General features: G+C 34.9%; 4 protein-coding genes across 8 annotated transcripts; all 4 read left to right on the plus strand.

Annotated features, from left to right (window-relative positions):
- Positions 1-7,845: 7,845 nt before the first annotated feature.
- Positions 7,846-13,303, plus strand: LOC117913901 (vesicle transport protein GOT1). Of its 3 annotated transcripts, XR_004651181.1 has the most exons (8): positions 7,846-7,948; positions 9,436-9,522; positions 10,410-10,501; positions 10,586-10,666; positions 11,213-11,310; positions 11,738-11,814; positions 12,809-13,029; positions 13,118-13,303. XR_004651181.1 is itself a non-coding variant. In XM_034829010.1 (7 exons), the coding sequence occupies exons 2-6, from the start codon at positions 9,495-9,497 to the stop codon at positions 11,808-11,810; spliced, it is 372 nt and encodes a 123-aa protein (XP_034684901.1). In that variant the 5' UTR covers positions 7,846-7,948; positions 9,436-9,494; the 3' UTR covers positions 11,811-11,814; positions 12,809-13,303. The 3 variants fall into 3 exon arrangements, 2 of the variants coding, with proteins under 2 accessions (XP_034684901.1, XP_034684902.1); XM_034829010.1 differs by having other exon boundaries at positions 12,809-13,303; XM_034829011.1 differs by lacking the exons at positions 12,809-13,029; positions 13,118-13,303 and having other exon boundaries at positions 11,213-11,270.
- Positions 13,304-20,461: 7,158 nt separating this feature from the next.
- On the plus strand, positions 20,462-22,178 carry LOC117914827. Its single transcript, XM_034830313.1, has 2 exons — positions 20,462-20,949; positions 21,159-22,178. Exons 1-2 carry the CDS (start codon positions 20,650-20,652, stop codon positions 21,519-21,521), a joined length of 663 nt encoding a protein of 220 aa, XP_034686204.1. The 5' UTR covers positions 20,462-20,649; the 3' UTR covers positions 21,522-22,178.
- A 6,341-nt stretch (positions 22,179-28,519) lies between these two features.
- On the plus strand, positions 28,520-103,616 carry LOC117914297. 3 transcript variants are annotated; one of them, XM_034829566.1, is made up of 15 exons: positions 28,520-29,137; positions 58,130-58,268; positions 65,004-65,223; positions 65,317-65,417; positions 70,238-70,359; positions 70,446-70,537; positions 70,694-70,799; positions 87,125-87,279; positions 97,715-97,842; positions 100,417-100,544; positions 101,715-101,812; positions 101,980-102,245; positions 102,367-102,760; positions 102,874-103,101; positions 103,191-103,616. In XM_034829566.1, exons 1-14 carry the CDS (start codon positions 28,859-28,861, stop codon positions 102,947-102,949), a joined length of 2,304 nt encoding a protein of 767 aa, XP_034685457.1. In that variant the 5' UTR covers positions 28,520-28,858; the 3' UTR covers positions 102,950-103,101; positions 103,191-103,616. The 3 variants fall into 3 exon arrangements, with proteins under 3 accessions (XP_034685457.1, XP_034685456.1, XP_034685458.1); XM_034829565.1 differs by having other exon boundaries at positions 102,874-103,085; XM_034829567.1 differs by lacking the exon at positions 28,520-29,137 and adding an exon at positions 46,507-46,530 and having other exon boundaries at positions 102,874-103,085.
- Positions 103,617-124,214: 20,598 nt separating this feature from the next.
- Positions 124,215-125,673, plus strand: LOC117915452 (galactolipase DONGLE, chloroplastic). Its single transcript, XM_034831049.1, has one exon. It carries the CDS (start codon positions 124,216-124,218, stop codon positions 125,554-125,556), a length of 1,341 nt encoding a protein of 446 aa, XP_034686940.1. The 5' UTR covers position 124,215; the 3' UTR covers positions 125,557-125,673.
- Positions 125,674-144,179: the final 18,506 nt, after the last annotated feature.

Genomic DNA, 144,179 nt, shown 5'->3' on the forward strand with positions numbered 1-144,179 from the left:
AGACCTGTACTTTCTATACACAATAACAAGCAAACAAGTAAAAAACTCTCGTAGTTTTCCCTATTAATCAAAGAATCTATTAGACCTAAAACCCTAATAAACTAATGGGGTTGATGCATCTTAAGCTCTAGTTTATTTATTAAAAAAAAAATGGCTTACACCTAATTATTCCCACTCTCTATGAACAAAAATGTTAAAAGAAATATGGTGAAAACAATAGAAATCTTGAAAGATGTACATAGCAATCTTCCAAAGTATCAAAGTCTAGATACAAAAAGTCTAGCACATGTGATTGAATGGACACAAAAAAACATTGACTAGTGATGATGGGCATGGAAAAATATACGTATTGTAGGTGTGATTAGGTTTGTTTAAGCTTTTATAACATGATAAAACGAGGACCACAATCCCCCACCTATGAGGCAAAGACTTGTGTTACAAAAGTGAAGAATTCAACCATTTCCCCCCAACAAATCTCTCCAACTTTTGGCATTCTTTCTAACCAATCATCACACTATAATAGACCACTCATCTACCATTTAATTGTCGCTAAGTTTATTCTTAGATGGGTTCATTGTATATTCTATGGTTTTAGTTTTTTGGACCTACTGCCCAATATTGAAGAAAATAAACAATGCCCAACTAAAAGAGAAACACTTTGTCTGCTGTTATTGTCGTTGGTTTTTATTTTATTTTATTTTATTTTATTTATTATTATTATTTTTGACTTTTTGTTGAAAGTAATTTATTTTTGGAATTTAGATGGTTTGTTTTATTTTATTTGGTTAATTTATTATTTATTTTTAAATTTTTTTATTAAATAAAAAAGTAAAAATATTTTACTTTTTTTGGAATGTTAAACATAAAATGATGGTTTTTCTTTATTGCTTAATATTTAATAGAAATAAAAATATTTTCAAAAACAAATAATTTAATACTTAATACTATTAAACTACATTTAGTTTTAATTTTTATTTAAAATTAAGTAAAAAAAAATGCAAACAAACAGACGAATACTAGTTTAGATTATGTTTAGAAAATTGGGATAGGAAATAAATTTGATTCAAAAAAAATATTAAGGAGAGAAAACAATCTAAAAAAATGATTTTTTTTTTCATAATTGATTTTATTATAGAAAATATAAAAAATATAATTAAAATTAGTTAGAAATTTATTCATTTTTAATTATTTAATTATTTAATTTGTTCACAAATTTTTTGAAATAAATGAAATAAGTTGAAAATAACATAAAAATACTTTATTAATTTTAAATCTATTTTATCTTTTTTTTTTTCTTTTTTTCTTTTTTTCACTTTTTCTCTCAATTTTCTTTTCCTTGCATTTTCTATTATTTCTTTTAGAAACCAACTTAGCCTTAAAATTATGTTTAGAATATTGGAATAAAAAACAGATTTGAAAAATCTATTTTATTATTTATTAAAACTAAAAATAAAATATATATATATATATATATATATATATATATATAAATTAACTACACTTTTATTAAAACTTTGATTTTTTTAATATTATAATTCACCTTTATTATTATTCCTATTATATTTCTCTACCCACCAAACACATAGTGGGTGTGAGATGACTTCATGAGTCTTACTTTGAATGTCCCTTGAGGTCATTGTCAAACTCAAAACAAAGGGCATATAGAGAGTGGTTTTGGGAAGCAAAAGGGAACTATAGTCTAAAGTAGCAGGCAGATTTGCGAATCAAGTTGGCATAACTAAGTTGGATTTTTATGTCTTTTTAAATAATGAGGTTGCATAATTAAAGTTGATTTTCACTCCTTTTAATAATTTTAATAATGTCACGGGATCCTTCAAAACTTTTGATCATCTTTTTCATATTTATGATAAGAAAAACACGTTTATATTACAAGCTTATTCGAGATAGCCTTAATTTTTTGGTTTACTGAAAAGCTTAGACTATAGTTATAGTTTTTGAAAAATAAAATTTTTATCATAAAAGTTTTATTAAAAATAAAAGGACTTATTGTATCAATTAAAACAAAACTTCTGGTAGAAACAATTTTTTCTTAACTTTCATATTAAACTTTCTTTTAAGTCACACGGTGTTTCAATAATATTAGCCAGTTCATAAAAGTTCTTATTGAACTTTTAAAAATGGCTTTTAACTTTTTAAAAATCAATCCAAATATAACATATATCTTTCTAATTCAAACTTACTCTCTCACATTCAAAATTTAATAATTTGCTTTCATTTTCACCGATGGAAGAAATACTAGTAGGTCAAGTTGAGGGTATGTGAGTGTAAACCCCTGTGGTGGTGAGGGCCTAGGGGAGAGTTGATATTTTCATTTTCATTGAATATTTTTTGAAGTGTGGGGAAACCCCTCTCTAGGCATGGATCCCGGTTGCATTGGACGTGTAGCAGCAGGGGGGTGATGGCTGGCCATGCTTGCTGATGGGTGAACAGCAGGGCAAATGGTGGCTTGCGAAGCAAGGAGGTATTCGAAAGAAGAAAGGGAGAGGAGAAGAAGAAAGAAAAAAGAAAACGAGGGGGGAGCAGGGAGGAGGATTGATCTTTTTGCTGAGACTTCCAGATAAGATTACTATGATCTTGTCATATTCTCCTATTTCTAGGTATTCTATTTCATTTTTCGTTGGCCGGCGAGCATAATTCGTTGGTTCGCTTTGTCCATCAACAGTTTTTTTTTAGATTGGCATGGTTGGACCCGATTGTTTATGAGTATTGCTTTGTTTTGGCTCCCTTTCATATTTTCTTATTCTTTTGTTGCAAATGGTCAGATTCATGTTTGGGCTCAGGGTAGTGATTGATGGTCATATATTAGTTTATTTTCTGTTTTTTTTACCGGTTTTTCAATCTGTTGATAATTCATGAAGTGAGGTTACAGTTATTAAATCCTCATACCTCTCATCCTTGCCCTGTTCCTTAGCAATTTCTTTCTTCATACCTCTCATGCCACCAACTTCCTACTCATGCACACAGGAATTGCCCATCCGCCCTTATCCTTCATTTCCCTCCCGTTTTCTCTCTTCCCAAACACCCTCACATGCATCATTCACGCCTGTCATGCTTGCTTCTCTCCCATTCTACTCCACCATCCGCATCTCCATCTGCAACTCTGGCATCCACTCTGGCGTAATACATGGAGCCAGCGCTCCAGCACCGTTTCGAAAGTCGCTGACGTCACCATATTCAGCATCGATTCCACCGGCCAAGGCTCCAGAGTCGGTGTCTCTAGCCAAGTCTCCAGAGTCGGTGTCTCCAGCCAAGTCTCCAAAGCCGGCGTTTCCGGGCAAGTCTCTAGCGTCACCACCTGCGGCTAGTCCCGCCCAATCCCTATCAAAATCGCCATCTTCTTTGCCATTCACCGCCTCTCCCATGACGCCTTCGAGTGCCACTCCGACTTTGAGTCCGACTATGCAAGCGTCTTCCCCGGTTCCGTCTCCCGAATCCACCACTCCACCTGGAGCTCATCGCCATCGTCACCTACTCTGGCCATGCGGGTACTTGCAGCAGCCGCCATGGCGGCAACATCTTCTGGATGCCGCCGGACTGCCGCCACGGCTCATCTCTCCATCGTGCCGCCGGTGGTGGAAGCTTCCTCTGAGGATGATACTCAGGTGGAGAGGCAAGCTGTGAAGGAAATGAAGTCTTGGGCTTGCCCATGATGGCATTGGACTTGAGCTTGAGTTGGGGCACTAGGCCCAAGCTATGATGGTGATGGAGCCTTGGGCTTGCCCATGGTGGCGGGTATGGGCTTAAGTTGGAGCCCAGGCCCATTTGCATTGATGAAGGGCCTTATGCCAATCCCCCTTATTAAGGTGGCCCATGTCCACATCAAGTTAGCCCATTAGGTCGCCCAAATTCTAAACAATTTTTTTAAAACCTCTAATATCCATAATTAATTAATTTATACATCCCCTTTTTATTTGTTATCTTATTTTGTTTCTACCAATTTAGTTAGCTCAACTTGAAGACAATTAAAAGACAAATTATTAAGGTTGAATATCCTTTTCAAAACTTAAAATAATTTACATTTCACTTTCCCTTCTTTAGTTATGTCTAATCACCATATATGAAAATTTTTGTATAAATTAACTTATGTTGGTCTCGATGAATTTACTATGTTTTAAACTTTACATTCTATTTTCCAAACTTAGGTTCTTAAGTAGTTTTTTCAAAAATCTCATGTCTTAATTTAATTTTTCAATAATTCGTTTAAATCTTACTTTCATCAATTAAAATTATCATCCCATATTTATCTAGTTATTCAAAGTCTAATCCTTCAAAAATCCCATGTTTTAATTTAATTTTTCAATCCTAAAAATTCTACATTTCGTTTAAATCTTATTTTCATCAATTAGAATTATTATCTCGTATTTATCTAGCTATTTAAAGTCTAATTTTTCAAAAAAATCACATGTCTTAATTTAATTTTTCAATAATTAGTTCAAATCTCATTTTCATCAATTAAAATTATTATCTCATATTCATCTATTTATTTAAAGTCTAATCCTTCAAAAATCTCATGTCTTAATTTAATTTTTCAATAATTCGTTTAAATCTTACTTTCATCAATTAGAATTATCATCCCATATTTATCTAGTTATTCAAAGTCTAATCTTTCAAAAAAATCACATGTCTTAATTTAATTTTTCAATAATTAGTTCAAATCTCATTTTCATCGATTAGAATTATTATCTCATATTCATCTATTTATTTAAAGTCTAATCCTTCAAAAATCCCATGTCTTAATTTAATTTTTCAATAATTCATTTAAATCTTACTTTCATCAATTAGAATTATCATTTCATATTTATCTAGTTATTCAAAGTCTAATCTTTCAAAAATCTCATGTCTTAATTTAATTTTTCAATCCTAAAAATTCTACATTTCGTTTAAATCTTATTTTCATCAATTAGAATTATTATCACATATTCATCTATTTATTTAAAGTCTAATCCTTCAAAAATCTCATGTCTTAATTTAATTTTTTCAATAATTCGTTTAAATCTTACTTTTATCAATTAAAATTATCATCCCATATTTATCTAGTTATTCAAAGTCTAATCTTTCAAAAATCACATGTCTTAATTTAATTTTTCAATCCTAAAAATTCTACATTTCGTTTAAATCTTATTTTCATCAATTAGAATTATTATCCTATATTTATCTAGCTATTTAAAGTCTAATCTTTAAAAAAAATCACATGTCTTAATTTAATTTTTTAATAATTAGTTTAAATCTCATTTTCATCAATTAGAATTATTATCCCATATTTATTTATTTATTTATTTAAAGTCTAATCCTTCAAAAATCTCATGTCTTAATTTAATTTTTCAATCCTAAAAATTTTACAATTCGTTTAAATCTTATTTTCATCAATTAGAATTATCATCCCATACTTATCTATCTATTTAAAGTCCAATCCTTCAAAAATCTCATATCCTAATTTAATTTTCAATCCTACAAATTCCATTATTCGTCTAAATGTTAATTTCGTTAATTAGAATTCTTATCCCATATTTATTTATTTGTTTAAGGTCCAATTCTTCAAAAATCCAATGTCCTAATTTAATTTTCAATTTTAAAAATTCCACTACTCATTTTTTATTCGTTTAAAATATTGTTTCCATTAAATAACATTATTATCCCATATTTATTTATTTATTCTAATCGTTGAAGTTTAATTCTTCAGAACCCGACTTCCAAATCTAATTTCCAATCTCAAAAGCTCCGTCGTTCTTATACCGTTGTTTAATGATTATTCTCGTTATTAATGTTATCACATCCATTTACTTATTCAGTTATTTATATACCAAAGATCTCATCTCTAAATAAATTCTTAAGTTTTCAATCTCCAAATTCACATCTCCAATCTCTAAAATTCCGTCTTTCGCAATTATTTACCTAATCTTCATTATTTCACCATCATTATTATTCTATTCATTTGCTTATTTACTCATCCACTTATCCACTCATTTAAAATCCCGAACTCTTAAATCGTTTTCAAAATTCTAATCTCGTTCAAATTCAATTTCTAAAATTCTCATTCTCACATTCAACCTCTAAAAGTCTGATCTTCAAATAAACTCTAAAACTCCAATTTTCCAGTAATCTTCAAGATTCCAATTTTTCAATTAAATTTCAAAAATCCAATTTTCTCTCAAATAGTTTTAATTTCGTTCTGGTTTTCAAACGATCTTCTGCTCCTCTTGATTTCAATAAGCATGAATAAATTTTTCATAATTCCAGAATAATGGAATCTGCGACATTAAGTTATGCAAAATAAACGGGCTTCGGTGGGGGCCTAACATGGGTGACTTTATGATTGATTGATTGATTGTTTGATTTGATTATCATACATGATCGATTTATCCTACTCTCTGACATGCATGAGATTATTTCTAAATTGTGCACTAACCTTCTCTATTGATAGCGCATGGTGGCTCGTTGCCTAGGTATGTTTCCATTTTCCCTCTAATCGTTGTCTATGCATGTCCCGATTCTCACATGTGCATGATTTATCCTGGGTATTCATTGATTTACTCATCCATTGCCATGATTGCTTTAATTTTATTAGTAGAGACCCGACTTAGGGACTTAGAGGGGTGCTATGGTTTTTGCCGTACCTTCCTGTCAAGTAACCTGATCCCCGAGCCCGATCCGGTTTTTCGTAGATCACATTTTTTAAAATGAAGAGTCACACTTAGAGTTTTCTTTCTTATTTTGTTTACCCTTTAAAAAAAATAAAACAAAAATGAGTGGCGACTCCAAGTCTTTTTTCCAAACAATAAAATCATTTTCAAAAATCAAAATCAAGTTTATCATCGAGTGGAAAACGCATGAGCCGAAATACGGGGTGCACAATGAGTTTTTTCATAATTATCATAATCAATATATACTTATATTTTGGATAAATTCAGGACATGTATGTTTTTTGTTTTGGTAAAAACAAACGTCATTTGAAGAAAGTTGTCCTAAACTTTTTGAGTCTTGAAGAATGTTTAACTATTATTGTCGGTCATGCTTTGTTGCTTAAGATATTAGGTTGGATAAGTTTTACTAGTTGGTGGGAGAGTGGTTCCTCCGAAGGTGAAGGCCGTATGATTTTATGCACCTCCAAAGGGCATACTATCCTAGAGGGGTTAGAGATGTTAACAAAATTATAAAAATGGTCGTATGTATGCATTTAGGTAATGCTTTTATAATTAAAAACTCGATCAGTATGAAAGTTTAGGGCTTCTTTTGCTTTCGATTTTTTTTTGCTAATTTAAACCATACGAAGGTTTAAGGCTTCTTGACATCGTTTTTTTAAAAAAGGTTTTTTTTAGAACAGTTCTAAAAAATAATTCTTAATTGTTTTCATAAATAAAATTTTATTTCAAAATTAAAATATGAAAAATAGTTTTCTTAGCATATTTTTCATAAAAGTAACATTCCTAAGACGTTTTAAAATATTCTTCATTTTTAAAAATATCCCTCAAAATATTTTAAAATAATTGAAACCATCTCATTTTTTTTTTATTCAAAAATGCAGTTTTTAAAAAATTTTCAAATCATATTTCATAAATTAAAAAACAATTACCAAACATGGCCTTTAATTTTTATTTTTATTTATTTTAATTAAAAAAATTGTTTTGGGGGGTGAGAAGTGAGCTATCTCCCTCCAAATGTAACTCACCCCCCAAGCCTCCTTTTCACTTCAATTTGTTTGGGCTGCATCTTATTACAAACAATAAGATTTATGGATCAAGCTTGTGTCTATTCAAGTTGGGTTGAGCCCATTGAATATGGAGGCCCAGTTCAACCCAATATCCAAACAACTGTACTATGAGCCTTGTGTTTCACTTCACTAGAGTAAGCTACTAAAGCCTTCCCGGCCGGTGAACTCTCCATCATCTATGCCGACCTTTCCTCTGTAGAACCTTCGCTCTTAATTGCGGTAAGTCTCTCTATTTCAATGGCAATCTCTTCTATGGTTCCGAAATTCTGCTCATTTCTTGTGTTAGGATTTGTAATTTTGGAATCTAAAACCCTAATTTCTCACATACTGGTAGAGATCTGTGTTAATTGGGAATTTTTCTATGGAAATGTTGTAGATTTTGATGGAATTACGTAAAATCCTAGTTTTTAAATTTTTATTTTTTTAATTTATACATGGGTTCTGAGATGTAACTGATGTTGCTGATTTGTTGTTTGAGGAAAAACCATGGGCTTCATATGATTTTTACTTTTTTAGGGCTCTGTTTGGTTCTCAGAAACCGTGAGGGAAGGAAATAATCAGAAGGAAAGGGAAGGAAACGGGGAGCTTTCAAATGCATAGAATTTGTCTTAATTTTTATTAAATTATTTTTCTTCCTATTTTCCATGAGAATCAATCTATAGAAGTTAATTTTCCGTCTATTTTTTTTTTCTTCTTTCTTTGTTGAACAGAGCCTTTTTTATTAGTTAGTGTGAATTTAATTTAAGACCTGAGAAAGCCTCCAATGCTTGGCTTTGTTAGTGTTTGAAAGAAATGAAGCACAATTATGAATATGAATGCTAATAAAAATCAGTTTGGGTTAAAAGCTTGTTGCAGTAAATTAAGCATTCTAATGAAAAAAAAAACAAGGGGGATCATATCCATGATGTCAAAACAACATCTGAAAATTTGTGGGTTTCTCCTTATTGCTTTTAATGTTAAAGAATGGAGTTCAAAATTTTTCATTCAGGAAGTAGATGGGGTGCAAGAAGTAGATGGAGTTGCAAGTTGCATTGCTTCCTATATGATAGAATGATGATTTGGAGACAGGAGAAAGAGACAAATCTAAGTGATTGATCATGGAACATTCTTTTTTTGTTTTAGTTTTGTAAAATATATTATTGAAACAACATTTTTATATAGTTCAATGCTATATCATATTATATTTCAGTTTCAGAATGTAGCTTCTATCCAGTATCTCTTAAGTGGGCAAAACGATTTTTTTTTTTGGTGATATGAAAGAAGTGTTGGGTTTTGTTTCATAGATATTAAGATGGCACATGGACATGATGCCTCTGTATTCTTATTTTAAGTTTTGTATTCCTTAAAACAATATAATGAAAATCTCATATGGAAGCTCAAATTTTCCGGTTGCAAAGTGAAGATACACAGTTTTTTGTTTATTAACACCAGCATGTAAGAAATTTCCTTGCACACAATTTGTTTGTTTATTTACACCAGTATTTAAGAAATTCCTTGATATTGTCTTACATATTGATGAAGACAACAATTTTTATAGATCAAGTAGTTAACAGGAACCTAACTTCTTGATATTTTACTTCTCATGATTTTTTATTTTATTGCATGAATAATATCTATGACAGTTTTCTTTGAATATCACTTTAGAATTTCTATTTGCCCTGCATTCATTCTTATGCTGTCATCTGATATTCTTCAATTTCTTGTAGTTTGTTGGAAGGTGGTCCTCCTTTAACACCATCAAAAGAGCACAGCTGCTACCTTCAAGATGGCCTATGAAATGACTGAGCAAAAAAGTGATTATTGTTTTCAATTCTTAAACACACATAGGCATTCATTTCAATTCTAGTTTACATGCAAGCAAGTTCCTTTGTATGGAAGAAAAACTTTGCTTTTATTTCTGTAGCTTCATCACTTCCTTGTGTAACATTTTTTCCCTCCTTTGCTTAAACTTTTTCTCATAGTAGCATTAAGTTTTTAAACACTTCCTGGTTAGTCATTGTGGATGGCACCAGAGTAATATCGGGAGTTGGAATGGAGCGAAGTCTGTATTTCTATTTGCACTTCTGCAGTTACATAAGTGGATGGATATCATTGTACTTGCAACTGAAAATAACATGAATAGATAATAAAACAATAATAGTGTGGTAATACTTAATTTCTTCCCTCAAAAACAATGCTGATACTGATTTGACTTGCTTGCATGGTAATGGAATGCATAACATTTTGTTGACCTGAGTAATCTCTATATATGAGCCAAATGTTGGTGGTCACAATTGCTAAAAAGTAGGCAATCATGGTATCGATGTGCATAGTACACATATGCTTCTTCACAATTGCACCAAATTTTATGTTCAGTCAATATTTTTTTACTAAAATCAAATAGTATGTCAAGTTAACTACAACAATTTCTCCTGGATGTTCATTTTTTGAAAAGTAATTTCCCTGGTATTTTGGTAACAAATAGAGATTGAAATAAAATTACCCAAATATATGATAATATATCTAATGTCTTCAATTTTGAGTGCTAATAAATTCTCCAGTGGGTGTCTGTTAAAGTTCTGCAAATTTAGTAGTATACCCAATCCAGTTTACTAATTTGTTTTCTGTCAATTACTCTCTTTTTATTGATTCAAAAGTTAGGATCATTTGTAATCTGATGGATATTGATTGATTTTTTCAGGAGTTGGGTTGGGTCTGATTGGTTTTGGCATCTTTTTCACCTTCCTTGGTGTAATTCTTTTCTTTGACAGGGGTTTGCTTGCTTTGGGGAATGTAAGGCCTTTTTTGTAACTTATATTTTCTGACTTGATGTACTGAAAAACCATAATTTCCTAACATTGGTATCCCTGCCATCAGATATTTTGGTTGACAGGGGTAGCCCTTCTAATCGGTTGGCGTTCTACATGGAATCTATTTAGTAACAGAGCAAATTATAAGGTATTAAAAAGTACAATCTTACACTAATTCCTTGGATCTCACTTTTGTTGCTTAGATTTTTTGATATGTTGCTTTATGTATTTTCTATAAAATTCTGCAACAGCCTTTTTCTTCATTACCCATGTAGAATGCGAATGAAGTATTAATACTTAGTAATGTACTGTTTAGTAAAAGGCCCCTAAAATTTGTTTCCATTTCAGTCATTATCATTAGTCATTCTAAACTAATCTCCATTTGTTGTTACCTTACCTGCTTTTGCTCAGGTAGCCAGTGATATTGGGACATGTGGTGAACATAAAACTCTTTTGCCCCAACACCACTCCATTTTTATCTAATAATAATTCAAATGCCTTGTAATATTCCCGGAAAAAGAAAAAGAACTTTATTTATGAGCTACAATCAGTTATTATTAGCAGTATATGTTGGAATTAAAGAGAAAAAGGATAAAGAAGAAATGAATACTGACCTTTATGAGTATTATCAAAAAAGAAGTGATGCAGTTAGAATGTAAATAGATGTTAATATTACTTATCTTCCTTGTTGCAGGGTTCTATCTCTTTTCTTCTTGGGCTTTTTCTCATATTTGTTCGCTGGCCAATAGTTGGTATAATCTTTGAAATATATGGTTATATTGTTCTCTTCGGGTTAGTTTTTGACCTCAGTCCTCAAATAAAACAGAGAAAGGAAGGGAAAATAAACTATAGAAAGGAAAGAGAAGATAAAAGCTCATTCTTTCCTCTGTTTAAGCAGAGTGAATAGAGGGAAAATTGAAAGTGGAAAACGCTGGCCTCAGTAAAGCTTATGTACATTGTACAATAATGCCACGCCCAACTTGCATTATAAGTTTTCCTTCCCAATTCAACTTGTTTGGAGAAAAATTTTGGGTGGGTTTGGAAGGAAACTTTTGAGAAACTTTTTCTTTCATTTTTTCACAAAAATATAAATGAATAAAATAAATAAAATTGAGTTGGGAAAATTTAGAACTTCCCTTTCTCCTTTACCAAACAATCACTAGATAACTTTACTTCTGGACTTGCTAAACTTTTGTTGCCTTTGATGTGTTTCTTGTAGTGGATTTTGGCCTTCTGTCAAGGTGTTTCTCTATCAGATCCCTGTAGTGGGATGGATTCTACGGTTCTTTTGATCTGGTGAGTTGTGTTGGTGCTGTTTCTATGTTCAAGATGCTTTTAAGGCCTCAAAACCTGTTTTCTGTTGAGGCTTTGTTCTTCTCAACAAAAATCTAGCAGGTTCATAGAGAACTAATGTTTAACTGGTTATACTTCAGTAGTTACTTCATTAATCAACCTAAACTCAAGCTTACTTAGTGGCAGCTAAAACTTGTCTTTTAGGAAAATCTATTATAATTATTGCTCTATAACCTGGAACAAATGTTAATTGAAAGTTTGGGAGGAATACTGTCCAGTGAAAAAGCACAAATATTTCTTGAAATTACAGTTCAAAGCCTTTTTTTGTACTGTATCTTTTTTTTATTCCCTCTCTAGAAAATGATCATATTGCAGTAAACAGAGCCTTCACTTTCTTTTTTCTTGCTTTTGGTTGTCAATTGAAAATAAGTTGTTGGGAAAAGGTATTAGAGAAGGTTGGTTAGAGAAACAAGCAGATCAAATGGCACATGTACATTTTACATTGTCTGTCATCTCCTTCTAGTGAAGAAGATTTTGAAAAATATTTGAAGCAAAAAGAACCCCCACAATGGAACATATGGCATCATCTTGCCTGCTAAAGCCTAGTTGGTCTCTTTGCTGCTTTAGGAATCATTTCCTGCTGAAAATTTGCTTCCATTTATATGCCAAAATTTTGATCTTGTTTCAAATTGTCAACATTTTTTTGGGGAGCATCTCTTCAGAAATCAGTCAAAAGTTGTTTTTGTATCCTTAGATTGTGCTCTTAAATGAATATATCATGCCTTCCAGCTATAAAAGCACCAGGGTAACATGGGAACCACAGCACCTTATTTGTTACCTGTTGCAATAGGTCCTTGTTGTCCCCTTGCTACATAAATAAAAGAGATCCCCTTTGTTGTATTTTCTTCTGAAAGATGCAAGGTCTCATTATATTACATTTCACAAATCACAGTTAGCCAATTAGCTAAGTACTTATGCTATCTTCTGACTGTTGCAGCTTCTTGATCACATCTGGAGGAGCATTGGTTGAATGGTTGAGGCTCTCTGATGTCTGTTCATGAACTGTTGGAATTTCTGTAGTTGTTGTGGTTGTCTTCTATTTTCAGCAGCTTGACATGATCCTAAAACAGCAGGGAAGCTTCATAGCAATCAAGAATCTGTTATCCTGGCAAGAAGTAAAAGGCAAAGCATCTGCAAAGGGTGCAAAACACAGTAATCGTAAGAAGCAACTTTCCTTTTCCTTTAAAAGTTCAACACTCACAAATACTTCTGTAACATAGGTTCTTAAGCTTTTCTGTTAATGCAGCATAATTTGAGCGCAATGGGTTATCGAAGAACTAACAAAATTCTATCCCATTTCTTCATAGCTTTTCACCATCAATTCTGTATTATATTTTAGATTCTTTATTGATTGCTGAAGGAAAACCACCCTTGTAAGCCTTTTAAAAGATCAAATGGAAATGGGAAAAGTATATCACCCTTTGAAGAAAAAGAGTATTATTAGTAGTTGCAGTTTCCATTCATCATGTGATTGATCTCACTAGAAGAAAAAAAGTGGAGAATGGTTCCTAACTTCCTAATACTTACTAAGCCAGGTGGGGCCAGGTGGGGTCAGGTGGGGGAATGCTTCCCCGCTCCTTCATCCCCGTCCCATTCCTTATCTTAAATTAGGCAGGTCGAGAATAAGATATGCTCGTGAGGGGGGGATAGGATTCCCATCCCATCCTCTTCATTTCTGCTCACAGTTCTGCATATGTTCATCCAACATGTGGAAAGACTGGAAATAAAGATTGTGGAGGAGGAAAGAAAGAAATGACAACTGTGGAGGCCATATTCCTTATTTTATAGCAAAAATAGAAATAATATTATCTATTTATTTAAAATACCTTTAAAAATGAGAAACTATAACGGTAATAATGATTAAAATAATTAATGAAGCCTTCATGAAAAGAGTTTTGAATGTGAAAAGAGGCATAAATATTATAGGGACAATTGTGTTTTCAACCCATATAGTCTTGATAATTAAGGTAAGGTTCTTCAATCACTCATAATTGATTATAAGGATATGAGATAGTAATTGACAAAAAAACTTATTTAACTCATTTTTGTCTTTATTCTACACTTTTCATGCCACCATTCTTTCTTATTTTTGGATTTTTTATTATTATTTTTAACTATTTTATAAATAATTGAAAAATCAACATTATTTTTTATTTTTAAATTATAAATAAACAAAAATTATATTAATGATTCAAAGACTATTTTGGAAAATACTTTCTAAAAAAATATTAATTTAAATGAATAAAAATTATATTTTACATTTATTTTTATCTTTTATATTTTAGAAGTAAATAATTTAATGATTAAAATACTATTTAAAATAAATATATTCACTATTTTAATTTTTTTTAATACTAAAAAGCATTTTAAAGTTTTCTTTTTTTACTATTATAAAATAAAAGGTTTAATTTTTTTTAATTTTCTTTCTTCCTTATTTTAATAACTTTTTGAACATGACTTTTAGTAATAAGTTATATGAAATGTTATAAATTTGTTTATTAAAGATTTTTTTTAATGATTTGAATTAATTGAAAATTTATTAAAATAAGAAAAAGAAAAAGAAAAAGAAAGAAAGAGGATAGATGAAGAGTTTTTATTTTAAGTACTCAATTAAAATGTTTTCATATGACCTAACTTTAGAAGTGAATTATATCAATACATAGTAGAGATTGAATTTTTCTTATATAAAAGGGTTGAAATGTATATTTACTTATTTAGATGAAAACAAGTAGTTAAAAATTATATAGATTATATTTGAGTTTGGTTTTAAAATATTTTTCTAGTTTTTATTTTTTATTTTTAAAAATATTTTTTATTTTTTATATTGTCTCTTTTTGAAAATATGTTTAATTAAAAAATAAAAACTATTTTTTTTAAATGAAAATTGAAGACCTTGTTTCGTACTATTTTTTTATATGAAAATAAAAAATAAATAAATTTTATTTATTCATTTATTGCGCCACTATACAATTGTATTACACTAACTATACAAGAAAAATATATTAATTGTACAAAGATGTATAAGGTTACCCTTTGTGAAATATTATAATCGATTATGAGTCATTCATTTATTTTTCTTATCACTCACGAATTGTACACATATGTCATGCACTTTATTTAATTCTAGTATGAAAATTCCAATATTTTCCCCAATAATAATATCTGGAGAAAAAATTTTTTGACCTTAAATCATCTACCATCTTTTCAACTAAATCATTGAAAATATGGTTAAACACTTCTACATGGGCATATAACTTAGGAGAGATATAAAATTTGTGTTATTGTATAAGAGTATTACACTAACTCTACAAGGGAAATGTACTAATTGTACAAAGGTGCACAAGATTACCTTTTGTGAATGATTTTAATTGATTCTAAACTACTTTTTTATTTTCCTTGCCACCTAAGGATTGTACACCTATGTCATATACTTTATTTAACTTTCACATGAAAATTCCAATATTTTTCCCAATAATGATATTTTGGGAAAAAAAAATTAACCCTAAGTCATCCACCATTTTCTCAACTAAACCATTGAAAATATGATTAATACACCTACATAGATATATAACTTAGGCTATATGAAATTTGTGTCATTGTACAAGGGTATTATACTAATTGTACAAGAGAAATGTGCTAAGTGTATAAGGATGTACAAGACTTCTATTAGGTTTTATATGATTTTTAAACAACTTGAGTTTGATATTAAGACGATTATTGATAGTTTTTTTTTTCTTTTTTTTTACCAAACTATGTCATTAAGACATTCCCTACAAAAATTAACACATAGGAAATAAAATTAAAATCAATCATGTTTGAATTGTTCATTATAAGTAAACTAAATGAAATATATATATATATATATATATATATATATATATATATTTTACTATTTTACCTTTATAAATATAATTTCATTGTTATCAATAGAGATTAAAAAAAAATCATATTTAAAAATGGAATTAAAAATAAACAAAATTATTTTTATAACATTTTTATTTTTTAAATCATTAATTTAAATTATGAAATTAGTTTTAAAATTAAAAATATTTGTTGTAATTATAGTTTTAAAGATTTCATGATTTTTATCTTATTACTTTGAAAAATTTGCTTTAATAAGAAAGTATTTATTTTAATGGTTTTAAATATTTAAATCTTTATTAAAAAATATTTAGGATTAGTGTGGAAAGCAATTAGGTAATTTTGGAATGGAGAAAATTTGAATATTTTTGAAGACTTTAATTCGACTAATTACCCTATTTACACTTTCAAAATTACTGGAATGTTGGTAAATTAGTCTTAGAAATATTGTCTTCTTGATTAATATTATATATATATATATATATATATATATATATATATATATATATATATATATATATATATATATATGCATGTGAGTGTTTACATTATTTTCGAAAAAATAATAAACACCATGTGTCTAATTTGCAAGTTAGAAAAAAAAAGTTAATAATATTTCATGAGGTATTTAGAAAGTATTTATTATATGTTCTATAAATTTGAAAAAATATAATATCTGATGATATCTAATTTACAATTTAGAGTAAACAAATAATACTAATATTTTATGAGGCGTTTAAAAATTATTTAATATATATGAGAAATAATATAAGTTTGAAATAAAGAATGATATTTATTATATATTATGTAAGTTTGAAAAAAAAAATATTTGATGAGGTATTTAAAAGTTATTCACTTCAAAAATACATTTGATAATAATAATTTTTAACCATCTTTTATATTTGAAGAAAAAAAATGATTCAAGTTGATTCCACTATTAAATAGGTGGGAGAAGGGCAAAAGAGTCAAAGGGAGAATAAAAAGGTGAGGTGATTGGTTAGTTTTTTAAATTTAATAGTCAAGGGTATTTTAAAGACAATATCATTCCTCTCAATTTCTACTCTTTAATTGAGTTTTGAGTTTAATTATGAGCGATAGGAGGATCTTACCTCAACTACCCAACCTAACTGGATTGAAAACACAATTCTCTCTAAATTTTATATTATATGTATTCATTCATCCTTAGTTTGGGTTTATTTAATTTTCTTTGGCACTAATAAAACATTCATTTATTCAACATTCATTAATATTTCTACTCATTGCACCCATCATCCCAAGATACAAACCGTTACTTCCAAACCCAAAATATCATCCGAGAAGGAAAAAGAAAAAGAAAAATGATAATAATATTAATAACAAGAATGAATGAGATGGGCAACTCAAGTTTGAGGGAGCGGCTGAGAGTGTATTAAATCCCATTAATGGGGGAAGCTTAAAGACAGATGGGGTATTCCCAATTTGATGATCTGAGGACTGAAAAGTAGAGGGTGTGAAGAGAGGTTAGTGAAATAAAGTATATGTATAGAGGGAGGTTTAGGTGCATGGTGGGTTAGGTGGAGAGGGTGGGTCGTTACACGTATTTTGGGTATGAAAGATGGAGAAGTGAAATACGAGGTCATTTTTTTGTGGGTGTTTGAATTCTTAATTGGGAGAGGAAAAGGTGTGTCGGTATAGAGCAGTAAGCAAACATTTAAAATGGCCATTAAATAGGGTTCATGCCCCAACAACCAAGTGTGAGGCGCTCCCAATTTATTGTTGTTGTTGGCACTGGTGAAGTCCTCTAAACCCTACATTTATTCTCTCTCTCTCTCTCTCTCTCTCTCTCTCTCTCCCTACTGTCTATTGCATGGATGAGTCTTAATTATTAAGTGGTGAGTCCTTTGACCCTGACTCTCATTTGGTCTTGTTTACATGATTTATCCACAATTTTTAAATTTTCAAAATTCAAATTGGCTTTGTGGGTTCTAGTTTACATAATGGAATACAAAATCTTAATTTTTGTTAGGGTTTAGCTATTCTCTCTTTATCCCTTAAAAAGAGAAAAATTATCTTAGAAAAAATAAAATAAAAGAAAGAGAGGTTGCCCATTTTAGGTTTATATTGATTTAATTAATTTTTAAAAAATGTCACTCTCCCTCAATAAAAAGAGTTTATTGTATATGGGTCTGTTTTGACAATTATTTTCAAAAATAATTTTTTTAAAATAAAAAAACAAAAAATATATTTAATAATAAAAAACTATTTTTTATTTTTTAATCTTAAAAATAGAAAACAAAGTGTTTTTTAAGAACATTTTTTAATTGTTTTCTATTGTTGTCATTTGTTTTTTAAGGGATGTTTTAAAAAATAATTATACAAATATATAAAATAATTAAAAATAAAACACTAAATATAAATTTATTTTTAAAAATATTAAAATTAGGTTAAAAATATTTTAAATTTCTAAACACACTTTTATTTTATAAAACATTAAAAAATAATTTTCAAAAATTATTCTAAAAACCGTTTTTCAGAATTATTTTAAAAAACAATTATTTTTATTATTGAGGTCATAAATTAAGAAGGATATATATAGGAGGAGGCAACCCCCTCTTTTATTATAGTTGAATAAATCTAGTAAGTAGGAAACATTAGAGTGGGTTGAATTTATTGAGAACCTAAAAAACCGTGAACCCCATGTAAGCAAAGGGCCAATAAGTTATGTGTACGTAATAACCTCTTATGAGAATATGCAATTGCAGTCTTCTGCTTTCACATTTACTGCAAATTGGGGTTTCGATGAAGCCATTCAATGCGTCTACCCACACCAATGAATTGCAAGATTTTGTGGTGATCATAAGTTGTTGCAACCAAAGTTCATCCGGAAAGTACTCCCTCACTTCAATCTTTCTTGACAGGAGGTTGCGAAAAAAAAAAAAATTATGAATTCATAGACAAATTTTGAATGGTTTTTAATCGGTAATGTTTTGACACATGGGGTGACGCATGAACTATGTAACGATAGGGTTCTTGTTGGTCATAGTACAAAGTATATAAGGCTTGAATTGAATCTTGTGTTTATGAGATGGTACCATCTCATGTATATCATGAATTGCATTACAAACGATTTGAATAAATTTTTTGCCTTTTTTTTTGGAAAAGAAATTGTTTTCAACGGTCTTCTAAGACATAATGAGATGGTCAAGAAATCCATTTAAGATTGTAGTAAAAGAGGTAGTTGGATGAACATAAAATTACACGTATAGAAAAACATGATATCATATATATCAGATAAGAAAAAAAGGTTCTTGAGACTATATATGAATTGACTTTTCTTAGTCATATAGACACGTTTTGTAGTTGTAAGCGTTCCTTAGAGTCAAAGTGAACAATATTTATATGATTGGAAACGGGTTATTATAAAAAACGATAGGCAATGATGATTATAGGAATGTTATTTTAAAATGGGACAAATAGATAAATTTAAGTATACATATATATGTTTAATAGCTGATACAATGGTAGGTTCTTGCTTTCAGTGCAAGTAGAAGTTGAAATGAAGAAATTTTAGTGATATTGAATTCTCATGGGACCTGAACTAATTGATCATATATGCGTATGCAATTTAAACTTGAGCTGGTGCTGGTCAATTACTGTTGTATGAAGACTTTGGTGAGAGGCCAGATTCATCACACCTAGATGGGTTCCAGTATTAAATATACACTCGCCTTTCACATGCATTTTCATTTATACTCCTATACTATGGTCTTGCTACTTGCTTTTGTCTCTGACTTTGAATTCATTTTCATCCACTCCCATTGCCTTAATTTCCACCCTCTAATTTTTTTGATGTGTCTTTATGACTGAGAAATGAAGGAGCGGTTTCAAGACTCAGTATGTTATGCAGTGTAACAGCAATATTTGAGTAGTCCCCACCTGAGTTCCAATATTGGATTTGTTTCATCACTACTGTTCTGATCTCTCTTTTCCCATTGCCACAAGTCTAAACAGTTAGTTGAGAAGCACAAATTGGCTATAACACCAAACCCTATATGCACATTTCACTGATCATCATGAGGTGGCTGCCTCATAGTTGGTGCTCCCCGTATGCATAGCAGCACGCAAACCAAGAATTACACGAGAAAACGACTGGATTTTACTGGCTTTCACCATTTCTTGGTGGAGTACTCATGAAGGCAGCTGCAGTGGAATTAAATCTATGGTGTAAGGAGAAAATGAAGCTAGCTGGTGATATATATGATGTGTTGCATTGCATGCATTATGAATTAATACTCATCAGTTCTAAAAGGGCCAGCAGCAGTGTAACCACATCATTGATTACTATTTCTAACCACCAAACCTCAAATGTGTTGTGGCCCTGAATTGTGTTAGGCCCCGGAAATGGTTGACCCACCAATGGTAGGGCTAGTGTGCTTAGTTGACATGATTTCTTTATCTCTATATATGTTTTTGTGACATTCTTAAATCATCAAAAGGTTGTTTGGGAAGTGAGTAATGAAGGTGGTGTTGTTTTTTTTTTTTTTTTTTTTTTTGAGGATTTTAACTTAGAATGGTGTTGAGATTTAAGTTGGAATTTAATTTGGTGTTAGAGTGTGGGTTTTAAATGTTGTAGTGAGTAGGATTTTGAAGCATTTAAGTGATCTCTACTTGCCACCTTTAATGCTTGGCCTGCCCTCCTTTTAATAGGTTTGATGAAGGCAATTTAAGAACCCCTCTTAAGTAGACAAGCCCTTGCTGCATGACTCTTGCAATCCAAAGAAGGAGAATTTTGGTGTCCTAAACTAGGCCATCTCTCTGTTCCCTCAGTTTCCTCACTTGGGTTTCTCTTCTCTTCTTCTTTCTCAATTGCCTTCTCTTGCTATTTGCTGCTTGATCTTCCCAAATATCGACACAATTGCTTGGAGATCGACGGATAGGATGATGAAGGAGTTCATGCAACAAGAGATTGATCACATGAAGGAAGAGAATTCGGAGAAGAGCCAGCAGTTTTGGAGGATAATGGAATTCCCTGAGCTCTCTTTGGCTCCATCCCCTCGTCACGTGGTTGACAAAAGCACCAATAGCTCATCTTCCGAATCGGAAACCAATTACCCTTCTAAAAAGAGGAAGTTTTCAGATCATCTGTTCGATAGGAGTGACCCCATGATTCAAACTAGTGTTGATCTTCAACTCAAAGACCCCTTGCCATTGGATTGGGAGCAATGCCTTGATCTTGAAGTACTACTCTTTTCTCCTCTCTCCTCTCTCATTTTTTCTTACGGAAGCTCTCATTAATTACAAAGCATTTCTATAGTAGTGAAGAATCTGTATAGTGTTTTACATATCAGTTTGCATCATAATTACAAAGAGTTTTATAAAGCATCTATGAAGTCAAGTACATTATTTTGATTCTTGGATGTCATATATGTATATTCCTGTTGGTGCAGTCAGGGAGAATGTATTATCTCAACAGAAAGACCTTGAGAAAGAGCTGGAACTGCCCAAAGGATCATAATCAGCAGAAGCTAGACCTTGAGCTCAACATCTCAACACTCTCAAATTGTCCTGAAAAATGCAGCAGCTTTGACTCCCAAAGGCTTCAAGATCACTCCAAGAAGCACCAACACTGCTCCTCAAGCAGCAACATGGTGGCTTTGGCATGCTTGAATTGCCATCTCTTAGTCATACTCTCCAAGTCCTCCCCATCTTGCCCCAACTGCAAGTATGTCCACTCCCTCCCTACCCAACAAATCCCAACCTCAAAAGCCCCTCCCATCAAGTCCTTGGACACCCTAAGCCTCTTGAATTAGTCATCATCCTCAACCAGAAAACAAATATAGAAAAACCCTCAAAAAAAAAGAAAAAAAAGAAAAGAGAGAAAAAGAAAAAAGACCTCTGGAGGCATATGGGATCAAGCCAATCCTTTGATGTCCCTATCTTATGTTTGTTTTCAATGATGATGTATCTAAATGATCAGTAAATATAATTTATGCAAAGCTTTCCCCCTTCAATTTACTTGTCTTCTGATCATATCTACAACTTTGGATGGAATTCATCTATACATACCGAAAAATGACTGAACATACATGGATGTGTGGATCATATATATGGGAGTACTAAAAGTGAACTGAAATTCAGATAGATTATGCATGACTAGTATATTTACAAAGCTAGCTCATCCTGGCTTGCATGCTCAATGGTATAGTTTTGGGGTCTGAAGGAGCGGTACAGTTGCTTAATGATGGGACTGAAGCTCATATTTTTCACAGATTTTGGATCTACGGTCACCTTTTCAAGACAAAATCAATGCGAGGGAAACTTGGCTGACATTAGCATAGAGTTTGTTCAGTTTCCAATGCAGAAGTTGTGTAGGTGCTACCCATGGCTGAAGTGTCTCCAACTCATTGGGTCAGCTTTGGGATCTGTGTGATTTGGATATTATGTTTGCAAGAATTATATCTCCATTCCCTCCTTGGATCTTGCATTTTTCAAAGTCAATTTCAACCCCATGAGATCTTAAAATGCTGCACTAAAATACTAAATTATAATGTACAACAATCATTTATATGCTTTCATCCTTATCTCGATTCAATCCCTATATTTTTTTGTATGCTTAACATCAACACATTTATATATATATATATATATATACCATAAATTTTTATTAAAAAAAAAATTACCATACAAGGGTCTAGGAGAAATTTGAGCATAATTTTCACATTAACATTGTTGGAAAGCATTCCAAATTTTTAATTAGTAAAAAATTCATTTTTTAAAGAATATTATATAAAATATTTTTTAAATTGATTTGTTATTATAATATTAATATTTTTTATAAACTAATGAAAATTACTAGAAATATCTCCATAAATATTTTATATCACTAGAGGAAAAGGTTATGGGATGAAAAACACTTGTAAATACTATATATAATAGATAGGGATGTGAAAAAAAAAAAATAGGAGACACTCAATGGAGTAAGAGGTTCTTGATTTAGGGTGTTAATACAAAAAGTAGGAGAATATGAAATGTTTTGAGAACCTAATAATTTTTACACTTTGACATCACCTTCAACTCATATATTAAATTGAATATTTAATATTTAACCACAAAAGTGAGTAACTTGCACATCAAGGTGATCCCTAGTGTCATACCAACTTCCCTTCATCTCATCCCTAAATTAAAATATTTTGAAGGGTTGGAGGAATTGGTGGTTGAACCAACAAACATAGAGACATTGGCTATATTGCATTGTCATGTCTCATAAGCTAAAAAGTACATTTTGGTAGTTAGCCGTCTTTCTTCATATTTGAATTTTTTTTAATTCATGTTTTAAAGTTTCATTTTTAAAAATCTTATGTTCGATGTCTTTAAATGATCAATCTATTTCTAAAATTTCACATTTTGCTATCATAGTAGAAACATTGCTAATTATAAATTTGATTTCAAGAAAAAAAAAATATCACTAGAATCCCATATCATGATTCAATTAATTTGAGCAACTAAAAATTATCTTTTTGGTGTAAGAATAATTTCTCTATACAAAAAAGATGAAAAACAATAAATGAGATGATAAATATATATATATGAATGATTATAAAAACCTAATTGTAATAAAAACTAAACTCCTATTAGAATAAAGATTCCAAATCCTAAAAAGAAGTAAACTCAAATATTAATAATTTTAATATACTAAGAAAATATAGTTTTGATTTAATTAGGATTTCCACGTTATCTCCCTTAAATCAAGCTCTTTAAATTTCATCATATATATTCTTTTCTTTAATTTGAGTAATGTTTTCCCTTGATTAACTTTGTAAAAATGTTTGCAACTTAATTTTCAAGAGAATAAATCTCAAATATAATTACTTTGTCTTTCACTAAATTATAATATAGTGAAATTTGAAGTCAATGTATTTGCTGCTTCAAGAACAAATGGATTTTTGGTTAATGTAATTTTTTATTTATTATCTCATAAAATCTTTAAATGATTGGTTTGTTTCCAAAATTTCATATTTTGCTATAACAATAGAAACATCGCTTGTAAGTTTGATTTAAATATGACCAGAACCCCATTTGATGGCCCAAGTTATTGTTTCATTAAAATTAAGTTCGAATTCACTCAAATTCAAAGAAATCAACAAATTCATTTATTTTAAGAAATCAACAAATTCATTTATTTCAAGTCATCTTTAAAATTCTTTCGTAGCCGAAATATGAAATTTCCACCTTCATATCCAAGTATCTTCTTCATGCTACCTACTCATCGGGATAAGATAGGTACTCATGTCATCCTATTGATCCTCTTTAGGTTGGAGTCTATAGATACTCATTGCAAAAAACCTTTAGCAATGATTTTGAGATTAACATCACATTAAAAAAAAAGTTTAAATGCTAAATTATTCAAATAAATGAAGTGATTTTTATAATTTTTCTCAAATTTTTATAATTAGGTTTTAGAATTTACATAACTTCTGGATTTTGAGATCATTGTTTGACAAATTAAACTGATTGTTTGTTAATTTAATCACATAGGTGAAAGTTAATTTTTATAATATTGAGAATTTTTTACCACTTAACTTTTTTTAACATCATTTTTTTCTTTCCTATTATTTAGTTATTTTTATTATTATTATTATTTTTTGCTTTTGACAACTAAAATCTTGGACATCAAAACCATTCCTAGTCTCAGATTTTTCAAATCAAATGCTTATCTCATGACTTTTTTTTTTTATTCGAAAATTTCACATTCCATGTATCATAGTAGAAACATCAACTGCATGCAAATTTAATTTCAAGAAAACAAATATGATTAGAATCCCATTTTATGTCAAGTGATAAGGGAGAGATTTTAAGTATTAAGAAAAATGAGATGGTGGAGATATTATAGCATTGTGAGGTATACTAGATTTATGCATCCTTTAATTCTATTGCATATTCCGAATGCTCCATATATTTCCGGCCTACCTATTTTTTCTATTTAATTTATTTTTGAGACATGATTATATTTGCCTACTTTATATATGTGCACATATAGTTGTTACATCATATGATACACACAATGCCGATCCTTGTCATGCTTCAATTGTATTTGAATCAAAGTTGTATCAGCTTGCATAACCCATTTAATAAATGAGTAGTTTTTGAGTTTATTTATATAAAACGAATTTGATCGGAATTGACTCATTTAATAAATATGTTTATTGATTTAATTATAATTTTTAAATATTTAACTTATTTTAAATTTGCTTTGATAAATATGTTAATTAAGTTATAAACATGTTTCATTGGAGTGTTAATAATATAAACTAATACAAGATTTGACTTAATCTTATTATTGAATATAAGGACTTGATTATTAAACGAGTTAAATGACATGTTACTAGTTAATAATTATATAATATTTATGTTTATATTTTTAACCCGATTATTATTCTTTATCATGTTTGGGTTGACCTATTTCATCGAATACCTAGACTTTAACATGACACGAATACGAGACATTAACATGAATTGCTACCCTTAACATCAAGTTTGTATTTCTTTTCATTGATCTAAATCTAGGCTTTCCTTTAACATCTCTCTTAGTACCTTTTGTTTGCCTCACTATAGTGCATCTAACTCCACAAACTACCTTTTTTCTTTAGCTGGGGCCTAATACAACCTTAGGTTAGGAGGCAGGCATATCTTGTTCTAACCTGGCATACTTAAGTTGTTGAGAAGGACTCTTCCATACTTGTAGGTTTTTTCTCATGCAATGATCTATACAAATTAGAGTTAGGAGGTAAATCTCATTTAAAGACAATTTGAGCCATTGCATTGTCATATGCTTTTACTTGTACCAACATGGCCGAAAAATTAATGTCGCACATGTTCCCTGAAAGTCTCTACCTTGTTCACACCAATATTGAAAAAAGTATTGATGCCACAATGCTGATGGGAGGAACACTTGTACGACAAACTAATACACTTTAAACCTTTAGACAAGTTGAAATAGGCCCACTTGGAAGGCTATGGATCAAACTAAGGTTGGTCCTGTGAACTTGTGGGGACAACTTTTCAAAGGGCCATTTCCTTGTATTGGTATCATTAAGTGGTGGAATTCTCCAGGTCATCATAAACTTGAAATTTAGGGATGGGTTACCTTGACATCTAGGATTTGGCAGGAGAATAGGATGCTTGACAATCCTTGAACTATTATGTGAACATGTGGTGGGAAGTCTTTCCTCTCATAGAATCTATTCTAGTTTTCGGTTTCTCAAGTTGCATCTCTAAAATACCTCATTCCTTGAATTCGTCCCATTTAGTACTGATTTCTCCTCTTCTGGGGAAGGAAAAGAGTCTCCATGTTAGGATCACAGTGCTGTAAGATGAGTCATAATAGTTAATGGTGTTTGAGATGAAGATTATTGAGCATGCAACTAGCTTCGTTTTTCCTCATTAAAGCCTGAGTGTCAGGTTAACTCACAATACAAGCAAGTACTAGAATACAAAGTTTGCTCCTAAATACCCTAACGAAGTTGATGGAAAGGATGCAAGGATGATGGATTTCAACATTGGGTACCACAATACCAAAACCAAAGAGTTAGCCTTCTGCAAGTTGCATTTGACCACTCACTAAGATATGAGAGTTGTGAAAGCCAAATGATTTTAAAAAGGGCTATTAAAAATACAAATTCGAAAAAATGACCTTCCTCTTATGGAAACATAAACATGGAATATAAAATCTTTTAAGCAAAACTAACTTTCAAACAATTTTTTAATTCATATCTTATATCAAACACTTTTTGATACAAAGATTGAAAGTAAAAATATCAAAATAAAATTATATATGCAATTTGCAACATATGAAAGTTATTTTTTTCAATTGTAGGTATTATCGATAAGATTATATGTATAATTTTCAATATAAGAAAGTTTTTTTTTTCATTTATGGGTATGAATGATCTCAACCCTTTTAATCGAACATTTCTTTCAAAAATATTCACCACTACTTTCATTTGGTATGTGAATTTGCGAAATCAAATGGATAAGAGACCACCAAACCGTGCCAACTCTGTTGATGCTAAGCCAACTGGAGTCAGGTCCGTCTACTTTCGCTGAAATTAGAAGGACTTCTTCCCTACTTCGTGTTTTTTGAAGAGTTTGTCCAGTTGCACTAGAGCTAAATGAGCTTCTTTTTTGCATAAAAGGATGTTCGGACGAGTGGTCCGGGTACACCCCTCCGAAACTTAAGTTAGACAAGAGTAATTCTAACTATTTTGTGGGAGAGAGTAAGCGTACTTATAGTGCTAACTATGCACTCTAACCTTTTTAATAATAACTATTTTGTGGGATAGAGTAATCGTACTTATATTGCTTTTTGAGGGGTTTATATAGAATTGATGACATTCCCATTATAGTGCTAACCAATGTTTTAAAAACCGGACCGGACCGGCCGGTCCAACCGGTTCAACCATCGACCGGTCACCATTCCGGTCCGGTCTGCCCTATTGAACCGCTTAAGATTTAAACCGGCCACGAACCGCCAAAACCGGCTGTCGGACCAGTGACTCGGTTGAACTAGACGGTTCTAATTGAACCGAACAGTTCAATTTGAACCTCCATTTTAAAGGCTCCATTGCATTAAAATTTGGCAAATGCCCATTTTGGGCCTTGTCTCATCATGACAAAGCCCAAACCCCACTCAACCATATGTTGGGCTTAGCTTTGAGCAGCCCACCCAATGAGGCAATGGTTGGCTTTCAATGTGGATAGCATTTATAGGCAACCTTTGCACCCTCATTTCTCTTAGCAGGATGTGGGATTCCTAACCAACCTAATCAATGAAAAAAATAATAGCAAGTCCCCCAGCCAAAAGGAATTGAAACTTGGACCCCAAGGTCGGAAGGCATCCTAGGCACCACTCGGCTACACAGCCTTTGTTATCTGATATGCTAAACAAAATAATATATATTATATTTTAAATTTTTTTTGTAATGTTAAATAAAAATAATATAATATTTTTAAAAATGATAAAATTAGTTTAAATTTTCATTTTTAATATTTTCACATTTAAATATTTTACATATTTCATTTAAAAAAACTAAAAATATTAATATGATTTAATTTGATAATATTATTGATTTTTAATTTATTCATATATATTTTAAAATTTTTATAATTATTTTAATTTTAATAATATATAAATTATATATTTATGACTTCACCGGTTCAATGGCGGTTCGACCGCCGGTCCGACCAGTGAACCGTGAACCGGTAACTTTTCCGGTTCGATCATCGGTCCAGTTCTGAAAACATTGGTGCTAACTATGTATTTTAACCTTTTTTTTTTTAATGATGATTGTCCTTAGGGTGGCTGGACAATCATCTTAGTTAAGGGCGGTTGATGGGTGTCATCTGTTGACGTGTCAAGATCTCGGACTATGCAGTTGTCTATCAATCAACGTCTAGGATTATGTGTAGCAATTAATTGACATGAACTTGAGAGCTAAATGAAATTTTGTCAGTTGTTTATGTTAGGCGTGATTGATCACGCATGTCAGAAGTCTTAATGACTTGACTTATAGATTTTCACTGAGAGTTCGAGCTGCCAATTTTGTCTGACCCTGTGGGAGAAGGAAACCTTTTCACTTTTGGTGTCAGATGGAACTTATTTTGACCTAAATTTAATGATCTCAAATGGGTTATATACTTGTCCTAGATGATCAAAATGTTTTGAGCTTGAAAGGGGCACGTGGAGAGACCCCACAAACTCCACCCGTGAGCCCATTCATTCACTTATACCATATCCCACGCAACCCCGCGATTCACAAAATGCAAAATTGTTAGAGCGTGAAGCCAGACGCATCATAAACTACCAACCAATCATCTCGTGCCTGGAAATCCTACTCATCCCCGCAAATGTCAGTCCATAAAACGCCTTTCCTATGCACTCCCGTTTCCCAATCCCTATTTTCTTGAATTTTTGGCTCCAAAATAGGCCACATGTGGGTGTCAGAGCTCCAAAGCCATGCCCCCGATCATCCTCAATGCATAAAACCCTATGCTCATTGACACCCACCTGACCCAGTTATCCTCAATGCATAAAATTCTATGCCCATTGTCACCAACAATTTCTTGAACTTTTGCCTTCAAATTAGGCCAAATGTGGGTCTCAAAGCTCCGAAGCCTGAGATGGGTCTATCTATTTTTGGTGATAGCGAACGCGGTCGTGGTCATTCTTGGTGTGTTTCTGGTATTTCTTGCGTACCCGCCTTGTGGGCGTCACCGTGTTCTTCCTTATTTGGTTGTTTCATTGGCCTCTGTGGTGAGGGTCATTGCCATTATTCGAGCTGGAATCGCCCAAGAAGCGGCTGCCATCATGATCCTCGCTTCTCCGGACGAGACCACCATTGTTGATGCTGTTATTCGCCAGGAGAGACGGGTATTTGAGAAGTTAATTGTTTAGTTTTATTTTTTTCTTTCATTTTGCATCTGTTTGGTTTCCAGGAAAATGGAGGGAAGAAAAGAAAAACAGCATTTTGAAATTATGTTTTTTTTTTTTTAATATAGCTTTATTGTGTCTTTCTAAAATTATAATCTTAGCCCAACTAATCGGTTTTGTCGTCAGATTCCAATTAATTCACCTCTCCCACTTACTCTTGTATTGATTTGGTGGGTCTGTGCAAACCCCTAATTTAACTCTAACCAGCATCCATGAGTTGTATTCCTCCAACAATTTCTCAGCTAGGAAGGTAGAAAATGCAGTCATCAACAGTTATTGACAGTTACTAAATGCTCTCAGAAACACAAGAAGTTGCTTGCAGGATTGCCACTTTTGTATTTTTTTTTTTTTTGTTTTTTTTCCTTCTGAGAGGGAAATAATAAGATTTAATAGGCAAGTGTTAAAGAAACAACATAGCAAAGTACACAGGACACATACAGTACACAGGATACATACAATGTGCATAAAAAGGCATAACCAAAAAAAGAGAGAACACAGAAAATAACTCCCTCTCTTACTAAAAACCCAACCAATCAATAAAATCAATTAAAGGCATTTTTTGATTGTCTGGGTCCTCGCTAAGAAAAAGGGAGTTGTATTTTGTGTTTTTTTTCTTTTTTTTCTTGGCAGCGCCTTTTGATGCAAATTTTAATGTCTTGTGTATTTTGGTGCACTGTTTCTTTGGGGCTTGTTTATAAAATCTGATGATTTCCCAGTTGCAACCCTACAAATGCCCTTCAACACATAAACAAATCCAAATTCCTGTACAAATCTCAATCTAGGAGTAGGATAAGGTTAACTAAGCCTTAGCTTCTCATGAATGTACCTATTGTACAAGAGCAGTTGAATTGGATGTAAATCAAGCTTGTTCTGAAAAAAAACTCTGGTTGATTTTGAAGTCCTCTTTGTGGTAGTTTTGAATTTGAACGACCTCTTAGCATGTTGAGATTTCTGAAAGATTGTAGGAAATTTGATTTACTTTCTTTCTTTTTTTATTTTTATTTTTATTATTTTATTATTATTTTTTTACTGTTATAGGTGCATAAATGTCCTTGTAACCTTGTTATTCAGAATATGTATAAAATATGATATGAATTCTTCCTTTTCTTCTTCTTGTTTTTTCTCCAACATGGTATCAAAGCATTTTTGCCTTATGTATCAATACACCTCAACAAAATGGAATTGCTAAAAGGAAGAAAGGTCCTATTCTTGCTATAGTCCATGCATTAATGCTTCAAATGAATTTTTTTAAGTTCTTTTGTGGTAATGCTGTTGTTATGGTGGCTTTCCTATTAAATAAGATGTACTTCCTGGAAAGTCCTCATTTCAGATGTTATTTCATGACTAAGAACCTTTCCCTCTTCCTCCAAAATTTTTTAATAGTGACTATTTTGGACATAATCTGAGCCTAAATCCTGATGAATTAGACCTTTGAGCCCATGAATGCTTATTTCTTGGTTATTCTTGAACTAAAACTGGATATTAGCATGATAGTCCTACTTCTTCAAAATATTTTGTTTGTTCTCATGTCACCTTTTTCGAGGATGTGCAATATTATTTTATGTTAGGAAGTATTTGAGCCTCTTCTTTTCAAACCAATTCACCCTCTAGTTCTCGGCATTCCTTCTTATTAGATGTCCCATGTTTGCAAATGACATCAACATTCTCCTCTTAAAAGTAAACATAGTGCTCTTGTCACCTCTACCAATCCCCGTGGTGTCTCTAGATCCTACTTTTGATGTTCCCATTGCTGTTTGCTCTTGTACTAATTTCCTATTTTGTTTCTCATGATAACTTATCTTTCTCTTTCAAAGCCTTTCTAAGTCTTATAATGAAACTCTTTTTCATCTTGGTTGGAGGAGAGCAATAAAAGAGGAAGTGCACACTTTACATTGGAATCATACCTAGGATCTTGTTCCTAAGTCTACTAATGCTGCGGTTGTTGGTTGTTATTGGGTCTTGACCATAAAGCAAAACCCAGATGGTACCATTGATAAATTGAAAGCTTGTTTGGTGGCCAAAAGATTCACTTAGATGTATGACCTTTACTATGGGGGGACTTTTGCTCTTGTAGCTAAATTGAATTTTGTACGAGTAATTATTATGGCAATAAATCTAGATGATCCTTTTGTCAACTTGATGTTAGAAATGTTTTCCTTCATGGTGAATTGAATGGAACATAACTCAAAAAATCTCTTGTGCATGGTTTGAAAAATTCATCAAAGTGGTAGAATCCCATGGCATAACCAGAATTCAGGCTGATTATTTTGTACTTTTAAAAAAAAAAGACAGATTATGACACTATAATCTTGGTTGTATATGTAGATATTATTATTAGGAGTGATTAGAAGGGGATTGAGACTTTGATTACCAACTTTTGCACTAAAGATCTTGGTAAGTTTCATTATTTTCTAGCCATTAAAGTTGCAAGATTAAAGAAAGGTATTTTCATGTCTCAAAGGAATTGCATTTTTGGTGCCTGGAGAGATACAAGTTATCTTGGTGCAAACCTATTTTTATGCTTATGAAAATCAGTTAAAAACTGATGAATGATGGTGGTTTGGTGGATGATCCTAAATTGTATAGAAGATTGGTGGAACTAATTTGCTTAACCATTACTCAACCTTATATCTTTTATACAACCAGTATTGTTAGCCAATTTATGACATTTTCAGGGATTTCCCACCTGGATGCAAATTTTGAAATGTCTTAAGGGAACTTCTAGTCATGGTCTTTTGTATTGATCCTCAAGACATCTTCGTATTGAAGGATATACCGACTTTGATTGAGTAGCATCTCCCTATGATAAAAAATCAACAATTGGTTATAGTATTTTTGTTGGGGGCATTCACAACCTAAAAAGGTAAGAAACAATTAGTTGTGGCTCGTTCCAGCACATAGGTAGTGTATTAGGCAATGACAAATATAATATGCGAGTTAACTTGGTTGAAAATCTTTTTGCAAAAACTGGGCATATCGGTATTTGATCCTATTAGATAGTGTATAGTCTTTCCTTATTGTATTGTGGCTCCCACTAACATGTATATATATACCCAAGTCCAATGTGTATTTTTTAAACAGTTTTTCAATTACAATAATTAGGGATTCTCCTTTTTTTTTTTTTTTCTCTTTTCACATGGTATCAGAGCTTAGGGAGAAAAAAACCCTAATTATTTCCGGTTTATCCGTGAATTCATTCTAGGAAATCTTTCAGTGACCGTGTTTCATTCCGGTCACCCTTCCCATCTCTTAAAGCTTCCAATCAACCGTATCGTCGTCAGAAAACCCTCACCGCTGGCGACTTTTCCGGCGAAGTCCTTTTCCGACACCGACCATACCATCAGGTGCGCAAGGAGAAGATCTTAAACTTTTCTCAAAGCACCGGAGGAAGAATCCCAGCCACGCGCGTCTCTTCTCCGACGGCCTGAATCTCACACGCCAGCGCGTGAGGGCGCGTGGGGCACTTTCCGGCCACGCGCTTCCACCTCCAGCCTCGCCTGATGCCGTCTAGCCACCCTCCATCTACGCTTGTGTCATCTGAGCCCTAAAAGTGCATTTTTTGGGTTTTTTTTTGTCTCCGCCGACCCTCTAAACCGCCTTTCCGGCGACCTTCGGTGACTTCCTCTCCACCCCGAGCCCTGCACATGTCTTAGGAAGTTTGCGATAAGCCGTATTAGGGCTCTCTTCGATCCAAATGTATTTCGTTCACCAGATAAGTAGATATGGCTACTAAAAGTTTCACTTTTTCCTCTGTCATATCTGGATCTCCTATGATTACTTCGGAGAAATTGATTGGGAGTGAAAATTATTTGTCCTAGTCTGCCTCTGTGGAGCTTTGGTTTATGGGTCAAGGTTATGAGGATCACCTTGTTACGCAGGAAGCGGATATCCCTGAGGTTGACAGAGTACAATGGAGGAAGATAGATGCACAGTTATGTAGTATGTTATGACAATCAGTTGATCCTAAGATTCTGCTTCATCTTCGGGCCTACAAAACATGCTTTAAATTTTGGAATAAGGCGAAAGGGCTATACACGAATGATATCCAACGTCTTTATAAGGTGGCTTCTTCTATTGTCAATGTCAGACAACAAGACATGGATTTATCTACTTATATTGGCCAGATTGCCTCTCTTAAGGAGGAATTCTTGACCGTGATGCCTCTTACTACTGATGTTGGGGATCAACGAACACAGATTGACAAGTTCTTCATGGTTCTTACTCTTATTGGCCTCCGTCCAGATCTCAAGACCGTCCGCGATCAGATTCTTGGTAGTTCCTCCGTTCCATCCTTGGATGATGTGTTTGCTCGCCTCCTCCGTATCTCCTCCACTCAGACTTTGCCATCTGATAACACTTCAGATTCTTCTGTGTTAGTTTCTCAAACTAGCTCTCGAGGAGGACGCAGTGGTAACTGAGGTAGAGGCCAACGTCCTCATTGCACCTATTGCAATAAGCTTGGCCACACTCGTGATCGGTGTTATCAGTTACATGGGCGGCCTCCCCGCACTGCCCACGTGGCCCAGTCATTTGATCCTCAGTTGCCTCAGCCTCCCAGTTCCTCCACATCTCAGGGTATTTCCCTCACTGACAGTGAGTATGATGACTATCTCCGCTATTAGGCCACCAAGTCAGCTTCTGTTGCCCAGACTGGTAATGCTTCTGTTTGTCTTACCCACACATCTTCTCTTGGACCTTGGATTCTAGATTCTGGCGCTTCTGATCACATATCTGGTAATAAGGATCTTTTCTCTTCTATTACTATTACCTATGCCTTAACTACTGTTACTTTAGCTAATGGTTCCCAAACTATGGCTAAAGGTTTTGGTTTCGCTCATCCTCTCCCTTCCTTACCTCTCCATTTGGTCCTTTATGCCCCTGAGTGTCCTTTTAATCTTATTTCCATCAGCAAAATAACTCGCACTCTTAACTGTTCTATCACTTTCTCTGATAAATTTGTGACCTTGCAGGACCAGAGTACGGGGAAGACGATTGACATAGGACGTGAGTCTCAAGGCCTCTATCACCTCACCGCGCCTTCAACTCCTGCAGTTTGCATTTCCACTGATGCTCCCCTTCTCATTCACAGTCGCCTGGGCCACCCTAGTCTATCTAAGTTCCAGAAAATGGTCCCTAGTTTTTCATCTTTGTTGTCGTTTGCGTGTGAGTCCTGTCAGCTTGGGAAACATACTCGTGTCTCGTTCCCAAAGCATTTGAATAATGGGCAAAGTCTCCTTTTGAACTTGTCCACACTGATGTTTGGGGTCCTTGTCGGACCGCGTCTACTTTAGGATTTCAGTATTTTGTCACTTTCATTGATGACTATTCTCGATGTACTTGGTTATTTTTAATGAAAAATCGAGCTGAGTTATTCTCTATTTTCCAAAAAATTTATGCTGAAATCCAAACCTAGTTCAATATTTCTACTCGTGTGTTGCATAGTGACAATGCCAGGGAATATCTTTCTACACCATTTACTTCATTTATGTCCCAACATGGGATCATTCATCAGTCTTCTTGTGCTCATACTCTTCAACAAAATGGGGTAGTTGAACGTAAGAATCGATATCTTGTTGAGACAGCTCGTACTCTCCTTCTCCATAGTCATGTTCCTTTTCGTTTTTGGGGGGACGCTGATCTTACATCATGTTATTTGATTAATTGTATGCCATCATCTGTATTACATGATCAGATTCCTCATTCCCTTCTTTTCCCTGACCAACCACTTTATTTCCTTCCTTCTCGTGTTTTTGGTTGTACTTGCTTTGTTCATATTCTCACTCCTAGACAGGACAAACTTTCTGCCAGAGCCACAAAATGCATCTTCTTGGGATATTCCAGACTTCAAAAGGGTTATCGTTATTATTCCTCTGAGACTCATCGCTACTTTCTCTCCGCTGATGTCACTTTCTTTGAGGACTCATCGTTCTTCTCCACCTCTGAGTCTCTTCCTGTTTCTGAAGTCTTACCCCTTCCCATTATCTCCCCACCTGATGCAGTGCCTTCTCGCCCACTTCAGGTTTATCATCGCCGTCATCGTGTCACTGTTCCTCCTTCTTTGGCTGAGGTACCTGCTGACTCACTTCCTATCCCTTCGGCTTCTCCTGCCTCGGCTCTGCCTCCTTTTGCTGACTTACCCATTGCTCTTCGGAAAGGTAATCGATCTACTCGTAATCCTCATCCCATTTATAATTTTTTGAGTTACCATCGATTATCTTCACCCTATTCTGCATTTGTTTTTGCTATATCTTTTGTTTCTCTTCCCAAGAGCACCCTTGAGGCTCTTTCCCATCCAGGCTGACGACAGGCAATGGTAGATGAAATGACTGCTTTACACTCCAATGGCACTTGGGATCTTGTTGTTTTACCCTCTGGTAAATCTACAGTCAGTTGTCATTGGGTCTACACAGTTAAGGTTGGCCCTGATGGTCAGGTTGATCGCCTTAAGGCCCGCTTGGTTGCTAAAGGCTATACTCAAGTTTATGGTTCTGATTATGGTGACACTTTCTCTCCTGTTGCCAAGATAGCTTCTGTTCGTCTATTGCTCTCCATGGTTGCTATGCGTTCTTGGCCTCTTTATCAGTTAGATATTAAAAACGCTTTCCTTCATGGGGATCTTGCTGAGGAAGTTTATATGGAGCAACCACCTGGTTTTGTTGCTTAGGGGGAGTTTGGTTTAGTGTGCAGGTTACGCCGTTCTCTATATGGCTTGAAACAATCTCCTCGAGCATGGTTTAGCCGTTTTAGTTCTGTTGTTCAGGAGTTTGGCATGTTCCGCAGTACAACAGACCATCCCGTTTTCTATCATCATAACTCTTCGGGGCAGTGTATTTATCTGATAGTTTATGTGGACGACATCGTCATTACAAGCAGTGATCAGAATGGGATTCAGAAACTAAAGCAACACCTTTTCACCCACTTTCAGACTAAAGACTTGGGGAAACTCAAGTATTTCTTAGGGATTGAGATAGCTCAATCCAGTTCCGGTGTGGTTCTTTTCCAAAGGAAGTATGCTTTAGACATCTTGGAAGAAACCGGTATGTTAGACTGTAAACCGGTAGACACTCCTATGGATCCAAATGTCAAACTTATACCAGGACAGGGAGAGCCTTTAGGAGATCCTGGGAGATATCGGCGACTTGAGGGTAAACTGAACTACCTCACCATTACTCGTCCCGACATTTCTTTTCCTGTAAGTGTTGTTAGCCAATTCCTACAGTCACCATGTGATAGCCATTGGGATGCTATAATCCGCATTCTTCGATATATCAAAAGCACACCAGGCTAAGGTGTGTTGTACGAGAACAGAGGTCATACCCAAGTTGTTGGTTACACAGATGCAGATTGGGCTGGCTCACCCACAGATAGACGTTCCACTTCCGGGTATTGTGTTTTTATTGGAGGTAACCTAATATCTTGGAAGAGTAAAAACAAGATGTAGTGGTTAGATCTAGTGCTAAAGCCGAGTATTGAGCTATGGCTCTGGCAACATGTGAACTCATATGGCTGAAACATCTTCTTCGGGAGTTGAGATTTGGAAAGGATGAACAGATGAAGCTCATCTGTGACAACCAAGCCGCTTTGCATATTGCATCCAATCCAGTCTTCCATGAAAGGACCAAACACATTGAAGTTGACTGTCACTTCATTAGAGAGAAAATCGCATCAGGATGTGTGGCGACTAGTTTTGTCAATTCAAATGATGAACTAGCAGATATTTTTACTAAATCTCTCAGAGGTCCTAGAATTAAATACATTTGTAACAAACTTGGTACATATAACATATATGCCCCAGCTTGAGGGGGAGTGTTAGATAGTGTATAGTCTTTCCTTATTGTATTGTGGATCCTACTAACATGTATATATACCTGTTGAAATTTGGCATTCAAAGTTAGGGTTTTTTAATTTAGGAAAGTATTTTAGGAATAAAGAAGGAGAGATCATTTAGGATGATTCAGTTTCCTAATTTTAGGAGAGAATCAAGCTAGATTGATTTTTTCTTATTCTGTCAGTTGTGTATATATATGTGTATGGTGTGTACCTAAAGTATCAATAAAGGAATTCAGAAATTCTTCATGGTATCAGAGCCAGTTTTCTGAAACCCTAATCCCTTCTGGCCACCTCGTATTCAGGCCGTCATTCATTCCGGCCAAATCTCTCTGGCCATCTCTCAATCCGACCATCTCTCATTCCGGTCATTAGTCCCTGTTCTCAGAGCCAAGGGAGAAAAACGCTTTCCGGTCGGTCGAATCGTCGTCAGAAAAACATTCACCGCCGACGAACTTTTCCGGTGAACTTTTCCGGCGACGGTTTTTTTTCACACCGCAAGGAGCGTCTGGAGGAGATCTACAACTTTTCCAAAAACACCGGAGCCAGAAAACCATCCACGCGCCTCCCACGCGCATTTTTCCGGCCGGCGACTGCATCTCACGCGCTGGCGCGTGAGGGCGCGTGAGCCACTTTCCGGCGACGCGCTTCCTACTCCAAGCTCGCCTGACGCCGACCAGCCACCCTACGTACCTGTTTCTGCCATCCAAGCCCTGCACGTGCCTCTTTTGGGGTCTTTTTGCCTCCGCGAGCCCTCCGATCAGCTTTTCCGACGTCCTCCGGCTATTTTTCCTCAACTCCAATCCCTGCACGTGCCTTGGGAAGTGTTCTTCTACCTTTCCGGTCCATGACGAAATACGGAATGGCATCATCACAAGTATCCAGCGTCACGTCACCAGAATTAGGAGGCAGATCTGAAATTCCAAACCTTGGTGGTAGTGATTCCTCTCCTATTCTCATCACAGGACACAAATTAAATGGCCATAACTACTTACAGTGGTCACAATCTGTGTTGCTGTTCATTTGCGGTAAAGGAAAGGATGAGTACCTCACTGGAGAAGCAGTCATGCCAGAAACTACAGAACCGGGTTTCAGGAAGTGGAAGATTGAAAACAGCATGATCATGTCATGGCTTATCAATTCCATGAATAATGACATAGGTGAAAATTTCTTGTTGTTTAGGACTGCAAAGGACATATGAGATGCAGCCAAAGAAACTTACTCAAGTTCTGAAAATATTTCAGAACTTTTTCAGGTTGAATCAGCCCTACATGACTTCCGCCAAGGAGAGCAGACAGTTACTCAGTATTACAACACACTCACAAGGTATTGGCAGCACCTTGACTTATTCGAGACTCACTCATGGAAATGTCCTGATGATGCAGCAACATACAGGAAAATTGTGGAACAAAAGAGACTGTTCAAGTTTTTCCTAGGACTAAACAGGGAATTGGATGATGTTAGAGGCCGAATCATGGGCATTAAACCCCTGCCAAGTCTCAGGGAGGCTTTTTCAGAGGTTAGGCGTGAAGAAAGTAGAAAGAAAGTGATGATGGGATCCAAAGAGCAACCTGCCCCAACATTGGATGTCTCTGCCCTTGCGACTCGGTCATTTAATAGTAGTGGTGGAGATCGTCAGAAACGGGATAGGCCTTGGTGTGATTATTGTAAGAAACCAGGCCATTATAAGGAGACTTGCTGGAAGCTTCATGGCAAACCGGCTGATTGGAAACCAAAGCCACGGTCTGACAGAGATGGCAGAGCACACGTGGCTGCCAACTCTGAGAGCACCTCTGTTCTCGAGCCGAGTCCATTCAACAAAGAGCAGATGGAGATGCTACAGAAACTATTAAGCCAAGTTGGCAGTGGCAGTACTACCGGTGTAGCTTTCACTGCTAATCGAGGAGGAATGAAGTCGTGGATAGTGGACACAGGTGCTTCTGATCACATGACAGGAGATGCTACCATTCTTCAAAATTACAAGCCAAGTAATGGTCATTCATCCGTCCATATTGCTGATGGTTCAAAGTCAAAAATTGCCAGGACAGGTTCTATAAAACTTACTAAAGACTTATATCTTGACTTTGTTCTCCATGTTCCAAACTTGGATTGTAATCTTTTGTCCATTAGCAAATTGGCCCGTGATCTCCAATGTGTTACTAAATTTTATCCAAACTTGTGTGTTTTTCAGGACTTGAAATCGGGGAAGATGATTGGCAGTGCTGAACTGTGTTCCGGGCTCTACCTCCTCTCATGTGGCCAATTCTCAAACCAAGTCTCTCAAGCAAGTTGCGTACAGTCTCAGAGTATGTTAGAGTCTTTCAATTCTGTGTCAAATTCTAAGGTCAATAAAGATAGTGAGATTATAATGTTACACTATCGCCTTGGTCATCCTAGCTTTGTTTACCTTGCAAAATTGTTTCCCAAATTATTTATCAATAAAAATCCAGCATCTTATCACTGTGAAATTTGTCAGTTTGCAAAGCATACTCGAACAGTCTATCCTCAAATCCCATACAAACCTTCGACTGTTTTCTCTCTAGTACATAGTGATGTGTGGGGTCCCTCCCGGATAAAAAATATTTCTGGCACTCGATGGTTTGTGACATTCGTTGATGATCATACACGGGTAACATGGGTTTTCCTTATGAAAGAAAAGTCAGAGGTCGGGCACATTTTTCAAACCTTCCATCTTATGGTTCAAAATCAATTCAATTCCAAAATTCAAGTCCTCAAGTCAGATAATGCAAAGGAATACTTTACTAGTAGTCTTAGTACTTATCTTCAAAATCACGACATTATCCACATAAGTTCTTGCGTTGACACCCCACAACAAAATGGGGTGGCTGAACGCAAGAATAGACATCTCTTGGAGGTTGCCCGGTGCCTTATGTTTTCCTCTAATGTTCCAAACTATTTCTGGGGGGAAGCTATTCTCACAGCTACTTATTTGATTAACCGTATGCCATCCAAAGTGCTTACCTTTCAATCCCCCCGTCAACTTTTCTTAAAACAATTTCCTCACACCCGTGCAGCCTCTTCTGATTTACCACTCAAAGTATTTGGTTGCACGGCATTCGTTCATGTGTATCCTCAAAATCGTAGCAAATTTGCTCCTCGAGCGAATAAGTGCATTTTCCTAGGGTATTCTCCAACCCAAAAAGGGTACAAATGCTATTCTCCAACCAACAAAAGATTTTACACCACCATGGACGTCTCTTTCTTTGAACATGTCTTCTTCTATCCCAAATCTCATGTTCAGGGGGAGAGCATGAATGAACATCAAGTTTGGGAGTCTCTTCTTGAGGGTGTACCTTCTTTTCACTCAGAGTCACCAAATCCTCTTCAATTCGCGCCCACTGAGTTGTCCACACCCATACCGTCATCAGTCCAGCCATCTCCTGTGACCATCCAGTCTCCCATGCCTATTCAACCTATAGCCCCACAACTTGCTAATGAGAACTTACAAGTTTACATCAGGAGGAGGAAAAGACAGGAATTAGAGCACGGATCACAGTCAACATGTGGCCAATATATTGACTCCAATTCAAGTCTTCCTGAAGAGAACATAGGTGAGGATAGGGCTGGAGAGGTGTTAATTCCCAGCATTGATGATTCTACTCTGCCGATTGCATTGAGGAAGGGTGTTAGGAGATGTACAGATCACCCAATTGGGAATTATGTTACATATGAAGGGCTATCACCATCTTACAGAGCATTTGCTACTTCTCTTGATGATACTCAGGTTCCCAACACAATACAAGAGGCATTAAAAATTTCAGAATGGAAGAAGGCAGTACAAGATGAGATTGATGCACTTGAGAAGAATGGGACGTGGACTATCACAGATTTGCCGGTTGGGAAGAGGCCCGTGGGGTGCAAGTGGATTTTCACCATAAAATACAAAGCAGATGGATCAGTCGAGAGATTCAAGGCTCGTTTGGTAGCTAGAGGGTTTACGCAATCCTATGGGATAGACTATCAGGAGAGTTTTGCTCCTGTTGCAAAACTGAACACTATCAGGATTCTTCTCTCATTGGCTGTCAATCAAGATTGGTGCTTGCAACAACTGGACATAAAAAATGCGTTTCTAAATGGTGACCTAGAAGAGGAAGTCTACATGGAAATACCACCTGGTTTCGAAGGAAGTATGGCAAGGAATCAGGTTTGCAAACTCCAAAAATCCTTGTACGGCCTTAAACAATCTCCCCGAGCCTGGTTTGATAGATTCACAAAAGCAGTCCTGAAGCTGGGCTACAAACAAGGTCAGGCTGATCATACTCTATTTGTCAAGAAGTCTCATGCCGGGAAAATGACCATATTGATAGTCTATGTTGATGATATTATTCTATCTGGGAATGATATGGAGGAATTACAGAATTTGAAGAAGTATTTGTCAGAGGAGTTTGAAGTTAAAGACCTTGGAAATTTGAAATATTTCCTTGGTATGGAAGTGGCTAGATCAAGGAAGGGAATTGTAGTCTCTCAAAGAAAATACATACTCGATCTTCTTAAGGAGACCGGTATGCTTGGATGCAAACCAATTGATACTCCTATGGATAGTCAGAAGAAACTTGGTATCGAGAAAGAAAGTACACCGGTAGATAGGGGGAGATATCAGCGGCTCGTCGGGCGCTTGATTTATCTCTCACACACTCGGCCAGATATTGGCTTTGCAGTGAGTGCTGTAAGTCAATTCATGCACAGCCCCACTGAGGAACACATGGAAGCAGTCTACAGGATTCTTAGATATTTAAAAATGACACCAGGGAAAGGTCTATTCTTCAGAAAGACAGAGAACCGTGACACTGAAGTATACTCAGATGCGGATTGGGCAGGAAACATCATTGATAGGCGGTCTACTTCTGGATATTGTTCTTTTGTCTGGGGAAATCTTGTTACCTGGAGGAGTAAGAAGCAATCAGTTGTAGCCAGAAGTAGTGCAGAAGCTGAGTACAGAGCTCTTGCACAGGGAATCTGTGAAGGGATTTGGATAAAAAGGGTTCTTAGTGAACTGGGGCAAACGAGTTCATCTCCAATTCTGATGATGTGTGATAATCAGGCAGCTATAAGCATAGCAAAGAACCCCGTGCATCATGACAGGACCAAGCACGTTGAGATTGACAGACACTTCATCACAGAGAAGGTGACTAGTGAGACGGTTAGATTGAACTATGTTCCTACCAAGCACCAAACCGCAGGCATCCTCACCAAAGCTTTACCTAGGCCTAACTTTGAAGACTTAACTTGCAAGCTGGGATTATATGATATATATTCTCCAGCTTGAGGGGGAGTGTTGAAATTTGGCATTCAAAGTTAGGGTTTTTTAATTTAGGAAAGTATTTTAGGAATAAAGAAGGAGAGATCATTTAGGATGATTCAGTTTCCTAATTTTAGGAGAGAATCAAGCTAGATTGATTTTTTCTTATTCTGTCAATTGTGTATATATATGTGTATGGTGTGTACCTAAAGTATCAATAAAGGAATTCAGAAATTCTTCAATACCCAAGTCCAATGTGTATTTTTTAAATAGTTTTTCAATAACAATAATTAGGGATTCATCCTTTTTCTCTCTCTCTTCATAGATCCTACTCCTGTCTGCTGTGACCATCAAATGACAATCCATATTGCTAGGACTCTTATTTTTATGAAAAGACTAGATACATCAAAGTATATTGTTACTTCATTCGGTCAAAAGTGGAGTCAATAAAAATCATTACTCCATTTGTATTTTTAAAGAACTAACTCATCGATATCTTCATTGAAGCCCTTCCACAAGAAGTTATTGATTCTATTTGTGACAATTTGGGAGTGTTAATATCTATTGTTCAACATAAGAGGGAGTGTTGAGAATTTAGGAAAGATTATAGGATAATTAGAGGAATATTTTGATTTACTTCCTTCTTTTCCTTATTGTTATAAGCTTATAAATATCCTTTGTAATTTCCTCATTCACAATATATATAAAATATGGATAATCCTGAGGGGTAACTCAGTTGGTCTGGCCTTGGGTTTGCTCCCCAATGGTCACCAGTTCGAGTCCCCTCAGGGCCACTGGAGGTTTACCCGGTCGTTAACTTCAGGGCTCCGTGGGATTAGTCGAGGTGCGCGTAAGCTGGCCCGGACATCCACGATTATAAAAAAAAAATATATATATATAAAATATGGATGAACCTGAAAAGTGAACCTGAAAAGTTTCAGAAAGTTTGGATAGAGGGAACAAGAAGCAATGATGTTAGGAGATTCCTTTTGTGCTTTGTTTGCTTAGTGAAGGTAAAAAGATGCTTCCTAGTGTTTCCAAAAGGAGGGAGTGTCTTGGTGGTGGCTAGTGCTGGCTAGAAAGCTAAGGAGCCTTAAAGTGATGCTTGCTTGATCAGCTAAGGAATCTAAAGCTAGTTGATCTCTTGTCCAAGGTTGTGAAACTAAGAGTCTTAGAGTGGAGTCTCTTTTGTGGATGTGGTCAAAGATGATCGGAAGGAGTGGGAGATGTTGTGTGGCTTTGGTTTGGGCTTTTAAGCTATTTCAACCATAGTTTTAAAAGATGGGCTTTAGGTGCACCTAGGTGCTAGGCGACACGACGCGAGCTTGCACCTTGCTTGAGGTCAGGCGCAACCTCTTTGATGTGGGGTGACTTAGGCACAAAAGGCACACACCTTGAGTTAGGCATAAGGCTTTCCAAAGGGGCACCTCTACCTTTTTTTTTTCCCTCTTGGCTAAAACAACATTGTTTTGAACTAGATTTTTAATTTTTTTTTTTTTTAAAGCCAACATCAAAACACGTTGTTTTGGAGTTAAAAAGTGAAAAAATACGACCCAAATTAAGGTTTGACATTAGCAAGCGGAGGAGATGGAATAAGAGAAGAAAAGATGGAGAAAGAGGCGTGTGGCATATTACGTACCTAGTGGGTGTTATACTTATTGGATTCCTCCATTGCATAATGCACTCGTGACCCACCACTGATATTTCAAGGTTTATATCCATGTTTTTTCATATTTTATTTATATTTGGTATTTTTTGAAAAATTTTCATTTTTTTTTAATCTAGTTAGGTAATATTTTTATTTTATTCAATACTTCTATTTTATTTATTTATTTGGCATTTATCATCTACTTATTTATTTATTGATCAATCTATCTATTATAGTCATAACTAAAGTTACTAAACTATTTTTTTATTTATTGTGAAGATATTTTCATATATTTGCTATTTATTTTTTCAAATTATATTTTTTTAAATGTTAATTCTTTGGCTAATATTTGATAAGTTTAGGATGAATATTTGCATGCTAAAATCTCTAATATTATATAAAATTATAATTGTGACTTAGAGTGTGCCTCCCTTCACTAAAGCTTGTGCCTTGGGTTGTTCTTTGCGCCTATGCTCCAAAATGACTGTGCACCTTAGGTGTACCCTGTGCCTTTTAAAACTATGTTTTCAACAAAATTCAAGTTCTAAGTCATCGTCTAGTGGGGGGATGGGGAGATTTTTAAGATGAGCCCTTGGTTTTACCATTCTCAAAGGCATGAGCTAGTTACCTTGACCTAGCCTTGATACGTTGGAGTCACATATTGTTTGAATTTGAGTTAAGTTTTGAAGCTGAGAGGGTACTACAAGAGGGGATAAGAATGTTCGATAGGAAGGGGCTATTGTTAGATAAATGTGCCTTAGAGTTTCATTGCTACAAGGGAGGAGTTAAAGCAGAGGAAGCTTTGGAAAAAATTATGGATTTTTTTATTTTCCTACGAGACAAGGACTTTTTTTAAGCAACTTGGTGAGGCATGTGGGGTACTAACTTAAATAGATGGAAGGTGTTGGGAAGTTTGCAAATTATGATGGGGAAGCTTTGTTACACCATTAATTGTGGTGGGAGATCCTACCATGGTTGTTGCTGGTGGAGCTATGCGGGGTGGAGGTTTGAGAAGACTTGGAAGGTGGCTCATGTGTTGGAATGAGAGTGGGTTTAGCTAACCTACAATAGCAAAAAAGGGAAGATTGTAGGTTGCCCCATGGAGCACTAGGGGCTGTAATAGGTTAGGTGTAGGTCTACCCTTTTGGTGGTGAGCAATTGGAGTGAGCCCATGTGTCAGAGGGAAGGGATGTGATAGAAGACAACCACATGAAGGATGATGCTATGTGTGAGGTTGTTTGTGTGGGGATGGACCAAAAGGCTTATAGTTGGGAAGTCAAGGTTTGTTAAGAGGAAGGCTAATAAAAATCGATTAGGTTAGGCCTAAGGGAAAAAAGGATTGTGAGCAAGGATTCAAATGTCTCGATTTATTGGCGAAATATCGTCGATATTTTGAGTATCAGATGATCCTGACACAACAAGTAGGATGAATATCTCATCCTCCCGATTTTTTGAATATTTTTCTCATTTTTTGCTGATAAATTGGCAATATATCAATATTACATCAATATTTTGCTATTATTAACAATTTTTCACGTCAGGACATTTTTCAATTTAGTTTTGCCAAAATTTAATATTTTTGAGGCTGGGCCTGGAGTTGATCTAAGCCCATACAACTAGCCAAGCCCAAGCCCATGGTGCATTGTTTTCTCTCAAATTGTTGATATGCGATTGCTTTTTATTTACTCTTCAAAAAAAAAAAAAAAAAAAAAAAAAACTCAAATAGGACATGAGCAAGGTTTGGACCTAGGTGCTTGAACTTGTCATGGATGGCCTATGCCATTGAACCATATGTAGATTTGTGTTTGATATGTATATAGAATTATATAAATCTTTTATATATTATAACATTTTTTTATAAATTATAAATATATTTATAAATTATATTATAAATAAATTAAAATAAAATAAATTATTATATACAAGTTAATTTTAGTTATCTTATTATTATTTTTGTATACTAATTAAAGACAAGACAAATATATTTTCATAAATAACATTGTTAATATTTTTAAATAAAAACTACTTATCTAAATATTATTATATCTTTTTTATCCTTTACTATATTCAAACCAAACATATTATCATTTTAATATTGATGTGTTTTTAAATTAGTATATTATTGCCTAATATTACAAATTTATTTTATATATATTAAATTTATTTAACAAAACAATTTCAATATGTGTATTATTGCTTATTTTATCATTTGTTGAAGTTTTTTCAATATTTTTATGAGTTTTGATTAATTTTTTTTTTACCGCTAGTGAGATATTTTGTGTAAAAATATCCATTGATATTTTTTGATATATCTCGATATATTCGTAAAATCAAATTATTGATATATTTGTTGAAACTGATATTTTCATATTTGATTGTGAGATAAACTAGAATGACCTTTTTCCACTAATTAAGGCCTAAGACAACAAGATGGGCTCTGTTAGCCTGGATTATAGTTGTGAAAGGCGTGCCTAGGAGCAGGACGACATGACGCAGGCTATTGTGTGCCTCACTTGAAGTTAGGTGCAACTCATTCACAAATGGAAGGCTTAGGCACAAACGAGGAGTGCCTTGAGGCAAGTGCAAGGCATTTCCAAGGTGAGCCTGGTTGTAGTGTTGAACTATTTTTTAAAAAAAATCAGCTCAAAATGACGTTGTTTTGAGCTGAGTTTTTTCTTTAAAACAACCAAACTGACATTGTTTTAACAAGGCTTTAAAAAAAAACAAAAAAAGGTCCAAAATTAGGGCTTGATAGAGAATAGAGACCGAGAAGAGGGGAGATAGAAGAATTGGGGAAGAAGAGGAGAAGAAGAAGAGAGGTGCATACTTGGTGGCTAGTGTTGGTAGTTCAACATTTTTGCAACTCCTCGATCTCTCTAATTAGTGAACTCACAATGTCTCTTGGACATTTAAATTTGTATTTTTATATTTTCATTTAATTAATTAATTTATCTATCATTATAATGAAATTGTGAAAGAAAGAAACTACTTATTTATCTAATTGTTTTTTATTATTTATTTATTTACTTTTTACTTTTATTTATTTATTTATGATGATTTTTTTATTTATTTACGATAATGAATTATTTATTTGTTATGGTAGTGAATTGAATATATTATCTAATGTTTTTATTTTATTTATTTATTTATTATGATAAAAGGAAACTATTTATTGTATATATTTATCTACTTATTTTTATGATAACTAATGATAGGGGAGAAGATAATTTTATGGATTTGGAGGATGAGTGGTAATTGATTTTTATTGGCAACTTGGCAAATATTATGAATGCATATTTTTGAATTTTGGATTGTGGACAAGTGTTTGCATGTTAACAATTTCATATATTTGCATTATATATATATATATTTTTTTTTTTTTTTGGAAACTAGGAATTTGGATATATAGATCATAAATTCTTAGTTTACATAATTGGAGTTTTTTTTTTTAAAATGTTTTTTTGTTGATTAAATTGAAACTTTGGATAATATTTGAAGATATGAGTGTCTAGAACAATATTTTTGCATATAATAATTTACTGTATTATATTAAATTATATATGTGATTTAGGGTGCGCCTTAGTTCACTAAAGCATGTGCCTTGGACCATGCCTTGCACTTAGGCCTTAGGATGACTTTGCACCTTAAGTATGCCTTGCACCTTTTAAAACTATGACTTGAGCAGTGAGAGTCTTAGCTATGGTGTGGGCCAAGAGGAAGTGAGCTGATTGGAGATTTGGGTTAGGAGGATATGGGCATACTTTTAAAGGAGTCTAGAGGAGAAGGCTTAATAGGCATGCTATGATAGTTAATTTATACAATGGGTGATGCTCTTCTCAAAGGGAGATGTTCTTTTAAGCCAGCACAGATTCTTGGTTGGAAAGAACTTGGAGAGCAACTCCTTTGTGCTTATGTTGGATCAAACAAAAGAGAGAGGTAGCAGAGAATGTGAAAAAACGGATCAAACAATCATTTATGTACAATTTTTGGAGTGGGTTAGAGTGCATGTAGGAGATTGTTTATTGTTTATGATTGACTTTATTGATTAGTTGAGCTCTAAGTAGGGAGAGTATGTTGTTTTTTATGTATCCCTTAGCTTTGTTTGGCCTTTTGGCACATTGTATACATCACATTGTGTATGCTTTTGCGCGCCCTTTTGTTCGGCCTTGTTAATATAATTGATCTTTGCCTATAAAAATAAAGCAAAAATAAAATAAAATAATCTTAGGATTAATCTAAACAGAATCTCAATGGATCAAACTTTAAGAAACTCATTTTTCTAAAATCAATATCTCGATTGATTAACCTCTATGGCTTGATAGTCAAGCTATTTTTTCTTGCAAAAATGTTAATTGTTCTCATTGATCAAAACAACTAAACATTTTTGCAAGACCATATATTATAATATTGAAAAACTATGCGTCATGAACCTAAAACTGTACATTAAATACTAATGTGATTTATCAAAAACTAGATTTTTTAGGCATAGAAAACATGTATTATGAAATAGTTTAATGCTTGAAAGATAGCTGGAACAAAAATAGGGGAAGCCTTTTTCTTAATATCTGATCATTAAGCCTTAGTGCTCTTCTCTCCTTTCAAAGGCAATTCTGCTTCTGAACCGGAAAAAAGGGTGCGTTCAAAGCATATGAGGTTTTACTTTTGGGAAAAACAACAAAGTTGCCCTTTAGTTATCTTCCTTGTTGCTTCTAAGCCCTAAACTAGCCCAATCTTGGTTAAATCTAATTGAAAAACCCAAAGACTGAAGTGCTCACTCATACCAAATTTAGAAAGACCCAAAGCAACCTATTACCACAATGATCAAGTGAATTTCCAATCTATGAAAGTAGCCTAAAATAGGGTTAGAGTATTATACCAATGTACTTTTAACAAGCAAAAAACAACTCAACTCAACTCAAACATTAGACATAAGAATATCATGGGCATTGAAAGGATGAAGAAAATTGAGTGGCATAACATATTTAATAGTTCCACACCTTTTCTCTTGAATCTAGGTTGCCAAGGCTCTAGTGCCTAATGGCTTTACCATTGCAGTATTCTAAGACTGTTGGGATGTGATTAAGGAGGATTTAGTGAGAGTGTTTGCAGAATTTCATAGGAGCGGAATTATTAATCAAAGCACTAATGCCTCCTTCATTGTTCTATTACCCAAAAAGAGTTTGCCAAAGAAAATCTCAGATTTTAGACCTATTAGTTTGATCACTAGTCTCTACAAGATAATAGCCAAAGTGCTTTCGAGGCGTCTAAGAGGGGTTCTACATGAAACCATTCACTCTACTCAAGGCGCTTTTGTTCAAGGGAGACAAATTTTGGATGCGGTTTTTTTTTTTTTTTTGATGAATAAAGAGACAATATATTAATAAAAAGAGGCACTTCAAGGAAGCACCCCAACGTATACAGGAAGTATACAAAGAAAAAACCTTTACCCATGGCTTAACCAATCAACAAAATCTACAACGGAAGTGGGACCAGAAACAAAAAAACCCTTGGACCACGCCCACAGATTACAAAGTAAAACCGCTTTACACCCCTGAATCGAATGCTCTACATTTTCAAAGGCCCTACTATTTCTTTCCTTCCAAACAATCCAAAAAAGGCACAAGGGTGCTGAACGCCACACTTTCCTCCTTTCCTTTCCCACACAAGGCCCTAACCACCCCAATAACGCCTCTCTTATTCAAGAGGGGAGCACCCACGAAACTCCAAAGAGAGAGAAAAGTAAGCTCCATAAACTTCTGGCCAACCCACAATGCAAGAGGATGTGATCAATAGATTCTTCCTCTACCAAACACAAATAGCATCTATTAGCCAAGGAGAACCCTCTTTTCTGAAGACGATCCAATGTTACGGACTTTTTCCACGTGGCCTCCCAAGCAAAAAAACTTACCCTCGGAGGCACCAAAGAATTCCAAATGATATTAGCAGGAAATTCTTCATGTCTTTCCGGATCCAAATCCTTGTAAAGAGACTTAACTGAGAATCTTCCGTCCTTTGCGTTAGTCCAAATTACTTCATCTTCCACATCACTGTAAACCCTCCTCCCTTGCAACCTTAAGAGAAGGCGTTCCACCTCGATTACCTCCCAATCATTAATTCTCCTAGTGAACCTAGGAGCCCACACTCCCCCTCCAAAATGACTCCATACATCTGCTACCCAAGCCTCCTTATCCAAGGATATAGCATATAGAGAAGGAAAAAGAGAACACAACTTATCATCTCCACACCACTTTTCCTCCCAGAATCTAATCCTCCTACCATTTCCCACAGAATAAGCCAAATTGTTACCTACCGCTTCCCACCCTCTCCTAATTGCTTTCCACAACCCAACCCCATAACTTCCTCTCACAACACAAGACCTCCAACCACCCTCTTCTTCCCCGTACTTTGCACTTATGACTTGCCTCCATAAAGCTTCCCTTTCCACCGCAAAACACCAACTTCACTTACATAGGAGAGCCTTATTTAGCAGCGCCAAGCTCCTCACACCCAAACCGCCCTTTCGTTTATCTGAGCAAATAATAGACCATTCCACTAAATGAGGCTTCCTTTCCAATGCCCCACCACCCCAAAGAAAATCCCTTTGGATTCGCTCCAATCTCGAACTCACACTTCTTGGCATCTGAAACAGGGACATACAATAGATAGGCATGCTGGACAGAGTGCTCTTGATCAAGGTCATTCTGCCCCCCTTGGAGATATACTGCCTTTTCCAAATAGAAAGCCTCTTCCTCAACCTTTCCTCAACTCCGTCCCAAGTAGCCACCTCCTTGAAGCGAGCCCCCAAGGGAAGACCCAAATAAGTAGAAGGAAGCTTGGTGACCTTGCATCCGAACTCAAGGGCCACCTCCTCTACATTCTCCACTCTTCCCACCGCGATGATCTCATTTTTGTCTAAATTCACCTTCAACCCTGACATTGCTTCAAACCACATAAGAAGCCAACTCAAATAGGACACCTGATTAGTGGAAGGCTCACAAAAAACTAAGGTGTCATCCGCAAACAACAAGTGAGTGATCTCCACTCCTCCCCCTCCTCTACGACTGAGTTGCCACCCCGACAAAAACCCCCCTTCCTTTGCTCTCTTCAGCAAGCAACTAAGAGCCTCCATGACAATCACGAACAAGTAGGGGGAAAGGGGATCCCCCTGTCTCAAACCCCTAGAACTTTTGAAAAAACCTGAGGAAGTTCCATTAATCAGGACAGAGAAACTGACAGTCCCAATACACCACTGAATCCAGCTGATCCACTTAGCTCCAAAGCCCATCATTTCCATCAACCAAAAGAGAAAACTCCAATTCACATGGTCGTATGCTTTTTCAATATCTAGCTTGCAAATGATGCCCCCTCCCCCACTATTCTGCATTGAATGAATCGCTTCATTCGCAATCAACGAGGCATCCAAGATTTGCCTTCCCTCCACAAAAGCATTTTGGGACTTGGACACTAACTTACCCATCACCTTTTTAAGCCTATTAGCTAGCACCTTTGCTAACAGCTTATAAAGACTTCCCACCAAGCTTATAGGTTTAAAGTCCTTGAGGTCTTCGGCTCCTCCTTTCTTAGGAATTAAAACCAGAAAAGATGCATTTATGCTCTTGACGAACTTGCCCTAATCATGAAAGTCCTTGAAAAACCCCATCACTTCCTCCTTCAAAAAGCTCCAACTGAATTGCCAAAACGCCATTGTGAAACCATCAGGACCAAGAGCTTTATCCCCATTGAGATCCGATAGAGCACCAAAAACCTCTTTCTCAGAAAAAGGAGCTTTTAACATAGTTGCAGTTTTCCCTTCCAAGACCCCAACCTGCAGCCCATTGCATCTAGGCCTCCACTCATCTGTTTCTGACAACAGAGAGTGGAAAGCCTGAACCACACCCTCCTTGATGTCACTCTCTTCAGAAACCCACGTCCCATTTATCTTGATTTTCACCATGGAATTGACCCTCTTGTGAGCATTGGCCATTTTATGAAAGTATCCAGTGTTTTTGTCTCCCTCCCTCAGCCATAACTCTCTCGACTTTTGCCTCCAAGCTGTCTCTTCCATTAACACCCACTTCTCATACTCCTCCAAAGCCTGCTTTCTGGAATTTTGCTCTTCAGTATTTAACACCTTATCCCATTCTATTGAATCCCAAAACATCATCTGCTTCAAAGCTGATTCTTTTCTGGCATTCACGTTCCCAAACACTTCTCTATTCCACACCTTCAAGCAGGCCTTAAGCGCTTTCAGCTTTTCAGACAGCGTGAAACTAAAGGAACCTCTGAATTTGAATCCCACCCACCAATTCCTAAGTAAATCCCTAAAACCTTCTTCCTTCAGCCACATATTCTCAAACCTAAAAGAGGGAAGGCCCCTTCCTCGTTCCTCCACAGTCCAGCAGAATTGGGCAGTGGTCAGAAACAATTCTAGGTAAAAGACTTTGAATTGCCCCATTGAAATAACCTTCCCAATCCTCTGAAACTAAAAATCTGTCCAGCCTTGACTGAGTCTGATTGTTCAACCCACCCCTCCACGTGAAAGACCCCCCTTGCAAAGGGAAATCCCTTAATTCTAAATCGTCAATGATCTCCGAAAATCTTCTCATTGTTGACGACAGTCTTGAGATCCTGTTCCTTTCTCCCAAAAATCTAATAACATTAAAATCACCCCCTAAACACCACGGGTCCTGCCACAATCCCCTGATTGTCCCCAATTCCTCCCAGAAATCCTCCCTCAACCTCCCAATAGTAGGGCCATACACCCCTATAAAGACCCAACAGAAACCATCCTCCACATTTTTAAATCGGCAAGAAACCGAAAAATTCCCAATTTCCATTTCCAACAGTTCTAGAACTCTAGTATCCCAAAAAACTAACACCCCCCCTGCCATACCCCGAGAATCAAGAACTCCCCACTCCAATGATCTTCCCACCCCCAAGGACCGAACCAAACTAGACGACATTCTTTGGATTTTGGTTTCCTGCAAACAAACCAAATCCGCTTTCTGAGTCTTGATTAGAGATTTGATGAGCCTTCGTTTATCTCTATCATTTGCCCCTCTTACGTTCCAGGAGATAATTCTTAACTTCATTTACCCTCAGAGACTGACCCCCCACTCTCTCTAAATAGAGCTCTTCCATGCCCTGAACTTTTAAAATTAATGGAGCACTCCAACCTTTTAAGTTCCCTTACAGACTTTGAGGTTTCAACCTTGGCCCTTTTAGCCCCATTCCTCTTGTTCTTCTGGTCTTTCCTCATGATCCATTTCTTGAGCATATTTAAAATTTCCTCTTCACATCGCGTGGTTGGCATGCCCAGAAACTCACTAAACTGAGCAAGACAAGAGGATTTCCATTCCTCAACTGACTCCGTTCCACCCACAGTCTGCCTCAAGGAGTTTCTTTCATCAATACTTGTCTCTCCGACCAAAACCATGGCCATTTCCTCCCCAGAACAGACCGCCTCATCCCTTTTGTCAGCCAATACCATATTCAGGGGGCTAATGTCCCCATCCACTCCAACCATTTCTGTCGCCGATCCACAGTCGCGTCTTCGAGACCCATTCGCCGCTCTTTTCTGACAGGAAAGAGAAGAAGAAGAGAAGGCCCGCACCCCCCGAGACCCTTTCGCCGCTCTTTTCCGACAAGAAATAGAAGAAGAAAAGAAGGCCCGCACCCCCCGAGACACTAAAGGAGAGGGAGAAGAGGAATACCTTGACGCTTCAGCCTGGAGAACTTCATCGGCGCTTGAGTTCCAAGCTTCCGGCGGCTCGAACCACTCCAGTGGGACAGTCGCTGCTGCGCGATCGTCCCCCGCGATGAGCCCTAGCGGGTTCTCCACCCCCATGTTGCCCCTCTCACTTAAAAGAGAAGGGCCCCCGAAATGGGCCCGACCCAATCCTCCTCTCACTTCAAATACAGGCCCAACTCCCCTCTTATCCTGTTGCCTCTCAACTGGGCTTTCCCCTATCGGCCTGCTTGCCCCCTTAGAGTCCCCTGTCATCTCCAAACAGGCCCTCCTGCCATCGCCTCCAAAAACGTCCCCGCCTGCAACTACCTTTTGGAGATGGCTGTCCAATCCTTCACCTAAATAGCCACTCTTCCCTCGAGAGCTTGACACGTCTTCTTTACCAGTCTGCTCCTGGCCAAGGTCTTTCTCCACTCCCTTGCTCGCGTGTGGATCACCACCATCGTCACCTCTAACCTTCGACTCAGGCGACCCTTCACTGTAACTTCTCGGAACAACCATTGAAAATTTCGGGAGGATTTCCCACCACAACTGGATTGAGTAGCACATAGACCCGATCACTAGCTGCAAGGAGCCAGGAAGTCTTCTCCCGCTCGATCTCACTAGGATCCTAGCCCACTGCATTTGGACCGAATTCTCTGAACCTTCATCCACTTCTATGAATCCCTCACAGCAGTCCCCAATTTTAATGAGGACTTCACGGCTCCACAAATGCAAAGGGAGACGCAATACTCTCACCCACGCCTCCTTGTAAGCCTCCTCCTGTACCAAGCACCCAGTCTCATGATGCCATCTTTCCAAACTGATGAGTCTCTCCCTGAATCTTCTAGATCCTCTCATCAACACCCTTTCTGCCTCCAAGACATCCTCAAACTCAAAGAGGATTAAAGACCCCCCAAAAATATGCACCTGCATGCCACATCTCAACTGCCAAGTGCTCCTAGCCCACATCTCCAACACCTGAACCTCTGAAACTAAAAAAGGTCCCTCCTCAATCTTCCCAACCAAGCACCTCCTAAGCTTTTCTTCTCTACCTTGCACAGCTCCTTCTCCAATCTGCAACCAAATAGTCTCCTCCTCCAAACATTCATTCTTTTTTACTACACTTGCATACGACATCCTCTCACTTCCATTCTTCCCACTTTCAGCCTTCCGGCTGTTCCCAAACACAGCCTGTGGCTCCACCTTTTCCTCAGAAAAAGGAACCACCCCGAGCGCCCTTAAATTCTCAGCCAATATGAACCATCCCCCATGGATTCCTTCTCCTTCTGGGAACACCAGGGAGAAGCTCTTTTTTTTTGGCGTGACCACCTTGCAGAAGATGAACCTTCCAGCTCCATTCTCCCGGCATTCCAGCCTAAAAAACCTTCCATTCTCCTTCCACCCTTTGCTCCACCTCGGAACTCAACATCTCTGCAACAAGCTTCCACTCCTGCCAGAAGGCAGCTTAGACTGAGCTCCCCGAATCTGACCCACTTGGAGTAACCTCTTCCACGCTCCACTATGACCCCTCTTAGACTCCCTCCAAGCCCCTCAATAGAGATCTCAAAGGACTTGGACTTCACTGCAAACCACCGTTTTCCTTCTTCCCTCATCTCCTATACCTTGATCATCATTTGGTGTGTAAACCCGATCAAATTTGAAGATTTTCTTTGTGGAACCACCTGTGAGCATTGCAAGCTCTCCATCCTTGGCTGCAGTGAAATCAACAATTGTTTGGATGCGGTTCTCATAGCCAATGAGATAGTGGATGAGATAAGACGATCAAGGGAGGAAGGTGTCGTCTTCAAAATTGACTTTGAAAAGGCTTACGATCACGTGAAGTGGGATTTTTTGGATCAAGTGTTGGAGAAGAAGGGGTTCAATCCTAGATGGAGGAAATGGATGAGTGGATGTTTGTCCTCGGTATCTTATGCAGTCTTGGTGAATGGTAGCGCTAAAGGGTGGGTTAAGGCATCAAGAGGATTAAGACAAGGTGACCTTTTATCCCCTTTTTTGTTTACTTTAGTAGCAGATGTACTGAGTGAGATGCTTTTGAGAGCAAATGAAAGAAATATGTTGGAGGGTTTCAAGGTGGGTAAAAACAGAACTAGGGTGTCCCATTTGCAATATGCTGATGATACCATTTTCTTTTCTAACACTAGGGAGGAAGATCTGTAGATTCTTAAGAGTCTTTTGCTAGTGTTTGGGCACATTTCTGGGCTCAAGGTCAACCTTGACAAGAGTAATATTTATGGCATCAATCTTGATCAAGTTCATCTTTCAAGATTGGCTGAGATGCTTGATTGCAAGGCTTCTGGTTGGCCTATACTCTATTCGAGTCTTCCTTTGGGAGGGAACCCCAAGGCGTGTGGCTTTTGGGATCCAGTGATTGAGAGAATCTCAAGAAGATTAGATGAGTGGCAAAAGGCTTACTTATCCTTCGGGGGAAGGATAACTCTTATCCAATCTTGCCTTACCTATATGCCCTGTTACTTCCTTTTCTTATTTAAGTTACCCGCTTCAGTGGCTGCAAAAATTGAGAGGTTGCAAAGGGATTTTTTATGGTCAGGGATTGGGGAAGGCAAAAGAGATTATTTAGTGAGATGGGATGTTGTGTGTAAACCGAAGGCAATAGGGGGTTTGGGTTTTGGGAATATTTCTCAGAGGAATCTCGCTCTTTTAGGGAAATGGCTGTGGAGGTACCTAGAGAAGGTTCGACTCTTTGGCATCAGGTCATATTAAGCATTTATGGTTCACATTCTAATGGTTGGGATGTTAACACTTTAGTCAGATGGTCACATCGCTGTCCTTGGAAGGCTATTGCACAAGTCTTTTAGAAATTTTCCTTGTTTACTCGGTTTGTGGTAGGAAATGGGGAAATAATTCGGTTCTGGGAAGATTTGTGGTGGGAGGGACCAACCTTTGGGAACCCAATATCCAAGACTATTTAGAGTAGTCTTGGATAAAAACATTCCTATTTCTTCAGTTCTCGGTTCTACTTGTCCTTTCTCTTGGAATTTAAATTTCCGTCGTAACCTTTCAGATTCTGAGATAGAGGACTTAGAAGGCCTCATGCGGTCACTTGATGGATTGCATCTATCTCCTTCGGTTCCAGATGCCAGATTTTAGCCATTATCTTCTTCAGGGATTTTTTCAGTTAAATAATTTTTTCTAGCATTATCTCAATTTTCTGGATCTCCTCAAGTTTTCCCTTCTAAGTTCGTTTGGAATTCTCAAGTCCCTTTCAAAGTGAAGTCCTTTGTCTGGTTAGTGGCACACAAGAAGGTAAATACTAATGACATGCTACAAGTGAGAAGACCTTACAAAGCCCTTAGTCCTGATATTTGTATTCTGTGCATGAAGCATGGGGAATCAGCAGATCATCTTTTTCTTCATTGTTCCTTGACAATTGGGTTGTGGCACAGGTTATTTCAGTTAGCTAAGATGGATTGGGTCCCCCTGAGGAGCATCTTTGACATGATGTCCATCAAATTTAATGGTTTTGGTTCATCTAAGAAGGGGATAGTTTTGTGGCAAGCTGCGAGCATCGCTTTAATTCAGGTTGTGTGGTGGGAAAGAAACGCGAGGATTTTTGAGGATAAAACAAGGAATTCAGAGTATCTTTGGGACTCTATTGTTTTCCTTGCTTCTCTTTGGGCTTTTTGTTCCAAGGTTTTTAAGGGGACTCCCTTAATATGTTACAACTTGATTGGTTAGCGGTGTGTACTCCATAAGGAATGGTCCTTTATAGAGAGTTCGCTTGTTTTACAGTTTAATTTCCTGTAGTTTAGTTTTCTTTGGCGGGAGGATTTCTCATCCTTCTTTTTGTACTTCTTTTTATCTATCAATATATCTGTGTCGTTTCCAATAAAAAAAAAGAATTGGGGAAGTCAGTCTGGCTACTCTGCTTAGCCTCTTTAGCCCTAGAAGAACTTTATGGATGATATTGTTAACCAAGAGAATTATTTTGCAAATGTGTTGACTCTTCCAAAAACTGAATGGAACTATCAGTTTTTTTGTCATTCTTGTACTCATGCCAACATCTTTGAAATTGGCTTCTTAAAAAATCATTTACTTTAGCTGCTTTGTGGTTTATCTATCCCTGTCACAGTTGCTTTGTTTTATGTCTTTTTCCTTGAAACCTGTTGAGATTACTATATTTTAGTTTCAAAACTTTTTATGCATTGGATACTATTTGATTCACAAAAGATGCTGTTAATGGAATAGAAATTGGACTAATAATTGCATTTAAGTAAATAAGAGATATATGGTATTCATATTTGAGGTTTACATGAAAAAAAGTTCAAGTATGTTCTATATAATTTTTCTACTTAATAATTGCATGCAAGATGAAATAAATGTTTATATTTTCTCTTTATATTTATGGACTTGTTTCCTTGAAATCTGCTTTTTCTAGACCAACATGCTAGCATTGTAATGTAAAATTGTTTATTTCTTGATGGACAGATGAAGTATAAAACATGGCTTTGGTGGACCCGGTTTGCAATGGTAATTACTATACTGCAATTTGTGGGAGCTACTTACCTTATTTTCCATGTGGCTAAACATACTTCTAATGATGGGACATCAAATGACTGTGTTTTAGGTAAGTAGGGAAGTTCCTGCTTGTATTTATTTTGGAGTTCTATGTATGTATACTCATTTTTTTTTATTTTACTTCTTTATTTTAGTAGATCTTCATTTCTATTATTTAGGAATTTTGGTTACTGTACAGTTTGATCAACATTACGGGCTTTTACTGGCATGGATTTTATTTTCAACGGGATGGGCTTAAAGCATTTAAAGGTTAATTAGTGTCCAAGTAAATTATGGATTAAGTTGTGGAAAAAAATTGCAGCCCAAGTAACCTAGGGAGCTAGTTTGCTGAGCCCATACTAGCATGTGCAGACAAGTGTGCACAGTAAAAGCTTAAAAGGTCAGTTTTTTGAAGGGAACAGTATTTATAATCTGTAGCATGCATACAATCTTCTTCTTCTTTTTTAATTTGTAGTTAGCATATAGTTTCCATCCTGATTCTGGAGCCCTGTAGCTTGGGATTTCAATCCATTCTTTCTGGAAGTTGTACACATCTGATGATAAAATATCATCAGTGACTTTCGGTCTTAGATCTGTGTGCTTGGGTCCGCATTTGAGATATAGTTGTTGGTCCTTCACCTGAGTTATCTTGATATTCATTTAAAATGTTAGATGGTTGACCCAGTGGTAATCTAGACTGGATTATTAAGGCCTACCTCTCTATTTATAAGGCCATGGAGCCTTCTCTCCCTTGTGTATAAAACATTTCTCATACTGCTATTGTCAAAGAACCAAAGGAAAACCTGCTGAATTCTCCCTGCCCCCAATGTGGCCTTAACTAAGAGAGACCATTTCATAGGTTGAGATCAGGTTGTCTATCAAAAGGTGAAGGGGGATTATCTGTTGGTAGAGTTACTTTGATAATTTATGGAAAGGGATGCACTCTAGCATATTGTTATTTGAAGTATGGTCACACACTAATAGTTGGGATGCTAACATCTGAGTCAGGTGGTTAAACTGTTGTCCCTGGAAAGTTATTACTCAAAGGATACTGTGACATCTTATGTTTTACTTAAACTTGGAGATGATACAACAATTAAGATCTTTATGGGGTGATCAGCCTTTGGATCCTCAATTCTTAAACTCTGTTTTTAGGCACAACTGATCATTCCTCTTTCTTGACATAGTTTGTTTGGCCAAGAAGTTTATGATCTCTATTTGTTATTGCTTTCTTTTTGCATGTTTCTTGTTGCCTTCTTCCCATAACATAAGAGTATGGTTGTTGATTCCTTCAAGATTATTTTCTACATTTTTCTTCATTGTTGCCCAGACTAAACTAAAGGTTCTAGTTTCTTTCCCCTGGTCAAATTCATTTAGAAATCTAAAGCTCCACTTAAATTTAGAAATGGAAAATGTACTTTCAGAGGCCTTATAGAGCCCTCAAACCCATGCACTACTTGATGTGTTTGGGTTGTGGGGAGACAGTTGATTGCCTTTTCCTTCACTCTGGGTGATTTGGCTAAAAGGGAATATTGATATCTTGAGGATGATGGAGGCTGTTGGAGTCATTCTAGGATGTAGTTATTTTCTTTTCTTTTTTCAGGTGTTATTTATTCTTGTGTTCTTAGGTGTCCTATTGAGTGTGATTATGTTGGATCAGAGATAACTTGTAGGATGCCTAGAGGGATAATGGGTATATGTACGGAGTAGATTCTCTAACCTATCCATCCCCTTGTGAGGATGCTTCTACAATGGAGGTGTTTCTATGGTGATTCATGCTTCCTTGAGAGTGGTTTTTGTTCTCTACTCTTAAGGGATAAGTCATCCATCTTCTACTTTTGATTTGTGATACAATGAATATTGTAGAATTATAGGAAGATTTAATTTGATGATCGGTCAGCAATGTTAGGGGCTAAGATTGAGGTAGTTTTGATTTTTTTTTTAGGTAAGTCGTAAATATCCCTAAAATAGATGAGTATTATCATCTATATATATAAAGTTGAATGTAATCAGTATTTAATATAGTGGAATGTTGAGTTTTTTTCTTCCACATCGATATGGTATCAAAGCATTCTCTGAACCCTAATTCCCTCATATGACCAAATATGGCAAACGTGATTCAATTGCTACCGTTTCCCAAATCACCTCCAATCAGGAAGCCATGGCTTCCAGAAACAGTAGTGCAGATAGTAACCTCATGCCCATTACAGGACACGAACTGAATGGGAACAACTATCTCCAATGGTCCCATTCTGTAATGATGTTCATATGCGGAAAGGGCAAAGACGATTATCTTAATGGAGTTGCTGCCAAATCGAACAAGACAGATGAAAAGTTTAAAGTCTGGAATGCTGAAAATAATATGGTCATGTCATGGCTCATTAATTCCATGGCAAATGACATTGGAGAAAATTTTCTTCTCTATGGAACAACAAAGGAGATTTGGGACGCTGCCAAGGAAACATATTCTAACAATGAGAATACGTCGGAATTGTTCGAGGTGGAGAGTGTTCTCCATGACTTCCGCCAAGGAGAGTTAGCGGTGACTCAGTACTTCAACACACAATCGCTCCGGCAGTAGTTGGACTTGTTCGAGGAGCACAATTGGAGCTGTCCGGGTGATGGAATCAGGTACAGACAGATTATTGAACAAAAAAGAATATACAAATTTCTGATTGGATTAAATAAGAATCTCGATGAAGTACGAGAAAGAATCTTAGGATCCAAACCAGTACTAAATATCCGGGAAGCATTTTCAGAAGTTCGGAGAGAGGAAAGTCGAAAGAAGATCATGATGGGCTCTCAAGATTCTGTGACAAATCTTGAGAGCTCAGCCCTTGCGGTTAAAGGAAATCCATCCAACAACAATGATCACAGACCAAAGAAAGGGCGACCATGGTGTGATCATTGTTGACGTCCTGGTCACACCAAGGACACTTGCTGGAAGATTCACGGCAAACCTGTAAACTGGAAGCCTTCCCGGTTTGCCAATGACAAAGAAGGACGGGGCAACCTTGTCTCCATGGATGAAAAACCATCACCTGAACCCACTCCCTTTAGCAAGGAACAGATAGAAGTCTTACAGAAATTGTTCAGCCAATCCTTGCCTGCACTTGCCCCCACTGTGGTTGGTACTGGTTCCTTGGCACAAAAAGGTAATTTTTTGAGTGCTCTAAATGTTAAAAAGGAGAAGCTAAGTCCATGGATTATAGACTCAAGAGCATCTGATCATATGACTGGAGATGAGAAGCTTTTTTCCACTTACAATCCATGCTATAAAAATTTAACTGTGAGAATAGCCGATGGTTCACTCTCAAAGGTGGCTGGTACAGGTTCTGTTAGAGTTTCAAAGAACATCACTCTTGATTCAGTTCTCCTTGTGCCAAAATTAAATTGCAATTTACTGTCCATTAGTAAACTCACTCGGGATCTCAACCGTGTTACTAAATTTGGCTCAAATCTGTGTGAATTTCAGGTCTTGGACTCGGGGAAGACGATTGGCAGTGCTAAGATGTGTTTGGGGCTCTATCTTCTAGAGGTTAATGATCCTCCTCAAGGAGCAACTCATCATTCTGATTGTTCAGTGTCCAGTAGTCCTATTTCTTTGTCCGTGAGTTAGTCTAATAATGATAGTGCAATTATGTTATGGCACTATAGGTTAGGTCATCCAAATTTCTTGTATCTTGAGAAGTTGTTTCCTTCATTATTCCATAATAAATGAGTTTCAATGTGAGATCTATCAATTTTCTAAACATATTCGTAATTCTTATCCTAACCGATCCTACAAAGCATCTCAACCTTTTTCCATGATTCATAGTGATGTATGGGGTCTTTCTAGGATCAAAAATGTTATTGGTTCTCGCTGGTTCATTTCATTTATTGATGATCACACTAGACTCACATGGGTATTCCTCATGAAAGAAAAATCAGAGGCAAACTAGATTTTCAAAACCTTCAACACCATGATCCAAACACAATTCTAAGCAAAAATCCAAATTCTGAAAACTGACAATGCCAAAGAGTATTTCAACTCCATTCTTAATGATTGTCTCTTGAGTCATGGTATAGTTCACCAAAGTTCCTGTGTCAACACGCCTCAGCAAAATGGTATTGCCGAAAGAAAAAACTGGCATCTTCTTGATGTTGCTCGCTCCCTAATGTTCTCTACCCATGCACCAAAATTTTTCTGGGGTGAAGCCATCCTCACTGCCGCCTATCTCATAAATAGGATGCCATCTCGTATTCTCGACTTCTAGACTCCCTGTCAAATTCTTCTTTAGTCCTTTCCCAATACTTGTCTCATCTCCACAATCCCATTCAAAGTTTTCGGGTGCTCATCTTTTGTCCATGTCCATCAACAACACAGGGACAAACTTGATCCTAGAGCTCTTAAATGTATTTTCCTTGGGTACTCTCCAACTCGAAAAGGATATAAGTGCTACTTACCGGCCACTAAACAGTTCTATCACTCCATGGATGTCACCTTCTTTGAGCAACAACCTTATTTCTCCAAATTTGATATTCAGGGGGAGACTAATTTTATCCACGAATACCAGTTTTGGGATATTGAAGAATCATCTCATTTCTCTCCTAATTCTGACCAACCCTACCCATCACTAAATCATGAATCCATTCCTCCTCAAAATTTCTTCCTTAAGTCTCCTTACTTCCTTGAATCTCCTTCTCAAGATCAAACCAACAATCCGCCTACTAATCCACCTCCTCAAAATCTGGACACTATTCAATCAACAAAGAATGATGAGTTGATTACCTACTCAAGAAGGAGAAAGAACCAAAAAGAGATGGAACAACAAGCATCTCTTGAGCAACCCTAAGAGTCTAACCCAAGTTCTAGATCAAGTGAAGATCCATCAGGTAACTATAATCCCGAAACTAATGATGATAGTGACTTTCCTATTGTTGTGAGAAAAGGTGTAAGATCATGCACAAAACACCCTATATACACATTTGTGTCATATGAAGGACTGTCACTGAAGTTCAAAACATTTGTTGCCAACCTTGACAACATCTAGGTTCCTAATAATATACAAGAAGCTCTCGGCTCACCTAAGTGGAAATCAACAGTGTATGCAGAAATTCATGCACTTGAAAAAAATGGAACCTGGGAAATCTCAGAATTACCAGCCGGAAAACGCCCAGTAGGCTGCAAATGGATCTTCACAATCAAATATAATGAAGATGGGAGTGTTAATCGATTCAAGGCATGACTGGTTGCAAAGGGATTCACCCAATCATAGGGAATCGACTATGAGGAGACATTTGCCCCTGTAGCCAAGTTAAACACAGTTCGGGTTCTACTATTTTTAGCTGAAGAAGATTACATGGAAATTCCACCAGGATTTGAGACACAAACTACACGCATCAAAGTTTGTAAACTTAGGAGATCTCTATATGGGTTCAAACAATCTCCAAGAGCCTGGTTTGAAAGATTCACAAAGGTAATTAAGAAAGATGGCTACTCCCAATGTCAGACGGACCATACTCTATTTGTTAAACACTCTCCTGCAGGAAAGCTTGCTGTCCTCATTGTATATGTGGATGACATAATTCTAACGAGAGATTATGAAGAGAAAATCTGCACCATCAAAAGTTTTCTAGCTGCAGAATTTGAGATCAAGGACCTTGGGAATCTCAAATACTTCCTAGGTATGGAGATTGCAAGGTCAAGAAAGAGAATCTCTGTCTCACAAAGAAAATATGTCCTAGATCTCTTAAAAGAGACTGGAATGCTTGGGTGTAAGCCAACAAATACTTCTATTGATCCAACAACCAAACTAGGAGCTAAGGAAAATTGTGCACTCGTGGATAAAGGGAGATGCCAAAGATTAGTGGGTAAACTAATATACCTATCTCACACACGACCATATATTGATTTTTCTGTTAGCATGGATAGTCAATTCATGAATAATCCAAATGAAGAACACATGGAGGCTGTGTATAGAATCTTGAGATACCTAAAACTAACACTAGGTAAAGGATTAGTTTTTGAGAAGAACCAAAGAAGAGATATTGAAGTGTTCAGCGATGTAGATTGGGCAGGATCAGTACAAGACCGAAGATCAACTTCAGGGTACTGCACATATGTGTGGGGTAATCTGGTCACATGGAGAAGTAAGAAGCAATCAGTGGTGTCAAGGAGCAGTGCAGAAGCTAAATTCCGGGCAATGACACATGGCATTTGTGAGGGAATATGGTTAAGAAGGGTGCTAAAGGAATTAAAGATTTCAGATGAAGAACCTATGAAAATGTTCTGTGATAATCAGTCAGCAATCAACATTGCAAAAAATCCAGTACATCATGATAGAACAAAACATGTGGAAATTGATCGACATTTCATAAAGGAGAAGATAGAGGAAGGAATAATCAAGATGTTGTACGTGCCTACATGCCTTCAAACAGCTGACATTCTTACCAAGGCTCTACCGAGAAAGGTGTTTGATGATTTGAGTTCCAAGCCGAGGTTAATAAATATTTACCGCCCAGCTTGAGGGGAAGTATAGAATTATAGGAAGATTTAATTTGATGATCTGTCAGCAATGTTAGGGGCTAAGATTGAGGTAGTTTTGATTTTTTTTTAGGTAAGTTGTAAATATCCCTAAAATAGATGAGTATTATCATCTATATATATAGAGGGGAATGTAATCAGTATTTAATATGGTGGAATGTTGAGTTTTTTTCTTCCACATCGATAAATATATTGATAGAAAGTACTGTTGTTAAAGATTCTTCTTTATGTTTTTGTTGTGGAGGCTCATAGTTGTCTTCAACTCTGTCCTGAATGCAGGGACAGTTCCAAAAGGTTACCAGTGGAAGAAACATATAGTGGTGGCTTATATGATCCTAGTATGTTTTGTAGCATTGGTACAATGTTTTACGGGATCTGATGTTCTTAGATGGAGGTCCTTTTATGCAACCCAAGATAATGCATGGAAAGCTCATTACCGGGAGGTATTCGATCGTGGCATTCGTGAGGCTTTGTGCTGTCTGGGACGTTTCAAATACTTGTAGGCTTCCCTGTGTTATGGTTGACCCACAGAATTTTGTTTAATATTTGCATTCTGATTTTTCCTTTTCATTTTTTTACTTGATTAATATAGGAGTGCATTGGAGGAGGATGAGGTTTATTCGGTGGCCCGATTATTAGGTGATCTTGTTGCTTATCGTGCATCAGGCACGGGACATTTGGAACTCTTGGCAGGTTAGTGTTGACTACGGTATGGAATTTTTACTTGCATTTATGATCACAACAACATGCAGTTTCTTTTTGGTGTTTTATTATGTAATGCTTTTCCAATTGCTGCTTTGTCTTCTCACTTGTTTGAATGTGTATGGTTGTATTTATAACATGATATTTTATCTATATGATAAAGATGAAAATGTCAATATCGATTGGAAATACTGGTGGTTCGATGTCATTGGAAATATCAAGAAAATATCAATATTGATATCAGTAAAAATGAAAGAAATTACAGAAATTGATCTCAAAACATGGAAACTTTGAAACTTTCAACAATGATAACATAAACAATAATGCACAAATTAAACTAGTGTTTTTAATAGAATAAGATATGTATGATAAAATTAGTGTTAATGGTCAATAATATAATATGTGCTGAAAACAAGTAAGAATTTGAAAGTGAATACTAAAAACTAATGTGGTGACAACATATTACATATAATATCAAAATGATGACTTATGTGGTTCCCATTGGAAAAAAAAAGGGAGCTGGAATTTTTTTAATGATGAAGAAATTTGAGGGAGAAAAAATACTACTTTTTTATTTTTTTATCTCTACTTTCGAACTGATTCTTGCATTGATATTTATACATGAATGGTTGAGGTCATTTTCCTTAGAAAGTGAAATCTATCCTTGATTTTAGGAGAAAGTTTCTCATAAAATCAGGAGATAAAATTAGAATAGGAAACAACTATATCACAGCTGTACCTTCCAGATTTTCACAAATGATCATAATGAAAAATGTTGATACTTTCCAAATATCGTCAAAATATTAGGATATATCAGTGATAATTTGACGGATCAAGTCTTAGATTTTCCTTATTTTGATGGTATTGATATTTTGAAGAAATTGTGGTGATATTTTGAGGAAATTTTGCACATTACCTTTTACCTCACTCTTTGTGTATCGACACCCCAAATTGCTGATATTTTGGTGGAAATATCAGTGATATTGTTGATTCTTTCATTATTGTTGTATGATGAGTAACTTGTGAAAATTTATTGTGGCAATAACACTAATAATGCTTTTATAATTAAGTCGGTTAATTAGAGAGTTCCAATTTGTATATTTCTTGAACCTTAATGTTTTGCAACCTTGGTTAGATAACCTACTCATTTACACATAACTGTAATTTTTTTTTTTTCAATATATTTGGACCAAAGGGCCAAAATTTATTCCAAACCGCTATAGTTTTTGACTTTAGATTGGAGGCTTAGTTGCCGGCTTGACTAAAGTGGCAAGGGATTAGAATGGGGATGTGGAAGATTCTGGGTTTAGTTCCCAACAAGAGAAAAAAATGTTTCCTACCATAAAAAGAGGATGGAGGCTTAGTTTTTAAATCAGTGAGGACATGGGACTAATTTCTATTAAGGAAAAGGAGACTAATATCTATGTTTGCTGAGAACTCGGAATCAAATCAGGCCATACAGCCTGGAGGAGTTTACTGTTAAAGATAAGAAGTCGAACTTGGTGGAATAGCCTAAAATTCTTGGATTAATTAGGTTGATTTGTTCCTATATTTAGATTGTTTTGAAATTTTTACAGTTATTTTCCCATTTTTTCTTCCTAGTTTTTAGCCTTGATCCTAGCGTTACTCATGTCTATATTTAGCAGCAACCATGTAGACAATTCATCGAGTCAAATTAATAGATTTTTTTTTTTTCATCCTTTCCCTCATGGTATTAGACTCTTTTTTTTTTTTTTTTTTTTTTGGGTTTAGGGATTTTCTTAAGTGACCCTCATTGCTAGTGTTGCTAGAGGACAATATTCAAAGATATGTCTAAGGCAAAGGAAGTCCCCATAGGACAAGTTTCTGATTCTACAGAAAGTCCTGTTATACATATTACAACTCGTGTCTCAATGGGCAAAATTTTCTGCATTGGACATAACCAGTAAGGTTCTTTAACAAAGATCAAGGCAAGATGAGATATTTGGATGGCTCAAAGAAGGCTCTAAGTGTGACTGATCCTGATTATGCTGTTTAGGATGCTATTAATATTGCATTTTCAGATATGGACAACGACTCAATCTTATTTGATCTAAAACATAAGGCTCCTGAAATCAAGTAAGGAGACCAGGGACTGATGACTCATTTCAATGCTATGAATTGCCTTTGGCAGCAGATGGATCTTTATTAAGATCTTGACTGGAATAATGTTGAGGATAAGATCAATGAATTCAACTTGGCATGATAGTATTTTTGAGTTAAATGAGTTTGGTAGGTGCTACATTGATGAAGAAATTGTAAATTTTACCCATCTTTGTTGCTTCCTTGCCAAATGATATTGATCTAATCATTCTGGCTTAGATGATGGAAGGCGAAGTTTGGGAAAGTGGAGTGTGCCTTGGGAATGAAGTCTCACATAAATACATAGAGGATATTTATGATTGGACAAGCTGCATAAAAGTCGCAAGTGTTGGTTTGATAAAAGGACTAGGGTATGTAGATGAGTCCTAGTGGTGGCAATCGGTTATGTTGTGTCAGATTTGTGTTGTGTTGAGGTAAGAAATAGTGAAAATTTACTCAATCCGAATATGACTTGATTAATAATCATGTCAAAATGACTTGGCATGAACATGCTTCATTTAATCCATTTAATAAATGGGTTGAGTTGGATTGTATATGAATTGACACAAATAACTTGTTAATATGATTCTAACTAATTAAATTCTTTAACATGATTCTAACTGTTAAACCTGTTCATATGATTCTAATCCATTAAACTTAAATTAAAATTTACTTTTACACTTATTTATTATTATTTTTTAATGTTTTAATTATATAATAATTTAAATCTTTATAATGAAATGTATAAAATTTTATTTAGTTAGTTATTTAATTTTTTTAACTATATGATATTTCTAATTAAAAATATGTATTTAATTTTTAAATATATAAAATTAATAAATTTATATAAGTTAAATGGGTTATAAATAGGTTGGGTTTAAATGGGTCATTTTGACATGATTAAATAAATGGGTTAAACAAGTCATAAATGTATTGTACTATAAAGGAGTCATAAATGGGTTGTGCCATAAATAGGTCATTTTGATATGATTAAGTAAACAGGTTGAGTTGTCAAACCTAAACACAACCCATTTATTAATTGAGTTGACGCGAACATGATTACACCTAACTCGGACTTGCTAAAATTTGTATCATTTTCGAGTCATGTTGTCATGTAATGTTAAAGTTGCTACTTTAAGTCTTCCACTGTTAGTTGTGGTAAAATAAAATTTTTAAGGCTAGTGATATCATCTCCATCTTAGAAACACCTTCTAGGGCATTATTCATGCACTCATTCTTATAAGAAGGGTCATTCTAGTTGTAAGCATGATATGGGTATGACTCCAATGCTCTAGGTGATTAAATTCCCAATGTTAGGAAGAGTAAAAGCTCTAAGAAGGTTTCTGTAGCTCTAACTCAAGCTAAATTTTGGATTAGTATTCAAGGTTCACATGAACCTCATATTGGCACTTCATACTTTGTCTTCAACGTCAAGTTTTCGTTTTTGAAACAACGTTTGTTAGGATTTTTCATCCTCAAAGTTGTAGTATTGTCATTTCCCTACAACATACAGTTGTAATTTGAATTCCTAGTTTGTCCAATACATCCAATCGGTCTAAAATGAAGCTTGATGAGGTTATAGTCATAATGCATTTTGAACATTTATGCAATTGCAAGTAGTCTTCTACCGCATATTAGGGATGGTAAGATACCTTTGAATCAAGTCCAACTTAGGAAAACCAAATATGGTTCTTGTTATTCTTACAAATTTTTTTGTTGTACTAAAACTAGTCTTTACCAATAGCAGGGCTAAAGCATAGGATAATTGCTATTGATCGATCTACAGTGTTGTTCAGTTGATTGACATAGATATTTCCATTTGGATTGATCAACTAAGATGGAAAATTGCAATTAAATCAATTGGGAGGTTGATCAAACAATTGCATAGTCTGGCCTGTTTGGAGAACTCCTTTATTCCAAGTTCTCCTTTCAGAGATCTAGCCTGATTGTGTAGCTTTGTCCAGAATCACAAAATCCAGATGATTGCTTTTCTACTGATTCTCTGGCATTAAATTGAGAAAAACATCTAGAGAATCTTTTTATAAAAAATTCAACCTTTTGACTGAACTTAGTCAAATTGATTTTTGAAACCACAATCTTAAGACCTTGACCTTATATGTATTATACATGACTTGTCAAGAGTTATTGGATTCTATGGAGTTTTAGATTTGTGTAGGAGATCCACTAAAAGGCAAACTAGGAGAGCAGTATCATGTGGATTCACAGGTTTGCAGTAAGAATTTGGAAAGATTAAATGTTGATGATCATGGATTGGTTCCTATGGACAGATTTCCAGCTGATTAGATTGGGTAAGAGTGTTCCATGGTTTTCCCCTAAATACATGGAATTTGGGGTTTCCAAGTAATTTTTTTTTGCTTTTGTTCCTTATTTATACTTTTGAATATTGCTGTATTTTGGGCTTGATTGCATGAATAGGAGTATTATAATTGGGAACTGATTTGAGCTCTGATTGAATTAAAGAAACCTGATGGTTTCAACTGAGACCCATTAAGCCCCCTTTCCTGATATGACTTGTTCATATTAGTGTTTCTTTGAAATAGCTTTGAAAACAATGATAAGATATAAACATTAGTGCTTTTCACTTTTCCCTATGCATTGTTAGTTAAATTATTGATTTTAAATTACTTATTCTCAGTTTCATTTTTTCCTGACATTATTGTGCATAAGACTGGAAATCATTATCTGTTCAGGATTAGCTTTATTGAAGACACAAAGCCAACTCCCTAAATCATATGAAGGGTCTCTGGAGGCATCAGTAGAAAGGATTCAGGATGCTGCTGTTTTTCATCCATTTGCTGAAGCTGCTTATACGGTATTATGATAAAAGAAGATTCTTGAATTAGCACTTCTTTAGCTTATTATGGGTATTTTATAAATTTTAAGGTGTGTATGTTACAGGGTCTGCTACTTGATTTTGGAAGAAATCCCATCTTGTTTCCATGTGTTTGGATCTATAGGCAAGGGTTTCTAAGTCCCTGGACTCGCAATAGGTAGTTAATTTATGGACATCTTTCTTTATGTGCATGTATTCCATATCTGATACTAATCTAGAACCAACTACATTTAATGTAGTTGAGATTTAAAGCTTTCTTAAATTAATTTGGTTACTATTTTTTTTTTTCATTTTTGTTTTCTTCTTTTTTTAGGCAACCTGTACTTCAGGGTGATAACTGGTGGCGAGGTCATGCAGCAGCCTTTCTGAAATATGTTCGTTTATCCCCAGAAGTACTTCGACTAGGTCGTGTTTGTCAGGTGAGTTTGTTCCAAAAGTGTCTTAGTATCCTATGTGGAGAAATATGAGAAAGAAAAAATGATTCTATTTTTCATTTCTTGAATAGAGAAGAAAAGACACTGCTATATATAATGGGGTGGCTGAAAATACCACCCCATTATTCACGGGATACAACTACTAACTTACCTAGAAAGACTCACTAATTTTAGGAAACAAATTGCCTATGAGATTTTGTAAAATGCTACCAGAATCTGCTTATTATAGAAAATACCAAACAAAGTCAACTAGTAAACTAATTTACAGTTGTAAACTTCTAGAAATCAGATCAATAACTGAAAGATTTCCACACTTCCTCTCAAATTGGGTTGTAGATGTTGATCAAGCCCCACTTGATATACAAATCTGTTGGAAGATAATTTGAATAAAATCAAATCATTCTAATTATGGACAGATTCTGTTTTAAATCAGTAGCCAAATAATCAACAATTATTTGGCTGTTATTTGACTTTTTTGATTTTGACTTTTTGATTAGGAGATATGATTTTATTATTCCTAGAATTAAGGCTTATTTCATGTCTTGCTATGTATAAATTATAGTTTTTGACTTTGTTTTATTTTCAATAAGAATTCGGTGAATGCTAGTTTTTTCTCCTGATCGGTGACATGATATTAGAGCTAGCCGACTTCTACTGGAGAAAAAACAATGGTCAAAACTGCCATGGCTGGAGCAAGCAGGGGTAGTGTCTCAGAGTAGCTATCTGACACTTCTCAGACACCTCCTACAATTGCTCCAACCATCTTAACCTCAGAAAATGCTCCGCTACAAATTACAACAAAAAAATTGAATGGGAAATTTTTTTTTACAATGGTCAAGAGCAGTGCTAATGGTGGTTCGAGGCCGTGGCAAGCTAGGATACCTGAACGACACCTTTATTGAACCAGCAAAAACAGATCCAACATACCCCATATGGGATGCCAACAACTTGATTGTGATGTCTTGGTTGGTAAACTCCATGACTGACGAAATACAAAGCAATTATCTTTGTTATCCTACTGCAAAAAAAATCTGGGACTCTCTAAATCTTGCATATTCTGACTTAGAAAATTCAGCTCAAGTTTTTGAGTTACGGAATATGGCCAGAAATTTAAATCAGTGAGATTCAGATGTGTCTACGTACTTCACATCACTCAATAAAATATGGCAAGAGTTGGACTTAGCTAATGACTGCAATTGGAGCTGCACAATAGATTGTGAAAGATACAGAGCTCGGATTAAGAAGGAAAGGATCTATGACTTCTTAGCAGGGCTCAACAAGGAATTGGATGAGGTTCGTTGTCGACTTCTTGGCATAAAGCCACTTCCAGTTATTGAAGAAATCTTCGCAGAGGTGAGGAGAGAGGAGACACGTAAACATGTGATACTTGGTGGGGTAAAGACTCCTATTGTTGCTGACGATACTAATGTTCCCTGGCTGCCCGTAAAAATGACAGTCCCCGTGGAGATACGAGCAACAACAGAAAAAACGACAACCTTTGGTGTGATCATTATCAGAGATCCAATCACAGTCGTGAAAACTGCTGGAAGTTGAATGGCAAGCCACTGAATTTCAGAGATAACAGAGGCACTTGGAGGGAACCCAAGGGATATCAGACCACCTCGGATACTGAACAGAAGCCAGGAGAGAATTTTGTCAATATTTCCTTAAACAAGGAGCAGTTTGAGCAGCTCTACAAATTGTTAACACCATCCTCAGCCTTGGTACCAACACAATCAGGCACTAATACATTCCATAACCTAATTAACTCATCATTCCTAGCCCAGAAAGGTACATTTTGAACTGCTTTGAGTGAAACAATAGAAAAATTCAACCCTTGGATCATAGATTCAGGGGCAACAGACCATATGAGAGGTTGTGCAAGGTTTTTTTTCTATTTATACTCTAGGTTCTGGGCACATTAAAGTCAAAATTGCAGATGGATCCCTTGCTACTGTTGCAGGGACTGGTACTATAATTTTAGGGCCTCATATAACCCTTTTCAATGTTCTTCATGTCCTAAAACTATCATGTAATTTTCTGTTGTAAGTAAAGAGAATTTTTGGGAATTATCATTGCTGAGCCCACTGCCAAAACAGCCTCCAAACTTGTTGCCTAACCCAGCTGTCTCACTAGAACAACTATTAAATCAGCCTTCTATGCCAAAACAACCACCAAACTTGCTGCCTAACCTAGCTGTGTCACCAGAACAACTATTAAACCGGCCTTCTCACCCAACTGAACAGCCAGAACACCTCCTTAACCAGCCAGTGTTTGAAACTAACAAACCAGAACAACCTAACCCAGCTCAACCTGGGGTGTCAACAACAAAAACAGATTCAAGGCCAGGGGGAGATTCACTGCAGCAACCAGAACTTCATGTCTATTCAAGGAGTAAGCCGAGAATAGTAGAAACCAAAATGGACCAACAGTGCTGTCAAGAATCATAACCAATTGTCATTCCTGAGGTAAGCGACCTTGATTTGCCTATAGCCATGAGAAGGGAGTTCAATCATGTACTCAACACCCAATATCCAATTTTGTGTCATATAATCATCTCTCACCTCAATTTCAAGTGTTTATTTCCAAACTTTCAGGAGAAGAAGTTCCGAAACATATTTGTGAAAAGAGAGAAAAGGGAGAATCCTTAATTTTTGTTATTGAAAAACTGTTAATAATACACATTAGACTTGGGTATATATATACATGTTAGTGGGACCTGTCAAAGGACAGCTTTGCTGTCCACACTTCTTTCCTTATTTTAACCCACACTTCTTTCCTTATTTTAGCCCACAATTGTTTCCTTATTTCTCCATTTATTATTCTGTACAGTTAGCATACATTATTGGACAAATTATAGTTTACATATATAGGACTAGAATCATGCTGGAATTTATTTGCTTTTATTTGTTTTCCATGTATAGCATCCTTGTAAAGTCTATATATAATATACAAAACTTAAGGCTAAGGTATTCGGTCATTCACATAATATTTTGACATGGTATCAGAGCTTGTGTTCTAAACCTAGAGTTTACACGCTTTCTAGTTTTTCTTTGGGTTTTCTCGGATTTAGCCCTAAGGGCTCTCGGATTTAGCCATAGGGGCTCTCGGATTTAGCCCTAGGGGCTCTCGGATTTAGCCTTAAGGGCTCTCGGATTTAGCCCTAGGGGCTCTCGGATTTAGCCTTAGGGGCTCTCGGACTCTAGCCCAGCTTTTGGGTTCTTTTTTTTTTTTTTTTTTTTTTTTTTTTATTCCTAGGCTATTTCTGTCTTCATAATGTCTGGAGAATATTCTATTGTTCGTTTCAATGGCAAAAACTATCTTAGTTGGGAGTTTTAGTTTAAGATGTTTGTGAAAAGTAAGAAGCAAGACAGAGTCTCTAAGTCATCTACGAAATCTGAGTATCGGGCGATGTCTCTTGCTTGTTCTGAAATCATTTGGCTTCGAGGTTTGCTTGCGGAGTTAGATTTTTCTGAGACTGATCCTACACCTCTACATGCCGATAATACAAGTGCTATTCAGATCACGGCCAATCCTGTCTATCATGAGCGCACAAAGCATATTGAAGTGGACTATCACTCTATCCGTGAAGCCTTTGAAGCTCGTGTTATCACTCTTCCACATATTTCCACTGACTTACAAATTGCTGATATCTTCACCAAGGCTCTCCCTCGTCATCAACATTGCTTGCTAAGTAGCAAATTGATGCTTGTTGATCAACCTGCATCAATTTGAGGGGGGCTGTCAAAGGACAGCTTTGCTGTCCACACTTCTTTCCTTATTTTAACCCACACTTCTTTCCTTATTTTAGCCCACAATTGTTTCCTTATTTCTCCATTTATTATTCTGTACAGTTAGCATACATTATTGGACAAATTATAGTTTACATATATAGGACTAGAATCATGCTGGAATTTATTTGCTTTTATTTGTTTTCCATGTATAGCATCCTTGTAAAGTCTATATATAATATACAAAACTTAAGGCTAAGGTATTCGGTCATTCACATAATATTTTGACAGGACCCACAATACAATAAGGAAAGAAAAGGAAAAGGAAAAGTAAATAACCTAAATAACTGTACACTATCTAACACTCCCCCTCAAGCTGGAGCATATATGTTATATGCACCAAGCTTGTTACAAATGTATTTAATTCTAGGACCTCTGAGAGATTTAGTAAAAATATTTGCTAGTTGATCATTTGAATTGACAAAACTAGTTGCCACACATCCTGATGCGATCTTCTCTCTAATGAAGTGATAGTCAACTTCAATGTGTTTGGTCCTTTCATGGAAGACTGGATTTGATGCAATATGCAAAGCGGCTTGGTTCTCACAGATGAGCTTCATCTGTTCATCATTTCCAAATCTCAACTCCCAAAGAAGATGTTTCAGCCATATGAGTTCACATGTTGCCAGAGCTATAGCTTGATACTCGGCTTCAGCACTAGATCTTGCCACTACATCTTGTTTCTTACTCTTCCAGGATATTAGGTTACCTCTAATAAAAACACAATACCCGGAAGTGGAACGTCTATCTGTGGGTGAGCCAGCCCAATCTGCATCTGTGTAACCAACAACCTGGGTATCACCTCTGTTCTCGTACAACACACCTTGGCATGGTGTGCTTTTGATATATCGAAGAATGCGGATTACAGCATCCCAATGGCTATCACATGGTGACTGTAGGAATTGGCTAACAACACTTACAGGAAAAGAAATGTCAGGACGAGTAATGGTGAGGTAGTCTAGTTTACCTACAAGTCGCCGATATCTCCCAGGATCTCCTAAAGGCTCCCCTTGTCCTGGTATAAGTTTGACATTTGGATCCATAGGAGTGTCTACCGGTTTACAGTCTAACATACCGGTTTCTTCCAAGATGTCTAAAGCATACTTCCTTTGGGAAAGAACCACACCGGAACTGGATTGAGCTATCTCAAGCCCTAAGAAATACTTGAGTTTCCTCAAGTCTTTAGTCTGAAAGTGGGTGAAAAGGTGTTGCTTTAGTTTCTGAATACCATTTTGATCACTGCCTGTAATGACGATGTCGTCCACATAAACTACCAGATAAATACACTGCCTCGTAGAGTTATGATGATAGAAAACGGGATGGTCTGTTATACTGCGGAACATGCCAAACTCTTGAACAACAGAACTAAAACGGCTAAACCATGCTCGAGGAGATTGTTTTAAGCCGTATAAAGAACGACGTAACCTACACACTAAACCAGACTCCCCCTGAGCAACAAAACCAGGTGGTTTCTCCATATAAACTTCCTCAGCAAAATCCCCATGAAGGAAAACATTTTTAATATCTAACTGATAAAGAGGCCAAGAACGCATAGCAGCCATGGAGAGCAATAGACGAACAAAAACTATCTTGGCAACAGGAGAGAAAGTGTTACCATAATCAGAACCATAAACCTGAGTATAACCTTTAGCAACTAAGCGGGCCTTAAGGCGATCAACCTGACCATCAGGGCCAACCTTAACTGTGTAGACCCAACGACAACCAACTGTATATTTACTAGAGGGTAAAACAACAAGATCCCAAGTGCCATTGGAGTGTAAAACAACCATTTCATCTACCATTGCCTGTCGCCAGCCTGGATGGGAAAGAGCCTTAGGGGTGCTCTTGGGAAGAGAAATAGAAGATATAGCATAAACAAATGCAGAATAGGGTGAAGATAATCGATGGTAACTCAAAAAATTGTGAATGGAATGAGGATTATGAGTGGATCGATTACCTTTTCGAAGAGCAATGGGTAAGTCAGCAGAAGGAGGCAGAGTCGGGGCAGGAGAAGCCGAAGGGATAGGAAGTGAGTTAAGGAGGAACAACGACACGATGATGACGATGATAAACCTGAAGTGGGCGAGAAGGCACTGCATCAGGTGGGGAGATAATGGGAAGGGGTAAGACTTCAGAAACAGGAAGAGACTCAGAGGTGGAGAAGAACGGTGAGTCCTCAAAGAAAGTGACATCAGCGGAGAGAAAGTAGCGATGAGTCTCAGAAGAATAACAACGATAACCCTTTTGAAGTTTGGAATATCCCAAGAAGATGCATTTTGTGGCTTTGACTGAAAGTTTGTCCTGTCCAGGAGTGAGAATATGAACAAAGCAAGTACAACCAAAAACACGAGGAGGAAGGAAATAAAGTGGTTGGTCAGGGAAAAGAAGGGAATGAGGAATCTGATCGTGTAATACAGATGAGGGCATACGATTAATCAAATAACATGCTATAAGAACAGCGTCCCCCGAAAAACGAAAAGGAACATTACTATGGAGAAGGAGAGTACGAGTTGTCTCAACAAGATGTCAATTCTTACGTTCAGCTACTCCATTTTGTTGAGGAGTATAAGCATAAGAAGACTGATGAAGGATCCCATGTTGGGACATAAATGAAGTAAATGGTGTAGAAAAATATTCCCTGGCATTGTCACTGCACAACACACGAATAGAAATATTGAACTGGGTTTGGATTTCAACATAAAATTTCTGGAAAATAGAGAATAACTCAGTTCGATTTTTCATTAAAAATAACCAAGTACATCGAGAATAGTCATCAATGAAAGTGACAAAATACTGAAATCCTAAAGTAGACGCGGTCCGACAAGGACCCCAAACATCAGTGTGGATAAGTTCAAAAGGAGACTTTGCCTGATTATTCAAACGCTTTAGGAACGAGACACGAGTATGTTTCCCAAGCTGACAGGATTCACACGCAAGTGACGACAAAGATGAAAAACGAGGGACCATTTTCTGGAACTTGGATAGACTAGGGTGGCTTAGGCGACTGTGGATGAGGAGGGGAGCATCAGTGGAAATGCAAACTGTAGGAGTTGAAGGTGAGGTGAGGTGATAGGGGCCTTGAGACTCACGTCCTATGCCAATCGTCTTCCCCGTACTCCGGTCCTGCAAGGTCACAAATTTATTAGAGAAACTGATAGAACAGTTAAGAGTGCGAGTTATTTTGCTGATGGAAATAAGATTAAAAGGACACTTAGGGGCATAAAGGACAGAATGGAGAGGTAGGGAAGGGAGAGGATGAGCGAAACCAAAACCTTTAGCCATAGTTTGGGAACCATTAGCTAAAGTAACAGTAGGTAAGACAGAGGTAGTAGTAATGGAAGAGAAAAGATCCTTATTACCAGATATGTGATCAGAAGCGCCAGAATCTAGAATCCAAGGTCCAAGAGAAGATGTGTGGGTAAGACAAGCAGAAACATTACCAGTCTGGGCAACAGAAGCAACAGAAGCTGACTTGGTGGCCTGATAGCGGAGATAGTCATCATACTCACTGTCAGTGAGGGAAATACCCTGAGATGTGGAGGAACTGGGAGGCTGAGGCAACTAAGGATCAGATGACTGGGCCACGTGGGCAGTGCGGGGAGGCCGCCCATATAACTGATAACACCGATCACGAGTGTGACCAAGCTTATTGCAATAGGTGCAATGAAGACGTTGACCTCTACCTCGGTTACCACTACGTCCTCCTCGAGAGTTAGTTTGAGAAACTAACACTGAAGAATCTGAAGTGTTATCAGATGGCAAAGTCTGAGTGGAGGAGATACGGAGGAGGCGAGCAAACACATCATCCAAGGATGGAACGGAGGAACTGCCAAGAATTTGATCGCGGACGCTCTCGAGATCTGGACGGAGGCCAATAAGCATAAGAACCATGAAGAACTTGTCAATCTGTGTTCGTTGATCCCCAACATCAGTAGTAAGAGGCATCACGATCAAGAATTCCTCTTTAAGAGAGGCAATTTGGCCAATATAAGTAGATAAATCCATGTCTTGTTGTCTGACATTGACAATAGAAGAAGCCACCTTATAAAGACCTTGGATATCATTCGTGTATAGCCCTTTCACCTTATTCCAAAATTTAAAGCATGTTTTGTAGGCCCGAAGATGAAGCAGAATCTTAGGATCAACTGATTGCCATAACACACTACATAACTGTGCATCTATCTTCCTCCATTGTACTTTGTCAACCTCAGGGATATCCGTCTCCTGCGTAACAAGGTGATCCTCATAACCTTGATTCATAAACCAAAGCTCCACAGAGGCAGACCAGGACAAATAATTTTCACTGCCAAGCAATTTCTCCAAAGTAATCATAGGAGATTCAGATATGACAGAGGAAAAAATGGAACTTTTAGTAGCCATATCTACTTATTTGGAGAACGAAATATGTTTGGATCGAAGATAACCCTAATACGGCTTTAGATCGCAGCTGAAAGAAGAAAAACCGAGGATCCGCGGCTGTGAGAGACCAAATTGTAAAGAAAAACAAATGTGGCACTACTGGAAAGGTAGAAGAACACTTCCTAAGACACGTGCAGGGCTCGGGGTGGAGAGGAAGTCACCGGAGGTCGTCGGAAAGGCTGTTTAGAGGGCCTGCGGAGACAAAAAACCCCAAAAAATGCACTTTCGGGGCTCGGATGGAACAAGCAAAGATGGAAGGTGGGTAGACGGCGTCAGGCGAGGCTGAAGTTGGAAGCGCGTGGCTGGAAAGTGCTCCATGCGCCCTCACGTGCCGGCGCGTGAGGTTCAGGCCACTGGAGAAGAAAAGCGCGTGGCCGCTGCGTGGCTGAGAATCTCCCTCTGGTGCTTTGAGAAAACTTGAAGATCTCCTCCTTGCGCACCTGATGGTATGGTCGGTGTCGGAAAAGGACTTCGCCTGAAAAAGGTCGCCGGAAAAGTCGCTGGCGGTGAGGGTTTTCTGACGGCAATACGGTTGATCAGAAAGCTTTAGGAGATGGGAAAGGTGACCGGAATGAAACACAGTCACTAGAAGATTTCCCGGAATGGATTCACGGATAAACCGAAAATAATTAAGGTTTTTTTCTCCCTAGGCTCTGATACCATGTGAAAAGAGAGAAAATGGAGAATCCATAATTTTTGTTATTGAAAAACTGTTAATAATACACATTGGACTTGGGTATATATATACATGTTAGTGGGACCCACAATACAATAAGGAAAGAAAAGGAAAAGTAAATAACCTAAATAACTGTACACTATCTAATAATATTCATGAGGCTCTACAAGATCCTCAATGGAGGAAATAAAAGCTCTGGAAAAAAACCGAACCTAGGATTTAGTAGACAAGCCCAAAGGAAAGATGTCTGTTTGTGGACCTGCATTTTTCACGTGCGTCCCCACTCAATGGCAAGACTCATTTTTATTGGTGAAAAATTAGTTTTGGAAAAGTTGGAGTCGCCACTTATTTTATTTTATTTTAAAAGAGAAAATAAAACAAGAAAGAAAACCCTAAAGAAGTGACTCCATAGTTTTGGAAAAACAAGTCTTGAAAAACCTGAGTCTTGGTTTGGGGATCAGGTTACCTATTGGGAAGGTACCTCTAAGAGGTAGCACCCCTCTTAGCCCTAAAGAGGTCTCTAATGACTAAGTTAAGGGAAAAGTGGCAAATAATCAATTGATTGAAGGTACTTAGGTAGGCTAAGGCGATTCCAAAACTAGTATGCCAAAAAAGAAATCAAATCACAATCACAAAGGAAGGTTAGGATGTGTACCTAGATTTCTTCTTAAGTGCTATCATAAAACATCAAAGTTAGTATAGAAATATAGCGCACAACATGTGTTTTACCTAAGCAAATCAAGCATACATCTAAGCACCCAAGGATTATATCAAGTATGGATATAGTCATCAATAACATACGTGTCCATAGAATTCTCGAAAGTAGGTGAGAGGGAGCGTACCTGGATAGCAAGTTAATATGCCTCTATGGGAAACAAGGTTAGCCCTATAACAGATTCAAAATAATCTCATGTACCCCAAGGAGGAAGCACAATCAATCAAATATTGAACAAACAATAGTGAAGAAAATATCATGGATGTTGGGCCCCCACCAAAGCCCTAATTACTTTTGCATGAATTGGTTCAATGAGTTCCATTATTGGGAATCATGAAGTTTATTCATGCTTGCTTAAGAAAAACAAGAAAATTAGTAGAAAATAGTGAAAATGCGTGCTAGAAGGAAAATGGCAGCAAATAGTATGTTAAAATCTGGATTTTATGCCTAGAAACTCCTAAGGAATTTTAAAGAAAACTAGAGTTATTTTGACAGAAAAAGGTTTTGAAATCTGGATTTAAGATGTGTAAGATCACAAAGAGAAGGAAAGAAAAAAGAAAAGAAAAAGATTAGGAGGAGGGTAATGTGCACCAAGGTAGCCAATGCTGGAGTGAGGTCTGGGAATGTACTTGAGACTACATTGCTGAAATGAATTGCATGGGGAGAACACTGCAGATCGCTGGTTGTCTGGAAAGAAACTGAATGTATTCGTTTCAGAGCCCATGTTCACTGGGTTTTAGTGGCATTACTAGAATATCTTCAATCTGAGTCGCATCAAAAGGTTCTTCTTCAATAACAGATTGCTGCTCAAATACCATTAAAGAATAGGCAAGTGCTCCAATTATATTGGCAACTGGTGCGGCTAATCTGGGGGATTGGGGAAGTTCTCCAAGATACATTATTAAAGCAGACATCCCACTGCAGATGTTCGCTAGAGCTTGTGTTGCATGCCCCTGTAGAGCTTGGCCACACTCCCCTTGCATGCACTCTTTAGATGGAGCAACTATAGCCCCAATGAGAACTGGCGCACCATCTGCATCCACAACAGCTTTCTTAGCTCTGGTTGACTTTGAAGAAAGAGCCTCCAAAGCATCAGCAACACTGAATCTAGCATTTCTTGACCCCAAACGCAGCACAGCTATTAGTTGATTCAAGGAACCGATTGATGCTTCGTAACGAAGAAGATCAGGATTGCTAAATAGTATTCTCAACAGTTCAGACACTATGGCCTCAGAAGAGTCTTGAGGGCTCGAAGACAAGTACTTGGTTAGAACATCCAATGCTCCAGCTTCAGCCATGATCAGTTTGTTTGTATCACTTCCATCTGCAATACGAGTCAATAGTTGAACAGCAATTGGAGGGGCACCTGGCCTATCTGGAATTGGTCTCAAAAGATCCACTAATAGAGGCATAGATTTGCGAGCAGTGGAACCAACTCTTATGTCTTCAATTTCAAAAATATTTTCCAGAACAACTTGATCAGGTTTCCTAACCAGACAAAACTCTTCGGATAAAGCAACAAGGTTTGGCATATCTGATTCTATGTAACCAATTAGGGTTATTAACTCAGCAACTGCACCTGAATTTGCAATTGTAAGATTTATTCCCCTACTTCCATTACAAACAAGACTAGCCATTGCCTGGGCAGCAAAGAATCTGTCAATCACTTCATCAGATTTCATTAAAAGTGCAAGTGACGGTATGATGCGCATGGTCTTCAAGGTTACAAAGGAACTCAACAAAAGTAGAAATTACTCTAATTATCTTTTCAAACCAGTCAATTTGGTCCAATGCATTCTATCCCTAACTTTGAACTCAATGAGTGCTCTTGGATCCAACCAGGAGGTCATGATTATCCATGTAATTAGAGTGCAGGGTGTGTGCCATGTCAACAGATACAAGAAAACTCCTCTGATAACTACTGATATTTTAAACTGGCCACTAGATGTACTATGGTGCATGCCACACAAGGTTTTGGATGAAGAGATTGTGTGAGAAAGCTGTGGCGTCTGTGATTATGTGGGATTTAAATAAGTTAAAGTGTACAGAGAAGGTGTTAGGGTCTTTCTCTATAACTGTGAAGCTGAATTCTGGTGAGGAAAGGTCTTTTTGGTTAACTTCAGTGTATGGCCTGAATAAGCCTTTGTGGAGGAGGGATTTTTGGTTGGAGCTTCAAGACTTGTATGGTCCGACTTTCCCAATGTGGTGTGTAGGAAGGGACTTTAATGTAATTAGGAGGATCTCTGAGAAAATGGGTAATTCTAGGTTAACATTCAACATGAGGTGTTTTGACGAGTTTATAAGGGAGAGTGGTTTGTTGGATCCCCTTCTAAGAAATGCGGCTTTTACTTGGTCAAACATGCAAGTTGCTCCTATTTGCAAGAGGTTGGATAGGTTTTTGTTTTCTTCTGAGTGAGATTCTTTTTTCTCTCAAAGTCTTCAAGAGGCGCTTCCTAGATGGACCTCAGATCATAGCCCAATTTGTTTGAAAAGTAATCCTTTAAAATGGGGTCCTACTCCTTTCAGGTTTGAGAATATGTGGTTGCTCCATCCTAAGTTTAAGGAGAATTTTAGTGATTAGTGGCAAGAGTGTACGGTTGAAGGTTGGGAAGGTCACAAGCTCATGAGGAAATTAAAGTTTGTTAAATCAAAGTTGAAAGACTGGAATAAAGTGGCCTTTGGAGATTTAAGAGAGAGGAAAATTTTCATTCTTTCGAACTTAGGTAGAATTAATCTAATTGATCAAGAAGGGAACTTGAATCTTGATTTGTTATCAGAAAGGACCTTAAGAAAAAGGGAGTTAAAGGATTTGTTATTAAAGGAAGAGGTTCATTGGAGACAAAAATCTAGGGTCAAGTGGATAAAAGAAGGGGATTACAATTCTAAGTTCTTTCATAGAATGACCAATGGAAGGCGAAGCAGGAAGTTCATTAAGTCTTTGATCTCTGAGAGGGGGGTGACTTTAAGCAACATTGAGATTATCTTAGAGGAGATTGTAAATTTCTTTGTGAAACTCTACTCCAAACCCGAAGGTGCTTCTTGGAGGGTTGAAGGGTTAGATTGGGTTCCTATTTTTGGAGAGTGTTGTTTGGTAGGACAGGCTTTTTTCTGAAGAGGAGGTACGATTGGCAATTTTCCAATTGAATAAGGAAAAGACCCCAGGTCCTTATGGTTTTACTATTGCAGTATATCAAGAGTGTTGGGATGTAATCAAAGAGGACCTCATGAGGGTGTTTCTAGAGTTCCACACCAATGGGATAATAAATCAAAGTACAATCATGACCTTCATTGCTCTAGTGCCTAAGAAAAGCCAAACTTTTAAAATTTCAGATTTTAGATCTATTAGCTTGGTTACAAGTTTATATAAGATAATTGTTAAGGTCTTATCAGGGCGTTTATACAAAGTCCTCTATGAAACAATCTTTGGCTCTCAAGGAGCCTTTGTTGAAGGGAGACACATTTTGGATGCTGTGTTGATAGCCAATGAAGTGGTAGATGAGAAAAGAAGGTCAGGGGAGGAAGGGGTGGTCTTCAAAATCGATTTTGAGAAGACCTATGATCATGTGGATTGGGGCTTTTTAGATCATGTGCTAGAAAGGAAGGGGTTCAACCCGAAATGGAGATCTTGGATGAGGGATTGTTTGTCTTCATCAAGTTTTGCAATCCTAGTTCTGTGAAAAACCTCATTGTCTCAAATGTCCTTGGCAATTCCTTTCCATTGTCTTGGAATTTTAATTTTCATCTTAATCTTACTGATATAGAAATTGATCTCCTTCAGAGAATCATGTCCTCCCTTAGTTCAGTGTTTTTCTCTCCTTCTTTGGCAGATTCAAGAGCTTGGTCTTTGTCCTCATCTGACTTGTTTTCAATGAAATTTTTTTTCTTGGCCTTGTCAAAAGTCTCAAATCCTATCTTGTTCCTTCCGGCCAAGTTTTTGTGGAGTTCAAAAGCCCCCTCAAAGGTTAAGGCCCTCGCTTGGTTAGTAGTACATGGGAAGGTAAACACCAATGACAAGTTGCAATTGAGAAAACCTTACAAATCCCTCTGTCCTCAATGGTGCATTCTTTGCAAAGGAAACGGAGAATTGATTGACCACCTTTTTCTTCATTGTCCTGTTACCATTGGACTCTGGCACAAGTTGTTCAATCTAACAGGGTTGGCTTGGGTCCCTCCAAGAAGTATTGTGGACATGATGGTTATTGCTTTTAAAGGTTTGGGGAATTCATTAATAGACAAGATACTTTGGCAAATCGCTTGCCTCACTTTGTTATGGATGGTGAGGCAAGAGAGAAACAATAGGATTTTTGAGGATGAGGGGAGAACGGAAGAGATGTTATGGGACTTGCTTCTTTTCTATTCCTCTCTTTGGGCCTCTTGTATTGCAACTTTTATTAGAGTTCTTCTTAGTGTTTTACAACTCAATTGGACTGTGGTTTGCGTTTCAAAAGTTTGAGAGTGTTGGAGTTTTTCTTTGTATTTAGTTTTCTAAAGTTGGGTGTTTTCTCTTTTGTTCAGTTTTTGTTTTTGTGGGAAGGACCTCTCATCATTCTCTTGTTTCTTCTCTTTCTCTTGTATCTTTTTTTCTTTTAATATATTTTTCTTCATTTCTGATATATAAAAAAAAAAAATCGGGTAACATGCTACCAAAATCTCCTTGTTATAGAAAATACCAAACAAAGACAACTAGTCAACTAATTTACAACTGTAAAACTCCTAGAAATCAGACCAATAGCTAAAAGATTTCCACACTACGAAAGCAGAGAATAAATTGTCAAAATATTGTGTGAATGGCCGAATACCTTGGCATTGAGTTTTGTATATTATATATAGACTTTACAAGGATGCTATACATGGAAAGCAAATAAAAGCAAATAAATTCCCGTATGATTCTAGCCCTATACATGTAAACTATAATCTGTTAAATAATGTATGCTAACTGTACAAAATAATAAATGGAGAAATAAGGAAAGAAGTGTGGACAGCAAAGCTGTCCTTTGACATAAGTTACATATAGGTTGTAAACCTAAACTTAGAAAATTCAACAGTCAAGGAAATGATAATATAATAATTGCTCATGGACCAGTTATTGTTGCATATTCTAAACAAATTCCAAGGCTTAAGTATCATATATGCTATGCTTAAATATCAACTACAGTGCACATAACATGCTTAATTTCTTTTAGTTTTAGATGAGGAGGTTTTTCCATCATCATAATAAATAATCTTGTATTATTTATGTCTTTCACATGTCTTGTATTATATATGTATTTTGTATGTATGAGATGTCAAAGCAATGTCAAAGTATAGTATCGTGAAAGAGGTGGAAACATTAATATCCAAGAAAATATATACTTGAAATACAAAATCCAAGTTGAATTTGATTATCCATAGAAGTGTAAAAGGAAAGAACACCAGGAAGAGATCTTGTATGAAGAAAAATTTGGTTGAAATTAATTCCAACTTGCTGATATATTGAATTTGTGCTAATAAATTGGCTATATTTTGTGGAAGGATGAAACCAGCTGATCCCTTGAACAGAATTTTATATTCTTCTAGCATCTATTTAATTTTATTAGTGGCAAAAGAACTCTCTGCAAGTTTTACTAGCAAGGAAGAATTAATTGCCACTTGAATTTTGCCTTAGGAGTTCTGCTTTCTTGATTGTACAACCCAACAACATGCTGTTTCTGGGAAGTGTTTTTCTCTAAAATTTTTCTGTTGCATGCTTTGTGATAATCTTTCAAGATACTCCTACTTGTTGTTTGGTTCAAGAAAAGGGAGAGTAGTGTTAGTATCAGTGGCGGAGCCACATGGTGCCTGGGGTGCATTTTCCTCCTTGAAATTTTGATAAAAATATTAGGGGTAATGGGATCGGATCCCTTGACCTGAAATTTTGAGAAAATTAGCTGCGTACCAACAGGCTATGCAATTAGTTTGATGTTGTTTTCCCCCCCACCCCCTGAACTAAGTTTCATATATCGCGCCCGCCCCTCCTTTTTCATATTATAGGCTTCCTTTTGAATATAGAAAACACTAATATGCATTTTAACGTTGACTAAGATCCAAAATCATGTTGCAAAAACTAGCCTCCTAAAACTATACTGTTATTTGTTTTGGTCATCTACCATTATTGATTCGTAATGAACAGATACATATTTTTAATATTGTGCACCTCTTATTTATTTATTTATTTTCTCATTTTTGTTATTTTTGAGTTTATTTTAAACATAAGGAACCTAATTGGATTCAAGTTCCATTTTTGGTCAGTAAGTCATGATATAGATATCAGATAAAACTTCAAAATTTTCTGAAATGGGAAGTTTCTAAAAATACACATAAGGGCTCATTACTGAACTCAAAGTAGAAAGAGTCCAATAAAAGAGCCCTAATAATTGATTGCAAAAGTAGCATCGGCAGTAATGCACTACAGTAACATCAATACCAATGTACTACAGTACTGTGAACAATATCTCATTGTGAAAGCATCAACAGTAACATGCTTATTGCACTGTGAATGGTAAGTGCAAAGCTTGATTATCAATTTTACTTTTAAGTGTGAGATTATCTCCTTGAAGATAGGCATTGCTAGAACATTTGAAGTCTCTACCTTAAGTATCGGTTTTTGTTTTTTGTTTTGTTTTCAATTTCTGAAAAAGTACGAACTTATTGATATTATCTCCTTAATTTTTCCCTTTTAACTCAACATCAGGCAAAGTGTGAAGCCGCATATTTTGTTGTGGTTCTACATCATCTAAGATCTGTAGTGATAGCTGTACGAGGAACTGAGACTCCCGAGGACCTCATAACTGATGGCTTGTGTGGGGAATGCTCCCTTTCTGTGGAAGACTTGGATGGGTTGATAAAGCAAGTTTCTCTCCCTTTCTGTGTGTGTGTGTATCACCATCTCTCTATGTCTCTGTTTTCTCCTATCTCTATGTGTTATATGCATGTAGCTTTAAACTACAACATTTTCTTTGTTTCCCCAAGGCTGTTTTTATAAACATAGGTAATACAAACTTGACAATTTTTATGAGTATTTTGCATATAAGTGCTGCTTTGTCATTTTTTTTTTTTTGATAAGTAAAGTAATTGTATTAAAAGTGCCTAAAGTGTACATGATGCATACAAGGTCAAAAAAAGGAAGGATAGACAAAAAACAACACTCCCGCTAACCAATCAATGAAATAAAAAAAGGACAAAGAAGTAGACTCTATATGTACCCTAACCCACTCCAAAAACATGTACATAAAGGAGCATAAAATAGCATGGTTTGTTCGTTCAAAGTCTTCGAAGGCTCTTCGATTTCTCTCCTTCCATACGGTTCAAAATACGCACAAAGGAGTTGCTTTCAAGGTCTTCTTTCTTTTCTTCCCAACAAAGGCACCCTGCCAACTTATGATGACCTCCTTGATTGAGAACAACATCACCCATTGTACATAAAAAATAGAAAAAATAAGGTGCCACAACATGATTGCCTTAGGACAGTGAAGGAGAATATGGTTAGCTGACTCCCTTTCACCCTTGCACAAATAACTTTTGTTTAGAAGACTCCAACCCCTCCTTTTTAGCAGATCCAGAGTTAGAATTTTTTCCCAAACTGCCTCATAAGCAAAGAAGTTGACTCTTATCGACACCCAAGGATTCCACACCATGCTTATGGGGAAACCTTTTGGATAACAACCTGCTAAAGAGAAGTAGAAAGATTTGACTAGAAAAGTGCCTCCCTTTGGCAATTGTCAAACCATAACATCCTCTACTTCTCCTCTGATTGCATGTCCTTGCAACCTTCTAATCAATCCTTCACCTCACCTAATTCCCAATGGTTTATCTATCTTGTGAACATTGGATTCCAACAACTTGCTTCCCTAACCTGCTTCCACATTTGATCTACCACCCAGACTTCTTTATTAGTGGCAATTGAATGCAACACTGGAAAAGTCACAGCTAAGAGTTCCTCCCCACACTACCTATCTTTCCAAAACCTCACCCTCTTGCCATTTTCCACCCTAAAGCCAATCATGTCATAGAAGTCCTTCCACCCACACTGAATTGCTTTCCAAAGACCCACCCCATAGCCTTTATTCAAAGTTCTAGAACATCAACCCCCCTCTTCCTTTCCATACTTCCTTACAACCACTTGTTTCCAAAAGGAATCATTCTTAGAAGCAAATCTCCAACACCACTTTCCAAGAAGGGCCTTATTTAGAAAAGATAACTTTCTAACTCCCAAACCCCCTTCCTTTTTTTCTAAGCCAACAATTGAGCATCTTCCAAGATGAGGCCTACTTTAGAGCTTTCCTCCCTACCAAAGAAAGTCCCTTTGGATATTCTCCAATCTAAGACTCACCTTACGAGGGATAACAAACAATGGCATGAAATATATAGGCAAGCTAGATAAAGTGCTATTTAATAAAGTCAATCTCCCTTCTTTTGATAAGTACTGCTTCTTCCACAAAGCAAGTCTTTTCTGAACTCTGTCCTCTACTACATCCCAAGGTTGAATGGATTTGAAGGAGGCTCCTAAAGGGAGACCCAAATAAATAGAAAGAAGAGAGCCCACTTTGCACCCCACCACTCTAACTAGATTCTTTGTATTAGAGACCTCCCCAATTGGGATTAGCTCTCTTTTATTCAAATTAATTTTTAAGCCAAAAACCTCCTCGAACCACATGAACGTCCAACTTAAGGCCTTTAAATACTCCTTGTTTAAGTCATTGAAAATCAAAGTATTATTGGCAGAAAGGGGATGCGACACCACCCTTCCCACACCTCCTCTCCTACTAGACAAGAAACCATAAATGAAGTCTCCTTCCAAAGCCTTCTTCAAAAAATTAGAAAGCGCCTCCATTACTACAATGTAAAGAAATGGGGAAAGGAGATCTCCCTATCTCAAACCTTTGGAACTACAAAAAAACCAAAAGGAATTTCGTTAATCAAAATCGAAAAACGAGTAGAGAAAATGCACCACCTCATCTACCTAGCCCATTTAACCCTAAAGCCCATTTTTTCAATGACTGCCAATAAGAACTCCTAGTTCACATGGTCATAGGCATTTTCAATGTCCATTTTGCAAATGACCCTTTTTTTTCTGAGTTCTTTAGTCTTGAATCACATTTTATTAAGGCGAGGCTAGATAGTGAATTGATTTGTACTCCTCATGTGTCTATTGACCGCTAACTTACAAGTATGCTCACCAAAGGTTTAAGTAGTACAATGTTTCAAGCAAGTGTATCCAAGTTGGGAATGGAAAACATCTCTTCACTAGCTTGAGAAGGGGTGTGGAAGAATGAAATTAGAAAACTATAGCTGTATAATATTGTAATAAGGAAGTGCATTAGGACAACCCCATAATCAAAGGGATTTGGTGTAATTAGGTTAGGAAGGTTACTAGTTTCGGTGCTACGAATATATGTATATATATGTGGGTCTCTTTACAAATTAAAGGAGAATCAAGAAAAAGAATTCTATACCTTTTATTCCTTTGATCTCTTTTCTTCTACAGATAACACTTTATTGGCAGAAATAGCAAGGTTTAAAGGTAGGAGAGTCTTTTTTCATTAGGGAGGGATGTCTTTTTTTTCTTCCTTTGAGATTTCAACAGTTGCATTGCCAATTGATGGTGGTAGACCTTTGAATCAACTCTTGGTAGATGGTTGTTACTAGGAGAAGAAGTCTCAGTCAAAAGAGGGGCTTCCTAGTGGGTCTTTGGGAGAGGGAAATCGACTGCTAAAGATGTTGTTCAAAGATAGTTCTCTATTGGAGTTTCCAGAAAATGTTGTGGAAGACCCTTTTTGTAAGGATGTTGTCAAATTTGAGGAGTTATGAGTCTTCCAAGTTGAAGTTTTGACAGGGGAGGTGCATCCTTTGGATGACCTCTTTAATTAGCTAACTAATTTTAGTAGCTATATGGGGATTTTGATAGTAGGTTTTGAAAAGGAGATTATCTCTCTTTTGTGGAAGATGGATGGAAGGAGAGGGCATGGTGTCAAGGCTTCAGGGCGGCGGGGTGGAACCAAGCTCATCTTCCTGTTTTGAGAGGGAGATTCGGAAATTGGAATGCTCGATTAACTATAACAGGTCTCCTATGATAGTTAGGGGTAGGGGGAGGAGCAATGGGGATCAAGCTCTTGTTCAGTGAGGATTTCAAGTTGAGTCATTTCTTGGTGTGGTAAGAAGTGGGGGCTTGAGAGTTGTTTGGGATAAACCTGGTTTTTTGGGGTGGTAGGTGGTGTGTCTGGTTAGTTTTCCCATGTTGTTCTCTTCGCTTTCATTCTACCCTTGGGTGTTTTTTGTATACTACATATGTATGTTGTTGCGCCCTTTCCAAGGGCTTTTAATATATTCTCATATTTTATCTATCAAAAAGAAAATCTTAGGACATGGGGACCATGGCTAAATAAGTAAATTTTATTTTTCCGCAAACCATATAAAACTTTAAGTGTATAGCTAAGGCATGGTGTTAAATGTGAGTCTAAAGTTACAACAACCTAAAAATATGTGCCTTTTTTTTTGTTGGATGGATGTTGGATGCATAAATGACTGGTAGGCAATGTAGGACACATATCTCATACCTAAGTCTTTAACATGTCATCCTTGATATGGGTAACATATGAAATGTTCAGATAACATAGCTAGAATCCATAAAACCCTTGGAAGCCTTACAACAATTAGCCTAATTTATAGGCTTTAGAAAACTTTAAAAACTTATTAAAACCATGAAAAAAGAAACCTAACCTATACAGTAATTTATTAATTCCTAGAAGTTTTAAATCCGCCAAATGATGAAATTCAAAAGAAAATAAAAGCTTTCCTTTTAGAATTAGAAACTTAAAACTTTATAGAATTTTCTTTTGATAAAAGTTTCTAATAAAGAAGACTTTTTAGAATCTAAAAGAGCCCAAATAGAAACTTTACAATTTTTTTTTAGAAAATAATAAGTTTAAAAATATAGAAACTTATTTGATGAAGAAATTTCCCAGAAAGGAAAAAAAAATCCCCAAATTCTAAATCAGAAAAAGTTGTCCATTTCTTCATTTTCTTACTTTTCTTGAATAGACTTTGGAGACTCATCCCCATCAATTCTACTATGAAATGGAAATTATGGGAGAGAGTGAGAGAGAGTGCGATGGTGAGGAAGGAGAAGATAGTGCGACGATTCGAAGAAGAAGAAAGGAGCGTAGCTTTGCAGTGGAGTCCAAGGTGTTCGAGATCGTTTTAGATGAAAGAAAAGGAAAACCCCAAGTACTCATCGTGGAGAAGAAGAGAGGGGTTTCGTCATGGGTCCGATTGGGACTAGAGAGTCTAGGGTTTTTCATAGAGGGCCTTATCCATTACATTAAGGACGAGAAAGAAGGAAAATGGGGAAGGGAGTGGAAGGACAAGGGGAGATCGTACTCCCTAATGCGAGGGATAAACAGAGCGGGGTGGTTTCTCCGGTTAGGGGTTGTCGATTTGGAAAGGAAGAGCTTTAGTATCTTCATTCCGAGAGGCAGAGGAGACAAAGGGGGATGGGTGACTATGGCGGAGAAACTACATCAAATGGAAGGAGCTATTGGCAGAAAGCAAATAAGCAGGAAGCAAGGGTCGTGACGAAATCTGCCTTGGAGAGTTCGTATGCGGAAGTAGTGAAGAGACCAAGTTGGAGAATTACAAACTCAATCAGAGTGAAGTTTAAAAGGGAGGAAACACTAGGAAATTTGCAGAAATTGGAACATTACATTGTTGCGAGCTGGAAATCCAGAACAACAGGAAAAGAGGACCTGGAGAGATTGGGAAGATTATGGGCAAAATCTTGGGGCCTGAAAGGAAAATTAGGGCTGGCTAGATTGGAGAAGGATAGGGCTTTGTTGGAATTTGAAGATCTGGAAGAAGCAAGACGCGTCGTATCCTCAGGGAATTGATCGTTGGGAGGGCTCCAGTTGGGGCTGGAGCAATGGAACCCTAGGATTGGCTATTGGGTAGAGAAGAAGGTAAGAAATGAAGTCTGGGTCAAAATCGTTGGGCTTCCAATCTCGCTGTAGAGCTTGACGATTTTGAGAAAAGTGGGGGAAGAGTGCGAGGGTTTCGTTGCAGTCGATGATAAGACAAAGACGTTGGGGGAGATTCAGTGGGCTCGAATCTTGGTTAAAACGAGAGGAGATTTTAGGCCGAGTGTGTTGGAAATCGAAGTGGAGGAGGACGTCTATTTCTTGTCACTCTGGTGGGAGTTCAGACCAGTGGTGAGGAAGAAACATATGATTTGTAGTGAAGCATCTGGACAAAAGAGTGATGAGGTTAGTGGTGATGTTGTTTCACACTCGGGGCAACTCGTGGAGGAAGAGTTGGTTAGCGCGAGGCTCGAGACACTGAACCTGTCAGCTGAAGTGAGGGGTGTGCAGGAGAGTGGGTCGAGTTGGGAGATGGTAAACCGGGCCCAAGGTCCGGCGATCCGGGGCTGGGCCTCCATCGATGCGCTGGTGTCTGGGTCGACATCATTAGGCCTAATCGTGGGCCCTAAAAAGGCGAGGAGGACTGGTGGGCTTGTCTTGCTTAATGGATATTTGGGCTCAAAGTTAAAAGAAGTGGCGATTGGTGATGATGGATCAGAAGTAGGCCCATCGTCTAGGAGGTGGGCTGTTGAAATGGATTTCCAAAAGTTGATTGGGCTTGAAGGTATGGAAAGGGCCGACCTAGTCACGCTTATAACCCAAGCCTCAAGCAAAGGCTCTCAGGAGAAGGCCTGCCTTTTGAATTGCAGTATTTCCAAAAGAGTGAACCTTTCAGAGACAGAGCCCTTTGTTGCCTGGGAAACAGAGGATATCAGGAAGCAGCAAACGAATGTTAGCTACTCAGCGATAGACCGGGCTCTTGAAGAGGAAGCTCTGAGGTATGGGTCGGTTTTCTACTCTAAGGGGAAAAGGGCATTGAGGACTTCTCATCTTAATTCTTTTTATTTTGATCGGGCTCCGGAGGGGGAGTTTTACAATCGTTCTGGGGGTATAGAGGAGGAATTTCGGGTTGAGAACACAACGTGGTTAACAGTGGATGAGGGATCCAATGAGAATGACAATGGCTGCTGGGACTTGGGAGAAGCTAATAGAATCGGTGATAAAGCCAGGGGTACGGAGAGGGATTCTGGCACGTCTAAGACCCAAGCTGTGAGAAATGAGAATGAGGAAAAATGGGAGGAAAGTAGTCTAGCAAAATTCAGCCACTTTTTAATTCCCGACGGAGGGATTGGAAAAGGAAATCTTGAGCTTTTTGTTTAAAATCAGAAAGAGACGGGAGAAGATACATAGCAAAGAGCTTTTGGAAAAGTCCAAATTCGAAAGGGAGTTAAAAATGTTAGAGTGTTCTGTAAACTATGAGGGGGGGAATAAGCAGAAAGGCCCATCACAGGGCAAAGGGAGTCAAATCATAGTTGTCCAATGAAGCTAAAAGTCCTGAGTTGGAATGTGAAGAGAGCAAACGATAGCTCCAAAAGGAAAATTATTAAGTCTTTTATAAGGAACCAAAGGGTGGATTTACTATGTATCCAGGAGACACAAATTCAACCTATGTCAGAGGGTGTTGTGAGAAGTTTAGGCTCTGGGAGATTTTTAGATTGGAGAGCTTTGGATACGGAGGGGGCTGCGGGAGGTATTCTGATTTGCTGGGACAAGAGGTCCCTGGAAATTTTGGATTGGGAGGAAAGCCATTTCACCCTATCCTGCAGATTTAGGAATGTAGAAAATGGGGTTGTCTGGGTGTTCACAGGAGTTTATGGGCAGTTCACCAAAGTGGAAAGGAATGGTCTGTGGGAAGAATTTGGGGCGATTAGAGGCCTTTGGGAAGACCCCTGGTGCCTAGGGAGGGATTTTAACATCACCCTCCTCTAAAGTGAAAGGAGCAGTCAGAGAAGAATAAATTCAGCGATGAGGAGATTTGTTGAGATTGATGATGATCTAGGGCTGGTAGATCTTCCTTTACAGGGGGAAGAGTTCACTTGGAATGGGGGCCACAATAACCAGTCATGGGCTAGACTGGACAGATTTCTTGTGTCCCTTAGCTGGTTAGACCAATTTAGTGGAGTTATCCAAAGTAGGCTGCCTTGGCCGGTTTCTGATCACTTCACAGTTCTTCTAGTGGGGGGTGGGATAAGAAGAGGCCTTTCTCCGTTTAGGTTCAAAAACATGTGGCTTAAGGTTAAGGGATTCAAAGACCTTATTCGAAGCTGGTGGCGGGGGATCGAGGTCAGGGGCAGTGCTAGCTTTAGATTAGCTGCTAAGATGAAGGAAATCAAACAGAAGTTGAAAATATGGAATAGAGAGGTGTTTGGGAGGCTGGAATCTTTAGCCTTGCAACAAGTAGATTTCTGGGACCGAGTGGAAAGCGAGAGAAGCTTGACTGTGGAGGAAACAAAGTTAAAAAAAGAAGCAAAAAAAAGTTATAAAAGTGGGTGATTCTGGAGGAAATTCATTGGAGACAACTTTCAAGGGAAATCTGGTTAAGGGAGGGGGACAGAAACACGGGCTTTTTCCATCGTATGGCAAGTGCCCATTGTAGAAACAATTCCTTGGACATAGTTAAGATTAATGAGTGGCTTTCAGAGGAGTAGGAAGTGAGGGAAGGAATTGCTAACGCCTTCCAGCAGCTGCTTTCAGAAGATACGGGATGGAAGACGGATATTGGGAGGCTTCAGCTTGATCAAATTAGTTAGCAAGAAGCGGAGAATCTGTAGATTCCTTTTGTAGAGACCGAGGTTCATTCGGCCTTGATGGAGATGAATGGGGACAAAGCCCCTGGTCCGGATGGCTTTACTGTGGCCTTTTGGTAAAGCTGTTGGGACTTTGCTAAAGACGAGATTCTGGAAATGTTTAAGGAGTTCCACAAGCATAGCTCTTTTCTTAAGAGCCTCAATAATACTTTTCTGGTATTGATTCCTTAGAAAAGTGGGGCTGAGGATCTTGGAGATTTTAGACCTATCAGCCTTTTGGGGGGGCTTTATAAATTGTTGACTAAAGTGCTAGCTTACAGGCTTAAGAAAGTGATTGGAAATGTGGTTTCCACTGCCCAGAATGCCTTTGTGACGGGAAGACAAATTTTTGATGCATTCTTAATTGCAAATGAGGTGATAGACTCGTGGCAGAAAAGAAAAGAGAAGGGGCTTATCTGCAAATTGGATATAGAAAAAGCTTATGACAGCATCAACTGGATGTTTTTGTTGAAGGTCTTGCAAAAAATGGGCTTTGGGTCTAAGTGGTTAGGGTAGATGTGGAGTTGCTTGTTTTCAGCCAAATTCTCAGTTCTGGTTAATGGGGTGTCAGCTGGCTTTTTCCCAAGCACTAAGGGGCTTAGACAAGGAGATCCCCTATATTCCTACCTCTTTGTTATGGGAATGGAAGAGCTAGATGTCCTCATTAGGAGAGCTGTGGAGGGGGGATTCTTATTAGGGTGTAGCATTCGGGGTGGTAGTAGATCCACTTTGAACATCTCCCATTTATTCTTTGCTGATGACATAATTGTGTTCTGTGAGGCAAACAAAGAGCACCTAACTCACTTAAGTTGGATTCTCCTTTGGTTTGAAGCTGCTTCAGGTCTAAGGATTAACTTAGCCAAAAGTGAAATTATCCCAGTTGGTGAGGTGGATGAGATTGAAGAGTTGGCAGTAGAGTTAGGCTGCAGGGTGGGATCCTTGCCCTCTCAGTATTTGGGTCTTCCACTAGGGGTTCCTAATAAGGCTCCTTCTATGTGGGATGGGGTGGAAGAGAGAGTAAGGAGGAGACTTGTGCTTTGGAAACGGCAGTATATTTCCAAAGGGGGGAGAATCACACTCATAAAAAGTACTTTGGCTAGCATGCCAATCTATCAAATGTCTATTTTCCGAATGCCCAAGATTGTTGCTAGAAGGTTAGAGAAAGTACAAAGGGATTTCCTATGGGGAGAGGGAAACTTGGAGGGGAAAATTCATCTAGTTAAATGGGAGTTGGTTTGTATAGACAAGAACAAAGGTGGGGTAGGCCTAAGGAAGCTAGCCTTGTTGAACAAAGCCTTGCTTGGTAAGTGGATATGGAGGTATGCTTGCAACAAAGATAATCTTTGGAAACAAGTGATCACGACGAAGTATGGGCAAGAGGGTCTTGGATGGAGGTCAAAGAAGGCTAATGGGGCGGTTGGAGTAGGGGTTTGGAAGGAAATCTTGAAAGAATTTGTTTGATGCTAGGATAACATGGTGTTTCTAGTTGGGAAGGGCACCAAAATCAGATTTTGGACAGATATTTGGTGTACTGATACAACGCTGTTCCACTACTTCCCTCACCTCTTTGTCATGGTTGTTCATAGGAATGCAACGGTTGAGGAAATGTGGGATCAAAATTCTGGTCAAGGAGGTTGGAATCTAAATTTTTTGAGGGACTTTAATGATTGGGAGCTGGATATGGTTGGGGATTTGCTCCATGTTTTGAGGGGTCATAGGCCTTCTTTGGAGGAAGACTCGGTTCTTTGGAAGCAAGGAAGAAATGGTCATTTCAGGGTCAAGGAAGCTTATAGTTTGTTGGCCAATCCTAATGACACTGTTTTTCCTTCAAGGTTTATTTGGGTGGATAGCGTGCCAACTAAACTCGCTTTCTTTGCTTGGGAGGCGACGTGAGGGAAGGTGCTTACTCTAGATAGGCTCCAGATAAGAGGGTTGCAACTTCCTAATTGTTGTTTTTTGTGTGGTTGTGAAGAAGAAAATGTAAATCATATTCTTATACACTGTATAGTGGTTAGAGCCTTGTGGGATATTGTTCTTGGGTTAGTAGATGCAAATGGGTCTTTCTAGAAACTGTAAAGGAGGTCTTAACTAGTTGGAGGGGCCCCTTTGTGGGGAAGAAAAGGAAAAAGGTTTGGAAATCCATCCCGTTGTGTATTTTTTGGACGGTTTGGAAGGAAAGGAATAGATTAGCTTTTAGGGGGGATGTGTTGAATATCCAAAAACTAAAGAATTTTTTTGTTTGTAATTTATGCAGCTGGACCAAATTGTATTTAGGTGAGGAGTCTCTCTCCCTTATAGGCTTTTTGGAGTGGGTAGCATCCACTTAAGGGGAGGTGAATCCTTTATGGTTTTGTTGTCTTTAGAGGCCTTAGCCGCCTTGTTTACCCCCTATATGTTTTGTGGCTTTTTTCCTCTTTTTTAATGCATTTCTTATTTACTTATCAAAAAAATATATATATATTCCTACCCCTTCAGCATGACAACCAGATTTGGATGAATTCATTAATTGTTTTATGCCTCTAGTTGGAGTGGCTCTGGGATTCTCCCAAAAAGTGACACTGGTTCTTTTGTTTTCCTTGTTTACAGTAGCAATCAAATTCATCCTAATGTGAGACAAAGTGTGATCTCCTCTTTCCCACACTATGGCCATTCAGGCATAGTTGAGGCTGCACGGGATCTTTTCAATCAAGTTGAAGGAAATGCTGGCGCTGGTGGTAAAGACATGACTTGTTCTTCTACCTTATTGAAAATTGTTGAGTTACCCTTTTGTCACATTATTTTGACATCTTACAAATTAAACATATTTAGTCATTTAGAGTCCTTTTTAGATGCACCTATTGTTATTTTGGATGGTATCTCATTGAGTTATTTCTACATTTTATGCATACAAGTTCATGCTTCTTTGTTTTTTAATAACCCCCACAAATAATTATAATCAAATTGAAAGAAAAGGTTCTGGAGAAAGATCTAAGTGAAGAAGAAAAATTGAAATTTCAAAAACATATCCAAATTAGGGGATTAGAAGTGACTTCAAAAGCCACATCTCTTCTCTCTAGCTGAGGATATCACTGATGATGAACCAGCTTGAACCAAAACACCTATAACCCGAGTGCACAGAGCTCTCTTCAATCTTCTGATCTGCCTCTTAGCAAAGCCCCCAACTGTCAATCTTGGAAAAACTATCATGGTCTCTCTTCTGTGATCCTTTAGGACACCTTGTATGCTTGACCTCCTTGACAAATCTCACTTGTATTTACCTTTTTGTTAGCTGTTACCAAGCTACAGCCTTGACCTCAGGGGGAACCTGGCTTTGCTAATTGTATTTTTTGGGTAAGAGACTTTCTAATTGTTAGTTTCCACAAGGATGGAAAGGAACTTGGAGTTAAATGATCTGCTACCGTGAAGTGGTCAACACCTTTCATCTATGGATTTGAAAGGAAGGTGAATTTTTCCATAGAGAATAGGAGTAATGTGATGTTATTGGCACTGAGATTCTTAGACAATTCTAAGTTTGATGAGGAGTTGAACGGATGAGGAGAAAGGTCGGCAATGAAAGCTCCTTCCACTTTGAAGCTGTGAAGCATGGGAGTAGAAGTGTCTCTATGGAACTGATCTTCCAATGTAGACTTCTCAAAAACAAATTTTGAACTGTTTCCAACAACCAAATTACTGCAGGAAAATGGCAGCCTAACAGCTGTCTTTCCTGGGACAACGTCCTCTTGGGCCAACTGACAATGTCTCTCCTAACTAATGTTCTCTATTCTGCTCTGCTGATCCTAGCTAGAGAAAAGAATCTCCAGCTTCATTCAAGTAGCCACTCTCTTAGAAATACTTGTGGCAGACACAAACTAAATAGAAATATGAATTAGGCACTACTAGATGAAGGAGATTTTGAAGGCAGTTAAGGTTTTTCCAGTCATCTATTCTATTGGATGCATTTTTGAGAACACAGTCCCAACACCCTGTCTCTGGTGTTACCATCTAAGTGAAAGCCTAGGTACCTTAGCAAATAGCCCAGATTCACAATGAGACTGGTTAAAAATCAAAACCTCTTATTGGACCCTAATGGGTTGCAGGATTCTTTTATGTGGCTTTATTCTGAAAGCCCCATATATTCCCAAAGAAACTTAAGGAAAGTTTGTGGCCTTTTTCCAAATGGAAGAAAAGAATATGGTACTATTGGCAAACTGGAGGTTTGAAATTCTGATTCTATCTCTCCTTGATACAAGTTCTTAACAGTGCCTATGCTCTCAGCCCTAAAAATTATCCTGTTAAGAATGTTGACCACCAATGTGAAATAGGAAGGAGAGAGGGGATCTCCTTATCTCAGCCCTATCAAGGCCTTAGACTGCCCCTTTGCTCCACTGTTGATGGTAACGGTGAAGATGGCAAAGGATAAACAGCCTATATTGGAAACTCTTTAGTGCCTCACAGATCATTTTTCTATTAAAGGCGTGGTCCACAAAGCTTCAGTTCACATGATTAAAAGCCTTCTCGAAGTATACTTCAGAGGTTAGCTGGACAAATGTTGTGAGCTTTGCTAATTTGGGCAGGATTTTTTGGATAGCTGCAGCCAGCTGTCACTGCCCTTATTGCCTACAGCATTTGTTTGGTTCACAGCTATCTTAAGTAGGGAATGGACATTGTATAACCAATTATAGGATTATCATGTTTGTATGAACATAACTTAGGAAGAGTTACCATATATAACATTACAACTATTGGAGTGCATGATATACATTGTGGGCCCAAATTCTACAAGCTTAGCTTTTTAGGAAATTGGTTGTCTAACACGGTATCAGATCTAGGTTTGGAGGGAGGTCATGTGTTCAAACCTTACCGTATGTTTATTTCCCCACTTTATTAAGCCCAAAGGAGGCTATTTGTGGTTTGTTTATTTGTAGGGTTGTGTGTTCCTATGTGTCTTTCCACATGTGGGTATGAGGTCATACTTGAGGGAGTGTTGGAGTGAATGATATACATTGTAGGTCGAATCTTATAAGCTTAAGCTTTTAGTAAAATTGATTGTCTAATAAAAATTTGGTAATTTTTTTTTTTTTTTTGCCAACCCTTTGTGCAAATGCTTGTGATGCTTTACTATATATGTTCTTGTTATGGATCTTTGTTATCGTCAATGATGTTAAATGAGTGCCCAAGTTACCACCACCTAATCGAGGTTTGAGACCTGTCTAAAGGCTTCTTATAAAAAATTTCTACTTGTGAGACTATGATCTTAAATTCAATTCTGCCTTGAACTTTATTTCCCCTTTTGATGACTGGTGATGTAGATAGTTCACCAAAGTCAAGTGGCTTCCTTTCCTCATTGCTCCAAGATGGATGTGAGTGTGAGGGTTATAATGTTCGTATAGTGGGGCATTCCCTAGGAGGTGCTATTGCTGCATTGCTTGGAATAAGGGTAAGGATTTTGCTCACTTTCTTGAAGCATATTTCCATTTATTCTTTTACATGCTATCTCCTGGTTCATGACCGAGTAGTTAGATATTTTGATGAGGTGACCTGTGACTAAAATACCTGTTGGCCATGCCCTTGTTGAAAAAAACAAACATTATGCATATTTGTCAATAGAGATTCAAAATTGTGCATTTTATATTAGTATCCTGAGTGTAGATTCTTCATTATATCACCTTCATGATTTTTTTCCAAATGTGTGATTCAATGTTTTAAAAAAAATGATTTCTCAACTCAAACCTTGGACAAAACCTACATGTTGAGTTACTTGAGTTTTCTGAGCTATAATCTAGGTGGTTTTTTGTCTAAGTATTTTACGGAGTACCAGTGGTGGTTCCTCCATATCTCTTGAATTTGAGCACAAGTGGAACATCCACATCTTCAGAACTTCTTAGTAAGCTGTGCACTTTTGGTTAATTATTATCATATAGTTTTTCGACTTTGGAGAATTGGACTATGAGACTGTCTAAGCAGAATTATTTTAAGGCCAGTGATTGGTCTCCCCTTAAATGTGTTATATGGGACACTTGGGGCCTGGTCGGCAATGCTTTTGAAGATAGTTACAAAAAAACAGTTTTTGAAAACAATTCTTAAAAACGGTTTTAAATTGTTTTCAGGAACAAAATTTTGTTTTGAAACTCAAATATGAAAAACAATTTTCTTGGTGATTCTTCATGAAGGTACTGTACACTTAAGTATAATGCAAAAATTCTTCATATTTTCAATTGTTGCTCAAAACACGCTATAAAAAACAATTGAAAATTTTTCAAATTTGTTCTAAAAAAATAATACATTTTCAGAATAAATTGTTAAAAACCTGTTTCTGTCAAAAGTTTGTCAAACGTGTTTTATGAGTTAGAAAATTATTTTCTGTTCTGAAGAATAGAAAACCATTTTTAATAACAGTTTCCAAATAGATCCTTGGTTTTTCTTGAGGTTAATGAACAGTCATCTATGCTTAGAATGGATAAGAATTGATGAGGGCCAATTTCCTTTGTTGGAGGGTTTCTAGCTTATAAATGCTGTCAAGATTGGATGCTATTTTTCAATTTTCTTTTGTTTTTTTCTTTTAACTTTGTCATGATGAAAATGCAATGCCCTTTTCTTTTTTTGTCAGTTGTATGGCCGATACCCAAATTTACATGTCTATTCCTATGGGACCCTTCCATGTGTGGATTCAGTTGTAGCAGATGCATGTTCAGAATTTGTCACAAGGTAATTGCAAATGATACCGGTTGGTCCAAGGCAAGTTATTGTCCTCTTTTGCTGTTCTTTTCATGTGTTCCTACCAATTCAGTGAATAACAATTGTAGCAAGGATTTGTATATAGATTTTCTATTGCCTGGGACACCTAATAATGGAGGTGCTTGAACTTCATGCAGCATTGTATATGGCAATGAATTTTCAGCACGACTTTCAGTTGGATCAATCTTGCGGCTTCGTGGAGCTACGCTTACAGCTCTATCAGAAGATACCACAACTGATACAGCTGCGATATTCAGACTTGCACGTCGATTGCTGCATTTAAGCAGGTATCGAGGAAGTAAAAACAAGGAAAAGGGTCCTGGTTTAGATATCCATCCTGGGGCAGTAACGGCTGAAGGTATAAGCCACATCCATGGAAGCCAGCATATGAATAATACCGAAGGTATCCCTCATCCACATAATTTATTGTGAGCTGAAAATTCATTAGTCACATTTGCTATCGTAAGGATGAAAGTCACGCCCTACATGATTTATTGGGCTGAACAGTTTGATTTTCACTGCAGGGAACAGGACACAGGATCGAGATACTTCACTCTGGATAGAGGCTGACATGAAAAGTAGTTCAGATGAAAGTGATCTTGGTGACTCGCCAGATAGTTTTTGCAATCCTTTTGCTGAAATTACTGCAGACATAATTCCATCAGATGATCCTGTATCTGAGTTTATGGAAGCTGTCCCAAGCTCTGATAATGTGTCAGCTGGAGATCCCCATGATATATTTCTACCAGGCCTTATCATTCATATAGTACCGCAGCAAAGGAGCTTCCATTTGCCTCTATGGAAGGGCTGCAGAATCCAAGAGAAGGCACCGAGCTATAAAGCATATATATCAGATAGAGAAAGGTTCAAGGATATCATTGTTTCACCATCTATGTTCCTTGACCATCTCCCTTGGAGGTATCTGAACTCGCTTATACTTTCCATAGTTGTTTAAACTGTTTGCAACATAGGAACTTGACAGAAAAGTATACACCTGATGCCATTCTTTCGACCAAATTCATGTTTTACAGATGCTACTATGCCATGCAAAAAATATTGGGGACTGAACATGCCAAAAATCTGCTTGATGAATCAGAAATTGTGTGAGTTCTGCACAGCAAGGCCATTCCTAAACTCTTCTCTTCTATGGGAATGGTTCCCTCCCAACTGCATCTCACTTCCATCCTTGTCAGGCATTGGAGGCTCAAATTTTCCCAATGATTGGCTTGATGAATCTCAAATGGTATGAGTTCTAAGAAGTGAGATCATTTCTGAACTTGGGCCTTTTTTTTTTATATATGGTAGATTCCCCAACTGTAGGGATTTACTTTCTTCCTTTGCCATGCAGAATTGCAGCTCTAAATTCTGGATTGAAGGCCAAAGGAAAAATTCGACGATCAGGTTCTGGCAATCGTTCTTTTCCCAAATCTTGAACAGCATAATAGGAGGCATTGTACAAGCAAATAGATGCTCAAAGCTCTAAAGCCCAATTTCAGATGGTTCATAGAAGTTTTGTAACCTCGTATTCTTCAGTTTCATAAAGTAAAATGTATCTTAGGACAGAAAGATACACCCTAGGTTTTATTAGGGTCCTTGAAGCTTAACCTTCCTTTAAGTGGAAATGAAATATATACTATATTATATATGTAAATTTTGTAGGCAAGTTCCTTAGAACACTGGAATAAGACATGGGGATAGGAAATTCATTCACCCCACTGCCTTTGGATTACAATTAGAAATGAGGATAGTTCTTATTGAAATATATGATTAGAAAGATGAGTTTTAAAATAATTTCTATCATATTTGATTTTCAGAGAATTGAGATTTTTTATTTTTTATTTTTTATTTTTTATTTCTCATGATCCTAACGGATCCTAACCAGACTTGCTTATTTTCTTGATCAATACTGCTGGAAAGTATCATTTTTCTCTAGTTTCAGCCCATGGTAGCTTTGGTCCTGGGCCTCAATCCAGGCCTTGACCCAGCTAAAAGGCCCAACTTTTCATAGTCATGTCATCAATTGGTCTATTAGGCTCAACGGTTTAGCAAATTAAAGCCCGTTTGTTAGTGATTTTAGGAAATGTTTTTAATATTTTTAATACTTGAAAATTTTCATAATGCAAGTGTTAGAAATGTTATAAACGCTTTTTGGAATCACCCCCAAACGCACTCTTAGTTGTGATGCATGAATCATACATTACAACTACAAATATTGGAGTTGGAAGAGTAAAAAATACAACATAAGATATTTGGATATTTCATAAGTGTTTCCAATGGTCTCATTTTCACGTGAGACTCAGAATATTTTGATGGTTGAAGATTGAATTTCAGAAGCCCAACTTGTAGGCAAAGAATTCCATCAAAGGCTTCTTCAATGTTTAGGCATGTTTCATTTTCCCTGGTGGAAATGGTGGCTTTGTTGCAGGAAAATGACTCCAATTTAAGCTTTATGGTCTTTACATGTTGTTTGTTATTCTTTCTTAAAAGTCAATTGTCTTTTCAACTACAAAGCAGATTTGAATACATTGGTAATGACAGATGAATATATAGAGGGAATGTTGAATTGATGAGCCAGACAACAAATTGATTTTGAACTCATGAGATTAGTAACCTGGATTAATCAGCCCCTGTTCCCATTGATTCAAACCTTAGTTTTTGACAGATTTTATTTGCGTAGACCATAACCAATGACAGGTCATGATTAAGTGTCCTTTGCTCGATCTTGAAAACAAGGAGGAGACAAATCACATGAGACCCCCAAGGGAGAGATGTTAGAAGATGAAGGCAACAATGCATGTGTCTTCACATATTACAGATGTAAATGAGAAATCATGGCTTCATTTGGAGTGACTTTCTCCTTACCACGTGAATCAAGAGTAGATGCAACTCTTATAATTAATCCAAGCTTCCAAGTCAACTCCATGCCTCCATTGCAAATGAGAAACCATGTTGGCTTGGTCTTCTACCATGTGTTTATGCACCTTGCCATGAAGTAAATATATCCAACCCATAACCGAAGTGTTCAAAGATTTTCTTTCAATTTTTCATAGAAGAATTCTCAAGAAATATACTTGTCACCTAGTTCATATAATGTTATGTCACTTCGTGCATGTTAGATAGTGAAACTGGGCCTGGCATGTCTCACACAGTCGAGCCATGATGGCAGGAGACAAGGGACACAAGAAGAAACAGTGAATGCTTGTCCATGACACCCCCAATGGGCCATGGATGATTAAGGAAAAAGATGGACAATTAATTAGCTATATATGTTGAAAGAAAAATATTCTAGAGAGTCAAGTCAATGGGAGATTCAATACCCTGAAACAAAGGCAAACTTATTGTCAGTTTACCAATCTCATGATTATGACTGGAATAACAAAAATCTAGTGTCACGTGTGGCATGAATACGAACACGGTTTATGACAATAATGAAGGGATTTGATCTCACATTTAAGAAGATACTCTTTTGCTTCTTAACTAGTCAAATTATTTTACATGCCTAAGTTCAAGTAATTTTATTGTCATTTCCTTATTATTTGATTTTGGATTTTTCTTTTTCTTTTTTTTAATTTTAGATGTACGATTGAGTTAAAAATCTTGACAATTGAATCGTGAGGTTCGTGAGAATGATTTGATTATATCAGCCTTGAAGATTAATTAAATTATTCCAAACTAAAATAACATTCCTTAAGTTATGAAATCTATCAAGGAATAATAAAACCAATTCAAAGATCAATAGAATTTGCATACAAGCTTGCTGATGAAATTAAGAATAAAAATCAACTTCAACGGTTTTTAGGAAGTCTAAATTATGTGTTGGATTTTTATCTTAATCTTAGAGTCATTATCAAACCTTTGTTTCTTCAACTTAGGAACAATTCTAAGCCTTGGACCCAAACTGATATCAAAATAGTCAAAAGGGTTAAAGAATAGGTTAAGAGTCTTCCTTGATTAAGGATCCTCAACCCCTTACCCTTTTATTAGTGTGAACTAAAGATTAATTCGATTAGAAATAATTACATCTAAGATTAGCCTCAATCAATTAAATTTAGGAGGTTCCATGTGAAAACACCATCTTTTAAGGGAATTTTAGCTTTTATGTAATGACCATGGAAACATCCATAAGTTTGTTTTGAAGGAATATGGGAGAAAAAGTATGTGGAAGGTTTTCAAAATTATGATAAGATAAATCATGTGTAAGAAATAAAAGACCTATGTGATTCACAAAATTGCTTATGTGGATGAATGGGGAAGCATTTCATTTCTCTAAACTCATTCATATTAATGATTATTTCCATTTCTTGTCTTCAAACCATCATTCATTTAAATATCTTTTTGTCATTCTTTCTTTCTTTTTTTTCCTATCATCTTACAAATGATCCTAAAAAATTCAAACATGAGCTTCATATTGTTTCTTCCCTATTTCCTTCCAACTTGTTCTTTTCTTTTACATTACATGTATCATGTTCAAAAGGATGTAATGGTTTTTTTTTTTTTCATCTAATTGTTTATCTTTTGAGGATCAACATATAGGTTTATCCAAGGTAGATCTCAGAACTTCTCAAGATTGATTCATAAATGGAAAAAAAAAAGGAAAGAAAAAATTTGTTGCAACTAAATCCAAGATCAATTTACATGCTACTACAAGTTTTTTGTTTCCTAGGGTGCAAAATATAATTTTTGAGAATTTAATTTTTTTTGGATGCTTAGCAGTTATTATCAACTTGGCATTCAACTTTTAGACTCTTTTAAGTAGAATAGGATACACTTGATTAATTAATTAGGTTTAGAATTAGGATTTAGATTTTTTTTTTCTTAATTTCTTTTATGTGCTATATGTATTGTTAAAATTCTGGTTATACTAACCAAGATAATCATCTTGGGTGAATAGGGTGACGATCACTTTTGCAAGTTTAAACTTAGAGAATGCAAGTGACAATATACCAATAATATAATAAAAATCAAGATAAGGACAATTTGCAAATAAATAAAGTCAGGGAAAAAAGAAATGCAAATTCAAGATTTTATAGTGGTTCAACGCAACTTAGCTGACAACCATTTTCTTCAAGCTCCTAATTGGGTAACGGTTTCACTAACAAGCCTTCGAACCCAAGCCTTTAAGCTTTATAATGGATTATGGTTTTAATCAATCATTTTGGACTTATAACTCTAAGCATCCTCTTGGATTATGGTTCAAAGTACTCTTCACAAAAAAACTTTTCAAGACAAAACCTTTAAACTCCTCAATTTGGATTATGGTTTCAAAACACCATCACAAAATATAGAAATGAAGAAAAGATTTCTAGTGTACAATATTACTGAAATGGAAAAAAAAAATAGGATTGAATGGTGTACTAAGATGAAATGTAAGTTTGAAAACAAGCATACTCTAAAAAACACTCCCCCTAAAACTTTAATAATATTCAAGAATAATTTAGAGCTCTATCCCTACAAAACGAGAAGTTTGAAACTTTTAAATAAAAGTTATAAGTCCAAACTAGCTATTAAATATAGTTTGGGTTCGATTGATCAACCAACTATTAGTCATTGGGGTCACCATTGTCCAATTCTTTTAAACATTTTAGGACCCCTAGAATTTTAAAATATGAACCCTTTAAGGCATCATGTTTGTCTATCCCAACTAAAATCACTAAGATGGAGGAAGGATTCACCTATTCAGACCCTAAGAATATTAAATTATCAGGAGTTAGAGGTCATATAAATATAGCACAACCCTACTATTCAAAGGATAGAGAGTCTACCTAAGAATCACCAAATATATCATCCATATATTCCCAAGTGATTAAAGTAATAGACCAAGATTTTGAGATTAGCAAAGATATTTTAAGAAAAGACTTCTTTTGAGAAGAAATTAAGGAAATAAGAGGATAATATTTGAATAAAGTCTCATAATTATTAAGAACAATTTATCACGAAGAATTTTATGGTTATCTAAGAAAACATCAAACACATGTTAAGTTTTGGAACCTTTAAGGAAGAAGAATATCTGGAATATTCCTCTGAGATTAACAATACTTAAACAAAATTAAAGCAATGGAAAACTACTGATAATATCATTATAGATTTCACCATCATCTAAGAGCCAAGATAGATAAAAGTGTTAATGAAACACTAGTAAGGGCATTACCTTTTAAGAATAAAATTGATAATAAAGGTACAACTAGTGCAATACATATTAAGAAAATCATGGAACAAAATAATTATACTAATATGTTCCTAAGATGCTAAGAGACTGACTCAATAGAGTAGAAGAAGTCATCCAAAATCAAGAACACATTACGACAACCTTTATTAAGAAAGATGATAAACCTTTATTTAAGTTATTTGAATTATCTAAGAAATTTTAGGAAAATCCTATACCAAACCTAGAGTAAGACACAATTTAGAAAGGTTCTAAGTTAGAATTAATATAATAAAATTACTAATATTAAATTATGTACCCTAATGTACCAACAATCTTGATATACCTCAAAACAATATATTTTTGTAATCATAGGATATATGGGCAAATATAGATCGTTTAATTAGAATGAAATTTGAAATGGATATACTTGATGATGTGTTATTAATTTAGATCCCGATGGATTGACATGGTGAACAACCAATTCTTGTATACAAGATATCCATGTTTGCTTGTCACTATGGAAGCATTTGCCGAATTGACATATTTAATGGAATCAATATTAGACTTATTGAAACCTTAGTAATTCACGCTAAAATTATTCATTGGGGATCTCTAGAAAACCCATTTTATAAAATTTCTAAGAGATTAATAAAAGTGTGGATGGTTTATATAATCACCAAGCATAGATGAATACTATATTGTAGCAATAGGAAATTCTTTAGCACTAAATTAGAGTATTTTCAAGAAGAATAAGTTATTTTAGTTTGATATCATCCAGAATTACTGACTATTATGTGGGAACATATTCATCTTTAAAGTAATTTTCCTTTCTAATATTTTTCTATTGGACATTTTCTTATTCCTTTTATCAAGCATAATATTTGTTGTGAATCAGGCTTTAATGAGTTCTAATATGCAACATCTAATTAGGTGGGTCGAGTTTCTTGGACTAGTTATAAAATCTACTTGGATTAAACCTGAAAATAACCAATTGAATTTTACACATCTATTTAATAAAGATTGTCTCCTTAACTAAATCTATGATAAATTGGCCTACTTAGAACTTGTAAATGACATAGGTTTAGGAATAAAGATTGTCTACTTAAATAAATCTATGATAAATTGGCCTACTATCAACTTGTAAATGACATAGGCTTAGGAATAAATTAATTATCAAATTTCTTAAAGTAATGTATAAACTGAAATAAAATATCAAAATAACCTACAAAGCTAATAATACTTAACATCTACTCCTCTCTCTCTCTTAGTGTCACCATAGAATCTTCGGTGCCAACTTTGTGGACTAATCATGGGATCAAAATCTTAGCTAATATGAATCCAAGTGTCACCATGAACCAAATCTATGACTCCAATGGTGTAACTTTAACTAATTTTATCCATTCATCCATTGGATCCAATACATCCCCCAAGCAATGCCCAAGTTTACCAGCAATGACTAGATGTCTATGTTTCTAGTTTTGTGTAAGGAAATCTTTCAAGAAGTAGGAAAAATAAAACAAAGGTTTTCAAATCACTCAAATTACACATGCTGCATAGGAAGAAATATCTCATTAAGAATTTTTATTTTTATCTAAACACTTATCATTCTTCTTAAGATACATACTTTTCATACAACTTGTACAAACAAAATCTCTATAAGCTAAAAGTGGGTCTTACAGAAATCATCTTAAAAAAGAGTCCTTTCTAGATCTGTGGCATTATGGATGTTGGAAAACGTTGAAGACCTTTGACCACATGATGTATTCAAGTCAACTGCAGTTGCCACGTTTCTGAGATGATCTCTTCCCAATCAAATATCCAACTAATCTTCCCAAGTTAGAATCCAAAACAACAATGAAGTGTGCATGATGTACATGTAGAGATAAAGACGATGCATGTGGATAAACACACCTGAATTAAATTAAACAAACCCAGTCCAAACTAATGGATTAACTCAAACATTATTCCATAATGATGGCTGAATATCCAGTTGTACAAAAAGATGAGTATTTAGATATGGTATTGATTTAACCCAATTCAAATGCGACATGGGATATGTATCGAAGATACGAAATGCCACTTTTTTAGGGGTTGGCCATTGGTGTCACCATCACAGGTTCCCAAATTTTGGTGAAGTCCATTTGATTACGGCAATAATTTAATTTTTGAGTGGTCTGACAAGATTACTGACCACTGTTTTGAAGACGTCATTTCCACACCTGAACCTCATTCAATGAATGTAGTTAATTACCTTAACTTAGAGGGGCATTGGTCGGTCCATAAACGTAAGTCCCTTCATAAAGATATATTCATGACCTCAGTCAAATTATTTAATTGTAACATGAGAATCAAGCAATTTGAGAAAATCCCAATGATTTGTAACATGAAGAGATGTAGTGGTGGTGGAGCAGGCATTCGTTGAATATAACGTTATTAAAGTGGTCGGACATCTGTGAGTTAAGGTGATGGGGAGGCGTGTGTGGGCCTCGTTTATAAATACAAATGGAAGAGGGGACCAAGGATTGAGCCGCCCCGCGTGGACAGCCACAAACATGCTTCATGCACCGCACCCTAAATGCTCTTCTGAGAGTGTTCCCACATCGTCACATCACTCCTCTTTGTGCCGTCTATTTTAAAATCCCATCCCATCACGAAAGCCATAAACAAAAAAAACCTTACAAATACACATATATGAAAATTTCTTATTTGTTTGTATTATGGTTATTGTAAACTTTTATGACTACAATTTAGATTTAGAGTTCACATGATAATAATTTTAAAAAGTAATTTTAATTTAAAAAATATATATATATATATATATATATATATATATATATATATATTTTAAAAATATAATTTTTAAAAAATTTGTAAAACATTTTTAAAAATCTAAAAAATCACTTAAAACTTGTTTGACAATAATTTTAGGAAGTAATTATAACTTTTCTAATACTTAAAAATTTTTATCATTCAAATGTTAAAAAGATCAAAAATATTTTTTAAAATTAGTGTCAAATACACTTTTAGAGTTGTTTGACAACATTTAAAAAAAACACTTTTAACATAAAAAAATATTTTTAAAGAAATATTTTAAAATTTTTTTTAAAAAAAATCACTTATAGTGCTAAGTAGAGAAACACTTATCTGAATTTTCTTAAAACATTTAAAAAAAACACTTCCACTAAAAATAATTTAAGTAGAAACACTATCAAACATATTCTATGAGTTCAATTGATAGTAATTTTATGAAACGTTTTTACTCTAAAAAGTATTTTGGTATTTGACAAAATTTAGGAAACACTTTTGAAAATCTGAAAAATCATTTCTAGTGTTGAAAAATAACTTGTAATATTTCTTTGGAGAAACACATAATAGAGGTTCTCTTTGAAAAACTTTTAAAGAAAACACTTTTGATAAAAATATTTCGAATAGGAACATTGTTAAATATACTTTTAATTATACGACACATATTTTGAGTTTAATATAATACCAAATTAATAATTTAAATTTTTTTGAAAACACAAAAGATGAGGAAAAAAAAGTTATATGGTAGGAATTATTTTCAAAGAAGTAAATCGGAGGAATAATTTTAAAAATTAATTAGTTAAAAGAGATGAAATAATCTTTTTTTCTATATTTTTACTTAAAGATTAATCCATTTTTTATATAAATGTTCTTAATTATTTCAAGTATTTCCATGTAGATTTTAAAATAAATAATTGTTTTTACAAGAAAAGAATGATGACCTTTTTTTTTTTTTTTTGTCAAAATATGACAAAAAAAGATGGAATGTTAAATTTTCAAACTTGGGTTTCAATTGTCGTTTTAATCAAACAACTGTAATTTTAATCGTTGACTTTATTATGATACGACAAAAAAATCTTACGATACAAAAAAAAAAAAAAAAAAAACACATTTCTATCAAATATGTTGGTCAATTAACGGTGCTCCGGTGGATTATAACACGTAAAAATGTGTTCTAAGAAGTCATTCAACTGATTTTGTTGCTAGTGTTGATCAAGATATGGACAGAATATATTTGAAATAATTGTAATGCTATTTATATATGTCAAATTCTAAGTATAAAATAACAAAAGTAAAAGAAGAAAAAGAAAACACATACCACTAGAAAAAAGTATGTTGTCAGCGGATTTATTGTTGGTCTTAATGTCATGATATAGGCTATAGACAAAAGAATTAATATATTTGAAATCAAAGTAACATTATTTTTGTCAAATAGTATAGTCAATTAAATATACTCAAATGGATGATAAAAATATACCAACAATAGAAGTAAAAGCAAAAAGAAAAGTATCACAAATTTGTTCAAAAAGTTAATTAAATTAACATTATTATAAATAAGTTAATTTTAATTATGTTACTATGTTTTTTTATAATAATTTATTATAAGAAAATATAAATTTATAGATATAATTACATCCTTCAATAAAAAAAATACCTATACATATATCATCATTTATTTTATATCATTCAATGTATTTAAGCTAAATATATTATAATTTTAATATTAATGTGTTTTCAAATTTTGTATATTTGTTTTTTTAAAAGAAAAAAAAAATTGAATATGTATATTATTTCTTATTTTATCATTTATTGATGTTTTTCTCAATATTTTTGAGTTTTTATCAATTTTCATCCCACCAATATTTTTAATAAGAATTTCCACTAATATTTTCTAATATTTCTATAAAATCTAGCTACCGATATATCAGTAAAAATTGATGTGCTTATCATTTGTTTAAATAATATATTATATTACAGAAAGGGTGATTTTTGGAAGAATTAATTCCCAAGTGATTATTTAGGAATTTGACTTCAAGTGATTCTCTTAAGTGATTTTCAAAAATTTGTCAAACAACATATATTTATAAAGAAGTAGTTTTCATCCTCTTAAAATCATTTCCAAATAAACTCTAGTGATAGTAATTAAAATAATGGTAAAAATAAAGCTTTAAGAAATAAAGTTTTATTCCATTTTTTTTATTAAAATGTGACACACATAAAATAACTTTCATATTAGTTTTTATATTAAAAAAAAAAAACCTGCAATTTAAAGTAGCAACACTGTCCTTCCTTTCATCCTAAACTCCTTTTTAAAATTAGAAACATTTTTATTAAAAATAACCAATAATAAATAAATAAATAATATTGTTAGGCTTAAAATAGAGTTTTTTTCCTTCTAAAAGGTCAATCTAATTAAGGTTTTAAGGCCTTGTTAGCACAATCATAACTTCTAGTAAAATATTTTTTCAAAAATATTTATACATAAAGTAGTTATTTTAAATAGATTTAATAGTGTTTCAATTGTATATTTTTGAAGGACTTTTAATTCAAATAATTTTAATATAAAAAATAAATAAATAGTTTTTTATTTGACTACTCCTAAATTTATATGCCTAAATGTGATTCCCCAATAATAAAGAGTTGATTGTAATTTTAATATCATAAAGAGCAGGTGTTGAACCTTAGGAAGGTGACCTTAGGGGTGCAAGTGTTGGGTAGAGCCCTAGAAAGCATGAAATGATATAACATATTTTAAATTTATTAATAAATTTATTTATTTATGATTCTAGTTCTCTTTATTATCCTTTTTGCATTAATTCTTTATCTAAGTATTCATGTAATTCATATCATTTGTGTTGTATATGATTTGGGTACATTAGGAGTTGCACAAAATATTCAAGTCATAGATTCCTTATAAAATGATAAGTTATTCATATTTGGTTCATGGATTTAGATAATCTAATAGAAATTGTAGTGCACTACCTCATAATTAGTCATTAGGATGGTTTCCCCTGCATTGATGTATTATTACACATTAAATAGGACTTATAGTGAATAATGACATTAGTTATCATGTAGTCATAGTTCATCAAGCTACTATATTATATAGATTCTCAACCTTGAGAGGATATTAAGTTTATGCTGAAATCAATAAGAGACTTGACATTTAGCTAAGACCCTAAGGTGATCATATATTCCTTGTGGATTAAGTCACTAGTGGCAACATGTATTCTTAATAAAGGCATCATAATATCTCATGGGATTAAGAACAACATATCTCCCTATGTGGTCATAAGGACATATGATTGAGAATATTATGGTTATAGTAATTCATTTAGTGGAATTTGACATATACTCTTTATGAATTATAATATGTTAATTAATTATATAATATGAAGATTTGTAACTCAATTATTGGAGACGTAATCTTAGGTTGATAACATTATCTTGTTAAACTACAAATACTAGTTCATGGGGGTCTATATGCAACGAATAGTAAGTGACAAGCCCAAGCTTTGCCTTGTTAGTAGTACAATAACTCTTTTTAATGGAGTGTTGAGTCAATTTAAGAATTGGATTATGAGGAAGCTAATATTTTTCTATTGGTCCCAATGGTCCCTACTAGAGCTCATGATTCATGGTGGCATATTTGTTTAAGGGATTTTGGTTTTATAGTTCATAAATATGCATAAAGGAATTTAAATAAAAATGCAAGGTTGCACTAAATCTTGTAAACAAACTTTTTGGGATTTGACTAATTAATTAATTAGAGTTTAATATGACTAATTAATTAATTAAGACCTAAGTGTACTAGATTAAGTGACCCAAGTCCAATTTGGGCTCAAGTCACTTAAGCTTATAAATGTCCTATTAAGGGTTAAGGGTTTAGATTTTTTACCATTGTCTTCTAAAGAGTAAGAGAGAAAACCCTAGCCACCCTTAAAAGAGAATGAAGTCCACATTTCTTTTATGCCAAGTTCCATGAAGGAAGAGATTGAGTGAAAGATTGTTGAGTAGATGAGATCTACAACTACCATGAATTTGACATCTTCTTTAGATTGGATTCAATTTGAGAACATCTAGATCGCAGGTGTTGTTGTTCTAATCTCTAGATCTAGTATTCTTTAATGATTTTAAATATCTTGTTTCCATTATACTTATATCTAGAGAAACCTAAGAATAATATGCATGCACCCTACATGATCCAGGGTTAGGGAATGTCAAGGATATATTACCTTAATTAGCGGCTTAATATCTTGTTCTTACTTGGCTATTCCCTTGTACATATTTTTTCCCTTGTATATATTTATTCTTCCTATTTTATGTACTTTGTAAATGGCAAATATATAGACGAAACACTCACCACAATAAAGTGTGGTGTTTTTCTGCAAACCTTCACATGGTATTAAAGCCATTTCAAACTAGCCTCCATTGATCTCTCTTGCTTTAATGGCTGTCAAAAACACCTCTTCCACCTTTCTCCCTTTCAACACCATGATTCACATGGTGACCATCAAACTCTCCTCCTCCAATTATCTCCTATGGAAGAGCCAGACTCTTCCTCTCCTTAAAAGCCAAGCATGTTGAATTAGACTATCATTTTCTTCGGGAACTTGTTGTTGCTGGTAAACTTCGCACTCAATATGTGCCCTTTCATCTACAGGTTGCTGACCTCTTCACCGAAAGTGTTTCTCGCCCTCTCTTTGACTTCTTTCGTACCAAGCTTCATGTCTGTTCAAATCCGACGCTCAGCTTGTAGGGGAGGTGTCAAGGATACGTTACCTTAATTAGCGGCTCAATATCTTGTCCTTAATTGGCTATTCCCTTGTACATATTTATTCTTCCTATTTTATGTACTTTGTAAGTGGCAATATATAGACGAAACACTCGCCACAATAAAGTGTGGTATTTTTCTACAAACCTTCACAGGGAACAAAGTAATATGAGGTTCCTAGTAACAAAGAAAATGGAAAGTTTGGAAGAAGCATAGAATAATATTTCAAGAGAAACTCTTTAACTTGATTGATAAAAAAAGGGGTGATCAATTATTTATTTTTATTTATTTTTAAAAAAAATGAGGATTAAAGGGACTCTTGAAAAATAGTTTAAGATTGGAGGATCCCTTAGGCTCCCTTATTTCCATGAAATAACTCTTAAATAACCCATTATAGCCGAGATTACGGCAAGTATCGACTAGAAGAATTTTCAACACACATAGTTTTGCCCAAACTCAATATTTCACAATTATGAGTTAGATCTCCTATGATATAATTGAAGCCTCTGTATTTATTTGCTTGCCAAATCATAGCATTAAGAGCTCAATAATAATTATCACGAGTAAAAAATGCTCTCAACAATGAAGCGCTTGAGATTTGAGGGGTGTCGTAAACTCTAAGAAAAACTATGGTCTGCCTTTTGATGGGAACCTCAACTCTTGCCTTAGAAGAAAAGGGTCAATTACTCATTAAGGCTTCTTATTAAAGTTTATTCTCAATTTCTTTTTCTTTTGTCCATGTCTATTTTTTTTCTTGTTTCTTTATTTGTATAAGCAAGGCAAACCCAATAAAATGGTAAATATGGTATACCTAAAATTTATCATGCACAAACTTAGACCCTTAAGGCCTTCAACCTAACTCATTTATGTGCATTGTGTGTGATAAAGAAAACACAAGAAATATTTGTCTAGATCACTAACAATTTAGGTTTCTACATGGCATCTATTTAACCAAGCAATTCATCCCTTGGCCTCAATGTAACCCGGTTTCAACTTACCCTCCAAAATTTTAATAGAAAGTTCTCAAAATCAAATATTTAAGGTGAAACAAAAATTAGATGTGTATAGTATTTTTTTCTTCTTCTTCTTTTTGTGAACTTTTCATTTGTCTTCTATCACACTCGATCATATCACATTATATTCATAAAATATTTAACAACTACTACAAGCCCCACTCTAACCTAAACATTGTCCTTAATATTTTCAAATATTAGACATGCTATGAAGATATAACAAAATTTGATGAGTAAAAAAGGAAAGTGGAAATAAGACATGGAGGATTATTTAAAAGTTATAAAAGAAACAAAGTATGTTCAAAGAAGTTAGCCTACTAATTTAATTACTACTAATCTTATTCAAAGTATAGACAAAATATAATTGAAGTAAGAGTAATCTTACTTGCCTTTGAATAGTTTAGTCAATTAATTAAATATCCTCAAGTGGATGAATTAATGCAAGTAAAAGAAAAAGGAAACATATGAGGTAATGATTGATAATGTAATAGGTCATTTTAAAAATTAAAGAATTATAAGGAAATACAAAAATTATTAAACTTAGAAGACTCTCAAATGTATTTGAAATTATGTTTAACAAGGAGAAAAAATAAATGTAAAATTAGTTACTAATACATGTTTATTAATTTTTTTTTTCTTAGGAGGGATTCACTAGGAAGTGTGTGATCAGTTAAAAAAAAATTGCAAAAAAAAAAAAAAAAAAAAAAAAAAAATCTCTTCAAGATACTAATATAAGAGCCATCAATGTCTAATTACAATTTTTTCTTGCTCCCACTTATATTAATAATTTTATATCTTCTATTTCTTTTTTCCTTCATAACTTTCAATAATTATTATTTAGTGAAAAACTTATTATTCATTGAATCTTTTTTTTTTTTCCTTTAAATAATGTCTACCAATCATAAATGTATTGGTCCCCTTTATATCAAATGAGTAGTTATATATCAATATCTATATATATCTATATTATATTTTAAAGTACAACATTTTATAGCTAAAAAAAATCCTTACAACAAATTTTATTCTCCATCATATCAATCAAATATTTTATTATTAATTTATTTATTATCAAAGATACATGAATGAACCTACTTATATATATCAATTCATAATATATATATATATATATATATATATATATATATATATATATATATATATATATATGAATTGATTATTAAAAACATAAGATAATAAGTATAATATTATGTAAACCATTGAGATTATAAATTGAATTTAAATTTATTATTAATAATGAATATTAATTTATTTATTATAGAAAATATATGAATATGAATTTATTTATTATTCATAATTTATCAATATTTAGAGCTACTCATTTAAAATTAACTTTTTTAAAAAAATTATTTTATATTAGAAAATTATATTTTATATGTAAATTTATTATTAATTTTTTTTCAAAGATATATAAATATCAAATTTATTAATCATTTGTGTATAAAATAACTATTAATATTACGTAAATAAATATAATATGATAGTAAGTATTAGTATTATGTAAACAAATGAGTGTCATAAAGTTAAAATGGAACATATTTATTTTTATCCCTTCAATATCTATAAAAATTACTCAAAGATACATAAATATAAATTTATTATTAATTTATTTATAAACTTTTTTGTTTAAAATTTTCTATTATATTTTATAAAATATTTAAAATTATATTTTATTATTTTACCCTTTGTTTTTAGACTAATATATATATATAAATAAATAAAATCATTTGTCATATTGAAAAACTATTCATAGTGTGTATTTGGAGAAACACTTGATAATTAATTATTGATTGTTCAAAAATTGTTTTTAGAAAAAATGTTTTTACTAAAAACATTTCAAGTAAAAAAACTGTAAAACACTCTTAAAATCCATTTAACACTATTTTTTAAAAGTGTTTCTAATCTTAAAAACACTTAAAAGCGTTTTTAAAATATAAAATAAGTGTTTGACAATATTCTAAAAAATATTTTTAAAAATTTAGAAAAATACTTAAAATGTATTTTAAAGAAGCACTTAGGAGGTGTTTATTTAAAAAACATTTCAAAATTTTTTATATATTCATAATATACTTTTTCCCACTATACTCATCTCTTTCACTTTCCGCTTCCTTCTCATTTTACTCTTCTTCTTTCACTTCTCTATCATAAAAATAATTTTTTTTAGTATTTATAATAATATAAATGTTTTTATATTTTTTGTAATAAAAGTTTTTAGTTTATTATAATATTTTATTTATATAATAAATATCCTTTAGAGTAATTTATTATTATTAAAAACGTTTTTATACTTATGCAATATATTATAAAAAAAAATTATTATAATTATTTTTTAAAATTATCATAAAAATGTTTTTCAATAAAAACACTTCCTTTAAAAAAAGTGTTAAATTTTTTTTTAATTTCATTGTACCACAACTTTCTCTTGTTCCAAAAAGTATAAAAACACGCTAAATTAATTCAAAATTATATGATAAAACTTAAAAAAATAAGACAATTATCTCCTTATGGTAGAAAATATAAATAACAGAACATAACAGTCACCTTAATCTCATCGAGGTATTAAAATATGCAATTATCATTGATAAAATATCTCAATGTATATAATTCCTCAACAAAAATTTATACCAAGTAACTTACAATTTTTTTTTTTTACGAATATATTTATAAAATCCAAGTGTAGAGAGAAAAACCACTCAAAATATAATCTAAAAATGCAAAGAAATTGTGATTGATAAGAGAATTAGGTAGGAAAACACGACAGGTGTTTGGTTCCTGGTGAAGTCAAGAGAAAAAACCACCCAAAAAATAAGGGAACAAAAGGGAGGAGGAGGGGGGATGTGGGGAGGACAAGGAAAAATATAATGTCATGTCAGGTTTGCAATCAATGGGTCTGAACTTTGAACAAGGACCCATGCATTTGGAAATTGTCTGCCACTGGCTACACAACATGTTTCCCAAACTTCAGCTATATATGTCAAAGAACATTTCATTGTCCCCTCTTTAATTAACTTCACATTGAATGCAACCAACACTAATTTCTTTCCTTGTCACTCCATTTTCAGTCTCTATGGCATGTATCCACCCTTGATCCTTGATCAACTCATCAGTCAAACACACTTACATTAATTTCAGTAATTACATGCAACTAATTGATGTTTATTGTCCTTCATTACTTTCACTAATTGTCCGTGTAAAATAAGCTTTTCGAGATATCTTCTCAAATGCCTAAAAAATCTCGATTAATTATTTCATTGACCAATTTTCTGGTTTCAAGTAAAAATCCATTTTTATCTTCACAGTACACAAATCTTAACTTTCGTTTTTTTACCAAAAAAATAAATAATAGAAAAGACTTTGTTTATTTATTAAAAAAAAAAAAAATTGTGTTCTTATTTTCTCATTTATTAGGTCGAATGAAGTCCGTCTGCTTGGACACCCAAACCCAACTCTAAAATATATATAAATTTATTTTTTGTCTAACCAAAATTAGACTTTGCAATTACCATTCAACGTTTCAAAGAAGTTCAAAAACTGCAACCCCAACCATGGCTTTTGCACACCAGCTATTCAACAGTGAAAATAGGCATCTTGTAACCTTTTTCTTTCACAGTCAAGAAGGACCACAGCCCTTGAACAGAACTTAGAAATACTAGAAGGCGGCGGCATTGGAAATTTGAAAGGCTCCCAAACTATCGATCCAAAGGGAAGAAAAGAAAAGAAAAGAAAATGAAACTTTTGGTCAAGTAAAACTCTTAACTTCCCAATTAACTAACAATTTCCAAGAGCTTAAAGCAAGTAACTGTAATTTCTAGGAAAGAAGCAAAGAGACCGAAAGTGAGCCAAGAATTGATGTTATGGATTTTGAACAGAAAAGCCACAGGGCTAGATACAATGAAGAAGTGGACTATTGAGACTGGGGGAGGTCATATTAGGGTTTAATCCAAACCCAGACTAAAATCTCAACTGATCTGAGGGCTTTCTCAAGATTTTTGGCTAGACCAAAAGGGTGGTCTTCGAAAGAGATCTTTGGAATATCTTCTTTGATTTTTCATATATTTGAATCAGTCTCTTCAAATCCTGCCATGGACTCTTGTGGGTTGGCATGGTTTCTGGCTGGACGCCAGTTCAAAATTTCAAATCCCCTTTTAGGAAAGTGCTTAGCAGAAAACCCTAATTTAATTTCCATGCACATGCATGTAGGAAGTGTATTTGTGTTCTCATTTTTGTCATTGCAAGTAGATTTAATTAATTACTTTTTACTTCAATTAATGATGCAAACGCTGGGGCCGGGTTGGGCCGGTCCATTTGCAAGGCCGGCAGGTTGTGTGGGTCACACAGGTAAAGGATCCTAAAATCAGTGTCAGCGTCTGTTTGCAGCCACAAAACTCAATCATGGACTGGGACCCCCTTAATTCATAGTGTAAAAAGGATAAATGAATAAATAGATATAAATACAAGGCCACCCACCCCAATGATTTAAGAATCTTTTCGAATTTTTTCAGAATAAAAAAATAAAAAATACTTTCATGCGTGATTTAAAAATATTTCTTTTTATTTTTAAAAATAAAAAACTGTTTTTCAATTTTTTTTAACATTATTTGACCATTGCTATCTAAATATAATTTTTAAAAACAATATGAAATAAATAATAATTGTTAGAGAACACGTAAGTCATTTTAATATATATATATATATATATATATATATATGAACTTGTTTTATCATGTTTTTTGAAACTTGTTTTTAAAAACTATTTTTTATTTAATAAAAAATAATTTTTAAAAACAAATTTTAGAAAATATAGCTAAATGGACCTCTGTTTTTTCTAAGAATATCTTAGATTCATTTTAATTTTTGAAATCAAATAAAAATTAGGAAGAAAGAAGATATGATAAAAAAAAATTATGTATGAGTCTTTAACGGTTATTTTCACTCTATTTTTTAATTTTAATTTTTTTTTCAAAAAAAAAATAGAATGAATAGTTTCAAAATACATAAATTTTTGTATTATTTTAATTCTTCTCCTAATCACCAAATTAAAAAAATATATCATTTTTATAATTATTTTTTTTGTTCATTTATTATGATTTCAAGATTCAAATTGAATAAAGATTTAAAATATAGCTAATGTAGTATCTATTTACATAAATGTTTTAGTTTCTATTTTTAAAAAATATATCATAATAAAAAAATTAAATAAAACAAACCCTAAGATATATGTATTAGGCATCAATTAAATTAAGTACATTTAGTAACAAATAAATCAATCAAAATTGTGTAATGCATGTTCTAAAAGGCCATATAAAAATACCCACTTTGCATGATTTTATTTTAAAGATGAATGATAATTAACTTCATTTCCTAAGAAAAAAATAAAACAAAAAATGAAAAATAAAAGGCAAAAGTTTCTCCCACTTCCCATGCTATGCTCACAAAATAAGAAAAAAATGAAAAGGTAGGAAAATTATTATCCTATCACTTGTAGTTTGTCAAAGTAATAATAATTACAAAAAAAATATTAGCTTACAAAATCAAAGAAAATAATAATTACTAGAGGAAGTTACCATAGCATGATTTTTTATTAAGAAGGTGTACATAATTCAAAGAAATAATGATGTGACATAAGATGCAATTTTACGATACCATGGTAGAACATTACAAAATAAATGAATGTTTTAACTTGAAGTGAAAAAAATTAATTACTTTCGGTTTTTAAAAATAGAAAAGCATGTAAATAAGATTGTGATTACTTAATTATTAGTACTTAATTATTGTTTTGTTAGGTAATTATAATTTTAAGCTAACCAATGCATATTCTAAGGTCATAGTTTATATGACATATCATAAAGATGAATGACAACTTTGTTTACAAAATAGGGAAAAAAAAAAAAGGAGACAAGTTTCTCTCACCTCTTACTTTAAGCTCACAAAATAAGAAAAAAGAGAAGGTAATAATGATTAGAAAAAGGAAAATTACTATCTCTAGCTTTAGCATGCGAAAAGTACAAGTAGTAATTGGAAAAAAATTGTTATTATTTTTAGCTTACAAAATTACAAAAAGACAACAATAATTACGGAAGCAAGTTTTACTTTAACATGTTTTATGATTAATAACGTAGACATAATGGGTGTTTTGATTTGATGTGAAAAAGGTTAATTAGAAGATACATGTATGTATATATAAGTACAATATATACTATGAATAATCATTTTTTTTATAAAAGTATGATAACCATTTTTTAGTTTTGTCCAAACCAATTCAATTGATTTGAGTTTTGGCCTAAAACAACCCCTTTATGAAAAATAAAAATTAAATTTAAATTGAAATCTCGATTGTCAACTGAAATTTCAATTAGAAAATGAAGTCCTAATTACCAATTGAGCGTTCATTTTTTAACTAAAGTTTCAATTGATAATTATAACTTTATTTTTAAATTAAAACTCCAACTGTCAATTAAGGTTTTATTTTAAATTAATCGATTAAAATGAATTAAACAATACCTAAATTTTTGAATTTAACTATTCTCATGTATTTTTTTTTTAAATAACTTATTTTGAACATAAATATCCTTCGCCATTTCAAGTATTTACATATAGGTTTTTAAAAAAACAATTATTTTCATAAGAAAAAAGTGAAAGTATTTTAGTTAAAATAAGGTAAAAAAAATGATAAAAGGTCAATTTCAAATTTTGGATTTTCAAAAACTTTTTTAATCAAATAATCCTTTAATTTTTTTTATGAGAGGATGATGCGATACTCGCGTTACTAAAAAGAAATCACATTGAATATAAAATTTAAAAGCAGTCTAAAAGGTATGTTTTTATGATCAGATGATCTATTTTGAACTAAAATTCGAATCAATTTTGGATACAACCCAAAATTCAATAAAACATATTTACGATTATAGCCATTATTTTGGATTTAATTTGGCAAATAAGAAGAGATGGGAGTATGAATGAATTAGAATTAAATAATAGGATTGGATATGATCCGTAGGTGAATGGAGATCCTGTGGGACGCGTGACGTGGAAAGAACATCATCCACTCGCCGCGTTGAAATTGATAGTATGCTTATATATTACACTCACAAAGCATGCGTCAAATAAGCCTACACTTTCCACAGTAAAAACATGTCGGTGAATAACTCAACACTCCCTTCCCCCATTTTTTTTACCACCAATAATTACTTGAGTAATGATGTAAATATGGGATGTTTTGGGGGGTGTTTATGTCGTATTTTGACGAGGATATATTTGATGTGTGTGAGGCAGATTGAGTTTGAAGTCAACGGCGGAAAATGAATAATTGGAGGACCGTTTTGATGTTTATTTTTATTTTCCCGCTCTTTTCAACCCAGGCCGCAACAAGAAACCCGACCGACCACTTAAATTAAACCCCGTAGAATTTTGAAAACCTCAGTCAAACCCTTGCCAAACATGCGTTCCCTTTATTTTCTTCTGTGACTCCACGCCACAGCTTCATCATCTATATATTCTTCCAGCTTTCTGGCCTTTCTTTACTCTTCATTGGAATTCCACTCTCTCTTCTGCTCCCTTTCCCCTCTGCGGTAGCTCGATTTTCTTCATTCTCAAACTTGTTTGTCATTTCGGGGCTCCAATGGCCTCCACATTAAACATGCCTCATCTGAGTGCAAACCCAGTTGCCTTCTCGGGAGGTGGAGGTGGGCTTCGGTTGGGTTCCTCCCGGCAGGTTTCCATGAAAAGGAACAACACCGACATGAGTATGGGGACTAGGAGGAGTGTTGCTGCTTCTGTAATTGCGACAGGGCGGGTGTCCAGGAGTATTGAGACCAGCTCCGGTTTGGCTGATGTTTGGAGGGAGATTCAGGGTTGCAACAACTGGGAAGATCTTGTGGAGCCCTTGGACTCACTTCTCCGCAACGAGATAATCCGGTATGGGGAGTTTGTGACCGCGTGTTATAAAGCATTTGACCTTGATCCCAACTCGAAGCGGTACTTGAATTGCAAGTACGGGAAGCAGAACTTGTTGAGAGAAGTTGGGATGGAGAATTCCGGTTATGAAGTCACCAAGTACATCTACGCAACTCCCGACATCAATATTCCGATCCAAAATGGGGCTAGTTGTGGCCGCTGGATCGGATACGTTGCTGTGTCATCGGACGAAGAAACTAGGAGACTAGGGAGAAGAGATGTACTCATAACTTTCCGAGGCACAGTTACTAACCACGAGTGGATCGCAAACCTCATGAGTTCACTCACTCCAGCACGGCTAGACCCCCATAATCCGCGCCCAGATGTAAAAGTGGAGGCTGGGTTTCTGAGCTTGTACACTTCAGATGAAAGTGATAGCAAGTTTGGGCTGGAGAGCTGTCGGGAACAACTTCTTTCTGAAGTTTCTCGGCTATTAAACCAGTACAAAGGCGAGGAACTGAGCATAACTTTGGCAGGGCACAGCATGGGGAGTTCATTAGCACTTCTTCTTGCTTATGATATCGCGGAGCTTGGATTGAATAGAGATCATTCAAGTCGAGAAATACCCATTACTGTTTTCTCATTCGGAGGCCCAAGGGTTGGGAATTCAAGCTTCAAGGAACGCTGCGAAGAATTGGGACTGAAGGTGCTAAGAGTAGTGAATGTCAACGACCCCATCACAAAGCTACCCGGGATCGTCTTCAATGAGAATTTTAGGGTTTTGGGAGGGCGATATGAGTTCCCTTGGAGCTGCTCATGTTATGCTCATGTAGGTGTGGAAGTAGTCCTCGACTTCTTCAAGATGGAAAACCCTTCATATGTTCATGATTTGGAAAGCTACATCAACCTACTGAAATGTCCCCAAAGAGTTCAGGTTCAAAAGGATGGCCCTGATTTCCTGAGCAAAGCAAGAGAGTGGCTCTTGGGTACACAGAATTTTAACCCTCTTCCATGGAGGAACGCTGCAAGCAATATGGTGAACTTGGTTCAATCTCAAAGGACATGAAGTCCCTGATAATGGTTTGGGGATATTGGATGAACTCTTCAGCCATGTACAGGTTTTAAATTGGCAGAGGGGATTGTCCATTAACATAGGGATACAGTGGTTAGACTGTACACAAAATCATTTTTTCATAACCTTCATATATATGATCATAGAACAACTATGATTTTGTAATCTGTAACTAATTAATGCAGTAGATATAAGATCAACTATTTCCACTGATCTTATAGATTCTGATTTATGTGTTGATTTCTTTTTCTTTGAGCCCCAAAGATAACTTAAGCTATCAGATTGGTGAGGAGATAAAACTGAATATAGTCATAGGTTTCATTCCTTTAAATTGATGTTCTAGAGTCTTCCTAATGGAAATGCATATTCTAGCTGGAGAGGCATGCACCGCATATTTCTGCACAATCAATCTCTCAGTACAAGAAATCCGCTGGGTCAAATTAATTCATGATCATCGGTTGTCCATGAAAATCGGAAACTGTTAAGATTGAATTCTTGGTTTGCAGCCAACTAATGTTGCCTATTTTTCTTCTGTTTTTCCTACAAAATTCCAAGTTGCCAATATTGTGAATGTACAAAGACAGAGAAAGTCAGCAGATCATCTGATAAATTTACATTATAGTTTAGGTCTACATTAACATCATCATCATTCACAGTACAGCAATATTCCACTTTCCACAGAGTTTTTTCAAATATTTCATCTAAAGGATTGAGTATGAAAGGTAACAACCTTTTCCACCAAAGCCCAAAATGATATAAAATTAGGTGACATACCAAGGAAGAATAATTTATCATTCATTAATATTTTAGAGTCAGCCTGCAATGCCATGGTGAAAAATGAAACTGCATTAATAACAGTGATATATAAGGTCGAAATTAGATCATGAAAACCAATTAAGAGCAAATTTAAATGGAAAAAAGTCCAATGATGTTACATATTTGATGTCGAGCTTGGTCATAACATGAGGTATTTTGCAGAAAGTTCAGCAGATTTCTTTTTCCATAGCGGCTAAAACCTCCATAATGATAAGTGGTTTAGAGAAAATGGACAGAAGCTTCATCCATCTTTAGTCAATTACTATCAACATATGGTTAGCTATGTATTAAGGATCGTACTTCATTGGGTCTTTGAAAGATATCTCTGTGGAATTAATGGAGAATCTGTAAAGATACTGAGAATTTCCTATCTTTTGAATTAAGAGTGAACTGTGGTAGGGATTCAAATGAGTCTACAAGCTGGTATATAAAATGATAATTGAAACCATGTACCTAGTCCAAATTCATTGTATATATGGATTGAAAATCAACATTATAATAAAAGGTTTTACTAGGAGTACTGGTACTGCATTTCCATGTAATTGCTATTACATCGACATACCTTGTACGTCTTTATATCACTGTTGCGTACTTACCTCACATAATATTAGATATGATCCTCTATGATCACTTCTTAAGATCACTACAATCAATAAGAAAGTCATAAATACACAGACATGCGCTATTTCCATCAAACTTGCATTGATGATCACACGAACTAGCCTACTAATTCCAAATGAAATGGAACTTTGAACGGTGATCCCAACTGCACACAGTATGATGGCATTTGAATTGGCTTTGTTTGGACAGTCAACTTGCATTATTTGATTGTAGGAAATGTAGCATAAAAACACTTTTCTCACCCCATGAGATCTTCACAACGTGTATAACTAGCCATGAGAAAAAAAAAACATAATAGCAGTTGAATGGCTCGGTCCTATTTATTCCTCATCCCTTCGATTTCGGCATCCATCGCTTTCAATTTTTACTCCAGAATGTGAACACTGGCTTTAATTGCCCTTCATTTTACCAACTATATTGCTATAGCACGCACTGTTCGTTTACTTTCAAACTGAACAACCTCTCATTGAGTTAATAAAGAGTAATATTTAATTTCTAATAAGACCCGAGAAGGCATTCCGATCGATGGTTCACCGAAAAATCATTAGTTGTATGGTAAAAACAATAACAATAATAATGTCAGTCATGAATATTCATCTATATTTTACCCTACATATTCAATGGTTCGGATCTTTTGTTTCATAGGTAGATACCATTGCGGTAACTTAGCATATTTTCCTATAGTCTTATATACCGACATAGCACGGTATAACACCTCGACAGGTGTTAGTTAAGATTTTGAACGATGATAGTCAACAACGACCTGCCTGCCAATGGGAATAGGCAACCCCGTGTAAGGTCAGAGCTTTGGTAATGTTCTGGCAGTGCGGATTTGGCTAAATCTTAGACGATATACTTTTAGTTGTTTACTTTTTGGGTATATCCCGACTTAGATCCCTTTGTCTCGCATGTGATTTCACATGTTGAAACACTAAAATTTATTTCAAAATTTTACTGTTTAGACACGGTAGGCAGAATTCTGCAGAGTGTGAAGGAGGGAACTCTATACATCGACCTTTTATAATGACCGTGGAGGAACAAAGACTGACAATCACCCAAGTTGAAAGGAATATTTTAACCTTATTGTGCCACAAAATCAAACAAATACACTGTATGCCTACCGTCTTCTAAACTTTCGGAGTCTGAAGTTTGATGATTGATGGACATCTCTGTGACTTTTTCAGAGACAAAATCCCACCACACCCATGCCCAAACATTATACTTACTGAAGATGTATTACAGGTCAATGATCACAATCACTTTCAAAACCATGTATAATATATATAATCATTTTAATGTAAACCACCCATGAAGAATAATTTAGGGTTTCACGTATATTGTTATGTAGTCGTATGTGATTGCGTATACCTGCATGCATGCAGGAGGGTTCCCAGAAGCTTTCTTTGTCCATGTGCATGACCTCAATAAACCTCATGCTGCTCAAACAAATTTATAAATAAAACCTTTGCTAAACAACATAAAGAAGTGGGTCAAATTATGTGTACACAGCGTTGACTGAAAATGATGGTCAATTTCCTTCATATTTTTCATGAAGCCTATGCCTGATGTTGCCTAAGGTAGTGGCCCTATTAATATATTGAATAGAAACATACTTATCAGAGGCTCCTGTATAGATTACACATATATGTTTTTTTATTCATCACTATCTCCAACCTTTTTCCTAAAGCTATCCAAAGAAGTGAAGTTTATCTTTAAATAATATTGAGACAATTTGTAGTGATTCGGTACACTATCAACAATGATGTGAATTCAGTGATTTAAAAGCTTTATTCCTTTCTCTTCTCTTTAGGAGATGCAATGAATGAGGAGGATGACTCTCATATATTTGAAAATCATGTCCTTATAAAGTTAATTAACAATGCAATTATTTCAACGACTCTAGTTTAGGCATTGAACTAATGGAGAAAGGCTGAACATGGACTTATGTAAGTTTGGTAACTTTAAGCAATTGATATTTAATTAAGAATATAATTAACCAAGAATGAGATAAGATCAAGGAAAATTTTTTATCACATGTTTAGGGCTTTTAATAGTAAGTTCATGTGTGAAATCCAAAAGATACCAATATGGAAAAAATTTTGAGCACTATTTTTAATAAATGTAGGTGTCATTTTGTTTAGTAAATGTAAGTGTCCTTATTATTCTTGTCATGGGGATTGAACATAAATTAATCTTCATTATTCCATAGCTGATATAATGTTATTCTCTAGGGTTGCTTCTCATCTATGTTTTTTTGGGATATATATATATTTTTAATTGAACTCTGAATTTAGATTGTAATAGAATGTTTAGACCTCAACCAACAATCTATACTTAATTAGTTTTACTAATACTTAATTATTAAATGTTCAATACATTAGATTTGAATTATTGAGCTCGACATATTGTTTGGATTAATAATTGACTATGACAAGATATTGCTTTCTTTAATATATTTCATGGCTTAAATTGAAATATATATAAAATACTTGATCACATTGTAAGCTTAGTTGTGTTTCCATATTTTTATTTATGAAATTATCTAAAAAAAAGGGGTAAATAGATGGTATTGATCGATAATTTATATATATGATTAATTAAATTGAACCAATTCCTATCTTTAGATTACTTGGATTTAATTATATTTTTAAATTAGTCTTGTGAGAAATTACAAGAGCTTTGATAATTTAAAATAAATTCAATCACAAATAAAAACACTTAATATATATATATATATATATAGAAAATCACCTTTAGCAATAGTTTCAATTTATGTTGATGCAAAAATTCTAGTTTTATTAACTGTAACAAAAATCTACTAAATATGAAAAAATATTACATTATTTTATTTGGTACAAATGTTTTTTTTTCCCCATAAATCTTATATCAACTACTACCTACACATTACTTTTTAAGTTTTTTCGTACTTCCTATTTAATCACCTTAAAATTGTATTGAGATTTAGTGGCTCGAATGCTTCACCTCTACCTTTCCTCAAAAAAATAGAAAAGGTTTTCAAACTTCTCTTATTTTTTGGATCAATGGTAAAGTAATGATAAAATATCTTCATTTTTTTCTCTTTTTATGTGCCTTGGAATTATGAAAAATAGTTTTCCTTTTATAAGTACAAAAGTTTAATTAAAATAAAATAGAAAAATTAATAAGTTTGAAAAGTGACAAGAAAGAATATTTTAAACTTTCTTAAAATTTTTAGACTTTACTTGAGTAGATCCAAAATTATATACTTAGTTTTCTTACCTTATAACTTTTAAATTGGATGTCTTTAATTCAAACATGTCACCATAGTACTAACCTGCACAATAAAACTTCAATAAACAAATAAGTAATCTCAATTAAATAATAAAAAATTTTGGTCTCAACTCAGATTAGTATACTAAATTAATAATCTCATTAAATGCATAAGATAATTTTGTTTTTTTTTTTTTTAATCCTTAAGGATCTGGGGAAATATAAATTAATAATTGATGAAATCCATAAAAAAATATTAAACAAAAATTCATAACTTAGTATTTAACAATTTTTTATAACTTATAGTTTTCTCATAACACCGCATATTTAAAACCCTTTTGTCTTCTATAATATTGACTCTCAATACAAAATCTTTTTCTTTTAAAAGTCATTTTATCTTCTATAATTAATAAACATATCCTTGTTTTAGAGTGCCTTAGATTTTTATGTATTAACTTTTGAGTACATTTATTATTTTTTCATTTAGAAATTATACATATATAAAACTACTTATAAAATAAATATAATATTCTCTCTAAATTAATAAATTTTTATTTGAAGATGAATTAATAAATGATTATTTATTGATAAATCAATAACTTTCCTAAAATAATACTTTCTTTTGGTCCATGAATATTATTTATAAGAGTTTTACCGTAATATTTGAAACATAATCAACCTAAATTAATAAGTCTTAATTTCTCTCTAATAGTTTTGGAATAAAACAGAATGATTGCAATATAATTCTCAAAACTCTAAATCTAAATCCTAAAATCTCCCACGCAATATACCCATCAAACATCACTCAAAATGAATAAACAAAATCCATCGGTGTTATCTCAAATTAATTAAATTGGCAAAATTTGACCACAACCAACAAATAATTTTTACCTAAATTAAAGAATAAAATCATATAAAAACCATATAAAGTAAAGAAGAAATTTAAGTACATGTGGCAACCTGTACACGTGGCTTCTTGTGCTCGCGGGGCCTTTTCTACTCACACACGACAAAAGAGACAAAAATAGGGCTCAACCACTTGACGTGACTGCCCTTTGGATTGGCTTGGACGGAAATGTAGCAAAATGTAGGAATTTGAAAGCGACGTTCCTCTACTCCCAAGAAGAGAATTCAACTCCAACTCATTTTTTTGTTGCAAAGAAAATGACCCATGACCGTGTGGCCATGATCCATGAGCACATAAACGTGGGGAACAAACCAATTAACAGCATGTTTTCATACAACGCGGGAGGTTGAACCCAAGACCGTACAAGTATAACCGACCACTACAGCAGCCAACATAAAAGTCAAATCAAAGGCAAAAAAAAAAAACACACAGTGCCAGTCTCTGGTTCTTTTCCATGGCTCTTGGGGTGGCCTAAGGTTAATGTTGTTGCTTCGAATAGGAAAAGTGGTATATTGGCGTGTCGTAGGAATTTTTGTCTGTCAACTGGGGTGTGCTGATGGCAAAATGATCGGAGGGGTGCACCCCCATGCATGTTTATCTTGTTTAATTTGCGCTGCCGGCCATCATTTGGGGCATACTGCATGCCTTTGTGCCAATCATGCATGCAAGGAATTGGGCAGACCGGGTGTCCAGTGTGTTCCGCTGAGAACGGACGATCCATGGGTTTCTCACTTGGGAAAATTAACTTTGTTGCAAATTAAAGACTTTTAGGCACTGCTGATCACTTGAGCGTTTGGGCATGGTAACTTGGAGATCAGTAGAGATATGTATATCTGAGTTAAATGAATACCCTCCATTGGGAGGATTCTGGTTGATTAATTGTATGCTTAGTCGATTCTTTGTAAAGGAAGTTCCCTAATAATTTGATTGACAATGGTTTTAGGAAACATTTTTAACATTTTCAATAATTAAAATTTTTTATTAAAAAAATATAAAAACACTTTTTAAAATCATTATTAAATGAGACATAAGTGAATGATCAAGTACCCATAATATTTGAGAGAAGAGTGACTAGCTTTTAAAATTTAGATATTCAAGTTCTCAAATAATCTCTCTATGTTCGTTTAACTCTATGCACCTAACCCCAAATTCATTCCATATACTCTGAGGTACCTTTTATTATGGTGCACAAGCTCAATTAAACTTACCCCACCACTCTTAGCTCAAATATACGTTCTAGTACAAAACATCTTCAAAGAAATAGCAAGAAGAAATCTAATAACATGCATATATATTTAGGTAATTCAAATTCCTTTTGAGAGGAATAAAGATAATGGTTAGAGATATCCTATTGATTAAGTATGAACAAACTAATAATAAAGACATCAAGTGATGGTAGGCAAACAACCTCTCAGAGTCCATCTTAACACATTAGAGTCAACCCTTACTGCTTTCACTCTCACAATGTGATAAATGCTTTCATCCTAAAATGGGTTGAAAACAAGAATTGTAAAATTTGATATGATTGGTTGACATGATTCGTCAACATGATTCGAGCCTAACTCAACATGTTTTTTTTGTGGGTTTTGGTTGAATATAATTAGCTTTGGATCATATTCATATTCACTTGCATAACTTGTTTAATAAATATGTAGTTTTTTGGTTTATATAACACGAATTTGATTTGAGTTGACTCATTTAATAATTCCATGATTAACCTAATTATAATTTTAAATTATTAATCCATATTTGACTCATTTTAAATATGTGTTTTTTTTAATAAATAAGTTAATTGAATTATAAATATATTTGATTGAAATATTAATTATATTGACTTATATAAAACCTGACTTAATTTGATTATTATTAGATTATGAAACCTAAATAGGTCTTCTTGCACTTTATAGGGAATGTCAAGGGGTTGAACTCCCCATTAAACTTGTGGGAATCGAGTTGCCCAATTAGCTTGCAAGGTTGAAGGGGGTAACATTCCCTACTTTTTTTATTTTTACTTTTTATGAATGACGAGTTTACTTTCATTATATATTTAACTATTTTACAATGTAAAGTTTTATTTTATAAAGAGTGCAGCCACAATTAAAAGGAAAGTAAGAGCTTCACCATTATATTATTCCTTTTTCGTTTGATTAGTGGATTTTTAAGTGTCGGTGCGCTCCACGGAAGGATCACATTAGTCATCGAATCATGTTAAAATATCTTGTTTTTTATTTGTTTTTATTTTTATTTTTCACTTATGTGTATTTTGTCATTAAATTGGAAAAACCTATTATTAAATGTATTAAATGAGTTATATAACGTGTTATTTGTGTAATAAAGATATAGTATTTAAGCTTATATTTTTAACATGATTATTTTTTGTATCAAATTTAGGTTGACTTATATAATAAAATGCCTAAACTTTGATACCACCTATCAACATGAATTACCATCACTACTAGAAAATGATAAGTAATGTTAAAAACAATACCACTTAAGGATTAATGGCAATACCGAGCCCATTTACAAAATAAATAAATTAAAAAAGACAGATCCCATTTACAAAGCCATACAATGAAGATCAAAAATCCAACACAAACTATCAATTTAATCTGAAAACCTAACTGATTAAATAACGTATCTCAAACTATTATTATAATAATAAGCGTTTTGTGTGGTTGGGAAGCAAATTAAAGCTTGCATGCAACATTAGCTCTCAAAGTGAACTCATTACAGAGAATCACAAATTATAATCAGATCTTTGAAAAAAGCCCTCAACCATCTTCTATTTTCCATTGTAGATGACCTACCATTTGTACATAGTCATGGGTCCATTCATACTCAGATCAAAAGTCAGTCTATAATCCCACCTGCACCTATGATTAATTTTCCTCCTGTTTTGCGGGAATCGTCTTAGCTAGTAATCTTGGGTTTGGCCCCATTTGATGATTTAGATACGTGTGACGTGTGATCTCCTCAGCTTTTGACTAAAGCTCATTGAAGAATTCTGATGAACGCAGCGCACTGTTACACTGGTGGCTGTGATTCAAAGTCAGACAATTAATATATTTTTACGTCAAACTATATTAAATATATTTTTGTAGATCTTCCTGTCCACTATATATTCTATTTTTTCAGCTGTGCACTTATTATTATGTAGAAAAATTATATGAACACTTGGGTTTGAGTCCATCGAACGAAAATCAATCATATGGTTTGAATGTATATTTTAATTAATATATATAAGTGCATTGAAAAATTAATATATATTTTACACAACATTATAAGAGTCGGGCAACCTATATTTTAGTTTTATTTATATATTTTGTATTGTATTATCCTTAGATTAAATAGCAAAAAATTTGATCTGAAATAGACCCTTTTAATTATTTAAAGAAAAACATCAATGAATGAGTAGAAATTAAGCATGTAATTAATTTATGTGAATGGTCCGAATCATCTTTTGTATGACCAAATAAAAAATTGCACATGCATACATGAGAGGTATTTTTTAGTTGGGTGTTATTGTGTTAATAATTCTTCTCCTTTTGGGCATGTATATAAATACTACCTATGTAAATAATTTAAAAATATATATAGCTTAATAGTTTGAAAAAAGCAATAAAAGTACAATTATTTCCATGTCTCTTCTATGTTCTATAATTTTTTAGGCTTAAGAAATTTCACATGTGAACAGAAGTAGGGAAGAAAATTAAGTAACTTGATTAAAACTTTACTCATTAATATTTTTTTATAGGATTCAAACTTGAAACCTCCCACATGCCCACCTTGTCAAGTCTTAGAAGGCTTCCTTGTTAAGATATTAAGTTATAGTTTAGTACTCAAATAATTTAAAATGATATAATTTAGATGTGGCTAAATTTTGTTCATTTAAAGTTTTTTAAGCATTAAGCTTTTTTGGTAAAATTAAAACTATTATGTTTGGCATATTTACCCTTATCAATATTTAATAATGAATCTATGAGAGTACGAATAACAACGAGATGGGTTCTAGATGGGTCGCCCCCATCTCAATACCGTCCTGTTTAACTTTTTTTTTAAATTTTTTTTAAATTACTTTTAAAATTTTTAATTACATTAAAATAAATATATTTTATAAATAATAAAATTATGATATTTTTTATAACTTATTTTATTAAAATTTTTTATTTTTATCTATATATTAAAAATAGTAAAATAAAATTTTAAATTAAATAAATTTTAAAATTTAAATTAAATTTAATTTTAAAATTAATTTTATATATAATCGGGATGGGGCGGGACGGGATGAGGCAATACCCGAACCTGCCCTGGGTTTTAAAAAAAATCTCATACCCATCCCAAATCCGTTTATTAAACTTAAACTCCGTCCCATTAGGGGCGAGACTGGTACCCAAAAAACCCGCCCCATTGCCATTCCTATATGAGAGAGAAATAAATTGGAAAAAGTTAATAGTTATGGTTGAAAGTTAACAAAAAAGTTTTAACCAAATTAAAACTTCATCATCCCATAGTAGAGTAGGAAGTGAAACTTTAAGCTAATTAAGGGTGTATATAAGATTGATTTGATCCGTTTTTTTAATAAAAACTGAATTGAATTAATATAGTCGATTTTATATAAAATAGAAACTGAATCGACAAGATTTGAAGTGAAAAATCAAACCAATTCAAACCTTTTGAAATCAATTTGATTTGGTTTTCATGGATCGATTTTGATTCAATTTAATAGCTTTTTTTTTTTTAAATTAAAAAAAATTAATTTTGTTCTCAATCCAGTTATAAACTTATATTTGATTTGAGCATAAAGTCTTTTAATTTGAATTTTTATTAGACTTTAAGTTTAATAAATTTTTAAAATTAATTGAAACCATCTTGTTAAAAATATACCCAATGTATTTAAAATTAATTTAACTATAATATAAAAATAATAAATTACTTTAATATAATCTAATATAATCTAATATATATATATATAAATTTATCAAATATCAAATAATTATATATTATTTTTAAAATATTGATCTGTTTCAATTTTTATTAATTAGGAGACATGAAAATCGAAAATCAAATCAATAAGGTCAATTTTCAATATTCCCAAATCGAATTTATCTTTTTTATTATTGAAAATCGAATCAGATCTGTTTAGATTTATTTGAGAGGATTTATTAATTTTTTCAATTTAGTTGGCACCCTGTTTCAAAATTCTGACCAACAATTATTTGACGCCCCATTTTGAGAATATAAAAACTCTTTCTCACTCTTAAATTGTCTTATAGTTTCATTAAAGCCAACCATCCTGTCATTTTCACTTTGAAATATGGCACATTCGAGGACCTAGCTACGCATAGCCTTATTAATGGCCGGTGTATTAGTACTTAAATTTCAGAGACAATGTATGGTGGGGATATGGTGTATTTCCCCTTTGCCTTCTTAATTCAAAGCTGTCTCTTTCCTTTGCTCCCAAATTAGATTTTGGGGTGACCTTTGCCTCCCAATATGTAAGCACGCTGTAGAAGTTGAAGGCTTACTTTGTTTAAAATATCGGAGAACCTCTTGTTCCTCTTTATTTCTTATTCTTCTGTTTTTGAGGCTAAGTGTAGAAGCCACTGAGGCTACATAGGGTGAGAAACACATGAACCACCTTAGTCTTCAAGAATGTTTTTTTTTTTTTGCCCTTTCTCAACAATTAATGTAATATAATAATCATGAATAGTCCGCAGCTATATATGACTTGATGACTAATGATACTGCGGTCCACGTTGTAGAATACTTGTTTATGAAAAAGGGGGTATATGACACTCAATGTAATGAATACTACCACCTCAAATTTTGTTTTGGTCCAACTCTACGTTCATTTTATTGTTGGAAGCTATGACAAATAAAACACACTCAATGGTCAATTCTTAAGTTTATCGGGAATATATATATTTCTTGTGTAATCTTACGTCTCTCTTGTATAGTCATGCGTATATTTAAAAAGTTTTTGTATAACAATGATATATATTTTTTACCATTCATCTACTTACATTCTTATGGTATCAGAGTCTTTTTGCCTCTCACGAGTCTTTGAATTTTTCATCTTTCTCACCTTATATCTCACCATGACTAATACAAGCTCAACCATTTCATCACAACTCCAACTCACTACCAATACAACAACGAATTGCAATGTCAATCTCTTTACTATAAAACCATGTTCATTCTCAAAACTCGATCATAATCAATGACGAAAAATCACAAATTGTAACTCTACCTTTTAAACAAAATAAGAGATACATAAATTATAAAAGAGAAAAAAAAAACCATATATTAATCCTAAACTTCAGAATTGACCATCGAGTGCTCGCTCTTGATTTGTTAATGAAATTGATTCTCTCCTATTAGATCCCATGTTCACATGATGTTAATATGACATTATAATGTATAATATATATATTATTATAATAAGTTGTATATATATATATATATATATGAATATTTAAATGTATTAATATTTCTAATTTTATTGAATAGTGTAATAGAATATTTTACAATATAAGATATATGAAGTGAAATAATTTTATTATTTAATCCATATTGCAATAACCATTTATTCCATTAATTTGTGTATATGTATTATATGCATTAACAATCCTATTTTAAATCATGTCACAGTGAAGAACCCTAGTGGCTACATGAATTGACTGATTTTAAGAGAGAGAGAGAGAGAGAGAGAGAGAGGTTGATAACGACTAGTCCATTCAATGAAGCCATTTGAGAGGCTGGTTCACTAGTACTTGGCTTATTCAACTCCAAAACAAGCCCAAAGAGGTCGTCCAAATCAAGAAGAGAATCGATTGATGGTTACTGTACTATTCGATTGGTTTTGCCCAACCAATCACATTGATCAAACCCCACTAAAAATAATTGTTGTGCATAAAATTTATTACATCAAGTTAGTAAGTTTTAGTATAACTAAACATACTTCCCATCTATCGTTGTCTATTATTTTCTTAACAAGGTTCACATTTCAGTCAAGGAGGCATAATCTCAATGAAGCTCTGGAAAATGTAACTTTAACTAATCTCGAGTGTTATGAGACTCTTGAACAAACGCTATGGTGGTAGGAATAAAATAGTTGATCTGCTTCATTTTCTTTAGAGAAAGTTGCTTCTCTCTCTCTCTCTCTCTCCTTCTCTCTGATCACCAATTACCATGAATTCATGCACCTGATTATGTACAATGTATTCACTTGGGTTGTCTCCTTTCATGCCAGATCAACTGTAGAATACTGAACAAACATTTAAATGCATGAAACGATGTTCACAACATCAATGGAATTAATGTTTTTTGCAGAAAAATGTGTGGATGCATGCATGTATACAAGAATACTTAGAATTTGGCTATGCTGTTGTCAGTAAGAACAAGACAATGACTCAGCAACCACTGGTGCTAGTGAGTAAACCTTGCATGGACTCGAACCCACTTAGCATTTAGGCATAAAACACAATAACACGTCCCGATCATGCATGCCTTTTCTAGAAAACCATCGATCATGCGCCGCAAGGCTTCGTTTACTAAGGAAAAAAGGAAACTTTTTCTCCATATATTGCCTAATTGGGATGCAATTTTATAATAAGAATGGAAGAGAAAAAGAGAACAAGTCCCAGACAAGTGACCCAACTATGACTTCCCACTTCGGAAACACTGTTCCATTGCCCATGTTTTTTACGACACCAAAGTGAAATGGTGGTGAGACAAAGGACATGATGCAATAGTCATGATCAGTAAGTATAATATTATTTATAAGTAAGTTATTTAACACATAGAATGCTTTGTTGTATATCTAGTCAAAATCTGCCTATAAAGTAGCACAAAGCTAAAGTGAGGAGCACACAAATTTCTTCTTCGATGGGCAACTTTTTGAAATGCCAGTACTGCTAATTCATGCCTACCAAACTGTCTATAATAATAAACTCCATACTGGGGAAATCATTACTGGAACTTGGAATATTATTCTGGCCCTTGGGCTGTCCACAAGATTAAATATGTGAGACAAGACTCACCAAGTTCTAAGGTTGTGCAGTGTCTTCACACTTGGGGGCATTCAACTCGAATGGAATGTCGAAACCCAGTTCTTGTTTGGCACTTTCAGCACATGGAGTAGTGCCACTTGTGAGATGCCAGCATTCAACATTTGACCATTGGGCCACAAGGGAACTGGGCCACACCACCGTCCACATATAACCGTATTCCAAAATGCAAGGAATGTGGCCCCGCATATCACGTGTCCACCCGCCCCCATTGTGAAATAACTTCTACAAAAACGGCCAGTTAGTTCATTTACGTTACGTAGGCACGTGATCTTACAAAAAAACGCTCCTCATGCACGTTCAGTTCACTGACACATTTTGGGTTGGATGTTTTGGGCCAAATGCCAAGTAATATAAATGCTTGAAGTTCTAGTTGAGTTTGTGGTTGATAGATATGTTTACCTTACTATTTGTATACCCTAAAAAAATCCATGAACATTTTGAATAATGTTGAACATGTGTTCTTTCTTATGCAGGGTTGCTGATTTTGACAGTACTATCCAATAATATGACATGAAAACCAGATTTGGTTACACATAAAATTGTTTGTATCATAATCTTGTTAAGTTATATAACATATTTAATAAATATATTGTATTTAGGCTATATGACTTCTCGACCCATTAAAGCTATTTAATTTGTTCACTTCTTTATGTCAAAGTATCTATTTATAACACAATCTGTTTAACTCACACAAATTTATTAATTTTATATTTTTTAAATAATAAAAATATGTAGACTAAATAACATTAAGGCTATGTTTGGTTCCCGGAAAGTACAAAGGAAAGAAAAAAAATGCTAAGGAAAATTATTTTCTCATGTTTGGTTGTCATATGAAAAATATAAAAGAAAATAAAATATAATTAAAATTAATTAAAAACTTATGTATTTTTAAATTATTTAATCTTTATATTGATGAGTTAAAATAGATAAAATGAATTTGAAGTAACAAAAAAAAATAATTTATCAACTTTTAATCTATTTTTTTTTCTTTCACTTTTTCTTTCATCCTACTTTTCCTTTGTATTTTCTTTCCCTCGCATTTTCCCTCAAATTTTCCAGGAACCAAACATAACCTAAAGTAAAATTTTAGATATTTCATTACAATTATGAAAACTATTTTATATTTAAAACAGTAAATAAAATTATAAACTTGTATAAAATAAAACATTTTATTTAATTTCTATATTATAATTGTATTATAATTAAAAATTACATAGTTATATTAACTAAAATTTTAAAAACTAAAAATTTTAAAATGACTCAGAATTGTTTATAAATGCTATTTTTTATAATTTTAAAATTCGTAAAAAGTAATGTTTTTATAATCGAACCGGTGATGTTATAAATAATAATTTATATATTATAAAAAATTTTAAATAATTATAAGAAATTAAAATTATATATAATTAAAAATTTTAATGACATTTCATTTTTATATTTGACATATCAAATTAAATGATGAAGAGAAATATAAATATATTAATATTTTAAATTTTATTAAATAGAACATTTATAATATTTAAATATAAAGATATATCTAAAATGAAAAAAAATATAATATTTAATTTTATTTGCATGTCTTTTGTATTTTATTATTTTGAAATTATTATATTAATTAATTTATATTATTTTTTAATTACATTATATCATTATTATAAAAATAAATGTGAAAGTGTTTTATTCTTTTATATAATAATTTTTTTAAAATATATATTAATTTTGTTATATATTTTTATTTGCAAATATAATACAATGAAGAAGCTTTATAGGTTAATGGTTAAACTTCAATTTTTTACACCTGAAGGTCTCAGCTTGCAATTTTTTTTCTCACTAATTAATCCCACATCGAAAATGGATAAAAAATATATAGGGATTGTGGGGTATAAAAGACATGTAAGAATCATTAACTTGTAAGACTAAAAGCTTATTGAGCTTGATGACAAATGGGTTGGATGAACTCCTCATAGAGTGATCTAGTTTTCTTAAGAAACATTATCGTTTTGGTGCAAAATGCATCAAAATGTTCTTTTGGCTTAAAAAAAAAGGGTTGAACAGTCCAATTCATAGGTTCGATCGCTGGTTCAATCAATTCAATTTTGGTTAAACTCTTAACCGGTTGAATTAGTCAGATCAAACCAAAACTATGACCGGTTGGTGGTCAAATCAACTGGTCTAGTTCGATTTTTAAAACCATGGTAAAAAGTTAAATAAGTTGTACTTGTGTCAATAAATTTAATGGATTTGAATTTTGTTAATAAGTTTGATGGTTTAAAAATCGAGTTATAGATTATATATGTCAATTCATACAAAATTAACTCAATTCATTTATTGAACAGACTAGATAGGTCATTTCATGTTATCTAAGAAAAATCTTTGAATATGACTAGTTTTATTACAGTGAAAACATCTCACGTTTCTATAATCCTTCCTGCCATTCTTAGACTTGGATCTTGATTGAGATTTACTTTTTCTATTAGCTTTTTTTTTCTGTGATCTTCCTTTGACATTCAAATTCTCCCAATTGTTGTTCTTATCACTTGACTTCATATCCAATATCTTGGAATTTAAGGCATTTTGAACCTCTTCAACCGAGATTGTTTACCTCCCATACTTGAGTGTCCCTTTGAAATGTTTCAAAGATTTTGGTAATGGATTTAAGAGGATGATGGCTTTGTCTTGGTTATCGATCTTGATATCAAAATTCTCAAGATCCAACACTAGTTTATTAAACTCGTCTAAACAATCTTCAATGGACTTGTTCTTGTCCATTTTAAAGCCAAAGAATTTCTCTTTCAAGTATATTCGTGTTGGAAGAGCCTTCTCCATAATTTTCTTCCATAATCCAACAATTGTCTTTTCCTTCGAGACTTTTCTTAGAACTTAATCAATAAAGCTCAAAATGACTGAATTGTAAGCCTTCTTCTGGAAATTTTATTTCTCTTTTAATGTTCTAGTGATAGGTAATTCACTTTAAAAAGTAAAGCCTTCTCTACCCCTAATGAATCAAGATGGCTTCCATCTTCATTTTCCAAAGTCTGAAGTCATTCTTTTCATCAAATTTTTCGATATCAAACTTCGTAGTCGACATCTTTGTAGTTCTTCACTTTAGCTCTAATACCATAATGTAAACAAATCCAGTTCTTAATAAAACTCAAGAACTTGTCGAACACCTATCAAGAACTCACACCAACAAGATTCACATACAAGCTATGAAGAATGCGAATTGAAAATGAATCTCTATACCAAAAAATCATTGTGGTTCAGCTCAAGATAAACCTACATCCTTCATTTGAGATCACCTCAATTCTATTTATTCAAAGAACCAATTACACCCAGCACTCAATGTAAAAACAATACCACTAGTAAAAACTACAGAGTACTTCTTTTATACTAATAGAAAATGACTTAGGCTCATAAATTGTCTAACAGAAAATTCCCTATTCTAACAAAAGAAACTGACTCTTAACAAGTTAGATAAATTCTAACCAACTTAGGCTAATGTGGACGATTAGTTTGAAACATAGCTCTTCACAAGGTGATTTACTAACAAGTAGTAAGTGTTGGGCCGAGAATCTGAAAGAAGTGCTTTATCGGTGTTGACAGGTAAAGGAACCTTGAAAGCAAATATTCTCCCTTCATTCTCTAGGTAGTTCTTCGACTAAAGAAAACACTTTCACAGGTGGTTTATGGTGCCCTTAAATAATCCCAATCCCTTTAAAATAAGGTTTTGTCTTTTTGATGTGCCAATGATCCGGGCAAATTTGACAATCCTTTTGTTTTCTGTGTGCAATTTTAATGATGTTAGTTTTGTAGCTTTATAATACTTGATCTGTTGTTGGAGTCTGCTGAAGTATATCTTGGTAATGACATGCATCAAGTCATGATTTGCCTAGATTTTATGTAGCCATGATAGCCTTATTTTTAGCTTCTAATTGATGATTTTAGGAAATATGAGGTGGTTTTTGATTTGACAGTTCAATTATCACAATGAGGGTGACAATTTTTAATTGTTGTATTAAATATGATGGCTCATTTTAAAGCCATCATACTTGCATGTTACTCTTGTGGATTTTTTGCCATGTGCTGCTTTCAATTGTAACTTCCAAATAGTTTCTTTGATTTGGTTTGTTCTTGTAAGTGGTTATTTAGTTCAGGTATGAATTTTTATCCTTGTTTACAAATATACGCTCATAAAAATAGGTAAGTTCTCTAGCCATTTTTATTTTGTTATAATTTCTCTTGGTGTTTTCATTGGGGAATGGCCAAGTAGGGAGGTCTTTAAGGTTGAATATGGAGTTGCTAATTTGATTGGTCTTCATTTTATTGAGTAGAAGAGGTTGATAAGTGGAGGAACATTAATCTTATTGAGATATTTTTGTAGAAAGGTTTCTATGAAGCTAGTTTAAGGCTTCATTTTCACTATTTTGTAAGGGAAATTGTAGGGACCACCCCTAAGTGTACACGTGGCGACCTCACAGAGCACTCCTCCTTTGGACACGTGACACGTCCAACCCTCTATCCGGATGACCATGGGACTGGCATGCGATACACACCTCCCTTGTCCGGACTCAGTGACTAGCGTCTCAAACAAGAGTCTTGACTGCATTTCGCGGGCAATCATTATTCATTTTATCAAAAGCATGCTCGATAGGACCTTCCTGGGTCACTTCAAGCGACCTACCACGACCTGCCCTGCGCCGCCTATAAAGCGAAAAGACAAGGATGACGACAAATCATCCCTCCAGCAATCTCTGACAATCGCCTGTAGGATAATGATGGCTCTGCCACCCTTTAAGCACCATCATGACAACCAAAAAGTCTTCCCACCACTCCAAGGGACAATGCTCTTGGCACTATAAAAGGCCCCCACACAGTCAGAGAAAGTAAGCATCCCAAAGGAGAAGGCCCCCATAAAAATATCAAGATGTTAGAAAGCAAAACTAACAAAGGCA

The sequence above is a fragment of the Vitis riparia genome, chromosome 5, assembly GCF_004353265.1.
Source record: "Vitis riparia cultivar Riparia Gloire de Montpellier isolate 1030 chromosome 5, EGFV_Vit.rip_1.0, whole genome shotgun sequence".
NCBI classification, from domain to species: Eukaryota; Viridiplantae; Streptophyta; class Magnoliopsida; order Vitales; family Vitaceae; genus Vitis; species Vitis riparia.

Bases quoted from the DNA above. Each gene is read 5' to 3' on its own strand.
- LOC117915452 (XM_034831049.1), top strand. From the start codon at position 124,216: ATGGCCTCCACATTAAACATGCCTCATCTGAGTGCAAACCCAGTTGCC.
- LOC117914827 (XM_034830313.1), top strand. From the start codon at position 20,650: ATGATGAAGGAGTTCATGCAACAAGAGATTGATCACATGAAGGAAGAG. The intron at 20,950-21,158 runs GTACTACTCTTT...CTGTTGGTGCAG, and splicing joins AGCAATGCCTTGATCTTGAA to TCAGGGAGAATGTATTATCT.
- LOC117913901 (XM_034829010.1), top strand. From the start codon at position 9,495: ATGGCCTATGAAATGACTGAGCAAAAAA. The intron at 10,667-11,212 runs GTATTAAAAAGT...TCCTTGTTGCAG, and splicing joins GTAACAGAGCAAATTATAAG to GGTTCTATCTCTTTTCTTCT. The intron at 11,311-11,737 runs GTTAGTTTTTGA...TGTTTCTTGTAG, and splicing joins GGTTATATTGTTCTCTTCGG to TGGATTTTGGCCTTCTGTCA.
- LOC117914297 (XM_034829566.1), top strand. From the start codon at position 28,859: ATGTGGGTCTCAAAGCTCCGAAGCCTGAGATGGGTCTATCTATTTTTG. The intron at 65,418-70,237 runs GTTAGTGTTGAC...TTATCTGTTCAG, and splicing joins ACATTTGGAACTCTTGGCAG to GATTAGCTTTATTGAAGACA. The intron at 101,813-101,979 runs GTAATTGCAAAT...AACTTCATGCAG, and splicing joins TGTTCAGAATTTGTCACAAG to CATTGTATATGGCAATGAAT.